The sequence below is a fragment of the Manis pentadactyla genome, chromosome 16, assembly GCF_030020395.1.
Source record: "Manis pentadactyla isolate mManPen7 chromosome 16, mManPen7.hap1, whole genome shotgun sequence".
Classification (NCBI taxonomy): Eukaryota; Metazoa; Chordata; class Mammalia; order Pholidota; family Manidae; genus Manis; species Manis pentadactyla.
The window spans coordinates 7,002,267-7,128,905 of record NC_080034.1 but is presented as its reverse complement, the minus strand read 5'-3'; the positions used below and the strand labels follow the sequence as shown (position 1 = coordinate 7,128,905).

The 126,639-nt window shown below is 44.2% G+C and overlaps 1 protein-coding gene across 1 annotated transcript; it reads left to right on the top strand.

Moving 5' to 3' along the window:
- The first annotated feature begins 21,159 nt into the window (after positions 1 to 21,159).
- CD109 (CD109 molecule) lies at positions 21,160 to 120,454 on the top strand. Its single transcript, XM_036916195.2, has 33 exons — positions 21,160 to 21,320; positions 22,255 to 22,427; positions 40,457 to 40,485; positions 44,945 to 45,175; positions 50,257 to 50,382; positions 63,297 to 63,336; positions 65,881 to 65,965; positions 69,750 to 69,846; positions 70,105 to 70,246; positions 70,956 to 71,065; positions 71,655 to 71,879; positions 72,661 to 72,762; positions 72,846 to 72,908; positions 73,517 to 73,693; positions 74,066 to 74,218; positions 78,666 to 78,740; positions 79,293 to 79,353; positions 82,741 to 82,879; positions 83,766 to 83,883; positions 85,631 to 85,744; positions 87,928 to 88,146; positions 88,864 to 89,008; positions 91,160 to 91,336; positions 101,051 to 101,132; positions 102,777 to 103,005; positions 104,002 to 104,167; positions 105,737 to 105,927; positions 106,379 to 106,534; positions 107,528 to 107,593; positions 110,344 to 110,486; positions 112,662 to 112,809; positions 114,379 to 114,481; positions 116,448 to 120,454. The coding sequence occupies exons 1-33, from the start codon at positions 21,247 to 21,249 to the stop codon at positions 116,621 to 116,623; spliced, it is 4,335 nt and encodes a 1,444-aa protein (XP_036772090.2). The 5' UTR covers positions 21,160 to 21,246; the 3' UTR covers positions 116,624 to 120,454.
- The last annotated feature ends 6,185 nt before the right edge of the window (positions 120,455 to 126,639 follow it).

Sequence of the window (126,639 nt, the reverse complement as noted above, 5' to 3'; positions counted from 1 at the left end):
ATTTTACACTGAAAGGACACTTCTTCAGGACCAGCCACATTTCAGGTGTTGGGTCACCACCCGGGGCTTGGACTACCGTATGGGACAGCGCAGTTTGGGACGTGTCGGGGCCTTATTTCTATCCTTCAAATCCTGTCTTTGGATGGGAAAAGAATGTCTTCTGGGCAGGGACTCTAGCTTTTTTCCTCTGTAAAGTGAAGATAATAAATAGAAAAAACCCCACGTGGTTGTTGTAAAGATTAGATTAGATAGTGCATGTAAATCACAGTACATGGTGGGCATTACGTCTCAATATATATTAACTTACCATTTTTATTGTTGTTTGTTTTGCAAAATGAGTTTACCCATCTTTGGAACTTCCTTTTGATTTTCACGATGCCTCTTTTAAAACACATACCACATTCTATCTGGAATTATACTTGGTAGTTGGCTGTGTAATTGTTTTAATTCTCTTTTATGACTCTAGGTTTTCTACGAGCTAGGACCAAGTCTTCTTCTGTTTGCAGACCGAGCTGTTCCTAATAGTGACTCACTGTGCTTATCATGTTTCGCATTCCCTTATCATGTTGTTGTGGCAAGATGACTGAGTATTTCAAGTAGACAAGGAATATATAGGAAGTAAAAATTTGCATGGAGGGACAAATATCTGAACCACTAAATTTAGAAATAGTAAAACCGGTAAAGGAATTTGGGGATGAACAATGTGGCCCTATAAAATCATTTTCTTTATCCCAGCTCTTCTTCTAAAAGAAATAATTATAATGACAAATTGTAATGATTATTGAGATGTAATGGTTATTAAGATATTTTATTCAATGTTTTTATTTAATTTTTGCAAACTTGACAGTTAATCATCTGAGAGGTTAATCTCTAAATTCTTTGTCATTTTACGGTTCTGAGTCTCTAGGATTTACTAACTTTTTCCTTTAAATTGTATCACATTATTATGTAGGAAGAAACATTTCATCTTTTGGAGACCTTTTTCCTCATTGAGTCATGTGAGTTCAATTGCACTGATCATTTTCCCGAATAATATCTTTGTAACTTATACAGGAATATTAATCAAAATATTTTCTCAGAAAATAGATTTATGCAGAGGAGAAACACTAAAACTTTAAGTACCACACAGAGTAGTTAACTAAAGCAATGACCTATGGCATTATTTAAGGAGGAGTGTTGAAATATTTTTAAAAGACACCGTTGATGGGACCCTTTCCCTTAAGCCTAAGGCTTCTCTTCACTCCAGTGTATTCTCCTTGTAATACTTCTTTTTTCCTGGCATGATGCCCCCTGATTTCAAACTTCATGTCAAGGCTACAGTAATCAAAGCAGTGTGGTACTGGCATAAAAATAGACACACAGACCAATGGAACAGAATTGAGAGCTTAGACATACACCCTCACTTATACCATCAACTAATGTTTGACAAGGGGCCAAGAATACTCACTGGAGAAAGGATGATTTCTTCAATAAATGGTGTTGGGAAATTGGAGAACTACAGGCAGAAATATGAAATTGGAACCCTGTATGACACTGCTCACAAAAATAAAAAATTGATTAAAGACTTAAATGTAAGACCTGAAACTGTAAAACTCCTAGAAGAAAACAGGGAAAAACTCCTTGATATTGGTCATGGCAATGATTTTTTGGATATGACACCCAAAGCACAAGAAATTGAAGAAAAAATGAGTGGGGCTACATCAGACTAAAAGGCTTTGCATAGCAAAAGGAACTATCAGCAAAATAAAGACAACCTACAGAATGGGAAAAAATATTTGCAAACCATCTATCTGATAAGGGGGCTAATATCCAAAATATACAAGGAACTCATACAACTCAGTAGAAAGTTCCCAAGTGCTCGGATTAAAAAATGGGCAAAGGACTTTAGCAGACATTTCCCCAAAGAAGACATTCAGATGGCCAACAGGCACATGAAAAGATGCTCCACATCATTAATCCTAAGGGAAATGTGAATCAAACCACAATGACATATAGCCTCACTCCTGTTAGAATGGCTGTCATCAAATAGACAGGAGATAAAAAAAATAAAGACAAGAGATAACAAGTATTGGTGAGACTGCAGAGAAAAAGAGAACTCTTGTGTGCTGTTGTTGGGAGTGTGAATTAGTGTAGCCACTGTGGAAAATAGTATGCAAGTTCCTCAAAATTTTAAAAGTAGGACTCCCATATGATCCAGCAGTCTCACTTCTGGGTATATATCCAAAGGAAATGAAAACTATCTCAAAGAGACATAGGCACACCCATGTTCATTGCAGCATTATTTATGATAGCCAAGATTTGGAAACATCCTAAGTGCCTATCAGTGAATGAATGGATTAAGAAACTGTGGTATATATATAGAAAGTTATTCATTCATCAAAAAAGAAGGAAATCTTACCTTTTGGACAACATGGATGGAACTTGAGGACATTATGCTTCGTGAAATAAGTCAAATAGACAAAGACAAATACTGTATGTTCTCACTTTGTGGGATCTGAAAAAAGCTGAGCTCATAAAAATAGTGGAATGGTGATTGCCAGGGGGTACAGGATGAGGGAAATGGAGGACATGGCAGTTAAATGGTACAAACTCCCAGTTTTCACATGAATAAGTTCTGGTGATTTAATGTACAGCATGCTGACTATAATTAACAATACTGTATTATATACATGAAAGTTGTGAAGAGAGTAGATCTTAAACATTATTACTACACATACACTCACATATACACAAAGTGGTAAATATGGGAGGGGATGGAGGTGTTAATAACCTTAGTGTGGTATTCATTTTGCAACATATACATGTATCAAATCATCACATTGTACACATTAAACTTACATATGTTATATTCAATAATATCTCAATAAAGCTAGAAAAATATTTCTCCTTTTCCCTGTTAAAGTATCATCTTCCTGTACCTCAATATTATCTCTTTGAAACATAGATCTGATACTGTTACCCCCTTTAAAAAAAAACCTTTCAATGGAAGCATTTTGCCTTGGGCTTCATATTTTTTGATTTTGTACTCCATCAGTAAAAATTCTGAATATCCACTCAATGTATATTTTTCTTAATAAATTGCACACACACTACACTCAAACAAAAAAGATAAGAAAAGATAATATAAGTAGATATTCTGTTTTTCCTCTGAATTATTTTGCATATGCTTCTGGGTGAGTGCACCCTACTTTGGAGACTGCTTGTCTAGAGAATAAAATCCAAATTCTTTGCTGTAAAACACCCTTAGAAACCAGCCCTAGTTTCAGGTCTCACTTTCCACCCCTTCTTGCTATGGGCTCTGTGCTTTGCACATTGCACTATTCCCTGAGCCAGACACACATTATTTTCTTCGTGTCGCTCCCTCTCCCTGTTTGCTTCTTTTGTGTAAGGTGAGTTTGTATTTGTCCTTAGACTAAAATGTCACCTTTTTCTTTAAATATTTGTTGACAATCTCTCCCTTTTCCATGCTCTCATATATATTGTACACGCACCTTTATTATAGCACATTGCGCTAGAGTTATCTGAGACAGTTTAAAGTGTTAGTCATTCCTTAAAAACAGGAACTTGACTTATTTTCCATTCCAGCTCTAAGCAGTGAGAACAGCTCAAGAAATTTTTATGGAGTCTCGTGTTATATGCGAGGCCCTGTACTCGTTGCTATGGAAGTATACAAGATACATATAAACATGGTTCTGCCTTCAGGGAGTTTATGAGTAAAATGCACCTCGAAGGAAATATTTCCTAATTATCATCCAAGGGAAGTATAAATATTTCTCTAAAAATTAATGAAAGTTAGAGGACATCGTTTGTATTTATGTTTTCTGGAGACCAAGTAGTATATGATTAATGTATTCCAGAGAAAGAGCAATAATATCTTTAGGAAGGGATTTAAAAAAGATAGTCCGGACATACTTTCCCATATCCTGTTTCCTTTAGGCAGCTGTACTGTCAGATGTCCTCAGACAGTGATCAAGATAAAAACAGGAGGTTAATGTGCAGTTTCCTATCACATTTACAGGACAGCCTGCACTCAGTTGTCATAGCATACTCAAAATTTCCTCAGCACTTTACAACCTAACAGTTGGGTGATTCTTGTAACATAACCATGGAGACGTGGGTATTATTGTAACCATTTTTGAAAGAGGGGATCTAATAGATGGCAACTGAATGAAGTCATCTGTTAAGACTGGTGAGGGCCACCATTCCCTTTCAGATTTACTGCCTTTTCCAGGATTTAAATCCTGGGATAGTGCTTCTTCATAATTCCCTTAATTTTCAACACTTTATATTTGCATTTTGAGTACAATTTCACTTAGTCTTGGAAGTCATTTCAATAAGAAGTTTATAATGTGTGAAGTTGTCAATAGCTTTTTACAAATTATATGACATTCTTTAGCAATTTTCTTTCATTTACTTGCTATAGGGGGAGGGGGTGGCAAGGGTCGGGGGCTTAGGAAGCAGCCACATTAAAAAAAGATACAAATAATGTTCTCTCCGTGGAAAGCTTAGAAGAGACTGATACGTAAAATTTAAATACATGGAAGAATTTAAGAAAATATGTCATTGTTTTATCTCTTTAACTTCAGGGAGTTTAAAATAAATCAGTTTTTGCAAATGTTGTGAAATATGAGTGGAGCACATAGTCATTCAGCTGGGAAAATCGCACACGAGGCATAAGATACAGAATGACCTTCAGAAATAAGCTAAAAGTGCACGCAAAGCAACTCAAAACTGAATGACTCAGGGAGATTACAAGATTAAGGTTCAAATCTGTTCTTCCCACAAATGAGTGGCCGCAGTGTTGTAGAATCTGTCCTTCTCGACAGCCCTTTGGGGTCAGAATTCTAGCCAATGTTTGTATTTTCTGACTAATGAAAGATATATTGGCTTAGAAGCAAATGGTTGTTGTTTTATAACAGAAAAGAAAATCTGAGATCAATGGAATCTCTATATTAGAAAGGTTTATAGTGTCACGATAACCTGCCAGTTAACACAACAGTATGTAACTTTCCCAATGGATGTACTACTAAAGTTTTATATAAATCCAACCACATTTAAGATGACACATGAGAGTTTGCTATTTCTACAGAAAGCATGATTAATTCTTTTGTGGAGGGGGAGCTGAATTTTCATATTTGTGTATCCTTTTAATAGGGCACATTTACACTGTTTGGTTTTCTTCCAGTAATTTAGCTAAAAAAGCAAAAGTTATGCTTAGGATATCTTTCTAGTGGAGTTTCTCAGGAGTAAAAATTGCAATCTGATAAATCAGTTGCAATGCTAAATAAATTGGAATATTAAAATTCAGCTCTTTCTATTTTTAGAAGTTCCATCAGAACCAGTTACATTAGTTGGTGAGATGATTCCAATTTCTATCATTAGACCCCTTTTTGTGGAAACAAACAGATAAACAGGCATCAAAGAACAGAAATCCAACAACTCCAAAAAAACAAAACTCAGTCTACAGAAAGTGACTGACTGACTCCCCCACCTCAAATAAAAGCCAGCAGGGCCATACATCCTCAGTGAGCTATGTGGGCATCTTGACATGCAAAGGAAAGTGCCCAGACCAGGGATCCGTTTTAGCTTACAAGATGTGGCTATAAAATAATGAGAATGTGTAAAGCATAGAGATTTAAGAATTTCAGGGAGAAAGTTTCAAAAGTATTTTGAGGGATAGAAAAATTAAGAAATGGTATTTAATCTGTAAAAATTTCCCTTCTTTTTTCATTAGTTCATGTTTGTTTGAAAACAAAGCCCTGCAGTCTACTGGTTCTTTCACATCATTGTCTCCCATGCAGCCAACAGCCAGCTTAGCTATCATGATGTCAGCAGAGGTAGAGCCTATGCAACATTTCCCATAGATAAGGGTGTCCGTGAATCAGTAAGAAAAAACTGTCTTTCATAAGGAATACAAGGTGGGCTGTGGGAGGACTTCTACCTGAAGGAGAAAAGATGATCAGAGTAAGGCCAGAAACCAAGGGTATTAACTTCTTAAGATAATGTGGTGCTGACAGTGCTTGCAAGCTATGACTCATGGTAAAAATCATGCCTGCTTTGGTCTAATTTAAGGAAATAAAAGAAGCTAATACTCAGTACCTGTCATGTGTCAGACACCCTCGTGACCTTACAGATGCCATTTCATTCTCAAAGCACCGTAGGTTTTGGTACATTACTCTAGTTTCATATCTAAGAAAACCTGAGCTCAGAAAGAGCAACTTGCTTAAGCACCAGAATTTGTCTTTCCCAAATCCCACGTTCTTTGCATTCTGCCTCCCAGGAGACACCTGCGCACCTCCTGATTCGCGTGCTGACATCCGCCTGGCTCAGGCGTTGGTCAGTGTGTTGGTCCAGCAGCTGAACCCGCTGCCAGCGGGAAGGGTCTGAGCATGAGGGCTGATGGTCATTCCGGAGAGCGCACAGCTCGGGAACTAAGGAGGTCCGATTCTGTCAAGGCCCAGGGGCTCGCCCAGGGTTGGAAGTGACCACCCTAAGAGGTTTTGAAGACAGTAGAGATGGATGAACAACAACAAAAGGATGAGAGCTTTCGATCACACGTTGTCCCCAAAAGTACCAAATGGCCCAGGAGGGATATTTTAGAGAACAAAACTCAGTGTCAGCCCACTCTTAGAGGGCCGTCCGGAAGTGGCTCAGGCTGGACATGGGCAGGGTGTCTGCCTGTTGATCTCATGGCTACTGATAGCTGTAACTGTGTGAGTCGTTGCTCTCATTGTGAACATTTTCTGATTACTTAGGCGTGGGAATGAATGACTTGAATGCTATAATGTAGGTTTAAGGAAATTAATGCTGTTCAGCTTAGTAAAGCTTGAAAAGGACTTTGAACGATAGTTCAGGGGTGTCTCAGAGTCACTGTTTTTCATTGTCTGTTTTTTTTCTGATTACTGAGGCAGGGGTGTGTGTAAGCCAGATGCCAGGCTGCAGGGATTTAGACCCTGCCGTGGGATTAGACAGCCAGTACAAAATGAAGCTTGAAAAGGAATTCCAGTTATTACCTAGATAAAGCTCAGTCATTCCCACCCTGTGCCCCTTCGTGGTTGTGCAGCAGGTGGTCCTTCTGAAAACCTAGACTACATTCTACTCCAGTATCATGAGGGAAACAGATCAGCACAGTCCTTAAACATCTCAAAGCAGGAACCTGTTGTGAACATCCACGTGCGGGTTTGTGCGTGGACGTACATTTTCAGTTCATCTGGGGAGGTACCTGGGAGCACGACTGTCGGATCAGATGGTAAGACCATGATGAGTCTTATAGGAAACGTCCACGGTCTTCCTGCATGGCCGAGCCGTCCTGCACTCTTGCCGGTGGAGAGCGAGCTCCTGTTATGCCGCATCCTCGCCGGCTCGGTGCCGGGGCTGGTTGGAGTGTTCACCATTCTAACAGGTATCTAATTCCCTTCTGACATATGAGGTTGAGCTTCTAAGTCTCTTTGAGCCTGTGACAGTTTTATACCTTTCTTTCCTTGTCATGCCATTTCTTGTGTAGAATTTTCCACACTCTGAAAGAACCATGATGTGGCAGATACAGGCCTGTTTGGGAAGTTTAGTGCTGTCGTCTTCAAGTTTGAAAGAAAGACACACAAGAAGAGATCCTATTGGATGGAAAGACCCTAAGACACTGTATTTTACATGTTAACACTGAAATTTAGTATTTTGAAATCTTTCCTATGTAGGATTGACAGGTGTAACGTCCTTTTGGAATTTCTCATACGTTTCAGATTATAGGTTTCTTATTGTGCAGTTTTCTGATTTTATGTGAACTGACAGGGTGAAATGCCTCTGGCCAATGCAGAGTTAAGGCTCTTCCAAGCTCTTCCATTCTCCTTAGTGGCATCTCTTTCTAGCACTTTTAGTGTGCATTAAAAAGCATTTGGAAATATCATTCTCTATAAATGCTTTAGGCTAAGTATCCTTTGGAGAGGCCAAGTTCTAGCTCCCCTCAGATATAATGAGAATTCAGGGGAGAGATCTGATTTAGAACAGATTCACCGGGGCTCTGCTAGGGTGTCTTACCTTCTGGTTTATAATTGATGTCTGGGCCGTGATGTTTTTGTCCCTTGAGGCAACAATTTGTCTTGAAATATAGGATTATTTTTTAAAGTAAAAGACCTACTATTCTATGGTTTATTGCACTTTTAATTCCTGCATTTTAAATGGAAATGTGAAGGGATTGTCAGTGCTGTTGGTGGTCCAGGGACTGGTGCACATAACAGATTCAAAGTTGAGTTATTAAGAAGCAAACTTTCTGTGTTAAAAAAAAACACATTTTATTTGTTTGGAAGCAACACATTGCTTTTAACAAATATTTCACTTGGTGAAAACCGTAAAACAATGTACATTGTTATTTCTGAACTTCCCATGTCATATATATTTTTGAGGCTTGATAAATTTTTATCAAAACGTCTAGTATTTCTATGAAAACTGTTGTTCAGTCTAGGCATTTCATTTTATTTTCCATAGTAACCAATGGAATGATAGCTGGTATGGTCTCTGGATATGGTTGTAACTGCAGATTTTTTATATCCCCCACCCCCTTTTTTTAAGTTGTAGTAAGCTTAAAAAAATTTAGAGCTGATATTTTTATCGTCCATAAAATGAAATTAATACCTGGCCCAGTTTAATTGCTACTACAGCGTATTGTGTGATGGTTGTGTGTTGGGCCTGTTAGCTCAGTTAGTCCTGCGGCTCCCTCTGAGGTCCTGCCTCCGTGTGACAGACCAGGACCTTGAGGCTTGGAGGTGTAAGCAATGGGCTCATGGACACAGATGGCAGAAGTGGTAGAGGAAGGGTCCGGGCCTAGGGACTATCCTCTCGAGTTCCTAGGTTTGCCTGGAGGTTTAAGCCATGTACAGACGGCCAAGCACCCTGCGCATGGTCGTATTACGTGAACGTGGACATGCCTTCCCGTCCCCCTCGCCCATGGGGAGGAGAGATCCCCTCATGGGTATTTTCCTCTCCCCATGTCTTTATATTTTAACATGTAAGGTCAGTTTGTTATTGAGTGTTCTTCTACAGGGGGCTTATTTTAATATATGATTTCCAGTCAACAAGAAGTGAAAACCTTTTCTGGCCTAATACCAAACCAAGCAAAAAGTAAAAACAAAAACCCAGTGTATCAGAAGATAGCACTGATTAATTCCAAGCTAGGGGTTAGCATTGTCATGCAGTTTGGGGCTGATGATTCCTTCTGAATGCGTGTAAACTGGAGGGGAGGCTGTGAGTGGGCCACCAGTGGTCCTTGCCTGGAGGGCCTGGAATGCACGGGGCTGGCGTCCAGGGCCTGGGCCTGATAGCACTGCTCAGCACTCCTGCTGGCCCTGCCTGCTGGCCTTCTGTCCTCTACGATTCTACTCCTGACAATACCTGCAGTTGGGGGAGCACTGAAGCCCACCCTTAGTGTTGGCCTACAGTAACCTCTTTGCTCAGCAAAGGTCTAAATACAACAGAAACTATTTTAGAATAAATAACCCAGTCCTACTTTAAGGTCCTGGAGAACCTGTTCTCCAGAAAGTACAAGGGAAGGTATTTTTAGGATGAGTGGCATCTATCCTAAGATTGAGCTTGGCATTGAGTTGGGGTCCTCTTCAATTTTTACTGAGGGAAATTGAAATTTGTGGGTCCACCGTGATGTTTACAATGATAAATACAAGGCTATTCAGGATCAGGGTGGAAATCCTGAAACCCCAATGATCTCATTTTCGTGTCCTTCCCAGCATTCTACATGGCAAGCCGATCATCTAACTGTGGTGTAAGCGGATGTTAGTGATGGTGCATTTCACCAATGTTTAAACTAGTGACCTTGAATCACTTGTCTTAGGTACACTCCCAATTATATAAAGGTATAAGAATTAATTTCTTTATGACTGGAAACATCTTTTCCTAAGTTATGTCACCAATAGCTGCATTAGCATGTCACATTGTTACGGGACCGTCTCCTCTCCCTTCTCCCTTCTTACTGGTTTGCCCTGGGAAATGCGACTGAGACACGGAGGAGGCTGTTACGCCTAGTACTGCACAGACGTGTTGCACCCATCGCGAAGATCACTAGGTGGCAGGCTGACGCAGAACGGCAGCACCCTGGATGAGGGAGCCGTGCTCCGTGTGGCTTCTGCTCCGGCCCCTGTGTGACGGTGACAGCCACTGGCAGCAGGCTTTGGGTTCGGAATGCAAGCTGGCTGAATTCAGGCATCTGTCCCGTTGTGGACCTATTGTCCCAGTGACTATTCCCATTTCCGGCTTTAGATCATCAAACACAAAAAGACAGTGTCCTATTCAGGTAATAGAGTTACTTCCTCACTAGCTTCATGTGGTTCCAGGGCCCCCAGAGAGAGGTCTGGAACTCAGAGGGGTTGCAGTCTAAAATTCTGAGTCCTTTTTGAGAACTCATATAACCCAATCACGAAAATTCAAAAATACCCGAGAAGCCAGAAGTGGGGATGGGAATTACAAAGAAGGGTTTATTGACCACAGTCCCTGGGAGAGACATCACAGCCCAACAAAAAGACCTCCTTTTTCAGTACTTGTGAGAAACCAAAAGTTTTCAACCTAAATAGGCTTCCAGAGACCCATCGCCCCTCATGGTCCAGGGCTTTCTCTGTCATGAGACTCCTTCCTGCCAGGCAGTGGTACCGACCCCAGCACAGGCATCCAGTGTCTGGACTACGTGATGCAGTTTCTGCTCCCTTGCGGCTTCAGGCTGGACAGAGCCGGCTTTGACCCAAACTGACCGGCTCCAGTCATCCCCACGGGGGCGGCGTTGTTTTCTGGCTCAGTCTCTGCCTCTGACGGCCGAATCTTCTCGGAGCCTGCGCTTCCCTCCCGGGCTGCACCCCAGCTCTTCTGTTTCATGGCCCTACGTTGGGCCCCAGCACTAGCATATCCCCCTGACGTGTGCTAACCTGTGTCCTTGTTCAGAATTCCGACTCTGCCGTGTTAGTCCTGTCGCACGTCACTGGTCAGGCTCCGCTGCCACCAGCATCTGGACTCCTTGCCGGCAGGCTCTTCTGTTTCAGGCTCTGAAGGCTGTGCCATCAAGCTGATTGAACCCTACTTGTCAATGCCCCTGTGGTGGCATGATGGAAACTAATAAATAGATCATTCAAGAGACTATACAGATAAACTCTTAGAGCTAATAAGAGTTCAGCAGGGTTGCTGGGTATAAGATCCACAAACAAAAAATAGTGGTATCTTTTAGACCGTCAGTAATCCATTAGGTAATGAAATTAAAAACACCATTTGCAGTAACATCAAGGACTATAAATCTGACAAAGAATATGCAGAACTTTATGGAAAAAAGTACAAAATGTTATTTAGAACACAAAAACATAAATATAGAGTTATACCAAGCCCATTTGATTTCATATGGGTGTCGATGCTCCCTAAGTTAGTCTGTGAGATGAAATTCAAATAAAAATGCCAACATGCTTTTTCCTGTGGAACCTAGACAAATTCTAAAACTCATACGGAGGAGTAATGGTCAAAGAATAGCTAAAAAAATCCTGAAAAGGAACTAGGAGAGGTGATTTACCTATTAGACAGCAAAACCTAATACTAAATTGTCTTGTTTAAAGCTGTGATGTCTGTCTGACCCAATGATGGACAAATAGATAAATAAAAGAGAAATGAGACCTCAGAAATAGATGGAGGTATTTATGGCAAATTGGTATAAATGTGATATATTAGTAAGAATTTCTTTCTGCGAGTGACAGAAAATTCAAAATAGCAATGGCTTCAACAAGGTAGATGTTTATTTCTCTCTTACCTGTTAGTTCGGAGGAAGTCAGGGACCTAGACTTCTTTTTATAACAGTACGCACAGCCAGCTTTTATAAACTCAATGAATGGCTCAGGATGGCTTTCCCCACTTGAGTCAACATGTTTCTATTCGGCCAGAAGGAAAGAGGTTCAGAAGGGAGCGGGCATGCCTCCTCCCTTTGGGGTATTTCCTGAAGGTCGCACACTCCACTTTCACTAACAACTCATTGGCCAGAATATGCCACACTTTTCTGTAAGGCTGGGAAATGTAGTTAATTCTGGATGCTCATGTTTCCAGCTAAAAGTTCTGTTTCTATAAAAAGAAATGGAGAAAGGATATTAAAGAACTGGAAGATTCTGCTCAGGTGGCAATATGAATGAGCGGAAGAAATATGCATTATTTAATGTGTATGTTGGGATAGAAGATTCACATGGAAGAGTAAAATTAGATACCTTCCTCACACTGTACATAAAGACAAATTTTAGATGGATTAAAAACCTAAATATGAATAGTAAAACTTTAAGACTAATAGAAGAAAATACAGAATATGTTTATGACTTGCAGAGGAAGAGATGATTTTTTAACAGAAGACCCATAAAACATAACACATTAAGTAAAAGTCTGATAAACTGCATCACAGTTAAAAACTTCTGTACCACAAAAGACAGAAAAAATGAAAACAAGAGACTGATAAAGATATTTGTAACTTGTATGTTAACATTTTAGAACCCAGAACGTATAAAGTTCCCACAAAGCTGTAAGAAAAAAAGGCATCCTAATACAAACCGGACCAAAGATCTCAGGAGACAATTTATAGAAGATAAAAATAGAACGGCAGCTGATACGTGAATGTGCACTCGGCCTTCTAGTGGAAGCGCCGAGTGGGAGGAAGCAATCCGCACGTGAGGGAGGCTTCCTAACAGACCAGGCCGCCTACCTAGTGAGGGGGAGCAGAGGGACCGGAGGGTGGAACAACGGGGAGTTTGCCTTATTATGTAACTCGTCGTCTTTAAGTTAAAAACCCTCTCAGGCTTTTCTCAACTTCATTTGCCCACTCTTGGGTGGGGTCCACTGAGGCCTGCTCATCCATTAGCCTGTCTGCACGCCAGAGAGTAGAGGAGACAGTTGAAGTGTTACAGCCCCTTTTCCCTCCCTGATGACCGCACTCGTCTGGCCCTTTGCAAGGCCATGGCTGGGGCAGGTGGCCCACGATTTATGCAGAAGCCCCATGGCTCTGCTTCTAGTATTTCTGTGCAGGGAAATGCAGGAACCCTATCTTGACTTTTGGAGAAGATCCTTGCTCATTCTTCAGTCTTGCGAAAGGAGAGCATCACTTCTCCTCTGACGTCTTCAATGAGCGTTGCTCCTTCAGGGGCGTAAAGGATGCTTCGGTTTGTTCTCTCTCAGCAGGCTGTCCTTCCAGCTAAAGCCCAGGGATTCTTTTTTTTTTTTTTTAATTGAGGTACATACAATAAAGTACACAAATCTTAGTGTGCAGCCTGATGAATTTCTTTTTATTAAGGTCTCATTGATATACGATTTTATGAAGGCTTCACACGAGCAACACTTTGGTTACTACATTCACCATATTATCAAATCCCCCCCACACACCCCATTGCAGTCACTGTCCATCAGCGTAATAAGATGCTACAGAGTCACTCCTTGTCTTCTCTGTGCTGTACGGCCTTCCCCGTGCCCCCCCCCTACATTATGTGTGCTGATCATAAGGCCCCTCCATCCCCTTCTCCCTCCCTCCCCACCCACCCTCCCCACCCCTCCCCTTTGGTAACCGCAGGTCCCTTCTTGGAGTCTGTGAGTCTGCTGTGTTTTGTTCCTTCAGTTTTGCTTCGCTGCTATACTCCACAAATGAGAGAAATCGTTTGGCCCTGTCTTTCTCTGTCCGTACAGCCTGATGAATTCCGTCGCGTGTGCACACTCACGTCACCATCGCCCCGACGGGGACACCGAGCTCTCTCTCACCACGTGTTTCCCCATCCCCTGCTTCAGGCAGCCTCCGCCCCGTGGTGGTCACTGAGCAACTCTTGATACAAAACTGGATGATGGTCTGTGGGCCATGGGTCGAACCCAGATGATTTTTTTTTTTTAAAGGAAAAAATTAAAGGGAAATACAGGACGGTATGCAGTAATAAATTATTTCATTAATTGGAAGAAGCGTCTGAAATGAAGTCCTCATTAGTATCTGATTTCTTAACATACCTAAAATGAAAATATCGTCTTTCTGTGAGAGACCACACGTGACGGGTGCGGCGGTGGGCACGGCGACGCGCCCTCGAGGGGTTGCCTGTGCACCTGTGCACCCGCGAAGGCAGGCGAGGGCCCGAGGGCAGCTGCGTGGCTCTGCACCAGCCGAGCCCCGAAGGGGCGCGGAGGCCGCAGCCAGCTACCGACGCACGAAGGGCCGCGGGCTCAGGGGCGTCCCGAGGCGGGGACTGCGCGGCAGGGGCAGTGCCAGGTGAGGAGGTGTCACGACTGAGTCTAGGGTCTGGAGGCAGGTGGCCAAGAGTGAAACTGGGCACCACAAACCCAGGGATGCAGGTGGATTCCTGCTTCATTTCTGTTTTGGTTGTTTCCATTTCAAGTCATCTTATTTTGTACATTGGCATCTCATTTTGTACCTTTTGGTTGATACTCTAAATTTATTAGGTACAGATTTATGTAATTATATTTATTTATTTTTATTCGTTGTCCGTTATACAATTCCTTTTTGCAAAAATCTGTGATTTGGTAGAAATTCAGCAACCAAATACATTTTAGTGGAGGGGCTGCCTTTTTATTCAGGGAGAGGGTGCTTTTTATGTCTCTTTGTGCAGAAGTACATCACACGGCCACATCTGGATCATGCCTGGGAAGGCGTATTTGAGCTCTCCAGCTTCTTTGATAAAGGAATATATGGCAGTGGATCGCTTTTTAGTAGCCAATTTACACACACTGTTCATTTCTAAGGCAGGTAGGTGGTTACATAGGTGGCGTCCAAAAGCTGAGAGTGAACAGTGAAGATAAAGGGCAAGGAGAAGCCGGAAGTTAAGTGTTGGCAACAGAGAAAAGCAAAAGCATTAGGTCAAGGTGACCAGCACTTTTGGTGTGTGTATCATGCTGGCCAGGTTTTAAATTTTTGACATGGAGTCTTGGTTCTGCCTCCTACAAAAAAAACACACACATTTAAAATTTAAATTCAGTGTTTAAAAAAAAACCCAGTGTTTAGAAAAAGTTACATATGCACATAGTTTATTCAAATAATTCTACAAGACTTAGTAGGAAAACAAAACAGAAAAAGCCATGATGGATTTTTGTCTAGGTCCAGGGGAAGCCATCTTAAACGGAGAATTTTCTTTCTTGGCATTTCCAGCTGAAGTTCATCTTCCCTGTTGGCTCTCCGTCTCTGCATCAGGGTCCTAACTGGGTGTCTCTCTTAGGCTGTGGAAACTTGGGACACAATTTTTGGTCATCATTTCCATCTTCTTTGTAACAGTATTTTTCTGATGAGTATGATTAGCCATTTTTGTTTTAATTTTTTTTTCTTTTAAACTGAATGTTCTTGTTTCTTTGTATAAATCTTGTTCTGGTGCAAAAATATTTTCGTTATGGAAAATTTCAAGCACAAACAGAAGTAGGGAGAAGAGTACAATGAATCCCCATGTACCCATCACCTGACTTCAACCATCATCAACTCTCAGCCACATAATTTCATCTCTACCCCATGTGCTTGTCCCCTGTATTTTTATTATTACTGCTTTTTTTGTAGTAGAATGTATATAACACAAAATTTGCCATTTTGACTATTTTTGAGTGCCCAGTTGTGTGTCATTAAGTACATTCACACTGTTGTGCAAACATCACCAGGGGCTGCATCTCTAGAATTTCTAAATCCTCTCAAATGGAACTTCTCTACTCTATATTAAACAATAGCTCTCCATTCCCTCCTCTCCCGGCAACCAACAGTAGAATATACTTTCTATCCCTGTGGGTGTGACTACTTGAGGCACCTCGTATAAATGGAGTCATACAGCATTTGTCCTTTACAGCAGAATTCCTTCCAGGTTCAAGCATGTTGCAGTGGGTGTCAGATCTTCCTTCCTTTGCAAGGATGAATGATATTCCATTACGGATAGGCCACCTTTTGTTTATCCATCATTTGTCAATGGTCACTGGGGTTGCTTCCACCTCTTGGCCATGGTGAATAATGTTTTTATGAAGAGGGGTGTACAAACATCTGTTTGAATCTCTGCTTTAATTCTTTTGGGTACATACTCATGAATGGAATTGTTGGATTGTATGGTAATTCAATGTTTAATTTTTTGAGGAACTATCATAACATTTTTTACAGCGGCTGCACCACTGAACATTCCTACTAGCAATGCACAAGGTTTTCAGTGTCTCCATACCCTCTCTAATATTTGCTATTTTCTGTTTTGTTTTGTTTTTCGATAGTAGCTATCCGAATGGGTCTGAACTGGTCCTTCTATCATTTTTGAAGCAAAGCCCAGACATCATAACATTTCACATGCAAGTATTTCAGTATATATTTCTAGAAGATAAAGAGGCTATCAAAAAATACAACTCCAACCTGAACAATTAGTAACAATTCTTTAATGACATTAAATATCCTGTCAGTATTCACAATTTCAACTGTTTCAGAAATATAATAATTCTTTTTTCACTTTTCAGTTTGGAACTGGAGTCAAGTAATATTCATACATTGTTATTAGTTTTTGTCTTTTAAGTTTCTTTAAATCCATAGTTTCTTTCCATTCTTTTAATTTTTTCCTTGCAATTTATTTGTTGAAGAAATTGGATTGTTTGATAAAGTTTCCCACACTTTGGATTTTGCTAATACATCTGGGTGTTGTTTAATATGGTCTTCACAGCTGCTTGCAAATGGGTAGTTGAATCTAGAGGCCTGATCAGATTGAGGTTCAGTTTTTGGGGCAAGATCGGTTATTAGGTAGTGCTGGAATCGTCTATGGGAAGACAGTATCTGGGTGCCTCCTCTCCTGATACTAGCAGACATTTATGATCATTGGGTATGCCTGGATGGTCCAATACTGTTGCTATTTAAATTTGAATTCGTTCAGGTTAAATAAAATAAAATATTCAGGTTCTCATTTGCACAAGCCCCATGTCAAATGCTAAATAGTCTCACGTTGCTTGAGGCTGCTGCGTTAGGGCAGAACATTCTGTTGCCACAGAGAGATTTTTGGGCAGTATTGGTCTAGATCTAGTAATTTGTTTGGGCTGTGACCTGGTGCTATTCTAATTCTACCATTCATTTTATATTTATTAGTTGGAAAGCTTCTGTAAGGAGAAATTCCCCAAATCTACTATTTGGTTATCTGGTGATAGTTCATATAGGAAAATCAGGATCAAGCTTAAATTCTTTCCCTTTAATGAGGTTGATTCTCTAAGTTACAAATTAATAAACCATGTGGACCTCAACATGATTGTACAATTATTCCTCACTGAAGAGCCAACTAGTGAGTTATGGGTACACTTTTCTATTCTGTTTTATTCTTCTTTCTCGAGTTCCTAAATCCGTTCCCTTTCAGTGCTCTATTTTACATTATCATAGTCTCAATTTTCTGTGCTGTTTCCTATCACATGTATCTACTCTGTTAAGATCCTTTTTCCCTCTTTGAGGCTTTATTTCTATAATTCTTCTTCCTGTTGGAACTTCTCTTTTCATTGTTCTCTAGAGTTATATTTCCTTTTCCCTAAATCTTCTATCTTCCTTTTTCTTGATTTTTTTCACTTGTTTGCTAAATATGTCCTCCTAAAATAACTTCTTAAAAAGAGTTTGTGGAAGACAAAGTTTCTCAGCTATTCCATTTCTGAAAATATTTTTATTCTGTCTTCACTCTTGTTTGATAGTTTGGTTGGACAAAGAATTTCAATTTTAAATTCTGGACTCTCATATAAAAAATTAAGGACAAGTCTCAATATTATTATTCCTTATTAATTTCAATATGATTCCTTGTTTGCCAGTAGACAGGGATTTCTGCCTTATGCCCTTAGGTAAAAAAGATTCTCAGAGAATATTCTGGTGTTCTGTGCAGGATTCTATCTAAATAGTTCCCAAAGAGATGAATGTAAGTAGACATGAATTTCATATGTAAAATTATTTCTGACATGTTACATTTGCATGTGTAAAAATCAAACAATAGATTCAAGGATGTGGTGTATGCTGTACATCAACAGCTAATGCTTCTCTCACAGCTTCACTGGTGTGAGAATAAAGGGGTGGAAATAAGAGTGGTTCCTCTACTGTCCCTAGCAATCCCCTTGTGATTCACTGAAATTTCTGCTTCCCATTTCTGCAACATTGGGCTGGGTGGGCTCAGAGTTCTCAGTTCCCAAGAGACGAATGCTGTCACCAGGGATGCTGACATGGCTTGGTTAAGCTGGCAGTGGAAATGCCACCTAGCCACCGGGATGGCCACTTGGATTCACTCCTGCCAGTGAATCAACAGCCAAAGAAGGGGTCGCCCTACTGGCTGGAGTGCTGGAATGATCCTGATTGTCAAGGAGTTATCGCTACACCGTGGAATGATAAGTATTTCTGCAAGGCAGAAGGTATAGGGGCATCTCTTGGTCCTCGCAGGTCTCATGATTCAAGGCAATAGAAAACAACAGTACAATACAGGGAGAAGTGCTAATGGCCCAGATTCCTCAGCAATGAAGATTTGGTTCACTCCACTGTGCAAAGAACCATGCAAAGAGCCCAGGTGCTCACTGAGGGCAGAGGCAGAGTGTGGAGGAAGGTAGTGATAAAACCATCATGAGGCCAAGCGACAGAAGTGAAGACCATTCCAGTTATTTGCATTTCCTTTTTGTTTTGATGTAAATATATTTGTATATATATTAACCAGTATTTTTCCTTCTCCCTCTCATTTCTCTACCATCTGACATGTGTTAATAGTAGTTAACCTTACACCTCAGTATTGAAGTCACAGGATCTCAAAGGGAGACTGTGATTCAACCAGAAAAAGCACGAACACCGTTCACAGATGATGGGTAAGGGGACTTTGTATCCTCTTGGAGAGGGCATCAGGTTGGTTCCGGTTGTCTGAGGGGTAGTTGCACCATGTTCGGTGAAAGCATGACTTCTGTGCTGTCTATTTTTGGAGCTGAATAGGGTTAAAGGGCATATGCAGACGCCAAGTCGATGCGTCATGGACCCTGGTAGCTTTGTACTGTGCCAACTTATCTAAGATGGAACTAAATTTCTCAGGATGCCCCTCTCCTATATGGTTCTCAGCTGGTGACGACTACAAGAGACATTCCGTGTGAATTTGGATGCCAGCAGTGAGGCAGAGCTACATATTTCACTCCCTGAAGGTCGGTGCAGGGTGCCAGGCAAGAGCGCCGCTTGCCCATATTGCTACTGATCTGCTGTGGGTGCCAGGCGGCAGTGGGGCCCCGGCTCCTCCACTTCTCAGAGGATCTCCTCAAGCTTTGTTGAGTTCTGGGCTAAGTGTATATGTGGCTCTTGGTTAAAGATACCAGCCTCTCCTGTAGATTGCCCATGCCATCTAAGTTGGAGGTGGTAAGAGAGACAGGGGCTCTGGTGCTCCCTCACGTCTCCTGTTCTTAACCACATCTAGCCTTCCTTCCCCTGCTGAGTTAGTGACTTTATGCTCAACATGAGATGCAGAGGCGATGGCTGCTCACAAGCAGCCATGATTGCATAGGCTGTGCGTCACAGTGGCCCTGCTTTTCTGTTCTTTAAGTTTTTGCTGGAGTATAGTTGATACACAATATTATATTGGTTTCCAGTATACACCATAGTGATTCGTGGTTCTGCTTTTGTCATTGAACCACATCCTTAAAGACATGTCAGGAGGGACAGGGGAGCAGTGTGGGTTTCTTATGCCCAAGGCCACTCACTTTCCATGGAAGGAGCATACCTCATATCTTTGCTATTGAAATTCATGACTTTGGTGTGAAAGGATTTCCAAGATGCTCTAAACCTTTCTATAGGGCTTCTTGGAATGCAAAATTTGGAGTCCCTTTTACATCTGTTTGCATCTAGAATAAACCTGGATTTACTGATCCAGCTCTATGAAGTGAAGTTTGCAAAGAATTTTCTCCATGTTCCCATCTCCGCTTTCATATCAAAGTGTCCCCAGGTTGCCTCTACCTGTCGACCTCGGCGGCCTGCTGTGTGCTGAACCAGTGCCTGCCTGCATTTTAATGCTTCTCAGACACATTAGAGTCGGAGAAGCACTGGTTTAGGCCTTGAGAGTTGGCCCACGCGTGCCCCTGACCTTCCTCTGTGAACAGGACAGGTTCGGAGGCAGCCCAGCAATAACGTAAGAGCTGGGCCAGGGTCAGGGCTGTCCCCGAAGACCCGCTCAGACACTTTCACTATACCCGGGCCCTGCCTGCCTGCACAGGAAGCTGGCCACTAAAGATAGGCTGTCTGTAGGAGACCCAAGGACAAGGGACAGAGGGGTGAAACAGGGCGGGACAGGAAAGGGAGAAAGCAAGTTCCTGGATTCCAAAACCACAGTGAGCCCAGGTGCTACTTTCTGCCTTCTTTAGCTCATAGCTTTGTGGGACAACAGCCCTTTGCTGACCTCTTTTCCTTGTGCATTTTTCCCCGTGGTAAAAAGTCACCATCGAAAACTCTTCTCCATGAACTGGAAACTTGAAGTTGTCCGGGACTGAGTGTGCCTGTCCTCCAGCAGTTTTGGGCAAGTTCCCTGCCTTTGTGGTGTAGTCATGGTGAAACCGAGAGGGTGGGGCTGTCGGGGAGCTGGGGAGGGGCTGCCGACAGGCGGGGACCATCCCGTCCTAAGTGTTTACGCAGATTGCTCCCGGCTTTGCAGGTCTAACTCAAACTCTGTAGCAAGCGTGTCTGGGGACAGCCGAAAGCAGGAAGCATCCCGCCGGACGACTGCTTCTCGGAGTTCCAAGCGGCAGCACCTGACCTGCTCACATGCCAGAATTCCTTTCTGCTCCTTTTTTACCACCTTTAAACTGAGAAACCACAACATTTTCCTGGAGAGGGGCAAACAATATGCTTCACATTTTGATTTGAGAAAAAAGTTGTCCTCCCGTCCGCATGCCCACGCATCAACCAGCCACCCAGCAAATACCCTGTGGTCGGCCTGTGTGCGTGGAGCTGCCATTTCCCTAAACTTCCGACTCACGGCCCGGGGCCAGGGACCGATTTCCCCTCCCTGGCGGCTGGGCGTCCCCGCTCTCAGGGCCCCGCGGGCCCGGCGCGCGGCGCTGGGAGGCGCCCGGGGTCCCCGCCGCCTGCGGGGCGCTCCCCGCCCGGGGCTCGCCGGGCCCGCGGGGCGGGCGCGGGGCGGGGCCGCTAGGCCGGTCGCCCAGCCCTCGGGGCGCGCCCGCCCAGTTCGCGCGGCTCCGCAGGCCGCGGGAGGTGGGCCGCCACACCCCGCGGGGCCGCCGACGTCCCAGGAGCCGCCGGCCGCCGGCCCCGCCGCCGCGATGCGGACCTCGGGGCTGCTGACCGCCGCCTCCCTCGCCGTCGTGTGCGCCGCGCTGCTGGCCGCCGCCCCCGGGTAGGCGTGCGGGGCGGCCGGGACTGCGGGGGGCGGCGCGGGGCCGGGACCGGCCGGGGCTGCGCGCTGCGCCGGGGTTGGGCCGCCGCTCGCCGCGGCGTGGCTCTCCGTGCGTGGGACAGTTGCGTTCCCACCCACGAAGCTGTCCCCGCGTCTCTCGGGCAGTAGCTGCTTCTAAAGAGAGTCGTTTTATTCTTAGTCCACGTTGCCTCTGCCTTTTCCCCAACGTTTGGGCTCCTGAATAGCGTGCCTTCTTGCAGACACAGGATGCATTTTTCCTAGACGAGGTGTCCCACTTGGGCGGCGGCGAGGCGTGGTCGGGGACTGCGGACGGGGTGGGAGGACAGCTAGCGAGGCGCCCCGGTCCTGGAAAGCGCCCACCCCTGGGGGTTTTTGCTGTTGAGCCTTAACCCCTAGTTCGGGCAGAGAAAGTGCTGTTCGCGAGTTTCACGCTCTGCTACCCCTACACGTTTTACCACTGGCGGTTCAGTTTCAGATGGGGCATTTCAATCCGTGGTGTTTGTTAGATGTTTTTTTGGGCAGATGCCCAAGGATAAAGTTATGAAAGAAACAGGCAAAATCTGTGCGTGTTTAAGCCAAGACAAAAATCACGCTGGGATGAGCTTGTCTGTAAAGAAGTTCGGGGCTTGTAGCTCCAGTAACTTCTGCTCCAGCGCGAGCCGTGCGCCCCGAGGCCCTTCCTGTGCGGTTTGTGGTTCACAGAATGTACACACTGCGGGAATCACTGCGTTAGAATGGATTTATGGGGATTATTGTTTCAGTAGCATTTCAGCGCGGCTGTGGGATGGTGTTAACGGGAACAACTGCAGTTAGCACAGTAGAGGGACTCCTTCCCACCACGAAATTCCAGGATCACAAAACAATGAGGTGTGAGGATAAACAATTCTGTTTTTGCCTTGTTGGGAACTCTTAGGCCCAGGTTTCTGGTGACAGCCCCAGGGATCATCAGGCCTGGGGCAAATGTGACCATTGGGGTGGAGCTTCTGGAACACAGCCCCCCACAGGTCACTGTGCAGGCGGAGCTGGTCAAGCTGGCAGCAAACCACACCATCTCTGTCCTGGAAGCAGAAGGAGTCTTTGAAAAAGGTAAGAAAACAGCAGAGTCTCACCCTCCAGTTATAATTGGAAATGTTAGTAAAGTCATGTGTTCGGTAGGGTGATAGGGAAACCCCAAATTTGCAGTGGCTGATGTAATACGCTTTTAATTCTTAATTAATGTAAAGTCCAAAATGATGCTCCTGGACGCTCTCCAAGTGAGGATTCAGAGGCCCAGGTCCCTTCGTGCTGTGGCTCCATCACCAGCACCAGGAGGCTTCCAAGTCTGCGGGGTACTCGCGTGGAGTTTCTCACGAGGGAGGTTTCCCCGCCAGGCCCATAAGTGGCTCACATCACCTCCGCTCCTCTCCTGATGGCCCCTTTAGCTGGAAGAGGGCTGGAAATGTAGGTGGGTGTGTGCACAGAAGAGGAAATGCATACAGTTAACAGTCTGACACAAAACTGTATTTATATATGGCTTGTGTAAACCACATATAACTATTTTTTTGTTTAGTGAGTGCAAAGGATTTTACTAAATAGGCCTGTGGGAAGGAAGAGCTACACAATAGTTAAAATTCAGTTTTACAGAATATTTCTTAGTTTTTAAAGTGACAGGGGAAAAAGAAAAATAATGTGAAAATAGGAGCCATTTGTGAAAGAATCCATGTGTTTTGTTTTTAGCTTTGATTCTAAGCTGGTGGGATTAGACTGGGTTAGTGTTTGTCTTTTTCAATATGAGGGGAAAAATAATTTTGGGGAGTACATGCTTAAAGGCTTAAATTTTTCTCATTAAAATGAACATTTATTGTATTTTTTTCCTAATTGCAAGAATAATATATATGCAGTGCTTACTACCTGATAAACTATCCTGGAAATAAAGAAAATAAACCAAGATCACCTGTAAATCCTACCATTCAACTGTAAGCACTGTTAACTAGAAGCACGTTTAGGTGTTTAGTCAGAGGCAGAAATTGAGGCATAAATTCCTGTAAATGTGAAGTTATTTTGAAAAAAATGACTAAAGAGCACAAAATGAAGGGTGAGTGGGATTCCATACTAGTTCCCACAAAGGTTTATCCTCTCTACCACCATCAGGAAATAAGATAAAATCGAAGTTTATCTCTGTGGTTCTTTCTCCCCTGGCAGGTGACTGGCTGGGGGGGTAGGCTTGGGATGGGAGCCTGGAAGAGGGGCCGCGTCCAGGGGCCGGGCCACTTTGTCCTTCCCAGGCCATCCAGCAAGAGCGAGGCCTTGTATCCCCAGGGAGGAAATGTAGGTCAGTGCGTAAGTTCTGCCATGGAGTCTTCACACTGAGCGTGATCTTGGGCAGGTGACTTAACTGTCCTGAGCCTTAGTTTCTTTATCTTTGGAAAGAGGATGAAGAAACTACCGCCCAGTGGTGGCACAGGTCAGGTCGGCACCCAGCACCGCGTAGGCACAGCTGTTAGTACTGTAAGTAGCAGCCATACTGAAGAAGAAGATGCAGGAAGCACCATCTCCTTTTTACGTGAGGGTTGACATCTCCTTTCATCACCGAACCGAGTGGGGAAGGGAGTGGCAGGGTGGAGTGGGCAGAAAGTCAGCCCAGTAGGACAGAGCGGTGGGCAGAGGGGCCTGAAGCCCGCGGGAATCAGGCCAACCCGGGATGGTGTCTAGCTGGACCTAGAGTCGTCCCCTAACTTCATTAAAATCTCATTTACCTGTTAAAAATCCCGCCGTCAGCCCCGGGACAGAATGTAATTGTTATGACCACCCCTGGGAGGGCCCCGGTAAGGAGAAGGCCCCTTCTTCCAAGAACCTTCCCAGAGGCATCAGGGCTGTGCCGCCCCCTACTTTACAGGCCTGCTGTGCTTCTGACAAAAAGCGAACAGACCCGAGGGTGGGGCTCCTCTGCTGGGAGCGGAGGCCCCTGGGGTCGCTGCTGCACGTCTGCACCTTGCCTGTACCTGCTTGTGTGGGACTCCACCCTGCACAGCCCAGAACCCGCCCCTGCCGTGGAGGCCCAGCGGCTGGGGCTGCCCGCTTTCTCCCATTATCAGTACTATTATTTCTGAAAATGAATGAATCCTAGTTTATGATAATTGTCAAAGAAAATACTGAAATGCTGTGTCATAGCGGATGATACCTAATAGTAGTTCCACATTCATTATGTATTAAGAATTATTTTGGCCTTCCTAGTGTAGCAGTTTTACTGCAGTGCGAGGCCCAGAATAACAGGCGATTGTGAGAAATACTTGGGATTTGCGTGGATGTTTGCATACTCTCACTCTGGGGTTTCTCCTACATCGTCCCTTCTGAATAGTCCTTTAGCTGTCCCCTTTTTGCTGCACACAGTACCAACACAGGGGGTGCATGCTATTGTGGCTCTGTTTTTAGCTATATTTTTCTTTTGGGAGGATAGTCCAGCCCGTGCCTCTGGGAAGGCTGACATGTTCAAGACGGGGTCAGACAACACCATCCCAAGAGCCGAATGGATCTTTGAAAAAGAAAGATTGAAAATGTGCTTCTTTCAGGAGCTGTTTTTGACTGTGTGGTATTTTCATTGAAAATACCATTGCTGGGCTCTCTCTCTCTCAAAGGAGAATGTTCCTCCCTTATCAGAGGTTGAGAGTCTCATTGTTCTCAGAGCAGATGCATCCTGTAATGTTAGGACTCAAGGATCACGATATTTCTCCCTCCTTGTCTTTATATCCTTTGCTTTATCTTGACTTCTCCAGTTGTAACAATATATAGGTAGACGAGGACGTCTCAATCAATGGGGTCTGGATTTTCCTAGGATAATATTTTTTGCTTGCCACATAAACAAAAATAAATAAATGCATTTTAGGTCTGATTGTTTAATCAATTTCTTAGGAAGGCCTCCAAGAAGAAGTTGGTTTTCATCAAGATTCATCTTCCAGTAGAGCTGGGAAAGGAGGAGGTCTTTTTCTGAGTGGCTGATTCCAATGGTCCTGGTCTTCTTAGAGATTCCTGGGGCAGGGCAGTGTTTTACCGTAACCAGAATGCATTTCTAGCTTAATTTGTGTCAGAAATTAAGGACACATTGAATAAATTAAAGGATTCAGACTGGAGAATATAGACTTTGATAAAGGCGGGGAAAGTTACGGCTTTGTCCTCAAGGGAGAGTTCATTTACTTGTTTGACAGATGGGGGAAAAATTTTGACATTCACATCCTTGAGGGCAGCAACATTGATTATATTACCATTAGTTTATTGATTTTTTAATGTATTAATTCTACATTTATTAGGGTTCAGTTATTTATGGGTGTGTGTGAACAATAGCCCTTTAGAAAAGGTGTTTCTACTAAACTTTGCAGAGTTCTCCAAAGGTGTATTAATGCTTCTTGAGTGTTGAGATTCAGGCATTGAAGTGTTTTTCTTTTCACTACCTCTATCTCTGGAGTGAATCAAGCTAGGTTCCTAATTTTCCACTGTGTACAAGAGTTAGTTAAGTAAACAAAATTGGCAAAACATGGTTAAAGTTCAGCAGATAGTAGTTACTGGAGGGGAGTAGACAGAGCAGCTACTGGCATTCGAAATCGAGTCAGTCTGCATGTGGGGCGGAGGGTGAGTCTGCCCCCTTCTTTCTTCCCTCCTTGGTTTTTTTTATCTCCACCTTTACTGTGATGTTGCCCTGGGCTTCAAAGCCAAATCAGGAAAACAAGTCAGCACTTGCATTCACAGGTCCTGAATGAGAACTACCTTCTCATCCAATAAGGCATATGGATAACTGAATTATTTTTGATGTCCTTGAAACCACTTTCTTCCCCTTCTCTTTCTATATTTTAAAATGTTCATTTGTAAACTGTCAGAGTTTTTCCTGAGTGAGATTTGCTTCAAATAATAAAGAACACACCTTTCCCCCCATTAGTGAATTCCTTGTCGCTGGTTTCACATAAACCTAAGTCAGGAAAAAACCTACCCAGAAAATGCCACCTGTGAGCTTGGGTGCCCTGCAGGGCCTCTTCCGGGTGTGCCTGCTGGACCGGAGGCACTGTTTATTTTAGGTGCCAAGCCTACTTCCATCTTCTCACTGAGGTATTGGGCTGAGTCATCCTCCATGAGCACAAGTTTCTCTTTTAATAGCTTGCTTTTTCTTTTTGCTCTAAAATCTTGGACTTAGTGGGTGTTTACCTTCTATTTTTTTGAGAATTAAACATTCTTTTACAGTCCTTTTGTCTTTCTCACGTTGATTAGGGGTGTTTTCTTTTCCATCTTGACCCAGTAAGGGTGGGAAATTAATATTTCTTAAATTTGAGATAGTAGCTGAAAAACTTAAATAATCATCCAGTTGAGTTTGAATGGCTTTCTGGTGTGAACAAAGCTCCTGAACATACATCTCATGGCTAGTAGATCAAAACCAGTCCGTGGTTTTCATGAGAGTAGATTAATTAGTGGAGTGTGTGGGCAGGACCTCCTGGGGCAGGTTCTCACAGACAGCTTTGCCAGTAGAGCTCAGTCTGAACTTGCAATTATGTGAGAATTATTTTGAAAGGGTGTGGGCATCTCATTCACATGTCTTTGCTGTTGTGTGTGATATGCATAAATAGGTACATGGTGCTGGAGAATAAAGGACCACAGTGCAATCGCAGTGGGCTTGGGCTGTAAAGCCAGGCTACCTGAATGCCCTCCCATTAGTGGCTATGGGTAGGCAGGATCTTATGAGCCTTTAGTTTTAATATCTGAAGAAGAAGCTTCCTGCGCTATTCAATTAATTATACAGTTATTGTGAGGACTGAGTGAAGTAACATGTTTCTAGCATGTAACAAATAGGAATTATTCAAGAAGATGGTAGCTATTGTAATTAGAAGAAAATAGCAGCAGTTATTTCAGAGGTAATTATTAATCACCTGTTGGGATGGTCTTGTACTGAGAACTCTGAAGACAACACTGGGAAGGAATGGAAAGAGGTTTGAAGTATTAAATACTGAGCTTCCTTCTTACATCAGGGACCTTATGCACAATATGTAACTTCAGCAACTTCTACTGTCTTCGTTGAGGAGATCAGAGACTGAGGCTAAGAGAGAACTAATGCTTTTTCCCGAGTTAACACAGTATGTGGTGAAGCTTGACTTTGAAACTGGCGCTGTTGGTTTGGAAGTTGAAGGTTTCCTCCTGCCTGGGAAAGTGTGAGATGGTTTTTGGGATATTGATGCAATGTTGTATCAGTCATCTTCCCCTGAAATCATTTGTCCCTTTGCTTGTGGTAGTTGAGCCCTGGTTCTGATGAGGTTTAATCTGGCTGTGCACTGTCGCAAGGCACCATGCTAGCTTGCCTCCTAATTTACTGTGAGCCTCACAGAATCTTGGAGCTGGACAGGACCTCGGAGAACGGCGATTCAATCATGTAATTTATGGCTGAGATGGCTGAGGTGTGGCATTTGGTGACTTGCCCAGGGTGGAATCGCTCCAAAGCTTCGGTCCCACACCTTTACATTATACTCCAGGAAACCTTCCTGACGTTGGAGTACTGTGTGTAAGACCTAGATGTTTGCAAATGGTGATTTTTTCTGATATGGAAGAAAATAAGGCTAACTCAGGAGTTTTAAAACGCTTATCTGCGTATTTGTGCCAGTTTCTTATTTCAGCTCAAGGTGGAGCTACTCTTTGTGGACGAATGATTCTGCATGGGGTGGGGGTCAGGCTAGGGTCCCTGTAGATCTTTCTAAAACTAAGCTGTGTTGCTGGGCTTCTCCAAGTGTGAGTCGTACAGTCCCGTGGCCCTCCCCACCAGACGTGGGTCAGGTCAAGGGATCTGTGCTTCATTTCAAGCGGTCACCACAAGTGATCCTTAGCCGTACTAACAGCTGCCCTTTGGCATGTCCGGAGTTGGGCCTGACCGCGTGCAGGCAGCCTGAGAGTGGGAGGCCCACCTCTGCAGGCCTTTGAGGACTCAAGGCGCTGAGAGAAGGGCCCTCCAGACTTCCCCACAGACTGGCCTCCACCCGTAGCCCCGGTGTTCGTGGGAGGCGGTGGAGGAGCCTGTCTGGGGTTTGATTCTGAGTCAGTGACCTGCTGATTCAGCCCCGGGGGACATGCATGTGCTGCTCCTCCCCCACCCCGATGAGTCGCTGTCCCAGTGACTCATGCGGGCCATGGTGGAAATATCCTGCAGGAACCTGGGTTGGGCCCCTGTTCGATCCTTTGCATTAAGAGGGCCTTACAAAGCTCAGACTAGTTTCTCTAGTGACATTCCCCTCCATTAATTTATTATTTACTGGTTCTTTGCTGTATTTGCAGTATTAAATGCTGAGCTTCAGTATTTAATCCATTCTCTGAAGCGTGAATGGCTGGGGGGCTGGGGAATAAGAGGAAGGAGGGCATCAGGGCAGGTTCAGGGGCTCTAGAAGTCCGCGTGCGTTATCAAAAGTGCAGAAGGCTGGAGAGTTTTTATTTCTTGTTCACGTAAGAAGTTCACTGTGGCTTGTAAATACTGCTTCCTGGGCTTGACCCTGTGCCTGGACTTTACCTCTTACATCGAGAGCCGCCCATGTGTCTGTCCAGGTGCCCTATGTCTGCGGCACATGTGGCATTTAGTGGGAGCAGGCACGGCTCACGCTGGAGAAGAGAAGTGTGGTGTGCCGTGGAAGGTGCCAACGGTCATGAGGAGACAGAGGTCGTGTGTTTTGTGAGGAGATGTTACATTCTGCTTCAGTGGAAGTTTGGGGAGACATCCAGGGGAAGATGTCCAGCACATAGATTTGAAATCGTAGCTCAGGAGAGAGTTTTAAGACACTGCTTTTATAGAGGCGCAATATCTGAAGGCATGAGACACAGGAGAAAGACAGACCTTAGAAAAGCAAGAGTGCTGACAGAAGGTTGGGGGGAGGAAAATAAATCGAAGAGAGGGACAGACAGTGAGCGACCGGAGACAAGGACAGACTGAAGACAGTGAGGCGTCTCGGGAGCCAAGGGCAGAAAGAGTTACAGGAAGGAAGGTTTAATAGTACCAGGTGTCCCAGAAGGTCCCCGAAGCGGAGACATAGAAGGGCATGGGTGATCTTCAGGTGAATGGCTTTTAGCTGAGTGTCGGGCACAAAAGCTAAGTTTTTGGTGGGTGGCCTCTTAATAGGCCCATAGGGAGGCAGAGGTGGGTGACGCCAAGGGGACGGCGGGCAGTTCATGGGTGGGAGGTGGTGGGTCAAGGTCAGGAGCACAAGTGAGTGAATTATAGTTAAATAAAAAACAAACATGTACTGTTTCCTTTGAGGTAAGAAAGGAATAGAAGAGAATAAGGAAAGAAATAGTTTGAGGTATGAATTTGAGACGAAGAATAACACTGAAAGATGGTTCCAGGACAACTGCCTGAAACCATTAGACAACCACCGAGTCATCCACCTGCTTCTGAATTGTACAGATCTGGCTGCCTCCCTATAGGAAGTGGGGATAAATGTTAAAAGTAGTGGCTCTTTGGAGAGAGAAGCGCCCTTTGGGGGTGTTACCTGGCAGAGCCCCGGCCCGGTCCCTGCTGGACTGGGGGATCCTGGGATGCAAGGGCCGGTGCCTGCCTTGGCAGCGGAGAGGGAGCACAGGAGGCCGGGGGGCACAGAGGGGCTGTCCGGGTAGGCGTGCGCCTTCCTTGAGGCTTGAGGGGGTGGGGCAGGGCCCTTCTGTCATTGCCGGGGGTCGGGGGTAGGGAGTGGGGCTGTGGCCTGTCAGCTCGTGGTCTGGGCCTAGACCATCACCCAAGGACCAGTGACAGAACCCGGGGAGGAGGGTGTCACGGTGGCGCTGGTTTGCTGTCCACTTGGTTCCTCACCTCCTGTAGGAAGATTCCACGCTTACCCTTTGTTGCCTTGTAAGGGCGAGGGTGACACTGGCCAGAGAAGGTTTGTCGGAGGGAGTTGAATGGGGAAGAACTGGGCAGAGCTGTGAGAAGAAATGATTCCTGAATTAGAGTCTGGAAACCAGAGTGGTAAAGGACTGGGAAATAAGTGGGGAGGAGAGTTTTAATTTTAAGAGCTCCTGGTAGCTTTGTCTTGGCAGGGTGATGTTGGGAGTTGCATTAATAAAATGGCAGAAATGATTTAGTATTACAAACGTTAATGCCACTGAAGTGCATGTTACATCTCCAAGAAATAGAGTTCAGACAGGACATGTACTATTTGGGGATTCCCCACGTTTCTGAGGCACCAGGCTGTATGTGGCACAACACGGGGCGGCACGTGAGCTTGGTGAGTGCACCAAGGCCTGTCCCCGAGCGGGGTCGCCCCGTGCCCTGGCCTGGGGCTGGGTGTCTATAGAGGCTGCTGGAAGTGCCTTGTGGACGGTTGCAGGGTTAATTCTGGGTTTCCTGGAATCGAGAGTAGATGGGTCACACGTGTCTGCCACGGACACGGGAACGAGGGTTGTGGTGTGAGCCCTGCAGACCGGCTTTCTGGGCTGGAGAGGGATGGTCCCTGACCGGGCACATGGGGCACTGAGGTCACCACATGCACATGAGGGTAAAGGTGGAGGAGTGGTGTGTGCACGCACTAACGCGAGAGTGCTCTGAGCTGGGAGGTACCCAGAGGGCACGTGAGACTTTGCTGGGAACAGGGTTTTGAAAGGAGCGGCTGGGTCTGTCCTGTAGCTGGGGAGACACCGTGGGTCAGAGTGGGGGCCTGGAGCCCTGCTGAAGTCAAAGCCATTGCCCCACATCTTGCTGCTTCTGTGGCCGTGTGCAGATCACTTTGTCTCATCTAGTTTGTTTCTTCATTTGTATAACGGCAATAATGATCGGATGTAGCTCAGGGCATTGTGGTGAGGATTAGAGGCGGGGCTTCAGAGCCGCGCCGTCCAGGGCCGTGGCCCCGGTGGTTTGTGATCACTGGAAACGCGGTCGTACAAATTCAGATGGGCTGGGAGTATAAAATACGCCCTGGACTTTGAATACTTACTGCCAAAAAAATGCAGCATAACTCATTAATTTTTTCTGTGGATTACATGTTGAATGATATTTTGCATATATTAAATAAAATGCTAAAATTAATTTCATCATTTCTTTTTCCCTTTTTTTTTACCATACCACTTAATACAGTAGGCTGCTATACATAGTGCCCGGCCTGTGGTAAATGCTGGAGAATGGCAGCTCTGTCGTACTTAGTGTTTCCTGCATCAGTATTAGTACCGAGGCCTCCCTACTGAGCACAAGCTGTGGCATGCGGCCCGGTCTGTGTCGATGGCTGTTCAGACCTGACCTGACTGGGCCTTCAACCTCATCCCTCACCCCTTGTGGGAGGGGGAAGTCTCCCTAGAAAGAGCACCCTACCAGGCGGTCGGTGTGCAAGGGCAGGATGATAAACACTGTAGGTCTTGCTGGACCTTTGGCCTTTGTTACAACTGGTCATTGCCTCTATTATGTGCAAGTAGCCAGACAGCATGTAACGGATGAGTGCGGCTGTGTGCCCCCTGAACTGTGAGGACCCCGCATTTGGAGTTCACATACTTTCACATGTCATGAAGTATGATTCCTCCCTCCCCCTGCCTGCTCAGCTACTTAAAAATGCAAAGCCATTTTTAGTTCATGAACTGTACCTAAACAGGCACAGGCCAGATTTGGCCCATGGGCCATAGATTGCCGACCCTTCCATTAATAAATGCTCTGTGCATTTAGCAGCCCAGAGCCTTGCTTGACTCTTAGTTTTTCATTTATATTGAACTTAATGTTTAGTTTATACACTACCGTTTTATTTATTTTACTTTTAGTGGGTTTTTGTTTGCTTTTTCGCTTAGTGGTCTAAATGGAACAAAATGTTATTTGTGAAACGCATGTTTATTGAGATATTTGTAAGTAAGGGGAGGCAGGAAAAAAAAAAAGAAGTATGTAAGGGATTCAAGGAGATTTTGTTTTGTTTTGTTTTGCTTGAAATATTTGTGTTTTTTGTATAGATTGAGTTCACTAAAGATTTACCTGGCTTTAAAGTAACATTAAACTGTGAAGCAGAAACATTATATTTTAAGGTTTTTGTTTTCTGCAGATTTGTGGTGGAAAAACCCGTTTCTCTCTTTGTCCATCCTCAATTAAAGAAAAAGCTGAATATTAGAGACTATTTAATAACTTGTTAAAGAGGTCAGATTCTTAGCTCTAAAAATGCTGTGCCTAAGATTATGACTGTATGTTACAGAACAGCAGAGAGCCCCCAAAACAGTTAACACTAACTGCTAAGTCAGGCATATATATGGTTGAAAACCTGTTTTTTTTTTTTCCAGAGAATATTTCTGGACCTCATTGGATTTTCAGTTGCACCACCCCTTTCCTTCAGTGCTTCTCTGCAGAGCTATTTGGGGAGCCCAGATGTCAGAAAAGGCACCATATGGTTTTATAGAGTGTGTTTAAAAAGTTAAGGAAAGGTTAGTTTTTGTGTATGCTTATTACACAATTTAAAAATAGTTTCGACTCTGTTTGTAAATCAGACGGCTAGCTCTCAGGCCTCTGCCAAGTGCGAAGTCTTCAGACAAGGTTCCTTTTGAGTGGCTTCCGCAGTGCTGGGGAAGAGAATGCGTCTGGCAGGGTTTTAACACCGACCTTCTCTGGTTATACACAGAAATGATGTGAGTTTTGCAGTTATCTTCAGTGGCGTGGAGGAGGACTCTGCCTAACAGAGTGTATCTTCAGGCCGCGTTTCAGGGGGTGGTGACAGTTGCCGGTGTCTGAGTTGGACCTTGTCAGAAGGGAGAAAAAATGTAGACAATTTGCAAATGCTGTCTCTCAGCCTAGCAACAGCAGAGAGCGATTACTATTCATCACTCACCCTCCCACCATCCTGCCCCCACTTCTCTGTTGTGGTGGTGTGAATTATTGCTAGACTGTTAGGACTTCCAAATAAGACTTAGAAGTGCCCAGGAGATTCCAAGCTGTGTTTGTAAACTTAGAGGGAACACAAGTTGGAAAATAAAAGTCAGGTATGTACTTAGAGTCGACATGTTAACAAGGACACATGAGGCCAGTGAGTGGCTTCAAACTGGACCTCTGTACGCATCCTCTGGGTCCTTCCTGAATTCAGTAAAAGCTAAGGGTGAATGGCACCCTTACCCCTGTGGCATCTCTACCCCTGTGCTCTAGCTTTGGGAGCAGCTTCTGTTCTGGACTCTGGCTTCCCTGGGTCTGTGAACAGACGTGGTCGTGTGTCCCTCAGTGGGACCCAGGTGTGTGGTCAACCCCTCTTCCAGTTTCTCTAGTGAGAAAACCCATCAAAGGTGTTCCTCTATTAAGAACTACATTACAAAAGAGTTCTATGAGATGGCATTTCCTGCACTTCAAATCTTGGTAGCTGGTTTTGAATTGCTAAGATTCTTGCCCTGTGTGAATCAACCTACCAGATTTATTTGGATTGTAGACTTGCAGCTGTTTTGTATTGTCTCCTTACTTGGTGTCACTTAGATAAAAATAGAGTGGCCCCTCCCCAGCACGTGCACACACACACACACGCATGTGCGCACACACATACTTGCACGCACACACACACGCACACACACGCGCACAGCCTTTGTAAGCTGTCAGTGCTGGGAGGTGGGCCGTGTGTCAAGCTGGAAAGGAATCACATTGTTTCCTTCAGTCGCTGGGCTGACAAAATAGACAACATTGATGCTTTACCCTTAAGCAATGAAAATGAGTGGTCTCGGTAATCGGAGGTGCTGTCGCTGGGGCCCAGCTCTCTGCAGCCTCATTTTCCCCATATTATTTTATACCGTGGGACCCTGTGATGGTTGCGCCGCCCAGATGCGGCCCTCGGGGAAGGGCTGCCGGTCGCCCTGCCCAGGGACCCCTCCCGGGTGGGATCCCCGCCTGACTCGCAATGGCTCAAGGGGCAGCACCGCTTCTGAGCCCACGGGGGCCGCTGGACCCGTGTAGCTGCCGCGCCCGCCTGCCCACCATCCTCCAGGGCCTGATCCCTGGTGTGCTCCCACCCTTCCCACCTCCAGGGCCTGATCCCCGGGGTGCTCCCTGCCCTTCCCACCTCCAGGGGCTGATCCCAGGGGTGCTCCCCGCCCTTCCCGCCTCCGGGGGGGGCTGATCCCCGGGGTGCTCCCCGCCCTTCCCGCCTCCAGGGGCTGATCCCTGGGGTGCCCCCCGCCCTTCCTGCTTCTGTGGGGGGGCTGATCCCCGGGGTGCTCCCCACCCTTCCTGCTTCCAGGGGGGCTGATCCCTGGGGTGCTCCCCGCCCTTCCCGCCTCCGGGGGCTGCCGAACCCCGTGCACTTCGGTCACATCCCAGACTTGGCTTCGCAGGGGACCCAGCTCAATGTGGCTCCTGTTTTCTTCCCCGGGAAGAGGGATTTTCAGGGCTGGCAGTGAACTCCCAACTGTGCCAACTCCGTGGGCTGTGAAGCACTGATTGGGGACTGTTCTAGTTTTTATACCCTTTCCAGAAGCTCCTGGGTAACGTGACTTAGAAAATCAGCTCTGTGGCCACTGCAGTGCCCGCGGGGTGACTAAGGGTGGGGACAGACACGGAGGGAGAAGTGTGGGTTCTGGCGATGACTAACGTGGAGGCGGTACGGCGATCCGAGGGGCGCAGAGTCTTCAGCCTCTGTGACTGGCCGATGGCGACCTTCTGGCAGCGGCTGCGGGGCCCGAACTTCCCTCGCAGGCAGGTAGGATGGAGCAGCACCCTTGCTGTCCCCTTGCCGAGAGGCCGGGCAGAGCCCTGCTGCCTGGGGGAGTCTCGGCTCCAGCGCCTGTTTCCCGGACGCCCTGGCAAGTTACTTTATGTCTCTGTGACTCAGGGTTCTTCTCATTTGTAAAATAAGGATAATAATACCTAATAGGATTATGGTGAGGGTTAAACCAGTTACTATATGGTTTAATATGATTATAGAACACTGTCAATAATATCTCTTATTATTGTTATTCACAAAATTTAAAAAATCTATGCACTCAGATCTGTTGGTGAATTTATTGCTTCTCAGCAAAAACTTATTTTCCATCCTATAGACCAGTGCTGTCCAACGGGAGTATAATGCTGCCACTTAGTAACTACATTAAAAAGGTGAAAAGAAACAGCTGAAATTAATTTTGATAATATATTTTATTTAACCCAGTAATTCATACATAATATTATCAGTTCCACATGTAGTCACTATAAAATTATTATCGAGATAGTTTACATTCTTTTTGTTGTTTTAAGTCTTAGGAATATGGAGTGTATTTTATACTTGCAGCACATTTCCAATGGCTAGAGGCTATGGTACCAGACTGTGCTTCAGGGGCTCGCTAGTTAATTTTTAAATTTCAAAAGTGTTTCAGTTATCTGTGTGAATGAATCACCCCCAAATGTAGTAGCTAAAACACCAATGGTTTATCACTGGTCTCACTCACCCAGCTTGTACACGCAAGGTTGATGATTATTGACTTAGCAGTTATTACCATGATAGATGTGAAATTCTAATTCCATGGTTTCTTCCACAATTATTAGTTGGAATTTTAAGTTGGAGAAACCTTTTCTTCTTCTTCAGTTAACTGTTTAATGATATAGCAGCCCAAACTTACAGACTTTTCCTTCACTCAGTAGGCTATCTGAATCCACAGTTTATGTACGTGTTCCAGGTGTCTCACCAATATATTGGTGAGACTTGAATAATCAGTAAATTAAAGACTTCATTTTTTTTTTGCAAATTTCCCATATTACTCCTGCCCCCATGCATACACAGCCTCCCCCATTATCCATGACATCACTCACCCGAATGGTCCACTTTTCTTTTTTTGGCCAAGGATGAACCTACACTGACACATCACAATTAACCAAAGCCCAAAGCTTACCTTAGGGCTCTCTGTTGGGGTCCTACATTCTATGGGTTTTGACAAATGTAAAATAATATGTGTCCATCATTATAATATCATGCAGAGCATCTTCACTTCCCTAAAAATCCTCTGTGCTCTGCCTATTAATCTCTCCCCATGACCCTCCAGCAACCACTTGTCTTTCTATTGTCTCCATAGCTTTGCCTTTTCTAGAACGTCATTTAGTTGGAATCCATAGCACGTAGCTTTTTCAGATTAGCTTTTTTTCACCGAGTAATATGTACTTAGAGTTCCTCATGTCTTTTCAGGCTTGATATCTCATTTCTGGTTATTAGTGTTGAACAATATTCCATTGTCTAGGTGTACCAGAGTTATTCATCTGTTTACCTACTAAAGGAAATCTTTGTTACTTGCCAGTTTTGACAGTTATGAATAAATCTGTTGTAAATGTGTGTGCAGATTTTTAAGTGGACATAGGTCTTCAGTTCTTCTTTGAGTAAATATCAAGGACCCTGATTCCTGGGTCATATGGTTAAGAGTATGTTTAGTTTTGTAGGAAACTGCCAAACTGTCTTCCAAGGTGGCTGTACTATTTTCTAGTCCACCAGAAATGTGTGAGAGTTCCACATGCTAGTCAGTGTTTGATGTTGTTACCATTATGGCTTTTGGCCCTTTTGATAGGTGTGTAGTGGTGTCTCCTTGTTTTAATTTGCTTATCCCTATCATGCGGAGCATCTTTTATTATGCTTATTTTCCATTTGTATAATGTGAGATGTCTTTTTTGTGAGATGTCTGTTAAGGTCTTTGGCCCCTTTTTTAATCCTGCTATTTTCTGAGTGTTGAGTTTTAAAAGTTCTTTGTATATTTTGGATTATGGTCCTTTATTAGATGGGCCTTTTCCAACTATTTTCTCCTGGTCTGTGGCTTTTCATTCTTTTGACCTTGTCATTGCATAGTAGGAATCTTAAATTTTAATGAAATTCAGCTTATCAATTCTTTCTTTCATGGATTGTGTCTTTGGTGGTGTGTCTAAAAAGGCATCATCATACCCAAGGATATCCAAGTTTTTCTGCTATGTTGTATTCTAGGAATTTTATAGTTTTGCATCTTATGTTTAAGACTGTGATCCATTTTGAGTTATTTTTGTGGAGGGTGTAAGGTCTGTGTCTCGATTCCTTATTTTGCATGTGGACATCCAGCTGTTCAAGCACCATTTGTTGAAGAGACAGCCTCTGCTCCTTTGTCAAAGACCGTTTGACCATATTTATGGGGGGCTATTTCTGGGCTCTCTGTTCTGTTCCATTGATCTATTTGTTTATTTTTTTGCCAATACCACATTGTCTTGATTACTGTAGCCGTATGGTAAGTGTTGAAGTCTGGTGGCGTCAGTTCTCCAATTTTGTTCTGCTTCAATCTGTGTTGGCTCTCCTGGGTCTTTTCCTGCTCCACATAAACTTTAGAATCATTTTGTTGACATCTATAACTTGCTGGGATTTTTATTAGGATTGTGTTGAATCTATGGATCAAGTTGGGAAGAACTGATGTCTTGACAATATTGTCTTCCTATCCATGAACATGGAATATCTCTCCATTTATTTAGTTCTTTGATTTCATTTATTAGAATTTTGTGAGTTTTCTCATGTAGATGTTGTACACATTTTGTTAGATTAATGCCTAAGTATTTCATTTATTTTTGGTGTTAATATAAATGTTGTTTTTATTTTCAAAGTCCACTTGTTCATTATTGGTATACAGTGACCATAATATTTTTAGTTGAGAAAACACTCTCTCTACATGTGCTGAGGTACCTGGTAACATCAGAGCAAATTCTGCTATCTGGAGGATATTTTCAATTCCAATTTTTTTCCATAGTGAACTGTTTAAATGTTCCAGCCCAGCTACTTTATAGGGTCTGTCTTTTTGCCTGTGAGTACTGTGCCTCCCTTCAATTAAAACACAGAACTTGGTCAAGTAAATTTTCTTTGTTTATGGTTCTTTTGAGTGTTGCATATCATAAGGCATCTACATTTCAGTTCAGTATAGAATATGCCTGTCCAATTAAAAATAAGAACTTAATGAAGAGAAATCTCTTCCTACATGTTGAGATTCCCAAAACATGATTACAGAATTTCAAAGTTAAATCTTATGCAAAATAAATCCATCTCAATTTAATATTTCCTAAACCAAAAAAACCTCGGGCAAATGCTAAGTCAGGGTGCTTGGGTAGCAGTGTAACCCGGCACCGTCCTGACGAGGGCTCCCCCTCTGTAAAAGACTGTTCATGATGTGCTCCAGCCTCGTCTCTGCTGCCCTCCTCACCTGGGCTCATGTCCCACCCAGCTCTTTGCTTAGACCCGTGCTGACGTCCACTCCTTTGTATTTGCTGCTACTCTGCCTAGAAACTCTTTCCCTCCTTTCTCACCTGGCTCACCTGCTCCTCTAGGCTCTGGCATCATTTTCTCTAGGTGCCTTCCCTTGATTCCCGCCGAAGTGCTCCCCACCCTGCTTCTATTGCAGCCCTACCATGTTGAGTATATGTATTCAGTTGTTCCTCTTTCTTCATCTTTTCGAGACACTTTGTTCAATGTCCTTTTATTTAAGAGTCCTGTTTTTTGCTTCTTCTGGTAATAATTATTGATTAAACTGGTAGTTGCTAAGTGATAAGTGATTTTGATGAGTTGCTTATCTGCTCCTGAAAACATATTTGCATTTCACTGAGGCCCATCTTCAAAGTGGGAGTGCACACATTGGGAACTGCACAAGACCATGTATAAGGGTATAGGTAAAAAATGTACTTTTATTCTATTATTTTATCGAGCAAAACCAAAAAAAGTTGTCTAATATTTACTATTTTGGTTGAGAAAGTACATATATACAATTTATAAATCTAACTTCACACTGGTGATGTGTACTCAATATTTTTGTTGACTGACTGCTCCACCACGAAAAATTGAAGGCTGCTTCTGTAGAGGCCTGCTGACGTCCCGGTGGGTGACTCTTCAAGTCATCTGACACCGTAATGGCTTCCATTTATCAAGCGTCTCCTGTGTGTCTGGCACCATTCTATATGCTCTCCACCCTTATAAATCAACTTACTTATCCCTCACGACTACCTTGTTAGATTGGTACCATTACTAGCATCCTGATATTATGGATGAAAATATTGAGCCTGGAGAATCATGTAGCTTTTTCAAGGATGGGGTTCGTATGTGGCTGATTCAGAACAGAACTGATGTGGTCTGGTTGCAGAGGCCACGTGCTTAACCCCAGCCCTGCACTGTGCCCCACGGTGGTTTCTGTCTGTTCCCGCAGGATAGACACACGTGGGCTCCAGAAGGGGAGGGGCCCTGTTGGTCTTGCTCTTGATGGTCCCCTTAATAACTATTTCTTAAATGAATGAAAGGACTGTGAGGGCCTGTCACCACCTCTGAATTCATGTCACCTGAATGGGAACTTTGAATAAGTACTCTTGTATTTTTTTTTAACTTTTTATTAAGGTATTATATGAAGGTTTCACATGAAAAAACAATGTGGTTACTACCTTTACCCATATTATCAATTCCCCACCTATACCCCAATGCAGTCACTGTCCATCAGTGCAGCAAGATGCCACAGATCCACTACGTGCCTTCTCTGTGCTGCACTGTTCTCCCGTGATCCCCACACCCTGTGTGCTAAACATAACACCCCTCAGTCCCCTTCTCCCTCCCTCCCCGTTGGTAACCACGAGTCCCTTCTTGGAGAGTACTCTTGTATTTTTAATTTGAAAGATTTTTTTCCCTGAAATAATTAGATCTGATGAGAAATGGGCATGAGTTAAGCCAGCAGTCCTATGTTTAGAAACTTTACAGAAAAAAAACCCTGCATCACTCTAATACCGATGAGTCAGTTAGGAGTCCCAGCTCACCCCTGACGTGACTAATGCCTTCCTTTCCTTCCTTTATCATGAGCGGATGAGGACAGAAGAAGTAAACCTCAGGCCCCTTCTGAGCACTGTATGACGTGTTCCTCCAGTGTGTGTAACCTTTCAAAAGCAACAGAAGTAGCAGCAGAAATGACAACAGAAATGAAAATGAGAAGGAGAAGCAGAGCTGAACTGATTTTTGGCGGCAGGGGGAGGTTCGCCCACAGAAGTCTTTTAAGTCAGGCTCAGCTTCCTTGGTGACCTGGCACCGGGTAGTGATCTCTCAGTGTGCTGGGCTTAGGCGAAATTGTTTCGGTTTAACCAAATAAGTTTGTGATTCTGTAAGTTTATGATCCCTTTACATCTGCAAGAGTATCTGGAGAGTCTTAGGAGTTTTGTGTTACAGCATCATTTTCCAAATATGACTCTCTTTTCTTCCCTGTTTTGCTTTTAGGCTCTTTCAAGAGACTTATTCTTCCATCAGTAAGTATCAATTTTAAACATTTGGTTTCAGAAATGCACATTGCATCAGGGTGATGAATACATTAATTTTTATTGGTTTTTATATCAATTTGCTTTCCTTGTGAGTTTTGGCTTGATTCAGTTCTACCTTTAGCTTATTTAAGAATAATATTACTTCAGGGAGATTAGTTTTCAGCCTCCTCAAACTCGGAGCAGAGATTTTCCTCCTGTAAAACAATTTCACTGAGGGAAACTGGCCTGGACTCGTAGCAAAGAATCCTGGGCTTGAGGGTGTAAGTAACACTCCACCCCTCAGGTGCCCTCCGTGGGGAGGTGCAGCACCCCAATGAGCCACCCTGGGGCTGAGGCAAAAGGAAACGTCAGTGATAGGCTCCTGTCTTTGTATAAAATTGTGATATTTTTGGGGGCTCATATTTAACTTTTTGCATTATTTCTGCTATTTTTAAAATATTTTAAACATTGAAAAACTATCTTGATTGCTGAGTTTTTTGGCACCCCCTTAAACTTGGCACCTGAGGCGAGCACCTCACTCACCTCACGCCCATCCTGGTGCTGGGAAATGCAGTGAAGGTACTGTGTCTGTTTCCTAGGAGACACCCTGGAGGCGAAATGAGGTGTGGAAGTGTGTAAGATTTGCTGTAAAGGCAGAAAGGGGTTATTCCTGTGTTGAGTCCTAAGATCTGACAATTCAGGTAGTTTGTGAGCTAATCTGCTTCCCAGAGCTGTGATTTGGAAGTTCAGACTGTGATTCCTATGTTTGTTTTTGGAGCTTCACATCTTTAATGTACAATAGAGCAGGAAGCAACATTGAACAAGAGATGCAGTGTGACACACTTCTGAGTGGGACATTTTTGACCCTGACACTTTACCTGCTGATGTGGGACCAGCGTTTCCCCCGTGAGCCAGGTTCCCCCATCATCTCCTGAGGGTTACTTGTCAAGCCCATCTAGAAACATTCATTTCGGGGGCTTCCTGGAAAATGTAGTGCTCACAAATACTACTTTATAAAAATTACTTATATTCTGTGGCTGTTGTTTCTTAACTATTATGTTTGTGTTTTCCTTACTAAGAAATATACTGCTTTTCTATTGTTAAATAGAAAGTGGGAAAAAGAGGCATAGCAGGCAGAAATTGGGGGGAACCCTAATTTTAGTGACAATAAAACATTAGATTACATTAATGTAACCTAAAACATTGGTGCTGGCCACTGGCATCTGTGTGCATAACACTGGTGAAAGAATATTCCAGTGAGAAGATTAAACTGGATCCTGCGTAATATTAATTGTTCTGTAGCAGAGGGTGGTGAGATTTACATTCAGGAATCGCAGCTTAGAGCACAGTAACTGTCTGGTTTTCTCCAAGAAGCCTGCGGTTGCATAGACTGAAGTGTGGAAGGCTTGAAAGGAGAAGGCATGTAGGCAGGGTGGGGCCTTGGGCTTATTCCCAGGATACTAGGAGAAACTAGACTTGGCTAAACTAGCATTAGCTGGAAATTTGGCTACTCTTATTCTTTTAAGTTTTAATTATGTGAAATAGTAACTCCAGCACTGTATATTTGTCTTTAATATTATGCCTCTTTTATTGTATATAGATAAAGCAATTATTGAATGCTCTACTAGAGATTATATTTAAAAGTATATCCCTTTTTAGCAAAACAAAATGTTAAAGGCTTAGTCATAAGTGCCTGGGAAAATTTGATAATGCTTAGCAAAAATAGAAGGTTCTGCATTTTTATGAGTTTTCAATTCAAATGGACCCAATTTTCAAAGTACACTTGCATTCTGATGTATGTAAATGTAATATTGCAAATTATTTTCTAAAGTCCTCATGAATTTTTGTTGTAAGACATGAATATTTTGACTACATTGAAACAAATATGTTTTTATTATGTGTTGAGCTCATTGATATACTACAATCAATCTTCATAAGAAGTAAATAAAAAGCAATTGATGCTTAATATAAAGATTATTTTTGCACAAAATAGTCTACGGAAAATCTCTTTTATCCTCTGTAAATAAATCTAAGTTAAAACAAGGGAGTGGTTCTTAAAGTGAGAATTGTTTTAAAAATTTATTTTAGGTGTAGTTGACATTTTTAATAGGAACTATCATCTTAAATTTCTCAATCGTTTGAATTTAAAAATTAACTTTTATTTTTAAAATTGTTTTCAGTAACTGGCTATATTAATGAGGTAAAGTAGGGTAAATATTAGTGTGTTGTCTCAGTTTCCTTAAGAAAGCTGATCTTTCAGAGAATGTCAAATGGTTTTAGACAGCCCACATCAGAATAAACAATCCATTTATTATCCACCGGGGGCCTTTCTGAGCATGCCTTCCTTATGTACCCTGGGCAGAGAGCTATCGTTTACTCAGAGAGTTTGCATTTAGGTATATGCAAACTAGAAATTACTGCTACTTATATTCAGCATAACTGAAAATCAGCCGCGCCCAACTCTGAGGCTGATGGGTATTTTGTCGATCAAAGCCCCTCGATGTTGTGCATCCCACACTCGCCCTGCAGCCAGTGTCCAGCTGTGGGGGCTGCATCTTCCTCTGGCCCTGTGCCGAGTTCCACATGTAGGAAGTGTTCCCCCACTCTGGGAGCCAATACTTGGTTCTTTATAGGAGATATGGAAGTGTCCTATGAGGGAACGTTTTGTTCCCAATTTTGGGAACCCTTTTCAGTAATTCCAGCCCTAGGAAGGCAGAAGGCCACGGATCCATTGAGTTTCAGGAGCTTTTAGTACCTTCTGGCATCCTTTGCATTGTGGGAAGCAGGTTATAACCCACCCTAGGTCTGGTAGAGATGGGAAGTTTCATCAGGGTTGCTTGAAATCTGCAAATGTTTCTCCAGTCTTCTCACTATGCCCCTCTGCCAAGGCCTGTCCTGAGAAGTCTGGATCTGTAGCACCCTGAGTCCACAGCGATACCCCCAGGGTGTATGTGATGCCCCACGGTTCATGGAGACACCCCAAGTTTACTGATACACCAAGTTCATGCCATCATCTCTGGCTTCCCAGTACTGGGAGTAACACCGAGGCTTTAACAGATCCCCAATAACATACATTTTACAGATGGGGAGGTGGGGTTTCTAACAGAAGAGTTGAAGAAACAAATTCGTTCAGGTAGCTGAAAGGCGCAGAAGGATGGGCAATGCCATCTCCTCCTGACGCCGCGCTGGCTCCCTGTAGGAGGCCGGAGTAGGGGACCGGGTAAGGGTCTGCACATGGTCGTGTTAATCCGACTCTCTCACTTCCTGGCCTTCTTGTGGTCATTGGCCTCCGGCATTTCAGGCCTCGGCATCATCAGTTTGATTTAAATCTTCAATCTGCTCTCTGTTGTGGATCTTCTGTGTCACTAAAAATGATCAAACTATGTCCAAATCACAAAGAGCAATCCCATCACATGTATTTTTTTCATCATTTTTTAAAACTATTGTTGATGTACAATCTCATATTGTTTTCAATACAACACAGCAGTTCAGGAGGTATGCACATTATTAAATCCTCACCCCCCACAAGTATGGTTTCTATCATTCAACATAGGAATGTTGGTCCCTTCCCTATCTCTGACCCGCAGATAAGGGAAGAGACACGATGAATCATTGAAGACCTGAAAGGACCAGCCAGGAGACTCAAGGCGTGACAGCACAAGAGTCGTGCTGAGAGGGCACTTCTCACATTTATTGATTAAATGGTTGTTAACAACAATAAAATTCTGTATAGGGGACTCCATGCACAATCATTAGTCAAGTCCAACTCTTATCAGTCTCCAATCTTCTGAAGCATAACAAACAAGTTCTCACACGGTGAACAAGTTCTTACATGGTGAACAATGCAAGAGGACTCGTATCACAGAAACTTTCTGTTGTGACTACAAATCATGAACTATAAACAATCAAGTCAAATATGATTATTCATATGATTTTTATACTTTATGTATGAATTCCCACATAGGAAGATGTTACTGAATCACTGACTATATTCTCCATGCTGTGCTACTGTCCCTGTGACCAGCTTATATTGTGATTGCTAATGACTGTGTCCCTTTATAGTGCAAAGAGGGTGCATTGTAGAAGAGAGGCTGAGAGAGGAGGGCAAGGGAACAGGCCTTGTGCACGTGTGCTCAGATAGGGCTAGACGCAGAGGACAGTGTGGAGGGCTGTTAGATACGGGCCCACAGTGACCGCTGGTGAGGCAGTTTGCCCTTGGGGTGTGGAAAGGACAGGGTGACCGCAGCTGAGAGTTTTGGGGTATGCGTCCCCATTTCGGGAGCACAAACTACAGGAGCTGAAGAGGGAAACACATTGTTTAGCTTTGGTGCTTAGGAGGGACAAGTTTTTTCGCACTGCAGTTAGTTTTGATAGTACTGGGTATTACCATTTTCTATTCTAACGTATAGTCAAAAACATATTTGAGGTAAAATAATGAGACCTCGATACGTCCACTCTCTGTTTGCAGCTGCCTCTGAACAGCGCAGATGAAATTTATGAGCTGCGTGTAACTGGACGTGCCCAGGATGAGATTTTGTTCTCCAATAGCACACGCCTGGCGTTTGAGACCAAGAGAGTGACTGTCTTCATTCAGACAGACAAGGCCCTCTACAAGCCGAAGCAGGAAGTGAAGTTCCGTGTTCTTACACTCTTCTCAGATTTTAAGCCTTATAAAACTTCTTTAAACATTCTAATGAAGGTAAGTGCTGGACAGAAATGAAGGAATTCAAGCCATCTTGCTGAAGCTTTTTGAAAAAGATATTCACCAAAGATAAGCTGCCCTCCTGAGGTGGGAATTCTTTCTCTAGGGAGACTGTACACTGTGGGTCAAGAGCACAGGCTTCAGGTCAGCCTGCTCAGATTCCGGTCTTGACCCCTTCAGTGATTAATTCATTTGTCAAACATTTGAAATTCTGCATTCTGGGTACTGGGATAGGACAGTGAACAGAACAGATCAAGTCCCTGTTCACATTGAGCTGATATTTCAGTGGGTAGTGGGGAGACAGACAATAAATAAACATACAAATCTGTATCTAAAGGGATAGGTATGTATTTGTGTGTGTGTGTGTGTGTGTGTGTGTGTGAGAGAGAGAGAGAGAGAGGGAGAGAGAGGGAGAGAAGGAGAGTGGGAGAGAGGGAGGCAGAGTGCGTTTGCTATTTTCTCTAGGGTTCTTAGGGAAGTCCTGTCTGAGCAGAGATGTAAAGGAAATAAAAGAATGAGCCCATACACGTAGAGGGAACAGCTTGTGCAAAGGCCCTGAGGTAGGAGCTTGTTAGGTGCCCTGGGAAGCATCCAGCTGGAAGTGCACTGGAGCCCAGGGAGTGAGGGGCAAATATCAGGAGCTGAGGTCAGGTACAGGAAGGTGTTGGAGGAGGGGTCATACAGGGTCTTGGCCATGATATGGGCTTTGGATTTTACTCTGAGTGAAATGAGAATTCACTGGAAAATGCTGTGGAGAGGCATGAGTGATTTGACTTAACATCTTGAAAGGGTCACTGCTTTAAGAATAGATGCTAGCTGTGTGACCTTGAGGAAGTTTATTAACCTCTCTGAGCCTCCATTTCTTTATTTGTAAAATGTGTAATAATAATAATACCTCCCAAAGGTTTTGTGAGGATTTACATAGATAATTCAAGTACAGCATTTAGAATTGTGCTTGGCACATAGTAGGTGCTCACTAAACACTGCCTCATTATTATAGGGACCCCCTTTGGCAGGGAGCATTTGGCCTCTGATGCTCTGGTGACTGGGAGGCGGCATAGTTAGCAGAGTGCTTTCCTGTGAGAATCGAGGTGAGGGCTGCTGAGATCTGATTGGACCTGGTTTCTACACTGAAACTCACGAGAATCCTAGACATTCAATCAGAACATGGAAATAGGGTGACCAACTCATCCCAGTTTGCCTGTGACTCTCGATTTGAGATGAAAAGTCCCCAATCTCGGGACCCCCCCCCAGTCCTAGAATAGTGGTTACTCCAGGTGTTCTGCTGAATGACAGAACGGAAGGCAAGTTCAGGTACTTGAGTTCAATCTTCCTGCTCTTAGTTTCTTTGTTGGTGTAAATTAGACAAAAACCAAGCAAACAAACATGTATATATACAACTTCAAGATGTGTTTATAGCAAATACCCCATTGGCTGGCATGGTGCTCCATGCTTACTTCCTGAACCGAGCTAGTATTATTTCAGAAGTTGCCATTCTGTGAATGTCTGCCTTTGCTCTGTATAGGGATGTCTGTAAAGTACTGACATAGTGGATAACATTTCTAAATTCAAGTAAGTCTCTGAGCAGAGTTTTATGGACTCTGTTCATGCCATCCTTCATCATTTATCCACATATACTGAGAACTTCCTATTAGCCAGATACCATGTGTAAAATGGGGGATTTAGAAGTAACTGCTTATAGCTGGCTGCTGACATGCAGTCTGCCCCCTTGACCTCAGGCAAATAAAAGTCAGCCCTGCATAAACTGCCTGTTTCAGGCATTAACCCAGAACTAACCCTGGTGATTCGGGGTAGCTGGTCTGTGTGTTTTTATAATTTCGCCTCTCTGTTCTGCTTTGGTATCTGCTTTTGAAACCTTTGATGTGTAGCTCTTTGGGCTCATCTCTCCGTGTTCGGACTTAGCCTGGGACATGTGGCTTTCTCCGAAGCCCAGAGAGAGCTGTCTCCTGCTGCCTCTGGCCCCGAGCGGGCCTGGTGCCTGGCTAACACGTGGCCCTCTGGGCCAGGGGAGGCGAGCTTAGACCAAACTTCCACCTGGAGCCGAGTGTCTGGGAGCAGCGAGCGGCAGGTGGCCGTGCCCCGCTGTCTGCGCCCAGGCAGTGAGGCTGGGCTGCGAGCCCAGGTCCCGCTGCCTGCGTCCTTGCCGCTCGGAGAGGCCAGCTGGGAGCGCTGATGGGAATGCCCGCACTGCTCCAGTCCTCCATACAAAAACGATAATTTGGGCCTGACTTCACCGGACTTCCACCGTCAGTGTGGAATAGTTGGTTTCTCGGTACAATTTCCCAGAAAAAGTGGGACTTAGCGTACAAGAGCCTCTGACTCGTTGTTCTCCCTGGCACAGCACCACCTGCAGGCCAACAGGGGAGGTGCACCTGATGGCCGGGCCGCCTGCAGACGCGTCTACCGGGCCAGGACGGCTGTAGGAGGCAGCGGGCATTACTCATTTTCCTGACACAGTAACCGACCTCCGGAAGGAAAGGGGCTTCAGAGGCCTCTCAGCAGCGGGAAACAAGACCCCACGTCTGCCCTGATTCTGGCTTCCTTCAGCCAGCCTGGCCTAAGCGTGGGGATGCGCGCCTCCAGCGCCGCGACGGCGGCCAGCCCGGGAAGAGCCGCTGCTCCTGGCACAGGCGGAGACCTCGGTGGGCACGGCTGCTGGTCTGGGGGTGTCTGACTCCAGCCTGGAGCGGCAGTGGCTGACCAGGACCCCATCCCTGGCCGCTAAGGGGGTGCCCTGTGCAGGCGATTTGCCTTCTCGCGTTCGCCATGCCGGACGGACACTGTGCACAACCCAGGCCCCTGCGAGCGGTGGAAATGCTCCTCGCCGTCTCTGGCCCGGGGGCTTGCTGCGGACGTGGTCAGGCGCCTGCGGTAGCGCCGTGCAGAGACCCCGCGCCACCCAAGGGTGCGCGGTGCTGTCCAGCGTCTCAGGCCTGAGGCCTAACGACTGTGGCGGGGGCGCTGCTGGCACTGCGCAAGGCTGTCCGTTGCGCGTCCCCGCAGATGCCCGTGTGCAAACGTTGGGCTCGCTGGGGGCCGCCCCGCGCGCCCTCTCATGTGCTCGGTGGGGACCCCTGGTGCCTCTGCGTTCTTGGCCTCCTGTTGGTGACAGGCCGCGGCCCAGGACCAGCTGGGGAAGCCAGAAAGGTCATGTCATTCACTCCCAGCCCTCCGGATCCTCCAGGGGCACGGTGCTCCGAGACTCCAGCCATGGCACCCTTTGTCCCCGGGGCCGTGGCTCACCTGGGAGAGACGCACACCTCACCAAAATAATACAGCAGCGGAGTACAATGCTCTTTCCCTGCACTTTAAAAGCCCTGGGAATTACTGCTTTGCCCGTTATTTTCATTTTCATTCCCTTAGTTATTTGACAGCATGTATTTATTAGCCATGTGTATTTCCTCCTCTGTGGTTGAGCCTCCCACACATCCTGCTGGCGAGGGCACAGTGCAAACGCCTGCGAGGACCCTGCCTGGCTGGGAGCTCGCCAGCCCCGGTGACCTGCTCAGTCCTGACCTGCTTTTGGTCTTTGGTTTTAACAATTAGTTTCTGGCTTCCTAGACCACTGCCTACCTCACTCTCAGCACGGTGCTCCCCTGACATCTACATTCTCTTCTACTCAGCGGGAGAAGTTGCTTCTGGCTTCATAACTGGGCTAGGCGACCAGCTCTAGTCAAACGGTGGAGCATAAGAACAGGGAGACTATTTGATCCCTGCTCTCAGGAGTTGAGAGTCTAGCTGGGAACAAACCCCATCTAATCCATGAGTGCCTCAATCAGTGATATGTCCTCAGAGGGGGTGAATGGCAGCTGTCCTTGGGGTTCCCTAGGAAGTGGTCATTTCTGCCTGTTGGCAGCATGTACAGAAGGCAAGACACTGGATGTTATTTCACCAACTGGGCAAGGAAGGGAGGGCATTCTGTGCAGCAAATGTAGAGACCTAGATGCATGGATTTCGGGGCAAGCTGCGAACAAATCTGTAAGTTTGGAGGAAGATGAGCCTAGAAATGTAGTTGGGGTCAGATTACTAAGCCTTGCAAACTATGCAAAGGTGTGAAGCTTCATTTGTAGGCTAACAAAAGCCCTCATTACCTAGTGGTTTCGTAGAAAGATCACAGCCAGTGTTTTATTCACTGTTTGTTATGTACACCAGAGACAGTGACAGGCATTTCCACCCCTGTGCCTCAGCCTCAGACCTGCGTTTCAGACAGTAACAGGGTGGGCAGTGGCGACGATGTATTGGGGAGCACGACTGGGGGAGGAAGGTTAGTTGCAATTGTTAGAAACCAGGACATGGCACTGGATGTGGGGATGGAAAGGAGGAGATACATTTGATACTGAAGAGAAAGTTGATGGGGCTGAAAATGCGAGAGGAATCGGACGACCGCTCAACCGGCTTGGGTGAATGTTGCCGGTGGGACCGTTGCCTGGGAGAGTATAGGGGACCCCGGTGCTGACACGCATATCCTCATTAAACATCCTGTGACACGCTTCTGTTGAATTACAAGACACAGGGTTTGAATCTTGAATCCCATAACGTGTGGTGCTGGATGTTGGCTGCCTGCATGCCAGATCCCTGCAGTGGACTGCTCATCCAGCCTCTCTAGGCATCAGTGTTCTCATCTGCAAGGGGAGGGCAGTGCTGCCCCGAGGGAGGCTGGTGATGACAGAATGATGCAGGAATTGCAACGATCAGGTGGAGTGCCTGGCGTATACTGACCTTTACCGCGTGGGGTCAATATCTCTACAGTGGAGTTTTCTTTAAACAGTAACAACACAGGTTCAGTGATGTACATGTTGCAATGTTCCATGTAGGAGGAAATGTGCCAAAAAATTAAAAGGTGGAGCAGAATGAAGATGTTCTCAGGAGAAAATGAGAAAAGAAAAAATTTTGATTTGTCGTTTAGTAGTATAGACCTGACATTTCCCAAAAACCATCTCTGTGCCGTATTCTAGACACGCCTGGGAGTGCTGCAGGCATCGTTCATAACCGGGGAGCGGTGCATACATGGGCACGCGCGGTCTTTTTATGGTTGACGTGTGTGGTTTTCATTGTAGGACCCCAAGTCAAATTTGATCCAGCAGTGGCTGTCAGAAGAAAATGATCTTGGAGTCATTTCCAAAACTTTTCAGTTATCTTCCCATCCAATACTTGGTGACTGGTCCATTCAAGTTCAAGTGAATGTGAGTATAAATATATTATTAGCATGAATATTAAAATTATTTAAATAGGTCAGGTGGGGAAATACCTCTCAAGTCATTTATTCAATGAACAAAAAATTACTCATCTGAACATCTAGACAATTTAAGCGGTTTATTTTTAATATACTGTGTTAATTGTTGGGTTAGGCTACATAATAACATTTTAGAGTGTGAATCTGGTGTTGTTTTCTACAATGTAAGGTTTGAAGGTTAAAACATTGCATGTCTTAGTATGAAGCTGATTAAATAATAATGTTTGTTTTATTTATTGCATACATTGAGTGTTTTAAACTAAATGTAACGCATATAGAGCTGTTATTTGGCCAATTTTGTGTCTGGGAAGAAGACTCCTGTTGGGATTGGACTAACCTGCTTTACCTCTGCTTGGAGAAACACAGGCCCTCTGAACGGCCTCACCAGCCGTCTGGTGCCCGGTGCTTTTCCCCAGCAACTCCACCTGCTTCCTGTTTGCTGCTGACTCACTGGCTCTGGGACCTCACAAGGCTGGGCCTCCCCTTCCTCCTCAGGGCTTCCCCTGCATCCCTCTGTGATGTTCGGAGGCCTCGCATATATTCCCGTTTCTCCTTGGAATTTATTTACATGCATATAAAGCCACGAACAAGAGCTTAAGAAATACTCCTCTTAGAACAGGGCTTCTCGCTGTTGATGTTTTGGGCAAACCCTTTGTTACGGGCACCGCCCGGTGCCATGTAGGACGTCCAGCAGCCCCACTAGAGGCCCGTAGCTGCTTCCCCTCCCCAAGTAGCAGCAGCCACAACTGCCCCTGGAGGAAATGCCCGCTCGCTCCTCTGTCGAGAACCACTTCATGAGAAGGAGCAATCATTCATTAGCATGAGACCTGAGGCAAAATACCAGGTGTTTAATAAGTGAAAAAATTAATCAACATCTTTACTTTTCTAGCATTTCATTTCTTGGGGCCGTGTCCCCACAGCGGAACCAGCCCCCTTAGTCCGCACGTGTGTCTGGGCACCTGCACAAAGGTGCGGAGCACGCGTGTCCTACGGAGAGGCTGCGGCTCGCAGCTGGAGGCAGCAGGACGCGAGGGGGCTCAGGCGTGCGGGAGTCGGGGGGCCCGGGCCGGCTTACGGGGAGGGGCAGGGGGTGTCTGTGAGCCTGGAGAGAGGAAGGTCTGTGCACAGGCGGGGAGAGAGGGGGGCCTCGCGTGTCGGGGGACTGGGGAGAAGCCCGGTGTGGCTGGGGCACGTGGGCAGTGACAGAGTGGAGGATTGGGGCGCATATGGGGAGTTCTAAGGAGTTGGGTTTATTCTCCATTCCCACTTCTGATTTCTCTGTGAACTCTCCAGGAGTTGGTTGTGTGTCCATCCGTCTGTCTGTGCATCTATCCGTCTGTCCTCCATCGAGTGTGTGCTGAGGGCTTACAGAGCTCAGGGGATGCAAGGAAACTGCTCGTGTGGAATCCCTGTCCTCAAAGGCCATCGTGGTGACACGGGCACTGTGACGGCCGTTAATGACAAAGGGTGACAGAAACACCGGGTGGTGTGACAGCAGAGGACATGTAGGTGCTGAGTCTCGAGGCCCGCCTGGTGTCTCCAAGGATGGAGCCCCCTCAGACCACTTGGGGAAAAAGAGGGATTTCTGTAAGGACAAGCCCCTCCGTGGTCTGCGCCCCCTCCCCGCGCTCCCGCCAGGTTCTGAGGTGTCTCTCGTCCAAGCCCGGCCTGGTTCCGCTGCTCATCCTCCTCCAGGCACTCCTGGGGCAGGGTCCCCCTCGGTCAGGACCTGCTGCTGGTCCATTCAGAGGCCAGTGACCAGGCCGGGTCGGCTCAGCTGGGCGCAGCGTCTAGCAGGCTGGTTTGTTCACTATGTGGGGGACGGGCCAAGTACCTGGGAGAGAGGCGGATAGGAGGGCGGAGGAGGAGGAGGTCTGGAAAAAGTGGGATTGTAGGTTGGAAGATTTATTGGGTTTCTCCTGGAGGTTTGTGGACTTGACCTGTCATATTGCTTTGGTAGGAAAAAAAGATAAGGAAATTTAGATGCTTAAAAAGTTAAAAACATGTACAAGCTCTTGCCCTGGCCCACTGTTTCAGCCTTAAGAACGGCCCTTACACATGAACTCTATGCTTTAGTCATATTCCATCACGTAAGTTTCTTAAACCCACCAGTCTGTCTGATCCCAGGCCCGTCCCATGCTGTTCCCTCTGCCTGCAACACTGTTCTGTTATTCCAGCTTCTTGCTTTTGCCCTGCAGGCATTGTCTGAAATGGCCTAATGCCTCTAGACCCTCCCACAGCACTCTGCTTCCCTTGTCACTTGGCTCCTGTCGCTCTTGGCTGGTGGCACCGAAAAGCGTAGTCTGTTTTGCGGGTGTTCACCCCCAGTATCTCTGGGACCTGGCTCAGTGCTTTGCACACAGATAGAAGTTAATATGGATTAAGTGAACGTCTGAAGGCAACATGATAGTCATTTGTCTTGAACTAAATATAATTTTCCCTTTCCCACATTCAGTAAAGCATCTTTGTCTGTTTGAAGACACCCATGTTGATCAGGTCTGTCCTTTTGAAGACAATACGTATTGACGAGTGTATTGACTTATCATTGCTGATATAGTCCCCCCCTTTTACTGAGGTATAATTGACAAACACAATGTGATGATTTGATATATGTAGACATTGTGAAAGGATCCCCCACAGGTGAGATAATGTTAAGACACAACCAAGGAAAAATAAGCTCCTTTTTTGGGGGTGGGGGGAAAGCATCCTTAAGGGCCACCAGGGGTCAGTATAATCAAAGAAATGTTGTGAGATGTCAAACCAGCCCCAGCCCGGTTTTCTGGTTTTTATTTTTCCTTATCTCTACAGCATTCAGGACTGTTAAGTGTTTATTATTAAACTTTCAGCAGTGAATACTGGTGGAAGCATGTGGTATTTAAATTGCCTGCTACTACAGACTACATTTTTCTTTTCTTAGGGCAATGACCGCTGTCAGTATAAATCTCAGGGAGAGGAAAATACTTTTGGGAGGTGTTTTGAAATCCCATTTTATTTCCAGAAAACATGGTGTGATCCTAGTGTTACTCCTGAAAAGCATTTTATTAAAAAATTCAGGACCCGTCAGAGCTTTGATTGTTGTGACTGTACGGGTAAGAAGAGTGGCTTTTCTGAATCACCCTTTTTACGAGGTCAGGAAAAGGACCCTTTAGGTAAGGCACACTTGGTGGGCATTGTGACATTTCTACAATGGAAACGTGTACCTTCATAGAATGAGTGTGAGAAGTCATTTAATATACTGATAACCTTTCCGGATTACTTAAATTGCTTTTGACCTTCTAGTGTTACTTTTCACCTTCAGGAATTTTCATGAGTAACAATTTTGATCTAGTAAAATTTCTAGGTTTTTATTCTTGCGTTTTATCTCCTTTATTGTTCATTATGGGGGAGTACAATAAGTTCTCCACATATTGACAGACATGTGTGTTTTGCAATGCTTGTTTAAATTGCAAAGCAACTCTCAATGACTATTGTTTTTCAGCCCTTTTAAAGCTCCTAGGATTTAGTAGGAATGCTGACTTTGTGTGCTACTTGTGCATAAACTTAATTTGCATGCCAGCCCTAAATGGGATCATTCTTGGCTGCTTTGGGGACTGGACTTCCTCTCTTGAGAATAATTGCTCTCCTCTCTCTCCGGCACTTGATCCCCTTTATCCTTTCCTGCATTTATCTCTCCCTCAGCTTCCTGGGCACCACTCCCTCTCCTCCGAGGGAAGAGGTTATCTTAGCTGAAGCACCTCTCCACAGAAGTGTGTCTTACGTGCTTCATGTCCGTTACAGGAAAGTGGGGAAATGGGCTCCGATCTGGAGCTCATCTGACAAGGCGCCTTGGGAAGTAACTGGTATTCAGACACGTTATCTTGTCTGGAAACTTGGGCATTGCTTGTGTTTTCACTTTATGTAGCACTTCTCTGGGTGTCTGTGTCTTGCCTGGATCCTTGGATCTCTCAGAGAGCTGCAGATGTATTTTTCTTCTGTTCAGTTTCTTTTTTTTATGTGATAAAGTACATACAACATGAAATTTACTCTCTTAACAATGTTAAGTGTACAGTTCAGGGTATTAAATACACTCACACCATTGTGGAACCATCACCCCCATCCTTCTCCAGAACTTGTTCCATCTTGCAAAACTGAAATTCTGTGCCCCTTAAATAGAAACTCCCCATTCCTCACCCCCTGTCCCCCTGAGCCCCTGGCAGCCATCATTCTGCTCTCCAACTCTGGTTTTGAGTACTCACACTGCCTGTAAGTGGAGTCACGCAGTTGTTGTCTTTTTGTGACTGGCTTATCTCACTTAGCGTCATGTCCTCAGGGCTCATTTGTGTTGTGGCATATGTCACAATTTCCTTCTTTTTGAAGACTGAATAATATTCCATTCTATGTATTTACCAGATTTAGTTGCAAATGTTTCTTGCATTTATACTTCAAAAATTGTATTCCAGTTACTAGAAGACAACTTTAGAAGTTCTTTAAAAGAAAGGCTAATGTCTTAACATCAGGCTCCACATGCCAGGAGGGATGTGCTCTGCCAGCCCTCTCCCTGTGGCAGCCCAGACCCGAGCTTGGTGCTCGTGTTCCTCCGAGATCCTGAAGGGACAGCCCGAGTCCTTAAGAGGGTCCTCTTCACTTAATCGCAGTGGCTCTTGCTGCTGAGTTTACAGCCCAAGGCTTCAGTTGCTAGAACTTATCATCATCTGCCTAAGAATCAGCTGATTTAGGAGCTTGTTCATGATGCGGAGCCCAGGCCTCACCCCCAGATCACAAGTCCCTAGTGCTGGCCCGGGAAAGTATGTCTGTTTCCTGGACCACATTTTGAGAAGTGTGGACATGTGTCCACAGCCAGGCATCTTTAGTTTCTATATGTTCTGCTGAGAGGAGGTGCTGGGTAGTGGAAAAGGAGAGGAAACTGGGTAGTGGAAAAGGTTTACTGATTTGATCTTTAATTCCCTAGTGGTGAGACTGTGAGCTATTTGCTCTACTTCTCTGGGTAGACCAGCTCTGCAGAACTCCCTGGCACTGCAGACATAAACCTGATTTGTTGTGACAATCTGTGATTTTATATGCTCTCTGGTGGCTCTGGTGCACAGCCAGCTGTGAGCCCCTGAACTAGGTGGCCCTGAGTCCTTTCTAGCTGTGACCAGCTGCAGTGTCTCAGTCCATCTTGCTCTGAAGCCAGTGTTGGGGTGGCGGGGACGAGAAGGAGGAGGTGGGAAATCAGTAGCCCCATGGCTTGCAGTCGTGTTTTTGGAGCCCCGTAGAATCAAAGTAGTAGTGATTCAGAAGTAGTCTGCCTTGAGCTCTGTGTCTGGCAATCTCCTTTCCTCTCTTGCGTTAACTGTTAGGAGGGATGGCCAGCACCTCCGGCTGTTTAGCCTCTCAGAATGCTGGTTATCTCTCTGGCCTCCCCGCATAGCTGTTGCCTGGGTCAGTGTCCATCTGCTGTCGAGGTTCGTCTGGAGCCATCTGTCCTTTGCCAAAGAGCACATCTTTGTTTGGACAGGCTGCATCCTTACCGTGCTGGGCGAGGAGCATCTGGGAGGTCCCCCCACCCCCGGCTTGTGATGACGGCCTAACAGAAAGCACGGAGCAGACTGAGACGGGTCAAACGGTGGCATCCTTTCTGGAGTGTGGACGCGGCTTCCAGAATACTTTTGCTAGTTCTGTTTTTTTTGGAAGGACCTCACGTTCTTACTTCCACAGGCAGGGGAGGCGCAGGGAGCAGTCGGTTTGAGAACTCTGATTTCTTAGAACTTCAGCTGTCAGAGGTTCGCCCTCATTTTCCATTATCCCATAGGTTCCTTATACATAATCCTCCTGTGTCACTCATTGATCAGTGTAGTTCTTTTTCTTTTACTGTGATGAGATAAACATAATATGAAACTTTTGATTTTAACCATTTTTAAGGGTATGGTTCTGTGGTATCAAGTACATTCACATTGTTATGCAAACGTCATCACCATCAATTTCCAGAATTTGTTTCATCCTTGCAAACTGGCATCAGTGTCATTAAAAAAAAAATGACTGCCTTATGTGTCAGACTGTGAGTCCCTGGACGGCAGGAGCCTCGTACGTCTGCGTCTGGGTTTCTGGTTAGATCCGTTTTCCCAGGTCTTGTCACTATGAGTGACTGTCGGGTATAGAGCAGCTTTGTTCTTTCAGCTATTCAGTTCCGGTCTTGCGGATACCAGAATATGTGTAATTCTCTCTAATGAGAGAAGGGAGTCAGGAAAATACCATCACCCGGGGGAGATTCTGGTCCCTTCCTCTTGACTCTCCATAGATAATCTCCCTTCCAAATATTGTGAAAGATAAAAAAGGTAAACTTCTATGAGGTTGTATTATGAAAGCTATAAAAGTTATACTTTTATTATTTCCCTGTGATGATAGAAGCAATGCACACTCAGTTATTAAAACACCCAGACACTGCTCATTAGAAAGCACAACATGCTTATGATGAATCTCAGTATTTGTTGTCTTGTGGATTTTTGTAGGAAGTTTTGAGACTAGCATGACATGATTAGAGAAGTATTTTAGGAAGATCATAACATGCAGGGTGATCGAAGGGAGAGGAACTGAGGCTGGGGAACCTACCAAGGAGTCAGCATTGTTGCTTCCCACCACCTGTGTGTTCGGTTATGATGGTTGAATGCGAAGGTAACGGGCTGCTTTATGGCAGCAGCAAGAGTCCAAGAGGCACCTTAAGGGGAGAGTCATTAGGTTTGGTGACCGGCAGGGTCGCGAGTGGGGCTAAGCAGAAGAGGAGAAAAAGGTGTTAAGGTAAATAAACAAGGAGGCCCTTAGACCAATGGGCCACAACAGCCTACTGAAGCAAACCACGATCTGAGCCTCTAAGTACTGCATGGTGACAAAATCAAAATGCTGAAGGTCCCCAGCCGCAAACAGCCAACCAGGCTTCAGGCTGCAGCCAATCAGCAATTTCCTTAATTTGCTTCCTCCGTTTTGTTATAAAGTCTCCCCCCAGAGAGTGGGCCTGACCTCCTACACTTTGGTGCTGCCAGATTCCAGCTGATTTTTGCTCAGATACACACTTAGCCTTTGTCCATGTGCTTGAGTTTACGGGTTAACCAAGGTGACTGGAAGTTCCGGGGGTGTCCTTGGGAGAATCACCCAGCACAAGCTCTGGGGGAGTCAGGGCTGGAAGCCCAGTTCTGGGGGAGAGGTGACTGGGCAGTGCTGAAGGAGAACAAGGTCCCCCAGGAGAACAGGGCCCAAGAGGGGCATAGGCCGTTAGCAGAGGCGAGCAGCCACCACCCTCCGAGCCCCTTCCGTGCCAGTGAAACGGTTCAGGCAGAATCCAGGTTCCAGTGGCCATAAAGACTCTGCATAGCTTTTCTGAAACTTTTGTTCCTAACAAGGAGAGAATTAATACAGTATCTGGTGGCTACAGCAGTGAAAATACCATATAATTTCATTCATATTATGGATTAAATAAACTTGTAGATCTGTCTAGAAGTGTAACCACAGTTGTCTCAGTGGGAAAGTATCTCATGAGTCAGAAATGTGGGCACTCTCTGCATCCCCAGCCTTCTGGACGTGAACACTTGGCTGGCTTCGTGCAGCCAGCTACCCGTGTGTGAGTGTGAGGTGAGCATGTGTTGCTGAATAAAGTGCACGTCGAGTGCAAAAACCATAACATTATTCTTTTGCCATTTGGTCCTGTTCTTTGGGGTCAGTTCTTCCCAAATTCCTTAGATGAAATGTAAGGCAAATCCCACTATTTTTCTGGTTCTTCTTTGATAATAAAAGGTCCCATCACTTCTGGTTACATTTACACACACAAAACAGTCTACATTTGGTGAGTAATATGTCCTGTCCAATGACATCAAGTGCTGACTCCTCTTGGCTTCAGTCTTCTCTGGTCTGGCCACTTGTCCCCAACTCACACGGGGGCATCCAGCACCCCCAGGTGTGAATCAGGTGGAAGGAAGAGAAGTGAGGCACAGAAAATTATTTCTTGACATGCATATTTGCCGATATTTGTCCTACGAAGATAGTTTAAAACAGTCCAGTGTATCTTGTTGTCACCTGGCGTCTGTGCTCTCTGGGCTCCGCAGGCATTTAAAACCAACACCTTTCCTGCCTGGAGCCCTTCCGTGGGTTCTCGAGTACCTCCACCATCGCTGGGAGGTCTCTCCTCCAAAGTGTCTGATGCTTTTGAATCGGTCTCCTCAGCCGGCAGCTCCTAACTGTCTTCAGCTCCGAGGCATCTACACGACCCCTCTAGCGTCCATCTCCTGGGGTTTGCTTACCCCTGTGGAGTCTAAGGGCAGGCTGAGGACAGCCTCAGGCCAGCCCTCTCTTTTGTGCAGATCTAGTTGAGAGAAAATGCTCATTTTTTTCTTTGCTCCTCGAAGCTCAGCAGGCTCAGAGCACCCCCCAACACAGCACCCCCAACACAGCACACTTTCTTAGCTCAGCCGTCCGCGAGCTGGTCAGTAGCAATATTTTGCTCTTTAGGTTTTTCAGGAGCGCCAAGTTCCTGCCCACTGACAACTTGAGACCCCCTTTGAGGACATATATCCAACTCTCTGAATCTCCTACCGAAGCCCCTTTCCTGGGCTTGAAGTGAGGGACGGGCAACTCCGACCTGATTCCGGGGGGAGAGTGACTCCTAGCACCTCAAACACTTGCTCCTAAAACTTCTTTCTGGTTTATTTTCATCTTGACCTTCTGGTTAAGAGCTGCAAAACTAGTTTCTGGAAACCTCCTTGGCAAGTCCTGCCTGCGAGCCTTGCACTTGGCTTGGAAATGTGGATGTAGTTGGCATCTAGTATCCCGAGGCACAAGGCCAAAACCGAGTCTGAAATAGTTCCATTTTAACAACCTTTTATGTGTGGATTTTAAAGACTCAGTGCCTTTCTTAATCTTTAAATAAAAACCAAATGCTGACACGGGAGATCAATGCTAAAGCAGACTTTGGGGAAGTTGAAATGATCATAAATGAATGTAAATGTGCAAACAAAAATCATCCATCCAGCACCCCCAGTTCTGTTTCTGGCAATTCTTTTTACTTCAGAAACAAGAGTTGAAAGAAGCTGACCTGCATTTTTAAATACGTATATTTTTAAGTGGTCATGTAGTGTGTCATATTCCTTCAAATTTGTTAAAAATAGAAACTTGGTTGAGAGTTGGATGGCTTCACGGCTGGAGAAGGGGAAGTCTGTAACCGGATAGATGGTTTCAGTGGTTCATGTCTCCCATCTGCATCTAGTCATAGCATATTTCTTAGGAATGTAGTAAAAGCGGTGTATTTTCTCCCTTTTGTCTTTCACTTGATGGGTTTCCACAACACACCCCATCCCAATGAACTACGGACCTAGGGATAAAGGGAAAAGGAATTACAGGGATCATTACGAATACCTCCGGATTCTTTTCCATTTCTCCTTTAGAGGTTGTTTAGAAAATCTAATTGGCACCAGCTTAAATCTAATACAAACAGCGAATATATGTGCCTAAGAGCAGGTTTCCTAAGGGAGCCCTTTGCTCATGGACAGCACCCACCTGGGGAAAGCCGAGCTCGGAAGGTGTTGGTGGGTTATAGGTTCTCTCGCCTGAAGGGTGTCTGCTTCAGAGCCGTGCTGTCCGAGCTTCGACGCCCTCACGCAGGCCTCTCTGTCCTGCTGCTGGCAGAGTGATTGAGCACAGGCTGTCTTTGATGAGCTAGAATACACGTGAACTCATTTTGCAGCAGATTGTACCTTTGGACAGTTGGATAATTGTTTAGTAAATGAAACTTGTACTTCCTACAAAAGCCCTGGGTTTTTGTTTTTATTTTTTTACTTGATGCTTTTAGTTAATTTTAGTCAAATTTAGTTTAGTTCAGCTAAAACTAACCTGAAGCAATTTGGAAATACATCTTACTTTTAGGCCAGGGGTCAGCAAACCCTGGCCTAAAGGCCAAATCCAGTCCAACACTTGTTTTTATAAATAAAGTTTTATTGCAACACAGTCCCATTTGTTTACTCGTTGTCTGTGTGGACACACAAAGCCTACTGTCTGGCTCTTTACAGAAAAGTCTGTAGATCCGTGTTCTAGACTAATGAAAGTTCTCAGTATTAGTGTTTTGTGGTTATGTATGACATAAATTGCTACTAATTCTCTGAATTATTGTTAATTTAAATACATCAACATCTTCTACCATTCTTGATTACATATTTTGTAAAAGTACTGATAGAAATAACTACAGTTGTTGTGGAAATTGATATGGCCTGATTGCCTAATGAAGAATATGTTGAAAGTTAAAAACTCATTCCTGCTTTTCAGACCTCTTCGGCAGTAAAATAATTTATTTCTTGATTTGCATGTCACTACTTCCAAGCAGCCTGGGAAAACCTCGCCTGGTACCCAGCACACTGTCAGCACTGAGTTCCAGAATGATTCTGTGATGTATTGGGACAGCATAAAATGATAGTGAAAAGAAACAGTTCCTTCTCCTTTTCCTCCGTTTTCCATGAAGGCATGCTGAGTTGGGGGCTGTGTTCCCCATGACTGCATGGTCTGTTGCAGAAGACGGACATGAAGCAGATAATTTTAATATACTGTGTTAAGTAAAATGATTGAATTATACCCAGGATATTATGGGAGAGAGAGTATCTAGCCCAACGTGGGCAAAGGTGATCAGGAAAAGGTCCCTAGAGGAGGCTAAATCCAGATGATGAAGTCCAGAGCGTTCTGTAGGACCTACAGGGGGAGATGTCTAGAGGTGGGTCTGAGGTATGGGCTAGAGATGGACATTTTGGTGTTGTAAGTACAGAGGTGGTAGTTAAAACCATGAGAGTTGAGCTTACATGAGGGTCTGGAAGATGGGAGGAACGCCGGGCTCAGGATGCGTAGGGCCAGCATTTCAGGTTCAGAAAGAGAAGACCATTAAGGAAACAAGGAAGAAGTCAGAAGGATCCTTAAGGATACAAGAGAACGGGAGGCTTGAAAATGTCTTAGACCGAATGAAGGGGAAGAAGACAGTAAACAGACGGAAAATCCTGGAGTGATTGGCAGTATAGGAGGCAGGATAGGAGATTTCATTTCAAATAAAATCTAATTCACTACTTAGGTGTTAAACAAATAATTACCTAATATGGGTCTCAAGGCTGTTCAAAGGAGGTGCAAACAAATGAGCTGATTGCTTACATTTGTTGAAGCTAATAGTAGTGATTTAATCTGACACATGTTTATTGCACACTTTTTTTGGTGTCAGACACTCTGTGAGGTTTGCACAGAGGATGAAAGAATGATCTGCTGTGGACCTGGTTCTCCAAGAGTTTGCAGCAGGAGAAGCCACGTTCCTAAATCTTTATGATGCACTCTTTACCCTGTAAAAAGAGGAGGAGGACTCCACTGCAGAGGCTTAGGGTACAGAGAGATCGCTGTGAGGGTGGCAGTTTGGGGAAGCAGTGATATTTGAGCTAAGTCTGGGAAGGCGGGTAGAGATGGAAGGGAGTAAGCATGGTGCCAGAAACTGCACGAAGCTGCCAGCCTGGGGTTCCTGCTCTTCACCGTGTCTGTCTCCATCGCTGGACCGACCGACCTTCTGTCTCTGTCCATCTTTACAGAGCCTCCCGAGGCCTTCTGCATGTGGCACTCACGCAGTTAATGTTTGCTGTGTGAATTTAACTTGACAGACAGTTATCATCACTCTCTAATGTCTTATTCCGTAGTCTTACCTGTGCTGGCCTCAGCAATAAGGCCGGAACTAATGTAAAGACTGGAGTTCTTAAGTTTGTCAGTGAAACAGGAAATGCATGTACATTACCTTCTTGGTTTGATTTTTGAGGATGACAAATTAGAACTTACAAATAAATCAAATACATGTAACTTATTCCTACATAGGGCATGGAAACAATTTAAGATGGAAGTCACAATTGTGGAGATTCTTAAGATTGATCTCAACATAATTTCTTTGGGATCTATTTTAAATGATGTCATTAAAGCCAAATTTTAGGTATAAGTAGTTAGCATATACTTAATTATGTTTGCTTTACACTTTGAAATGAGCTCTACCCTTCTTTTAGGATTAAAAAATTACTTGGTGTGCAGTGGCTTCATATTAACCAAGAATGATTTTTTAAAAAACTAATATTTTTGAGCTGCATCTGTGTATTTACATTGATAAACTTTGTGAATTGGATTTAGAATGCAAATTTCATTAGTGGAATTACTTACCTATTTTGAAAAGGTTCTATTTAATGTGTTCCTTATGATTTAGACTGTACAGAAACAGGAAGAGTTAAAAAAATGATGAAAGGGTCACATGCTTTCTTGTTGATTTTAGAAAAGGAAATAATTAACAATATTTGTTAAAATAAAGTAGGATGTATTGATTTAAGGGTTACACTAAAGCATAATTCAAGGAATTAGGAAGGTAGAGGATGTTGGTCTATGATAATTTTGTATCCTTGATTATTTATAAATATTTGAATGTAACTTTATTTCCTCCACTGGTGTTTTTGGATAGTAATATCTAAAAAAATTTGAAGTCATTTCCTGTTAGTTTGATGTGTCATTGTTGCTTCATAAATTCCTAAATCATCTAAATTAATATAGTTTTCCTTTCACAAATGTTGGAGGTCAGATTAAGCAGCGTGTTTAAGTGACCTGCAGTGAGTTGTAGAGACAGGCCATGCTTTTGTGTTGGCAAACTGGCAAGAAAAACTCGTGCCATCTCACAGGCTTCATGTTGCAGGTGACTAAAAATAAACGTCCACAAGTAAACTGTTTTGTTCATTAAACATTATAAATATAATTTAAAAATAATTAAAAAAATCTTTTTTTGCAGGTAATTCAGAAAGCAACATATTATGTAAGAACTCACTTATTTTCTTGTTTTTTTTTTTTTCTTCCTCCCAATAGGACCAGACATATTATCAATCATTTCAGGTTTCAGAATATGGTAAGAGTTCTTCAGTTTATTTTGCAGGAAAAACCCCACATTTATTCCTTTCCACAGATATAAGAGAAATTTCCAAGAGATATGTTATTTAAAGTAAAAATCCCATGAAGGCAAAATCCTGGTGTTATGTATAGGTCTACCCATATTTTTTCTTCTGTGAAAATTATAAAGGGACATTATAAAGAAAAAAGTAGGAAAAAGATCACTCACGTTACCATTATGTGGTCTTCCTTAGGCGTCAATCTTCTGTTTTTCTCCTTTGTTGTGTTCATCACACATTTACATTTTTGTATGGTTTTTTGATTAAAGCTTGGCCGCAGTGACTCCCCATGCGTTTCGTTGGGTTGACTTTGGTGAAGACAGTCTGTTGAACTTGGGTAAACCCTCCTCTTGCAAGTGTCACATTTATAATGCCGCCGTGAGACACATCGATAAAAACAGTGTGACCCACGTGCTCTGTCAGTGGCTGGGGAGGAAGGAAAGATGAGGCGAAGGCACAGACCTCAGGATTAGTTAGAATTTGAATAGCTTTTCTGAGGTTGTATTTGAGCTTTTTCATTTGATTTGTGTCACTTTTTGAGGCTGTTTATTCAGGCAGTAGAAACGCTGGAAAGCTTGCGTCCGTCCACCCTGTGGCTCAGGCCCCCTGTGTCTGACGTAGCATGGTCCCATTTAAGTCTCAGGAGCGGCGAGAACTGGGATTGGCAAGGTTCCTCCCATGGAGGGCTGGGGAAGGGTCGTTCAGGCTCCGCGGGCCCCATGTCTCCGCCGTAACTACCCAGCTTTGCCGCTGTAGGAGGCAGTACAGACCGTGTGCAAATGAACGGAGCTGTGAGCCAATAAAGTTTAATTGATGACATGGAAATTTGGATTTTTGTATATTCCACATGTCAAGAAATATTCTTCTTTTGATTTTTTCCAGCCAGTTAACAATGTGAAATCATTCTTATCTCATTCTTATCTTACTGACCCTGACCTGTCACTGGGCATCCCATGTGGGGGGCACTCCCCACACTGGCCGCTCAGCCCCTGCAGTGGGGCTGGTCCCAATGGGAATGTACTGTAAGTGTGTAAAAGGCCGAATTTGGGAGAGCTAGTGTGGAAAAATAGCTCATTAGTAATAACTTCTTATATCAATTACATGTTGAAATGATAGTATTTTGGACATACGATGTTAGGTAAAATACTATAAAAATTAATTTCACCTGCTCCTTTTTATTTTTTGAGTGTGGCTACTAGAAATTAAAAATGACCTATATGGCCACATTTTACTTCTTTTGGACAGCCCTGATCTTGAAGGACGAATCAGAGGTGGCCACATTTTCATACTACATTCATTCCCACAGATGTGTGGCCGGCACTTGTGTGCTGGTGCAGGAGGCGTCGTGGGGGTGGAAAATTGAGTGCCAGCCATGATGTTTGAGGAGGGACACCTGAGTCTCCCTGTTCTAAGGGAAGTCCATCTGGGAGTGGCTCCTAACTTCTAGCTGGTGGACAGCCTTGGAGGAGGGTCAGAGGTGGCCCGTGCGGCTTCCCTGGCCCTCGGGTCCTGGACGGGTGCAGAGCCCAGCAGTGTCTTGGTATATGAGGAGCTTTTAGCCTGGTTTGGAGCTGGAGTTCTGCCCCATATGGTGGGTCCAACTTGGTGCTATTCTTGTGTTCATAGAGTGGTGAGATGCTTTGTTGTGAGGCTGATTTATTCTTTTTAGTCAGTGTAAAGAAAATATTTCTACAGACTGAAAGGAAACACTTAACAAAAAAAACTCTGGTGGTGTGCTTTATAACAAATAGTGTTAATATTTATGAAATCTTTCCTATCTTAGTTATATAAAGCCAACCAAAGTAGGGGTTTCTAATTTTGGGATTGCCTTTGGGAACTAGTACCTGCGACACGCAGAACAGCATCATTATTTTGTAGTTGTATTTTAGTTATTAGCTAGAAATCCTACTCCACAACCTTTGTTCATAGCAGAGCATCACCCTAGACTGTCACCAGATGGGCCTTTGATCCTCTCGGCGGACACGGGTTCTCCGTGGCTGCCCCTACGGCAGCACGCAGGAGCTGAAGAGCCTTGGAACCCCTGGGCGGGCTCTTAGTGACCAAGTTGGAGAGAATTCCCCGGGAAGGGGCTGTGCTAGAAGCGGCTATTTACCCAGTGGTGGGGAAGTGCTGTCATGGGCACTGTGGAGCGCTGATGGTGACAGCCGAGGGGCAGCCTGGACTTCCAGTGCTCAGAGGCCATTGCCTCTTGTTCTGGGTACAGTTTAGGTCCTACCAGTGGGATGCTTCCACCGACACGAGTGTCCACGGCAGCTGGTCCCCACTGTCACCGGGTGGTCACCAGCCGCACGGGGGTTTCTGGTTTTAGGTGAAATGAGGTGCTCCTCACCTGTATGTTAACAGGGGTTTGCATCTCAGGACTCTAGGTTCACATAGTGTCAGTGAGCCACCCCTTTAGAACAATTCTAGTTTTTATTTTGTTAAGTTGAAAATGGTAGTAAAATCGATTCTTTAAAATATTGACCCTGGCTTTTCTTTTTCAGTTTTACCCAAATTTGAAGTTGCTTTACAGACCCCGTTGTATTGTTCTTTGAACTCGAGGAGTTTAAATGGGACAGTCACAGCAAAGTAAGTATCGGTTTTCTCTTTATGACTATGCGCTGTTATGAAACTGTATGATGAGGAACTCTTTATGTACTGTGGAATAGCACAACGTTCTGCTTGTAAAATACCCCAGTGGGCAGGAAACGAGTACCTGTCATAATTAATTAAGCATTGAACATGTCTGCACAGGGCTTCGCACCTGTATTTCTGCTTCCAAGCTGATCCAGTCCTGAAATATTTCCCACAGACTAGTGTCCTTCCAAGACTTAATAGAAGATCTCTTTATGTTTTCCTCTTTTAGCTGACGTGGGTTGAGGCTGCTTTTACCACTTCTTCAATCCTAGTTTTTCTCCCTGTATCCTGGAGGCCAAATCTTGTGGAGTGGGGTTTGGCCGTCTTACTGCGATTAGCAGATGAGCACACAGTCCATGTCTATCGCCCTTGTCGGCATGTTGGCACTTGTGCCCAGAGAGGGCCTGCTCTTCCCGTGTGCCCGGCGCACAGTGGGTCCCTGGACTTGGTCCACTGACCTGAACACCGCAGCCTTTTGTTGTGCTGAGGCGAAAAGCATCCTCAGGGTTCCTGATAAGTGATTCTCCCAAGTCTGGTCTGGGGTTTTGCTCTTGAGAAACCTCAGGACTGGTCCTTTGTAGCTTCGGTTTCTGAAATTTATTTAGTCTCAGAATGTATTTGAAGTAGTTGAAAGAAACTGGACCCCGTTTCAGTGCTGTCTCAGCACCACACTGCCCTCAGGGGAGTGTGCAGGACAGTGGAGGTGACAGGCGGTGCGTACCCTGGTGGAAGCAGTCCGCAGACCAGATGTCGCGGGGGCTCCTGCTTTGATTCTCTGTGGCAAAAACCCTGTGAAGGCCTCGTGACACAAAGGCAAATGCAGGTCTACGATTTGGCTGCCAAGTTAGCTCTCTGCCTGTGTTCAACAAGAGGTAGCTTCCACGGTGAGTCTAGGTCCTGTGGATGAATTTACGGTTTAGGAAACACGTAAATGCCTCTTACATAACGGTCAGCCTGCCCTTGACGTTAGCTGGAGGGAAGCAGTCTGCCTGGGTTTATTTGGAGTTCCTTGACTGAGGCACGGGACTGTGTGTGCCCAGGGACCCTCCATGCCGCATGGACTGCGCTGGGCGAGGATGCCTTCTGCGCTTCTGTCTTTGGTTCCCAAGGCTGTGCCAGAGATTTAACAAAGTCATTTAAAACAGTGGTTTTTAAATGCTAGTAACTTTAGAATATTTTATATGCATTTTTACGGGGTGTGAACCCCCCTGAAGCCACCCTTTGGACACCTTCCTTTCTCTGACCCAGTAAGGACTCCTGTAGTTCCATCCTGATTCTCACTCTTTAATTTCTCTCAAGAGTGTCATAGTTTTCAGGGTATAGGTCTTTCACCTCCTGATTAGTTTTATTCCTAGGTATTTTATTCTTTCTGATGCAATTGTAAATGGAATTGTGTTCTTGATTTCTCTTTCTGCTAGTTCATCATTAGTGTATAGGAATGCAACAGATTTCTGTGTATTAATTTTGTATCCTGCAACTTTGCTGAATTTGGATATTAGATGTAGTAGTTTTTGAGTGGATTCTTCAGGATTTTTAATGTACAAAATCATGTTATCTGCAAACAGGGACAGTTTAACTTCTTCTTTACCAATCTGGATGCCTTTTATTTCTTTGTGTTGTCTGATTGCTGTGGCGAGTGCCTCCAGTACTATGTTGAATAAAGGTGGAGAGAGTGGGCATCCCTGTCTTGTTCCCGATCTTAAAGGGAAGGCTTTCAGCTTCTTGCTGTAAAGTATGATGTTGGCTGTGGGTTTATCGTATATGGCCTTTATTATGTTGAGGTACTTGCCCCCTATACCAATTTTGTTAAGAGTTTTTATCATGAATGGATGTTAAATTTTGTCAAATGCTTTTTCAGCATCTATGGAGATGATCATGTGGTTTTTGTCCTTTTTGTTGATGTGGTGGATGATGTTGATGGATTTTTGAATATTGTACCATCCTTGCATTCTTTTTAGTTTTGAAATTTTTAACTGAGATGAATAAAAACCTGCATTTGTTTAATTAGCTTTGATGTGAACATCTGCTCATTATTTACACCTTGCTAAAATAAGTAAGAGATTCTTTTCTACTAACCAGTGTTTTCTAGAAGATTGTAAAGAAAATAACAGCATACATCTAGTTACTTTCATAAGTCCTGTGGGCAGCAGAATTTAAAAAATATTATTTAATCTAAGGTTTATTAAAATATATTAACATTTGATGAATTGAGATATTTGTATCCTGGAAATGACACTGAAAAAAAGTAGGGAGAAATTTGAATTACACTGGTACATTCACTTTTTTAGGTATCATTTTGTAAACCATTCTTGCTATGGCTATTTTATGAAAAAAAGAAAAGCCCTATTTTCTTAATGCTACTGGCCCAGAGTATCTTTGACTTGTTTTCTTTAAATGTAACTAAACTATTATTTTTTGAATAATTAGTTTATCCAAAATGTTTCCAGGTTCTGTTTAGGGCAACAACTATGTGTGTCATTGTATCAGAGTTATTGCAGTCTGCTTGGGGCTTGGAAACTTATATCTGCTTCAATTTAAATCAGAATGAAAAATATTTGTGTCTGAGGATTCTTTAAATTATGACTGGATTTTCAAGCTCCCTGTACTTTGGCGTGATATAGTTCTCTTAAAGGATGATGTCCTGGTATTCTTGTTATGTGCTCACTCGATCTTTAATGAGAATCAAGCCATGTTAGGTTCTGAGGACTCCATGGAGGAAATGACTTTGATGCTGAGGTTGCTAACCAGGGTTTCCACTGACGTTACTGTTTCCATTTGGAAGAGATGGCACATTTGAAGATGGATTTGTTTTATTCTTCTTAATCTGGAGTGGGCTATATTTTACCATTGGCTTTTGAGTTCAGTTGATTCAGAACTTTCAAGGGCAGTTTCTGTGTTCATCTAACAGATTTGGGAAGTAGGAGTTCACTGATAGATTCATAGAGTGCAAAGCAAGCTTGACTTCCATGTTTGACTGAGCGTGTCACCGGAGAGATGGAAGGAACCCAGGGAATGCATTTACAAGAGGCTTTCTGGAAGTGAAATGCTGTACCAAAGATTGCTTCTCCTTCTCACAAAGCAACTTTCATATCAAGACAGGGGATATGGTTAATAGATAGAGGGCAGAGCAGCAGAGATGAAATCTGTGCTATAATTTTGGTACTATTGATTAAAAAATATTACTCTTATTTAAAAATTTCCTGCAATCCCCCTGAATTTTGATAGTCACAGCATATTTGGTGCCCAGCACATCTGGTTTAATAAACCCTCCTGGTTAAGTTTGGAACAGGCAGCAGTTTCAACTGACATTTAAAGATGTTCAAAGGCTGCAAAACCTCATGGGCATGAGGTTAATGAGCCAGCCCAGATTTCTAGGCATAAAAGATCTGTAATCTTTTAAAACATTTGGATGGGAAATGTCAGTTCCAGTTATGCTCAGATCTTCTCTGGTGTGTCTAAGATGGTAGGAGGCTGGGTAAAGTGTGTGTTGTGAACTGTTCTGAGATACCGTAGTTCAAGGTATTCCCATTGTGAAGACTTAATTTCAAGGATTCACCATTTATTAAGGACATTCATAGCTAGCTATGTTAAGTTGTAAAAATTTGTGAGATTTTTAAATAGAGTTATTTTAGGTTGGATTGCCATTGTATACAATTGAAAGGAGTATTTTCACTGTGTTATTCTGATACTATCAAGTTGAAATGTAAAAAAAAAAAAACCATTTATTATTTTTCAGGTATACATATGGGAAGCCAGTGAAAGGAGATGTAACACTTACATTTTTACCTTTATCCTTTTGGGGCGTAAAGAAAAATATTACAAAAATATTTAAGGTAATTTTTACAGATATAACTTCTAATGGGGAAAAACTGTAAGTGTACTTTTTCTAGGAATAAGATTTTGTACTCAAATTAAAAAATTGAGTGATAAGAAAACCAAGAGCTTTCTAGCACTGGACAAGTGAGAATGTTCCATTTTAGTGAATAAAATGGAACCGGGGCCATTGTGTTGTTGAGATGCAGTTTGAATTTCATTTCTACAATTTGAATTGCTAAAGTGAAGAATAAAATTGAAATTTTTTAACACAACAGATAAATGGATCTGCAAACTTCTCTTTTACTGATGAAGAGATGAAAAAGGTAATGGATTTTTCAGACGGGCTTTCTGAGCACATGTATCTGTCTTCCCCTGGGCCGGTAGAAATTTTAGCCACCGTGACTGAATCACTTACAGGTTTGTAGACCTTGAGGTGAAGGTATGGCGGTTTATATGATCCATGCTGCTCTGTCATCTTTCTTATCATGACCTGCACAATGACTTGGAAGCACCATTGTCTTTCTAAGGAAGATGCTGCTCAATGCTGATAAGTTATGACTATTGACTAGTCTAGCTTGCAGAATGTGTCCATAATGAAGGGGAAACTTATTTTTTCTATGGGAGTCGGTACTTCAACTGCCTGTGATAAGTGTTTGTCATTTGTTTCCATGTCTACTCTTTCTTTTCATGCTGAAAACTGCACGGGAAGGTCTTCCTTTACAGCTGCCTACTTTTTAAAAGTCACTTAACATCTTTGAAATCTCACCTGCCCCTAGACAGTTTTCTCCTGTAATAGTAAAGCAAAGGTTAATTACTTGGATCTGTCTGTTGCTAAATCAGAAGCTCTCAGCAGTCCCGGAAAGAGCAAAAGGCTTTTCTGTCTATGGCCTTAATCTGCTGGTGCCCAGGTCATGATGGGGGTGGCAGTAATGGTGCTTAGACGGGATCCAGAGAGGACGTGATAGAACTCGGGGTGGGGCGGCGGTGGGGGGCTCTCCTAGGGGACAAGCCAGTGTGAGAATGAGGCTTCTGTGCCCTGATATCCTAACCCCTTGGGGAAGTGCCCAGATTGAGAAATTGGGTGAAGTCTAACTTTTGCTTTCTACTGGTGCAATTTCCAAAACAGGTATCTCAAGAAATGCAAGCTCCAATGTGTTTTTCAAGCAACATGATTACATCATTGAGTTTTTTGATTATGCTACTGTCTTAAAGCCATCGCTCAACTTCACAGCCACTGTAAGTTGGCATATTTATTAATGATCTAATGCAGTAAGTTTAATTTGATAAAACGATGGGATAAAACAGCGGCCCGGGGCAGGAAGATGGGTGCGCTGGCGGGCCTGGGCCGAGAGCACCCCAGATCGGGGCGGCCTGGTGTGTCCTAGGTTTGGGAGGGGGCAGAGGGAGAGATTCAGAGGTGTCAAGTCAGGCGGAGCTGTGGGGCTGGCAGAACAGGAAGGACTGGGGGGCGCTCAGCTCCAGATCTACTGGGCTGAGATGACGCCATGTGCCAGTGTCCGCTGGGAGGGGCTGAGTTTGCGCCCCAGAGCGGGGCAGCGTGGCAGCCCGGGTGCGGGGCCCTTGGAGGGAAGGTGATCATGTCACTGACGACTCGGCGATTCCCAAACATGGGGACGAGGGGATGCAGGGGCAGGGGGCTGAGGGGGGGTAAGGAGGGGCACCGTGCAGCCGCGGGAGCTGAGGTGCGGTACCGGGGAGGCAGGGCTGTGGGCCAATGACCGCGGGCAGAAACTGGGCTCATCTGAACCGAACTTCCTTGCTTCTCGCGTAGCCCCTCGTTGCAATGTTGTGCTTTTACAATCAGGTGAAGGTGACGCGTTCTGACGGCGGCCCACTGACGCTGGAGGAAAGGGGCAATGACGTGGTCATCACGGTGACACAGAGGAGCTCCACGGAGCCCTGGGGCCGGTGGGGCAGCAGGCGGCGGGAGGTCGGAGCTGTCCAGATGCTGAATCACACCGTGCCCGCGAGTGGCATCTTCAAGGTGGAATTCCCCATCCTGGACGACTCCAGCGAGCTGCAGCTGAAGGTGCCCTCCGCTCGCCTTCCTGTGTCACGGCTGCAACAGGACTAATGTTGGGGGGTCCAAGTGCACAGGAAGTGGACGCGTGGTCCTATTTTTAAAAGTGGGGGAAAGTGGTAAAAGTAGCTTACTGGCATTGGCTGAGGGTCGGATTCATTTTGAAGAGCACAGTAAAACACAGCCCTCCGAAGACAGGGTGGAGAGCGCCCCACGCTCCCCGGAGAGGTGGATTTTCAGTCATTTGAAATTGTGTTTTGGGAGGCGCTGAAATGAAAGGGGGCCGCATTTTTTCACCCTTCCTCCCCCGGCGCTGAGCTCTTTCCCAGAGTGGCTCTCCTGAGGCTCCCCACCCGTGCCTGCCCCTTTCCCTGGGTGACTCAGCCCTGCCACAGGCGTGGCCTCCCGTTTGACTCGCTGGTGGGTGGAATGGGGTGACTGAATTTCTTGTTTGCAAATGAGCTCAGCGTCGCGGAGAGAAGGAATGGTGTCCTTTTTCATTTTGTTCTTTCCTCACGGTACTGCGTGAGGTCATACCTCCATTTCTGAAATGTTAGGAGACTGCGCTTTTTTCCTCTTAGGTAATGATGACTGAGACCCTCTTCGCGTTTTAGAGCGATCACTTCCTTTACAGTGTAAGCTATATATAGAATGATGAAGGTCCAGTGTCTGGGGAATGCATTTTTCCCACAGGAAAACAAGTGAAAGTGAATTTGCCTTTCAGTAAACGTTCAGCAGCTTTTTCATAGATAGAGATGAAAACTTACAGATCCCTTTTCTTTCCTTATAGGCCTATTTTCTTAATAGTGTGAGTAGCATGGCAGTTCACGGTATGTTTAAGTCTCCTACCAAAACATACATCCAGCTGAAAACGAGAGACGAAGATATAAAGGTAATGCCTACAGTCACTTGGTACAAAACAACCGGATTCTTTTGCCATTAATATGTCTTTACTGATTAAGATGTTCTTTCTAGGTGGGATCGCCCTTTGAGCTGGAGGTCAGTGGTAACAAGCACTTGAAGGAGTTAAGCTATATGGTAATTTCTTACAGAATCTAGGTTTATGATCTATTTTGGAATCAAATGGTGTCTACCTTATGTCTGGACTAAATTTTGCTAATTTCAAAAATTCAGCCTCACACTCTTTTAGCCTGTCCTTTTCATATTGCTATCGAAATATCTTTTTTTCTTTCCTCACCTATGTTTGCATTTTTCCAATTTAAGATGGATAATTAAATCTTGCATTATATTTAAAATTTAAATTTCTGTGAGAGGATCCACACACATTCTGTGTAGAAAATTACAAAGCAAAAGAAAAACGAAGAATAAAAGAAAAATTCCTTCCCACTGCCTTCTTGTAATTTTGCTGACCCTGGTCTCCCAGAGGTTGAGCTCTCTGTCGCTCAAAAATCCATTCCTGACTTTGAAGCTACTGTTGCCTCCATCAGTGGGGCTTTAGCTTAACCCTTCCTATTGCCCAGCCTCTACGCCTTGTGCTGCTGGTCAAGGACGCTTTCTTGCATTCAAAGAGGCTTTGAAGTTGGTTTCAGTCAAGAAGTTGTGTATTTGGTTAAAATTATGGTGCTTGTAGCTGCGGTTGAGATTCTCTTGAGCACAAAATGAAACTGGTCTCCTCTTCTTTCCAGGTAGTTTCCAGGGGGCAGTTGGTGGCTGTCGGAAAGCAGAACTCAACAACCTTCTCTTTAACACCAGAAAATTCTTGGGCTCCAAAAGCCTGTATAATTGTGTATTATATTGAAGATGATGGGGAAATTATCAATGATGTTCTAAAAATTCCTGTTCAGCTTGCTTTTAAAAATAAGGTAAGGTTTAAGGTGATAATGTTTAGAAGAAAACTTCATATTTGTGAAGTCTTAGAGATGTAATATTTCTTTAGAAAATGGTTATTAAACCAAATCAGTTAGAAATTCCTATTTCTAGGGCTATGGGTAAACCTCTTTATATTTAGTTAGTACCTATGTCTTTTCACATGTGGAATTACTGGTCACTGTGTGTCTTATTTTTAAGTTATGATTCTTGACTTTAAGACTTGAACTCAAATCCGTGAAGCTATTTCAGGGTTTCTTGAATGGTGGAAGCAGTATTGCTTTGGCGTGGACTTCCAGAGGCAATACAGAATTTGGGTGGCGTTGCTAGTGGCGTGAGGGTGAAATCCTGTTTTCTCCCTCTCTTAGATCAAGCTGTCTTGGAGTAAAGCTCAGGCGGAACCGTCTGAGAAAGTCTCTCTCAGGATCTCTGTGACACAGCCACACTCCGTAGTTGGGATTATTGCTGTTGACAGAAGTGTGAATTTGATGAATGCCTCAAATGATATTACTATGGAGAATGTGAGTCCAGCTCTTTTTTCATTACAGAAATATACATTAAAAGAAAAAATAAACTTCATTGCATTACTTCAAACATCTAAAGGAAATTTCATTAGTTCCTCCTCTTCAAGTACAAGTCAGTCATCAGTAAAGCTTCCAGATAAAAAGGACCTACATTCCGGCTGTTACACTGGAAAGAGGCTCATGTGCTCAGTCAGATGTCTGCTCTCTTAATGAGGGATGCCACCTGAAGTTTTCCTTCATTTTCATGCTGTATTTTAACTTAAAATTCTTTAAAAAGCACTGGGAAATTGACTTGCACAATTCTGGATGACATTGGAGAAGAGAGCTTTGGATAATTTTGAAGGGTTTTCTGTTTTTGTTGTATGTAATGGTTATAAAGAATCTGAGTCCCTTCTGAATCAGGAATTTGCCTTATATTGAGGGAGTGAAATATATTAATCTGCAGAAAACTTACAAACTAAGAAATACATGAACATCTGGCATTATGTAAACTAATTCCCCATCCATCAGTCATCATTTTTATTTGTAAGCTCCTGCTATATCATTGTGTACTATTGCAGTTGAAATCTAGATTGTATAACCCATGTCCATTAATTGATTAAGTATAGTGATTAACAACACATCAGGAAGAAAGATATCTGTGTTTAGGCCAATTTAGTTTCCTGTAAAATTAATCCACATTAGAAAAATTACACATATTTTTCAGTTTATACAGCTGATTTTTCTTAAAAAAAAAAACTCCTTTAAAACCAATTGGTCATTTTTTTTTTCCCTTGACTTTTCTTAAAATCACATTATTCTAAGAGGTCTATAGTATCTTACATTTGATTTAACTGAATAATAGTTATACTCTCATTTTATGGCTTTCTAAATATATTAATAAATATGTTATTCCATTTCTTTCTTCCATATGTATGTACACACACATACACACATACACATAGACACCCTCTATCAGGTGCTCACGAGCCCTCTGTGCCTCTCTGTCTTGCTGTATATTTACATTGAGTTTTGTTGGACGTTAAGATTGCTGTCCCAGCTTTCTTTTGGTTCATAGTGACTTGGCATGTTTTTCCATCTTTTTATTTTCAACCTTTTGGAAGTTTTTGTTTTAAGTCTATCTTGTAGATAGCATATTGTTATATTTTGCTTTTGTTTTGAAGTGTAATCTGATAGTATATTTTAATAAGTTAATTTAACCCATTTACCAGTATGGTAACTGTTGTTCTAATTAGACTTATTTCTGATTTTTGATTCCTTAAAGTGTAAACTATTCTCTCTCTCTTTTAAAACAATTCTTCTTTCCAGAGGCTAGATCACATTTTGTGTTGCTGGTTTGGAGTCACGCACTCACTTTTGTTCCCGTGATAGATGCCCTAAGTCATGAATCCTCTTGATTTCTCCTGCTATCAGTATTTGTGTCTTCCTCTAACAAGATGAGCGTTTTAGTGTGCTTTCTTACTCTTGCGCATCGTTGTCTCTCTCCTGTCCCCTCCTCCAGTCCTGGCCAGGTCACATTGCTATTGTGCAGCATTGTACCCCGGTGTCATTACAGGTTGTCCTTTCAGTCCGTGTGCGCCCTTCATTTTTCAGCTGTGGACATGTACACCCACCCACGCTTTCTTCATGTGCTTCCTCGTCTCTGTCGCGGTGTTTCTCTTTCCTGGGGCTCGTTTCTCAGGACCAGCCCCCCTCCCCCCCACCCCGCTCCCCGGCTCCCGGGGTGCTCCCCCACCCCTCCCGGCTCTCCTGCCGCTGCCTCTCCGGCTTCCCCAGGAGGGCTGCCCCGCTGCTCCCTGCTCCCCGGTCACCCGCAGCGCTGCCCGTCCTGCTGGCCGCCTGGGTGGGGGTCTCCACACCAGCCCTCGTGCTTTCAGTGTGTGTCCGTTCCGTTTGGCTCTTACCGCGTATTCCTGGATCGCATTGCTACGATTGCCCTTCGAGTGTATTCACCATGTTCATGTTAAATCCGCGAGCTTTCCCGTCCCGGGCTGCACGTGCCCTGGGTGGCCGGTGGGGCGCCCCCTGTGGAGTCACGCGCCAGGGGGGCACTGGCGGCCCCGCAGCGGCTCTGGCGGGGCTGGGGAAGGCGGGACCCCGCTCCCGTCCGCGTGAGCCTCGTGAGGCTGAGTGGGGGGGGAGAAGCGGGGCTCCGGGCGCCGGGGAACCCTCGTGATCCGCCCCGCGGGCCGCCTGCTTCCCTTCAGTTTCGCCGTCCAGCTCTTGGGAGGAAGCAGCACCTGAGAGGCTGGCCCCGAGGTCACCCCGCCTGCCCTGAGGGTGTGGAGGGGAGGGGGGAGGAGCGGATGCCCGAGGGCCGCGGTCAGTCCCCGTGTCCCCCACTTTCCCTCCGGAGGGCGAAGGTCACGCCCTGCTTTGTCTTGCCCGTCGGTGTGCAGGCGTCTGGGGCCGCGATCGCTGATCTGCGCTGCCAGTTTGTAAGGAGAGATGGCCCGGCGGGCGCCCTGGGAGAAGCAGCAAGTGCAGAGTCGCAGACCTGTCCTTCAGCCTGTCACGCACGGCCTCCTCTAGCAGCTTTGCGCCCCCCCGCTTCTGGGCTCTTGTCCCACCCCTGGATTCTCGTCCCACCGCCCGGGGTTTCCTCCCCTCATCTGGTTTCCCCGGAGTTGGCCCTGGAGACGGAGTCAAGAGCTGTGACCACAGACCGTTGGTGCCATCTTCTCTCGCTGAATGTGTTTGTGCTGCTGAGAGACTCCTGAGCGCCTTGGGGTAACTTAAGTGCGCTAGATCACCCAGGACTGATTTCTAGATGCCAGCGTTCCCCTGGGTCGCCGCTGAGGCCACGTTGGCAGTGCCTTCTCATCGAACCCATGGGAAAGAAGGGTTTCTTCATGAGACGGATGCCCCTTCCAAGGTGATCCCCTCGGCTCCTGCCTGAGGGTCCGTAGAAGGCATCTTGCCTGTGTCTGTTCTGTGCCAGAGCCGGAGTCCTGGGACTAGAATCTCCTCTCCCTTATGTCTGCCTCTGGCCCCGTTGCCTGTAGTTGGGCTGTGTTTGCCAACTCATTGAGATATCAACAAGTTTTCTGTTTTCCAATTGTGCTGTTTTCTTCTCCATTGTCCCTATTCTTTTCTAGCACTGTTTGCTCATTGTGGATGTGGCAGTGGTGGTTGTTAGCAGAGCAGAAACAGTGGTTGTGAGTGTTTAATTTCAACTTGCTGTGTTTTTAAGCTCATACTTAGAATCTTTCATGATTTTATTGCTGCCTTTGTCTTAATTTGTCTGGTTAATGATAATGTAAATAAGGGAGATGTATCAGAAATAGTTACCAAAAAGGATATCATATCTTAGCTTTTTTAAAATTGTAGCAAAATATATATAACATGAAGTTTGCCATTTTCACCAACTGTAAGAGCATAAATCACAGTGTTGTGCAGTCATCATCCCTATCTATTTCCAAAACTTGTTCATTGCTCCAGTCTCCAACCATTATAACCACAGTATCTCCCCAGTCCCCTCTCCCCCAGCCACTGGTAGCCTGCAGTCTACTTCTGTCTTATGAATTTGCCTGTTCTAGACATTTCATAAAAGTGAATCACAGAATTTGCCTTATTTCACTGGGCATAATGTTTTCAAGGTGCCCCCACAGTGTAGCGTGGGTCAGAACTTTCTCTTTATGGCTGAATACTGTTCCGCTGTGTGTACGCACACAGTTTGTCTCTCCACTCTTCTGCTGCTGGGTTGAGGCTGATGGACTCTGGTGGCTGGTGTGGCAGTGGACACTGGCATATAAGTGTCTCTTTGAGTCCTTGTGTTTGGTTCTTTTGGGTCTATATGGAGTGGAATTGCTGGGTCATATTCTAATTCTCTCTTTAACTTTTCTAGGAACTGTAATTTTCCTCACTCTTGCTAGCAATAAATATCATTCCTAAAAGAATAGCATTGCTAATGTGATAATGCAAAATCTCACTATTGAAAAACCTGTCTCAGTGATGTTTAATCTGCATTGCTTGATCAATGAGGTTGAATATTTTTCTGCTGATTAATCATATACATTTCCTCTTTTGTGAATTCTCTTTGTGTTATTTAAAAAAAATATAGTTCACCGACATTTTGCAGAACTTCCATGAACCATCAAATTTATCCTGTTTATCTTTGTCAAATGGGTGGGCCAAATTTATTGTTGAGCTCTAATGTGGTGGTCTTATCAACCAGGGACATTTAAGTTCCTCCTGGGCAAACTCAAGCCCATGCTTCTTAGGGGCTCTGGATTGGCCAGAGTAAACATAAAGTTAAGAAATGTAATTTTGGCTGATTGAATCATGAACAAGGCATTCACAATACTCATTATTCCTACATTTGGGTCATTTTCAATTTTGATAAGTCTTGGGTGTGTCTTATCTAAGTTATATATGAAAAATGTTGCGGAGGGCAGAACACGTTGATGCGACTCCATTCATTCCATTTATTTTATCTCCTTAGGTGGTGCACGAGTTGGAACTTTATAACACAGGGTATTACTTGGGCATGTTCATGAATTCTTTTGCAGTCTTTCAGGTATGTTCAACTTGCTTATGATTTAAAAATATATTAATATCTTTTACTTTTGCAAACACATTCAGAATTAATCATCTGAATTATGAAATGGTAACCCTTTATTAAATGTGTTGCTGAAGCACAGTGTGTAATTGAAATGGAAAGGAAATAATCCTTCCAGTTTAAAAGCAAATGTAAAAATTTACCATTAGAAAAATTAATGGAATTGTCATTAAACAAATAATTTCTTTCTTTTGTATTGCTTTCCTCCACTTTGAAATGTCTTGTTATGCCTGAGAGAGAGAGAAAGAGAGTGAGAGAGAGAGTGTGTGTGTGTGTGTGTGTGTGTGTGTGTGTGTGTGTGTGTATGAGAGGGAGGTAGAGGGCGTGTGCTCCTTTGTGTATGTACCTGAACTCTAAAAAATGAGCAAGAATTTAAAAAAGAGGGAAATACTTTCACATTCTGCATGAAAACATATCAGTGAGAGTGAGTTAGGAGTGTGGGACTCTGCTGTGACAACTTAGAGAGCATTTAAACTTTTATTTCAAAAGAAAACAAATTATTCTTTCTAGGAGTGTGGCCTCTGGGTGTTGACGGATGCAAACCTCGGGAAGGGTTACACTGACGGCGTCTGTAAGTAAGACCTGCCAGGGCGCCTTTGCAGTATTTAAGTTTTTCATCTCAGGTATTTAAAATTACTTAAATAGGTACAAATACTTTCTGGGTGAACGTGGATATTGTGATTTCCATTTCTGTTCCTTTCTCCTAAATCTTTGGAGTTTCATGTACTTGGAGGTCCACTGGAGCCCTGATGTGGAATGTTTGTCTGGGCTCCGGTCTAGATTGTTGGAATGAATGCTCTCCATTCGCTCCACTTCCCCGAGGTGTTTGTGTTTGTGGATATTTTGGAAGGTCCTATGTGTCCCATGGGTATTGCAAACTGTGCTGTTATTTTGGAATTAGATAAAAGGAGCAATGTATTTTTGAAGCATTTTGTTTTCTAGTTTTTCAATGTTCACCTAGAATATAGCCCAGATGCTGGTGTACATGTGCCCACACACATGTACACACACACATGCATGGCATATACATGCATGTGCACACACATGCACACAACACACACACTCACGCACACCCAGGCGTGCACACACACACACACACACACACACATGCACGTGTGCACATGCACACACACACATGCACATACACTCACCAATCTTCCCTCCCAGGCAGGGTCACACCTGTACATCCTACTGGCTTGCTAAACGGACTTGGCCAGCCAAATAATAGTGAGGAGTGTGCTTTTAGGAAGAAGTTGTACAAGGTGTTGCTGGAAGGAAGTGTCTGTGTGAGGATGGTCACCTCTACCAGTTGCCCTCCTTTCTTCCGGGGGGAGTCACACTGCTGTCATTGGGAAGCTCCAGAGCTGTTGCAGCTTCTCTCCCCGATTCTCGTCTCTGTCAGGTGTTCTCAGTCACTCCACACTGAGCCCCGGGCTCTCTGGCTTTGGCGTGGTTCTCGCTGCCACAGGACGCCTGGGCCTCTGTCCAGAGGCTGAAGAGATACTTTTATAATCTTAAACATTCTATGAAGTCGTTATGATTCTTATGTATTGGAGACAAATGCTACATTTCTCTTTCTTTGTATAATCGTCTCTCCTAGACCATCTGCCTTTTTCCGTTCTCTGTCTGTGTCTGCTTTCGCCCATCTTTGTTCATCTTAACTGGTCATTTCCTCATGATACACGGAGCTCAGTATTTTCTTGGCTACTTGGAGACCACTGTTCAGCAGCCCTCAGCTAAGGGTCCCTGTTGTCAGAGTATCAATCAGTGCCTCACTCAACGTTCAGGTCGCCTGCTTTCCCTTTCTATATTAATGACTCTCAGGAAGGGTCAACATCGTACTCCTGGGGTCATCCTGGGGGCTGATCCAGGGAACGTGCACTGTCCTGTGACCTTCACTGGGGGGACAGCGGTCCCCCAAGGCCATGTCACCCCTGGGTGCCGCCTGCCCCTAACATTTCAGATGCCCAGGTGCTTCTGCCTCGCAAACTCCCACACTCCCCTGACTTCAGTGACTGTTTCCTTTGGTCTTAACCAAAAACAAGGCATCTTTTTGGTCCTGACTTCTGGCTGTCATGGTTCCCTGGCTCCGTCAGCTGTTACTTCCCTCCACTACCTGCCTGGGCCAGCTGGTCAGTCGGTTTGGTAGAATTCTTTCTTGGTCTCTTGTCCTTTCATGACATCTTCCCTGTTAAACCCAACCCTGCATCACCCCGACTGTTCATCTTACCCCTCGGCTTCTGTGCCCCGGTACCCCACAGTCCCCCAAGAGGCTGCATGTCACAAACCAAGTTTATGATCTTGCTCTTCCTTAATATGATTTGGCTGATGTGTGATTCCTTGAATTGATATGATTTCACATCTCTTTTAGTGAAATCATCGACCCACATGTCCAAAGCAGAAACCCGGAACTCATTCTTAATTCCTTCCTCTGTCAGACGTGGAGCAGCATAGCGATTAAGAAAAGAATTTGCCGTCAAGTACTTTTGGCTTTGAATTCTGCCTTTATGACCCTGAGAAAATCCGTTAATCTCTCTGACCTAAGGTTCCTCCCTGAAGTATAGGACTAATAATATCACCTATAGCGCAGGGTTGTTATGAGGATAAATCCAGTCTGCAATTACCTATTACCTTATTCCACAGATCCAGTTCGTTCACTCATATTCAGTGGGTAGTGAGGATATTAATTGCTGCCTCGCATGTATGAGGCAGCGGAGATTCCAGCCGACCTGGTGGGGCAGCCGACACACAGCTGGCCATGTGCGAAGGGCCCTGATGCCATGGGTGCAGGCAGAGGTCGCCCAAACAGGGGCAGAGCAGAGTCGTCTCGGTCCTGCCCTCCCTTTCCTCTGCCTGGCGTCAGGCCCTTGTGAGTGTCTCCTTGACCAGTGCGATGACTGCTCGGTCTGCCTGCCTCTTCCCGTAGCTCCAAACTGCTCTTTACACAGAGGCCGAGGTTAGATCAGTTTCTCGTTTCTTATAAAACCTTCAATGCATCATCACTGCTCTAAGGATTCAGTCCAAACCCCTCAGCAAGGGATATTTGATATTATAAAGTGGGCCCCCGCTGTTCTTTCTCTCCCTGTTTGATGCCACATTAACCCAGCACCCATCACCGCTCATTGTCACTTATAGTCGCTTGTCACTTATTGTCACTCACTGTCACTCACTGTCATCCTCTGGACATGTCTCTGTATTTGGCTTCCCTTTTTTTTTCTGTATGGGATACTCTATCTGGAGACTTGAGGAAAATGGGATGCAAAAAACAAGGCAAATGGATCTTCCCCCCCCGAGCTGTACACGCCTCATCACCCAGATTCTGTGTACCATCGACCTTTGTGAAGCAGAGATTTGGCACATGTACACTGTCACTGTCATGCTTACTGTCTGTCTCCTCCACAGACTGTGAGTGGAGCTCATGCATTTGTCCTCTTATCCTCGGTACCTGTGCTTTTTCTCCTGTTGTATTTGGAAATAGTTTTAGATGATAGGAAAATTGAAAAAGTCGACACTGGTGATTGGAGTTTGTAGGGCAACACGTATTTTTTTATAAGAAAAAAAGCTTGTAAACTGGCCGATCATAGCACTTGTGGCTGGTGTGGCCAGTGGTGGTCAGTGCTGGGGGGCTAAAGAAGAGGGGAACGGCACAATTGGAGGTTGTTTTAAAAATGCGATTTAAATTTTTTCAGCAACTGAACTGCAAGTCGTTTTCCATGCACTGGACGTGCAGGCAGGGAGCATTGTTTTGGTTCCATTCTGGCTGAGCTGTGACTGGCCACGCGGCCTCAGGCAGGCCACTTGGGCCCTGGGTCTCGGGTTTCTGTCGGCAGCGTGAGCGGACTGGACAAGACAAACTCTGAAGTCTGGTCCTGCTGAGGCGCTGTGATTCTGTGCGCTCGGCGTGTAATCATTCTCCGCAGCGGCTTCTCCCCTAACAGTTGCCAGTGTTTATTTCTAGATGACAGTGTAGAGGCTGCCGAGAGGTTCGTGGAAGAGAACGAAGGATACTTGGATTTCCATGACTTTTCTTCCACTGGCAATTCATATGTCAGAAAGCATTTTCCAGAGACTTGGATCTGGCTAGACAGCAACATGGGGTAAAAATTTATAAGTTTTTTTTTTGTCCATGTATATTTTTGTATAGTGTTAGTATGAAAGAAGTTTTGCCCTCCTACCAATATTTAAGTACAAACATGGTGTGATTAAGAACCAAATAGACCAACAGGTTTTTATTTCAAAATGAAATTGAACTAAATATAGTACTTAATGAAGTACATGCAGACCATGGCAGTGAGAACATCGTCGAGAAGATGGGCCCCTCTGGTGAGGGGTGATTTTTACCTCCCTTGAAGTTGTGCAGTTCCTGCTGCAGAGGAGTTCCTGGGCGGATGTTTGTCACCGGGGGTGGGGCAGCACCCACACTCCCTGGTGGCGCCTCCTAAGCGTCCCCCTGCCTCCAAGGAGAGGGGTGTGGGGGGCGGCAGCGATTCAGTTCAGGTGAAAAACCCTCTGCCACCTGGCCTGATGACGGAGTGGGTAAATCTCGGAATCTATGCATGTTTTATAGTCAGCTGTGTATGGAGACTTGAAATAAGATATAAATCAGATCTCAAAAAAACCCAGTGACAGCACTGACTGAGGCACAGAGGGCCACTTTGATGCAAGTTGGCAGAAATAAATTGGAAGTAAATTTGAAAATGCATATTTATTTTACAAAATCTGTGAAAATAATGCTCGTTTTGAAGATACAAAGATTCTCAAAAGCTTCTGTTGGATTAGGGGTGAGTGTGTGGTGTCAGGAGCCCGTGACCCCTTCCTTGAGACCTTGGGACCTGCTCTTTTATGCTTGAGTCTTTTTTAAAACAATTTAAATATGTAAGCGATTTAGAAAATTAAAGTTCTTCCTCAAAAATGGTTTAGGTCATGTTGATGATTTGAACTGTGTCTGTTCTTTGCGCTGTGATTTGTTTGTCTCAACTGCAGTTCCAGGATCGACCAGGACTTGGAGGTTACTGTGCCCGATTCTATCACTTCCTGGGCAGCTTCTGCTTTTGTGATCTCTGAGGACCTCGGTCTTGGACTGACGACGACTCCAGTGGAGGTGGGATATCAACAGCTGAGACCGTAGCCGAGGGTGGACCTGTGCACAGGATTGCGGGTGATGCTCGTCACAGTGGAGAGTCCCTGGCTTTTCCTCTTTGTTTTCCATCTGTTTTGTATTTTAGAATGTGAGCTCCTTAAACTGTTAGAAGTGCTAGGTCCATATCAAGATTTGGATAGACAGTTTATTATTGACTGAACCCAACCACTTCCAAAGGCCAGAAGAGAATTTCCAGGTATTTCTCTTTTCAGGACAAGCCCAACTTCTTAGGACGTCCCCCTGGCAGGTATCCCCTCACATCCCTTTGGTCAAATGGCGCCATGTCACTTCCTACACCAGTCGTTGCCAGCAGGAATAATGACCATGGTCGGTGGTAGACCAGTGGCCCTCACCTGTCATACCTGAAACCTCCGTTATAACAGATACTTTGTTTTGCCCCTTTACCACCCAAAATGGTATTAATAGAAAATATGATATACCCGTATAGTCAATGTAAAAAATCAGTAAGATGCCTCAGTGAAAGAAGAAGAAGAAACAGGAGGGGAACATGGGACAAAAGGACACGTCTTTCAGTGTGTAAGGAGCCAGCTGGCTGCCCGGGCAGGCACAGCGGCCTATTTAGATATTTGTTGGTATTTGTGCCACGCATAGGCTCGCCCGGTAACAGCTGCACGTGCAGTTTGATGTACTTATATTGTTCCAGCAACTCGAAAACCTCCAGGGGCGCAGCCTCTCCGGACGTAAATTTTGGAAACTGTGGACAGCTTTTGGTAAAGTTACATACAAAACAAGTGTACAAAATAGTGGTACTGAAAATGCTTTGGGTTTATATATAAATTGAAATTAAGTTATAAACTCAGGGCATTATAAGCAGGTGGTTAACACGAATGTCTGAAGAGACATCTAGAACCATGAGGGACTTGGGATGATTCTTCACCATCCAGGACGGTTCTGAGCATTTCAGACCTTCACCCACTAAGTGCCAGGAGCACCCCTCAATCAGTGTGACAATCTAAGATGCTTCCACAAATGTCCTGACAAATCTCTAGGGGGAAATCACTGGTGCCGCTGAGAACCACCAGCCTAAACTAATCAAGATGTACCCTCAGAGGAGGGGAGGCGCTCAGCTCCCCCTGCAGGACTTGGTCAGCGGTGTCAGAGGCGGGTCACTGACTTGGAAGCCTGCATGTATGTCTGCGTTAGAAGGTCGTAAGGGGACCATCCAAATGATGAATCCGAAAGATTTGGCTTATGAATCTGAAACGGGCTGTTTGATTTGGCTCCTGGCCTTAGAGCAGGTGGTGGAGTCCGTACAGCCTCAGAGAGGAGGAGCTTGGCTTTGGCATCAGGCACGTTGGGGTCCGATTCCGGCTCCTGCATTTGCCAGCAGTGGGATCTTGTAGAGGCCTTCATACCGAGATCGCTGAACCTCAGGTTTCTTTTCTGTAAAATATGAGCATAATACCTGCCTGGTAGGGTTGTAGTGATTAAATGAAGCGATTTGTGTAAAATATCCGTTTCCTAGCGGGCATTCAGTAAAATTGCAGCGATTACCGCGTTAAATCACGTAGGTCAGTTCACCACGATTCATTTGGGGTAAGTTGCTATTTGCTCTCTTTTGATGGGCATGTGGGCATTTCCATGTGCAGACAGAAGCTTCACAGGTTTTGTGAGATTTACTTTTAGTTGCATAAAACGTGATGTGTTTTGATTCGAATCAAATATGTGTCCACTGTGTTCCTTCCAGCTACGAGCCTTCCAACCATTTTTCATTTCTTTGAATCTCCCCTATGCTGTCATCAGAGGTGAAGAACTCGCTTTGGAAGTAATCATATTCAATTATCTGAAAGAAGCCACGGAGGTAATATATGGATGGTTTTGTGATTCATTCACCCTTCAGGAAAAGACGGAAAAAACACACAGGGATTGGGTTGTGCAGTGTTTGGGTCCTGGGGCGTGTAAGCATTTTATACATTCCTGGGAATTTGAAACTAAATGTGCTTTGTCGGTGAGCTCTCTGCTCACAGTGGCCAAGGGCATTATTAGCATGTCTAATGAAGCACCCCCTTCCTTTCCAAGGCAGCCTCCCCACTTTAGCCCCGTGATTTCTTTATTGTCTCTGAGGGCTTCTCTTTCCTGCCTCCCTGTGTTTTTTGCTCATCTTCCCCACGTCTAGTCTAGAAGGGGTCACCACTGCTCACTGCCATTCTGTGTCCCCTGCAGTTGGCCAGGATTTATTCCTCTCAAGGCCTGCCTTGAAACTTAGATGCTTTCCTCACCTAATCTGTGGTGTTTCTCGCCCACGGTGTTCTGTTTGCGAGGCTTTGTTTTCTGAGCTGCATGCCTCGTGTCTCCTTGATCGCCCAGCTCCCTGGAAGGAAGGGGGACGCCCACTGTGTGTGCTGTGCCCATAGTGTTAGCCAGATGCTGATTTTCCCCCAATGAGGACTCCTCTTTAATTAACTTTAGTCCATGAAAATGCACAATCTCTTTAAGCAGTGACTTTATAGACTAAATTGTTTCTTATTTTTAAATTTCACTTTTTTTTTTTTTTAATTTTACTTTTTAATCTAGTTAGCATTGTCCAGTGTAAAGAGCAAAAGATCAGTATTGGAAAGGCCCAGATTCAGTGTCCTGCTCTGGGTTTACCAACAAATAATTGTAGTTTCCTCATCTGTAAAGTGAGAACCATAATAATTATTATCTGTACAGAAAATATCTTGAGAAACAGATAAGAAAATAAATGGCAAAACAATTTCCTAAAACATAAGGCCTTGAGAAATGCTATTCTTGATGAGACTGGAAACTTTGACATACTTCACAAAAGTTTACAACCGACATACACTTCAGGGCTGATGTCTGAGTCATACTTTCCTTGCAGTAATTTTAGCAGAGGCTCTCCATGAATGTAATGACATTTCACCCTTTTTGTCTCAGGTTTTTTTAACGGGACCCATGTCCCAGTGGTGCCGGGGTTCTTGTTCACAGAGTTGAAGGATGAGTTTTGCAAATGCTCAGAGCAGGAGAGCCAGGGAGAGGCTTTTATTTAGAGGTAAATTGAGAGGACAGAGCTCCTGGCTCAGGCCAGGAGGGGACAAGAGAGTCCGTGGCCATGTACTGTGTTTTATAATGTGATAAAGGGCTAGGGGTGTGGACCTGTTAGTGATCCTAAAATGTTCATCCTTGAGGAGACATTAAGTCTCTTTTCTCATCAGTGTTTCAGATAATTCTGCAAAATTAACATAACAGCTTTTTGGTCTGGGAGCATATCAGTCATCAATCAAGACCACGTGCTCTGCCTTCAAAGTGGGCTGGGTTGTTGTCTGTTTGCTAACGAGTTTAAGATGGAATCTTTCTCGCTTTTACTATGTTGTTTATGGCTGGGCTTGCTTGCCATTATTAATTGCCCAGGTTGCAAATCACCTCATCAGGTCTGAAGGAGGAAAAATAGCACATAGGCCTGGGCCTTTTGGCGCGCTAAAGTGAATCTTACACATGATTGCAAGTGATTAGCATAATAAAAACATGGGCTACTTTCCTTTATCTGGGGAATATTAACTGATCTCAGTGAAGAATGACTCTAGAGCTTAGTGTTTAACCTGGAGTTTTGGTAGGGGGTGTCCTTGCACATAGTTACCCTGCTGTGACTGTGATTATCCTGCCTTGCCTTTTCTGGGGGCCCTCACCCTGTCTGAGCCCACGGTCCCTGTCTCACCAGGGTGACACAGTTAAATCAGGCTGGTGACAATAGCATGACATAAAATAACCTTTCTGGGCGCATCTTTACCAGTCTAGCCTTCAAATAATTAGAGAATGTAATGTCATGGGAGTTTAATCTTAGAAATGGAGCTAAAGAAGGCTCTTTCTGCACACACTCGAGGTGGGTGGGGAAAGCACAGGAAAGAAGTGACGTTCTCCCTGCTACCCTTGATCCTCCCCTTGGCAAATCTTTGTCTCCGCTTGCGAGAGATGGGCCTGCAGATTTAACAGCACTTGCCATGAGGCGCATTCAGCCTGCAAACCCTTTGGTGATTTTTCTTCCAGGTTAAGGTCATCGTTGAGAAAAGTGACGAATTTGATATTCTAATGACTCCGAATGAGATGAATGCCACGGTACACCAGCAGGACATTCTGGTGCCCAGTGAGGATGGGGCGACTCTTCTTTTCCCAGTCAGACCGACACGTCTGGGGGAAATTCCCATCACAGTCAGAGCTGTGTCAGCTGCTGCTTCTGACGCTGTCACTCAGAGGATCTTAGTAAAGGTAAATGTCTGAAGTCTCAAATAAATGGGATGGAAATACATGACTTAAGAGGAAACAGAAGATGGTTTTTCTCTTGGCTAAACTTGTTGGCAAGACCCAGTAGGCCATCTTCTCTACCCTCTCGGTGAGGCTTAATTGTTTTCTCATCTGTATGTAAAAATAGATCACATGTATGTTATGGAAGTAATCACCAATTTCCTCCTGAAACTTGTAACTATAAAGCAAGTTTCTTCTGCAGTTAGTTACATTTACAAACTGTTATGTTGGGGTCCTCTTAAATCATGCCAATTGACACGTAGATTCTTAATTTTCCAATTCTTCAGGACATGTAGAAGAGATTTTGTATTTTTTTAAAGAGGAGACATTATGTACAAAGAGAGAACCCAGCGTAGTGGGTAAACAGTGAGATACTCCTGGGTTCAAATCCCAGCTCTGTGAATCGTGCCTTTGGACGGCGTATTTAATCTCTCTCTTTGGATGATAAGACGAACGTGCCGCAGAGGGCTTTTCCCACCACTTTTCCAGCTTCCCTTTGTCATTTCCATGAAATGTTATGTCTGATTTAACCAGTAAGTAAACATATAGCAACAGATTTGAAGCAAGAATGAAGACATGGTGGGGCCTTACCTGGCCAAGCAAACTTCAGACACAACAGGCCAGATTATTATCTGCAGACGGAAGCAGAAACCACGGTAATTAGTCCCTTCTTTTCAACAGGCTGAAGGAATAGAAAAATCGTATTCACAGTCCATCTTGTTAGATTTGACTGACAGCAAGCTGCCAACTACCCTGAAAACTCTGAGTTTCTCATTTCCTCCCAACACAGTGAGTGGCAGCGAGAGAGCGGAGGTTTCCGCAGTCGGTAAGAACGCCCCCCACCCCTGCTGGCCCCCGTGTGGATGGTGATGTAGATCCTTCGTCTGCTTCTACATGTGCCTATTATTTGGCCCTGATGAGAAGAGGTTTGCAAAAGGGTTTAGTCGGAGCTAACTGCCCATGGCAATGGGAAGGCCAGCCAGAGGAGTGTCCTGGCCCAGTCTTCTCAGGCTTCCTTTTGAGTGTGAATCACCTGGGGATCTTACTTAAAGGGAGATTCTGGCTTCTAGGCCTGGGGTGGGGCCACGGATTCTGCATTTCCAAGCCAGTTCCCAGGTGGTGCTGGGACTCCCGGGCACAGTCCGCTCTGAGTAGCAGGGCCCCGTGATCTCGTGGGTGGAGGGAGGAGGTATTCTGAGACCAGAGCCTCTGGCTTGTGGGACTCACAGCTTCTGGTAAGTATCAGAATCTTCTGTGGGGCTTCATGAAAACAAGTGCCTTTGCTTTCCTCTCAACCTACTCCACAAAAGCCCCCTGGGCTTCGGCCTGGGCACGTATATTTTGAAAAGGTTCCCGAGCAAGCGCTCCTGACAACCACATGTTGACATCCGCTGCGTGGAGCAGTTCTGTGCCCAGGACACAAGGACCCCATTCAGCAGGAGCTGCCCACCCACTGGGGTCCCCCGTCCCCGTCTCCTTCCTGTAACCTGTAGATACTTTTGAATCAACTGTTAATCAATCAGCTTCCACAAAAACGTTTTGCTTACACAGTTGTGCTTTACAAACTGCTGAAGGAAGCATTTAGATTAATAGCGTGCTAGGTGTTCAAGGTGTCAGGCCCTCAGGCTCTTCTTCAGAGGCTCTGTTAGCATCTGCGGGTGGAATACTTACTTATATTAGAATCTCAAACGGTCAGCCCCTCTGTAGAGGACTTTAGGGAAGCCTTAGGACTAATTCTTGAAAAGAATTAAATGACCTCTCCATTTAGTGGGACAACAAATTCTGCCTAAGCATCTCCCACTTGGGGTGCTGGGGGGTGCAGTAGCATGCACACATGTGCACACAAAGAAGGGATTCTTGAATTTTAAATATTACCACCATTCCTTACATTGGAGTAAGTCTGTCATGGCTGTTGAAGACTTTGAAGTTTAATTTTTAAGCTTGATGTAAAGAACAATTTTTCATGTTTTCTTTTTATATGGTACTTATTAAAAAAAATCTATTTAAAAAGCCCAGAATGTGTGACTATTAGCTGGCATCTTTGGATTTTGAGAGTCTAAATTTAGGTTCACTGTGAGTATTGAAAACACAACCTGCAGTGGTAACAATATAACTTCTATTTCTCTGTTAGCATCTAGAGCTTAAGGCCCCGTATGATAACATGGCCTCGCCTTCTCACGGGGAAGAGGGCTCCTCTCTCTTTTTGGATTTGGGTTTTTTTTTTTTTTTAAGGATCAGATTTTCACAAGACTTTTGGACATGGAATGGTGTAAGTTGCAAAAAAAAACTACACAGAAGAATACCCTCGATACAGCTCAACCACAGTGCGGTCAGAATTAGAACAGCTTCTATATTTCTGAATTTTTACTTATTTTCCTAAGTCACGGTGTTAATATATGGGTAGAAGAATCTTTCAATCACGTGTTTTGTTCCATTTTATATTACTACCTTTGAAGATTATTCCTAATCCTTTTTGATTCCAGGATTTATTGAAATACTTGTACCTGTTAGTTCTGTTCAGTTGTTGAGTGCATTGAATACTACAATCCCTGCTCTTGAAAAAAATCATTTCTCAAGTACTATATCCGAAAGAAATCAGAATAAAGTTCTGTTTAGGTGAAGAATACTACTAATAAAACATTTCTTTCCTATGGAAGAATGAGTTTCCTAAAGGTCAACTCCTAGCATTTTTGTTCAAGAATAATTTTCTAAACTTATGTTTTGCTTAGTGTGTGTCATATCTCTGAGCTGGACATCTCCTATTTTGTCACCACTCTACAAGCTCAGTACCCCTGTATTAGCACGTGTCTGACCAGTCTCCCCGAAGCCGGGTGTACAGTCTCCCCTCCGTCCCGTGCTTGGAATAATCCTGCTGCCCGGCTTCAGCCGCCCTCTGCTCTGGGCAAGCCTCCCTCCCCCGGCGGGCGTGGCTGGTGCGGGGCACATGCTGAATATGCTGCCCGCCTTGTGCTTTCAGGAGATATTCTCGGCCCTTCCATCCACGGCTTAGCCACGCTGATTCAGATGCCTTATGGCTGCGGTGAGCAGAACATGATAAATTTTGCTCCTAATATTTACGTTTTGGATTACCTGACTAAAAAGAAACAATTGACGGAGAATTTAAAAGAAAAAGCCCTTTCATTTATGAGGCAAGGTAAGCATTTTTTTCTTTAAAAATAAACATTACTTTTTAGAGCAGTTTTAGGTTCACAGGAAAACTGAGCAGACCATACTCAGACTTCCCGCATACGCCCTGTCCCCACACATGCACGACCTCCCTCAGTATCAACATCCCCCCACAACAGTGGTACGTTTGTTACAACGGATGGACCTGCATGGACACCTCATAATCACGGAAGCTCCACTGATCACACTTGTTCACTCTTGGTGTTGTCCATTCTCTGGGTTTTGGTAAATGTGAAATGACGTGTGTCCACCATTATAGTATCATGCAGAGCAGTGTTGCTGTCCTGAAAATGGTCTGTGCTCCTCTCCTTGTCTTTCCCTCCACCCTGACCCTGGCAGCCACTTATCCTTTATTGTCTCCATAGTTTTGCCTTTTACTAGAATTTCGTATATTTGGACATATAATAGGTAGTATGCAGCTGTAGGGGAGGAGAAACAACGTTTCCCCACCCACCCTCTGGCATTCTCTGCTGGGGCCTATGAATTAGACTGACAAAGACAAATTAGCATGAGAAAAACAAAAATTAATCACATGTGCCACACCATTCACACGAGAACACTCTGAGATGAGTCACTCAAAGGGATGGTTACAACTTTGACTAAGATAGTATCTTATCAAAAGAACAGTACATTTTTATTTTTTATTTATTTATTTATTTATTTATTTATTGTATTCATATTTTATTTTATTTTATTTTTTCACCACATCAGTACCCAGAGTACAGCCTCATTTGTTTTTATTTTATTTATTTATTTATTTTTTATTGAAGGGTACTTGACACACAGTATTACATTAGTTTCAGGTGTACAACACAGTGATTCAACATTTATATACATGATAATTCTAGGTACCAGCTATCACCATACCAAGTTGTTACAATATTTTGACTATATTCTTTATGATATACCTTACATCCCGGTTACTTATTTATTTTACAATTGGAAGTGCGTTTATATATATATATATATATATATATATATTTTTTGTGAGGGCATCTCTCATATTTATTGATCAAATGGTTGTTAACAACAATAAAATTCTGTATAGGGGAGTCAATGCTCAATGCACAATCATTAATCCACCCCAAGCCTAATTTTCGTCAGTCTCCAATCTTCTGATGCATAACAAACAAGTTCTTACATGGAGAACAAATTCTTACATAATGAATAAGTTACATAGTGAACAGTACAAGGGCAGTCATCACAGAAACTTTCAGTTTTGCTCATGCATTATGAACTCTAAACAGTCAGTTCAAATATGAATACTCATTTGGTTTTTATACTTGATTTATGTGTGGATACTACATTTCTCTCTTTATTATTATTATTTTTAATAAAATGCTGAAGTGGTAGGTAGATACAAGATAAAGGTAGAAAACATAGTTTAGTGTTGTAAGAGAGCAAATGTAGATGATCAGGTGTGTGCCTGTAGACTATGTGTTAATCCAAGCTAGACAAGGGCAATAAAACATCCACGTATGCAGAAGATTTCTCTCAGAACAGGGGGGGTGAGGTTCTAAGCCTCACCTCTGTTGATCCCCAATTTCTCACCTGATGGCCCCCCTGCGACTGTGCCTGTCTTAGGTTGTTCCTCCCTTGAGGAATCTTACCCGTCTCTGGCTAACCAGTCATCTTCCGGGGCCATACAGGGAAATGTAAAGTTGGTAAGTGAGAGAGAAGAAATATTCTTTGAAAAGGTTGGCTTTCTACTTCTTTGCAGATTTATGCCCTGTGGCTTCTATGCCCAGCATTTGTCTTGAGGTATCTTTACCACTTGGAAGAATTATGATACTCGGTAAATTTGATACGAGGCACGAATTCTATTTAAGGGTTGTAATTAGGAAGGAAGAAGAAAAGCTATAGAAGTAGCAGGCGGAAGAAAACATGGGAAGATTGATTATTTCTTTGACATATCTTCTTGTAGAGTAACTTCAGCATGTATACGTTTTAACTACTAATTAAATTGTGCACACACATTAACATAATAGGAGTATAGTTACATAACCAAAGCATATCTGTAATTACCAGCCATCTCCAGTGAAACCAAGAAAACCAGTTAGGCACCTTAGGCATTTGTGAAAACTTATCTATGACATGGTGGATATTGTCCAACTGAACTTGAACAGTCTGAGAGAAATCAGACAAATTAAAACAACCCATTCCTGGGGAATGTTCACATTCCTTATGTTCTTTTAACAGTAAATAGTCTGTAGTTGGAAGATTTTGGAGCTCTACAATTTGCACTTCTCCTAATTCTTGGTTGAGTTGCAACAGTATAGATCCAGTCAAATTTGTTGTTTTACTGTGTGCACAGGCCAGCTTACATATCTCCTTCATTCCCATGGCAAGTCCAGGAGCTGGTGGGATGAGTGCATCTACAGCTGTAGCAGTGCGTGGATCTTTGTTGGGGTTTTTTGATGATCATCTTCTGGCATGAGTCTTCCAGAGAGTGGTGATGTTGGAAGTTCTTTTTCATATCGTATCTTAGTTCATTTTCGGGGTAGGCCAATTAGGCTTTGATCCTCTGTATAAACACAAACAGACCCTTTGCCTACACTTTTATATCCTCTTTATACCCTTGTGTAGAACTCATTGGAGGTTACCACACAGGAACTGCCCTTTTTTTTTTTTTTTTTTTTTGTTTTTGGTATCACTAATCTACACTTACATGACGAATATTATGTTTACTAGGCTCTCCCCTATACCAGGTCCCCCCTATAAACCCCTTTACAGTCACTGTCCATCAGCATAGCAAAATGTTGTAGAATCACTACTTGCCTTCTCTGTGTTGTACAGCCCTTCCTTTTCTCCTACCCCCCCATGCATGTTAATCTTAATACCCCCCTACTTCTCCCACCCCCTTATCCCTCCCTGCCCACCCATCCTCCCCATCCTCCCCAGTCCCTTTCCCTTTGGTACCTGTTAGTCCATTCTTGAGTTCTGTGATTCTGGTGCTGTTTTGTTCCTTCAGTTTTTCCTTTGTTCTTATATTCCACAGATGAGTGAAATCATTTGGTATTTCTCTTTCTCCGCTTGGCTTGTTTCACTGAGCATAATACCCTCCAGCTCCATCCATGTTGCTGCAAATGATTGGATTTGCCCTTTTCTTATGGCTGAGTAGTATTCCATTGTGTATATGTACCACATCTTCTTTATCCATTTATCTATCAATGGACATTTAGGTTGCTTCCAATTCTTGGCTATTGTAAATAGTGCTGCGATAAACATAGGGGTGCACTGATTTTTCTCATACTTGATTGCTGCATTCTTAGGGTAAATTCCTAGGAGTGCAATTCCTGGGTCAAATGGTAAGTCTGTTTTGAGCATTTTGATGTACCTCCATACTGCTTTCCACAATGGTTGAACTAACTTACATTCCCACCAGCAGTGTAGGAGGGTTCCCCTTTCTCCACAGCCTCGCCAACATTTGTTGTTGTTTGTCATTTGGATGGCAGCCATCCTTACTGGTGTGAGGTGATACCTCATTGTAGTTTTAATTTGCATTTCTCTGATAATTAGCGATGTGGAGCATCTTTTCATGTGTCTGTTGGCCATCTGTATTTCTTTTTTGGAGAACCGTCTGTTCAGTTCCTCTGCCCATTTTTTAATTGGGTTATTTGTTTTTTGTTTGTTGAGGTGTGTGAGCTCTTTATATATTCTGGACGTCAAGCCTTTATGGGATGTGTCATTTTCAAATATATTCTCCCATACTGTAGGGTTCCTTTTTGTTCTATTGATGGTGTCTTTTGCTGTACAGAAGCTTTTCAGCTTAATATAGTCCCACTTGTTCATTTTTGCATTTGTTTCCCTTGCCCGGGGAGATATGTTCAAGAAGAGGTCACTCATGTTTATGAAGAACAGTACATTTTTAGAGAAGTCCTAAGACAAAGGAAAAGGACTTTGACTTTCTGGGGTGGCAAATGGAGGGAAGGCAAATATGTGGTGAAATTAATGGAAGAGAAAAGCTCGTTTTTGCAGTTGGTTATGTAGATTCATCTGGTGCTGGCACAGTTGTCCCTGGTGATCCACGACTGTCCTTTGTGGTAGGGGCGGGGGGACATCTTTAGTAATTTATGTCATTGCTAAGCAAATAACGGAAGGGCAGAGAGCTTTCCTTGCATTTGCTGCTTTCTCATTGCGTTTCTCTCAGAATAATCCTTAGGCCAAAGCGGCCTATTTTGCAGAGGCATATTCTGCTACCCTTCATCAGCTGGACGTTAGAATTCTTATATTCTAATATTCTTATCTTTTTTCTCCTCTTATTTGACTTTCATTTTACTCTACTTTTGCACATTTTCCTTTACCGTGGTTTTCAACTCTTCTGCCCTTCTATTTTTCCTTCCCCTTCCCCTTTCCTTCTTTCCTTCCCACCCTCCCTCCCTCCCTCCCTTTCTTCTTGGGCTTCAGCTATATCTCTTATGTTGAACAAGCCCTGCTTTGGAATTAAATCATGAAGCAATTTTAATTTTGTCTACTACTCTCCTTTTATTATTCTCTGGGGCGAGTTCTTTTTTTGCCCTTGAATGAAATTTAAGGCCATTCCCATGATTTTTTCTCATCATTTAGAGATAACCAAAGATGCCTCCTAGTCCCATGTCATAGTTAAATGATCAGTCTTGATTCACAGTTACAGCTCTCTTCCTCCGGCGTAGGCTGCTGCAGGTGGGAAGCCTGAAGTCAGGCGAGGGAGGGCAGAGTCTGCTGCTTTCCTCCGTCTACCTGGCCCTTTTGTTCCTTCTCCTGATTCATTCTGATCACATTTTCTGATCTCCATCCCCTCCAGGGTAGCAATCCTGGGGAAGGGATGGGGAGAAGGAATCAGAGGTCTGGCTGTGCTGGCAAGAAGGCCAAAGGGGTGTGTGGTTTCTTTTACTTTTTTAATTAAGGTATCATTGATATACACTCTTATGAATGGTTCACATGAAAAACAATGTGGTTACTACATCCACTCATATTATCAAGTCCTCCCCCCACCCCATTGCAGTCACTGTCCATCAGCGTAGTAAGATGCCACAGAGTCACTACGTGTCTTCTCTGTGCTATACTGTCTTCCCCCTGATCCCCCCCACACCATGTGTACTAAAAATAATGTCCCTCAATCCCCTTCCCCCTCCCTCCCCAACCCCTCTCCCCCACTCCTCCCTTTGGTAACTGCTAGTCCCTTCTTGGAGTCTCTGAGTCTGCTGCTGTTTTTCTCCTTCAGTTTTGCTTCGTTGCTATCTCTACAGATCAGTGAAATCATTTGGCACTTGTCTTTCTCACCTGGCTTATTTCACTGAGCATAATACCCTCCAGCTCCATCCATGTTGTTGCAAATGGTAGGATTTGTTTTCTTCTTATGGCTGAATAATACTCCATTGTGTATATGTACCACATCTTCTTTATCCATTCATCTACTGATGGACACTTAGGCTGCTTCCATATCTGGGCTGTTGTAAATAGTGCAGTGATAAACATAGGGGCACATAGGCCTTTTTGAATCAGGGATCTTATTTTCTTTGGGTAAATTCCTAGGAGTGGAATTCCTGGGTCAAATGGTATTTCTATTTTTAGCTTTTTGAGGAACCTCCATACTGCTTTCCACAATGGTTGAACTAGTTTATATTCCCACCAGCAGTGTAGGAGGGTTCCCCTTCCTCCACATCCTCACCAACATTTGTTGTTTCTTGTCTTTTGGATGTTGGCCATCTTATCTGGTGTGAGGTGATATCTCATTGCGGTTTTAATTTGCATTTCCCTGATAATTAGTGATGTGGAGCATCTTTTCATGTGTCTGTTGGCCATCTGAATTTCTTCTTTGGAGAAGTGTCTGTTCAAATCCTCCACCCATTTTTTAATTGGGTTATTTGCTTTTTGGGTGTTGAGGCATGTGAGTTCTTTATATACTTTGGATGTTAACCCCATGTCGGGTCTGTCATTTATTAATATATTCTCCCATACTGTAGGATACCTTTTTGTTCTGCTGACGGTGCCCTTTGCTTTACAGAAGCTTTTTCATTTGACGTAGTCTCATTTGTTCATTTTTGCTTTTGTTTCCTTGCCCAAGAAGATGCCTTCAGAAAAAAGTTGCTCATGTTTATATTCAATAGATTTTTACTTATGTTTTCTTCTGAGAGTTTTATGGTTTCATGACTTACATTTAGGTCTTTGATCCATTTTGAGTTTACTTTTGTGTATATGGTTAGACAATAATCCAGTTTCTTTCCCTTGTATGTAGCTGTCCAGTTTTGACCACACCAGCTGTTGAAGAGGCTATCATTTCCCCATTGTACATTCATCACTCCTATATCATATATTAATTGACCATATATGCTTGGGTTTATATTTGGGCTCTCTATTCTATCCCATTGATCTATGGGTCTGTTTTTGTGCCAGTACCAAATTGTCTTGATTACTGTGGCTTTATAGTAGAGCTTGAAGTTGGGGAGCATAATCCCCCTAGCTTTATCCTTCCTTCTCAGGATTGCTTTGGCTATTTGGGGTCTTCTGTGGTTCCATATGAATTTTAAAACTATTTGTTCTAGTTCATTGAAGAGTGCTGTTGGTATTTTGGTAGGGATTGCATTGAATCTGTAGATTGCTTTAGCAGGATAGGCATTTTGACAATATTAATTCTTTCTATCCATGAGCACGGGATGTATTTCCATTTATTGGTGTCTTCTTTAATTTCTCTTAAGAGTATCTTGTATTTTTCAGGGCATAGGTCTTTCATCTCCTTGATTAGGTTTATTTCCACATATTTTATTCTTTCTGCTGTAATTGTAAATTGAGTTGTTTTCCTGATTTCTCTTTCTTCTACTTCATCATTAGTGTATAGGAATGCAACAGATTTCTGTGTATTAATTTTGTATCCTGGAACTTTGCTAAATTCAGTTATTAGTTCTAGTAGTTTTTGGGTGGATTCTTTAGGGTTTTTTGTGTACAATATCATGTCATCCAAAAACAATGACATTTTAACTTCTTCCTTGCCAATCTGGTTGCCTTTTACTTCTTTGTGTTGTTTGATGCCGTGGCTAGGACCTCCAGAACTATGTTGAATAAAAGTGGGGAGAGTGGGCATCCTCGTCTTGTTCGCGATCTTAAAGGAAAAGCTTTCAGCTTTTTGCTGTTAAGTATAATATTGGCTGTGGTTTTGTCATATATGGCCTTTATTATGTTGAGGTACTTTTGCCCTCTATACCCATTTTGTTGAGAATTTTTATCATGAATGGATATTGAATTTTGTCAAATGCTTTTTCAGCATCTGTGGAGATGATCATGTGATCTTTGTCCTTCTTTTTGTTAATGTGGTGGATGATGTTGATGGATTTTCAAATATTGTACCATCCTTGCATCCCTGGAATAAATCCTACTTGATCATGATGGATGATCTTTTTTGATGTATTTTTGAATTTGGTTTTCTAATATTTCATTGAGTATTTTTACATCTGTGTTCATCAGGGATATTGGTCTGTAATTTTCTTTTTTTGTGATGTCTGCCTGGTTTTGGTATTAGAGTGATGCTGGCCTCACAGAATGAGTTTGGAAGTATTCCCTCCTCTTCTACTTTTTGGAAAACTTTAAGGAGGATGGGTATTAGGTCTTCACAAAATGTTTGATAAAATTCAGCAGTTAAGCCATCTGGTCCAGAGGTTTTGTTCTTAGGTAGTTTTTTGATTACCAATTCAATTTCATTGCTGGTATTGGTCTGTTCAGATTTTCTGTTTCTTCCTGGGTCAGTCTTGGAAGGTTGTATTTTTCTAGAAAGTTGTCCATTTCTTCTAGGTCATCCAATTTGTAAGCATATAGTTTTTCATAGTATTCTCTAGTAATTCTTTGTGTTTCTATGGTGTCTGCAGTGATTTTTCTTTCTCATTTCTGATTCTGTTTATGTGGGTACACCCTCTTTTTTCCTTGATAAGTCTCATTAGGGGTTTATCTATTTTACTTATTTTCTTGAAGAGCCGGCTCCTGGTTTCATCGATTCTTTCTGTTGTTTAATTCTTCTTGATTTTATTTATTTCTGCTCTGATCTGTATTATATTCCTTCTTTTACTGACTTTGGGCCTCAGTGAATTACAGGAAACAGCAGCTTTGGAGATGGATAGACCTTGGCTAATTCCTGCCTTCAATACCTGCTAGCTGTGTGACCTTGTGCTTGTTGTATTCTGGGTTCTGGTTTCATCGTCTCTAAGTGGGAATAACAGCATCTCTGTCATAGAGTCATTGTGATAATTTCCTGATTTAATACCTGAAAAGGGCTTTGAACAATTCGTGACACATAGTCAATATTTGATAAAGGCTAGTTTATTGCTCTACCCTAATATTTCAGTTTTAAGTGTAAGGATTATAACCCCATTCTTTAAATTAAGCAACATTCTGTCACCACTTAAATGTTGTTTATGTCTCTTTTACCACAGGCCTTAAAGGGCACCATGAACAGTGTCTTGTTTTTCATGTGCATTGCCTTATTGGAGCTTAAGCCATATATTCAGATTTGGTGTTTCTTGTGGAAAGGTTCAAGGAGAAAAGTCTGGGATGTGGCAAGAGCAGATTAATTAATTTTAAACCATTGACGCTCATGTTTTGTTAGTCAAATGTGAATACTTAGTGTTACTGCTGCTTTTAAAACGTGGTGTTCTAAAGTAAATTCTTCTGTTACTAGAGTTGACTAGGGACTGAATTCAACATGTTCCATGTCTACGGTTTCCAGGCTCTCCAGGGCCTGCTGCCAGGCTCACTGTGTGTCCCCCCTTGTCTGTCTGGAGCGGATCCTGGGATTTTCAGGAAGGAGGCTTGGTTATCTGAGAGTCACTGATAATGCCCTGTGTTGGGACTCTTCCTGGCTTCTGCTCCTGCTTGCTTTTTAAGGCTGAATTATTGCCATTTAATTTCATGTTTGGCAAGGTCCTTTGTTGTGGATCACCTGGTGTCTCTATCAGAGTTTGGCCTAGGATTTCCCGGTCACTGGTCTGAGACCTGCATGCGTGCACTGCTTTGCAAATATGAAACGTCTGCGTCTTCTTTGCAATCATTTACTTGCAAATATGAAATGGCTGTTTTTGTTAAACCAGGTTAGGGAGCCTGAGCCCCCTCCCCAACTTACTTCTACAGTGAGACTTACTACCCAGGACCTTTTTTGTTTTGGGAACTTGTTGTTGAGGGGGTGGGAAGACCAGCTGGTCTAGTTTGCCTCATGTTGGCCACAGCCAAAGAGCTTAGAGCCATTGTTTTGGATTATTTAGCAACTTGCCCTCCTCTGTTGCAGACCTTAAAATAGGAAGTAGAGATGTTTTCTGTTTTAGCCTTAAACTTTAATTATGATACTCTAGGCAGTACTTTTCTTCTGTAGCAAACTGTCTTGGATGACTAAGCCTTGAAACCACTGAGCCAACTCTACAGAGTTAAATAGAAGTTGGTCTTGAATTTGCTGGCTTGTGAATGGCTGGCCTGGCTGCCTGTGTGGTAGATTCTTCTGAGTTTAATCTGGGACTGTCACAGTTCTCACTTTACACATTCTGCTTGAAAAGCCTTGATATTTTAAATTCCCCTCAGCACTTCATATAGACATATTTATTATCAGTTGCTGATCTGACGTCTTGTTTCCCATCCTCTGCCCGTGTTCCCTCAGTATGGAGCTGTGCCTAGAAACGCTCACTCACGTTAAGCTGGTCACACTGACTTTCTGTTCTGGGGCATTCAGGTTACCAGAGGGAGCTTCTTTATCAGAGGGCGGACGGCTCCTTCAGTGCTTTTGGCAACGACGACCCTTCTGGGAGCACTTGGTAAGTGTTCTGTGAGCAGAACAAATCCGTGTCCTGGGATATGCTCTCCCGGGGTCGCAAGGCATGAGACTGACAGATGTGTCTCTCTGCAAATAGGCTCGGAGGTCGCTTTTCCCATAGCCTGGCTGTAAAAGAGATTCTCCTTTTAAATATGGTTTTAAAACAGCAGCAAATCAAATGTTCTTATTTAGGAAAGTCATAAACCCTCTTATTTTTGGAGGGCAAAGCAGAGATAAAAATACTTCATGAAGATGGCACAGCTGACCAGGAAAATAGCTTAGAAATATCAGGAGATTGTGATGTGGTTCTTTTTTTGGTCAGACATGATCAGCATGAATTTGGTGCTAATACAGTCAACATAGCTTCTTTAAGGTTATTTTTTTTGTGAAAAACAGTGACAGAATTAAGTAATGAACATGCAGAGTCCTCCAGAATGGGATCTCTGCATGGCTGATTTTGGAAAATTATTTCTCTCTTGCATTACCTTCAATTCTGTATTTCACTCAGAAAAAGATGGGATAACTGTCAGTAGGGTCAGTCAAGTTGTGCTGTAGAAACAACCCCCTCAAATCTCAGTAGCTTATTAACAACAAAGGCTTCTCCCCTGCTCACGGGGCATTTCCAGTGGATGCACCCATGGCTGTTGTCTCACCACTTCTTCCTGAGCCTCCCGGCAGCTCGGGAAGAGAAGGCTGGCATATCCAGCACTGGCAGTTAGGTGTTTAAGCCTGGGGTGCCATTTTTTCCTTTTATCGTTTTCAGAGGCGGCCACATGGCTGTGCTTCACTTCAAGGGGGCTCAGAAGTGAATTCGTCTGCATACTCAAAAGAGAACTGGATATTACTGAATGTTCGTAATATTTGCCCACTAAGCCCTTTCTAGGGTGAAACATACATGCTTCAGCTTTTCTTCTGGCACGAGTCAGGGTGTAGGTCCGCAGACAGAAGGCCTCAGTGTGTTATTGCTGACACCCTCTGCATGTTCACATGCAGGGTTCCCAAGCGGGGTTGGCAGACAGGCAGTAATAGGTCAGGCGCTGCCATCTCCGCTGCATATTCTCCCCTCTCTGCCCTCCACCCCTTCCTCTCTTTTTCCCTTTAAAATGTATTCTTTGGTGGAGGGTGATGGGGAGAGGCACACATAGACGGACTTGGCCCCAGGCTGTGAGTTGCTGACTCCTGTCTTACAGGAGAGAAAATACCTACTTCCTTTAACTGGAAGAGCTGCAGGCAGACTGCGAACTCTGTATGCTTCACGCACAGCTTTAGGGCCAAGAGAAGTATGTGATGACACCTTCCTTGGTAAATACATAACAGTCCAGGGTGAATGACCTCGGGCAGTTTATTTAAGCCTGCTAGAAGGCTGAATTCTCACTCTATAAAATAATGAGGCTGGATTCGTTGAGCTACAAGTTCCTTTCCAAATCTGATACTTTGTGAGCTGCCCTGGAGTTCTGCAGCCACGCTTACGCGGTGGCCGTCCCTGTGGCCTTTCTCCCGTTCGTTCCTTCTTCCGTGGTTCCCGTTCTGGTGAATCTCCTATGGGAAGAAAAGTGTTGTTATTGTTGGTATTTTTCTTGCTCAGTGTTGTTTGGAAGACTCTATAAAGTGTATTTTATGTGATTTCCCCCCTCTTTTCACCAAGGTTGTCAGCTTTTGTTTTAAGATGCTTCCTTGAGGCTGATCCTTACATAGATATCGATCAGAATGTGTTGCAGAGAACGTATGTGTGGCTCCAAGGGCATCAGAAGTCCAATGGTGGATTCTGGGAGCCAGGGAGAGTGATCCACAGGGAGCTGCAAGGTGGCCAGGAGAGTCCAGTGACGCTCACAGCTTATATTGTCACTTCTATCCTGGGATATAAAAAGTATCAGGTATTTAATCTTTAATTAAATAAATGATGGGTGGGAAACAAGGTAAGTAGGTCTTGATGGGCCAGATATATGTCTGGAAGGTTGAAGAGTTTTGCACTTTTATATCACGTTTGAAGAGTGAATTTGGTCACCTTTTTTGCTTTGCATTTGTGGCCACATTTCAAAAACTGAGAATAAAAATATGAACCCACTCTTTCCAAGCAACTAAGAGAATTCTGAAATGCTTTCTCATATAAATGTTGTATTTGCTGTTGGTAAGATAGTCAATAGATGTTTTGTCATTGGAAAGGTTGATTTCTTAGGGGATAGAAAATGCTTCAGAATTTGGGAATGCAGTCTAGCAAATTCAGGTTGTGAAGGGTTTTTAAAATTCTAATATATCACTGAGCAATTGCAATGTCTGCTAATTTGGTATAAGTACATCTGCACTCTCAGAAGTGTGTTAAGTGGGCATGGATGCCTGCATGAGGGGGGTATGCCTGCAAAGCCATGCTAATGAGCTTGACTTTGCTCCAGAGCCGTCTCAGCCATTGTTGCCTTCACTGCCTAGTGCCAGTTGCATTTCACATGATCAAAACAGCCATTCATTATATTAGGCTCCTACTATTTTTCCAGCCCTAAATAAGGCATGTAGAAGATAAACTTTCTCCTGAATTTAGAGCTTCAACACCTGAGATAAACTATGAGAAATATATTTCTCAAGCTGTATTTTATGTTCTCATCTGAGTTCATGACAGTGAATGGGAGAAACACTGGCCAAAGGTTATTTATTTTTTATTCCCTCTAAGGAATGGTGCCTACTTACTCATAAAAACTGAAAAGCAGTGTCACTCTCACATGCAAATCAATGGTCACCCTTGGTTCCTGCTGTGTAGGACAAAGTCAGGTGCTTAATAGATGCTGAAATTAGTTTTTGAATGAATGTTTGAAAATACTTTTCATTTAATGGTAATGTGTTCTTTCGAATAGTAAAATATGTATTTTTTTCCTTCCAAGCCTAATATTGATGTGCAAGAGTCTATCAACTTTTTGGAGTCTGAATTCAATAGAGGAATTTCAGACAATTACACTCTAGCTCTCATAACTTACGCGCTGTCGTCCGTGGGAAGCCCTGTAGCCAAAGAAGCTTTGAGTATGCTGACTCGGAGAGCAGAGCGAGAAGGTGATGCCCGGGATCCGTTTGAGATTGTTACCCTGTGTGCATTATGAAGTGCATAAATTATGTGAGAAAGTTTTGTAAGGCAGATATGAAGTTAGTTACATTGATGTCTTCTGAATAGGATGAAAAATGAAACTCAAAAGAGATCAGAAGGCTGTGACATGGTCATACTGCAGGGTCTCCTCTTCCCTACAGTTTATAGGGAATTTTGGGGCTTGGCTATTTCTCTTTTGGGTCAGGCCCTGTGTCAGTTAGATGCCACTCTGGTTAGGTGGTCAAGACCTTGGGCTGTGGAGAGACTTGGGTTCAGATCCTGGCTCTACTACTTACCTTTATGAGCTTCAGTTTCCCCAACTGTAAAATGGTCATGACCCCTATTTTAGGGTTGCTGTAGGAATTAAGTGGGATCATGTACAGTGCCTGCTACATAGCAAGTGTTCAACACGGAAACGAAAATCCTAGTGAATAGAGATGCAAATGCTAAAAAATGCCGTCAGTGAGCTGTGAGTATGATCGTGTGTGAATGGGCCTCAACAGGACAAAAAGTATAGATGTTGGTACATCCCAAGTGACCCCTATAGTCCGGGATCTGGTGTGTGTGTGTGTGTGTGTGTGTGTGTGTGTGTGTGTGTGTGTGTGTGAGTGTATGTGAGAGAGAGAGAGAGGGTGGCGGGGGATGGGTGGGCAGAAATAATTTCAGATCATGCCCACTGATTCAGAGCTCTGTTAATTCAAGAAGGGAGAGCTGTGGAAAGTGCCTAGGGACTTCTAAGACTATAAAAAAAAATAGTGTATTATTATTAGCAGTAATAAATATTGAGTCCTTATTACCTGTTGCAGTGCTGGGGCCTAGATGACTGTCGCATAGAAGCCGGAGTAGCCCTTGACGTTTCTTCTCTGCGTGGCTGTGTGGTAGTGACTTCATGTCCCACTTAAGCGTAATCATCATCTAAGTAATAATATTTGCTGTTGTGTTCTCACCACGTCGCATGCTGCTCTGGGAGCCCCGGGAACGTCTTTAGGAAGACTGTTGAGTTGGCCAGGGTCCCTCGTTTTTTCTTGGGGGTTTGGAGTTTGAACTTATAACACCAGCCTTCAAATAATGAAAAAAAGGAGAGGTTTCCCAGAATATTAGGCTCATTAGTGGCAGATTCCTGGGACAGGGTTCTTTCCAGTGCGCCCTAAAATATTTTGGGGATACCCTGGTCAGAAAGGTTATATACAGTATCTTCTGGAATATAGTATGCTTTTCTTTACTTATAGCTGCTTAGTCTTGAACTAAACATATGGAATTTCTCTTGGGATATTATTTTCATCAAAACATCCTCAAATATATGCAGTAGGAAAGAAATAAAAGTTTCTAAATTGTACTAGTTGAAAAAGTGGCCTGTGTGTGTGTGTGTGTGTGTGTGTATGAATACACATATATTTGGCATAAATCTACACATGTATAGAAATACGTATGTTTTAATTCTAGTCAAGTGAACTTGGACCAGTGTAAGAGGAGTATTCAGTGGTATAAAACGTGATTTTTATGTACTTGGTCAGACTGTTACTACTTTTCTCTTGCAGGAGGCATGCAGTTCTGGGTGTCACCAGTGCCCCAGCTCTCCGAGTCCTGGCAGCCGCGCTCCCTGGATATTGAAGTTGCGGCCTATGCTCTGCTCTCACACTTCCTGCAGCTCCAGGTTTCGGAGGGAATTCCGATTATGAGGTGGCTAAGCAGGCAAAGAAACAGCTTGGGAGGCTTTGCATCTACCCAGGTGGGTGGCGACAGGTTTTAGTTCTTTTCAGCTGTATATACGTGTGGGTGTGTTAGGAAGTATGTGGTTATTTTTTTTTTCATGACTTCATAAAATTGCTTGACAGTTTAAAAGTTTAGTAACTTAGGTCAGAGGTTTAAGTTACTGATTTTAACTTTCTCTTGTCATTGATAAATGTTCTATCTGCCATTATACGGACTAAGTTGGTTGCCTGTCTATTTTAACCATTTTTCGTCTGTGGTAGTGGATACAGTAGGTTCCCGGTTCCATTCAGCAGGAATTTCCGAGAGTCTCCTGTCCTCTGGGTCAAGGACATTTACAGACGAATAAAGGGGCATTTCACTCTCCAGGAAGTGGATGAGCATATAGGGGGGTCTCCTAAACTTTGCTAAATTTACTCTCTGGAGACCTTGATAGGTACTTACACGCACAACCGTTCTTTCCTCGACAGGACACCGTTGTGGCCTTGAAGGCCCTGTCTGAATTCGCAGCCCTCATGAACACAGAGAGGACAGATGTGCACGTGACCGTGACGGGGCCCAGCTCGCCGAGGCCTGTGAAGTTTCTGATTGACGCGCAGAACCGCTTTCTCCTCCGGACGGCAGAGGTGTGGACGAGGGCGTGGTTCTCTCAGGGTCTGGGCAGCGGAGCCCTTGCGCTGGAATACCTCTTAGTCCCATCCTGCTGCCCTCAGCCAAGGCCGTTCCCAGGGCCCTGGGGAGAGGCGGGCGGAGGGGCGCCCTGCCTGGTGGACGTGCTGAGCTGGGGAGGGGGTCAGAGAGGGAGACCCCGGGAGGTGCGGGGAAGGAGGCGCCCCGGGCACACCCCGCGGGCGGAGGAGTGGGCCCCCGCTGAGCCCCGTCCTCACCGGCGCTGTGCCAGGCTTTCCACATGTGCTTTGCGTTTACTTTGTAAACCAACGCCAAGAAGTGGGTACTTTTATCCCCACAGTACCCTTGATAAAACGAGGCTGAGGGAGGCCAAGTGACTCATCCGAGGTCCTGTCACCACTACTCGCAGGAGAGGGAGGGTTTGAACCCGTGGCTCCAGAGACCAGGTTCTTTTACGCTGCGCCGCGTGTTTTCCGTAGGAGACTCGATAGGCGCAGGGATAGAACTCTCACCTTAGAGTGGGTGAAGGGCTGTGCTAGACCCTGACTTTGTTTCCCCAGTTTATCTGTTGGGAAATTGAAGGTGATGGACGGAAGCGATGACCTCAAGGCTGGAAGCTGAGGGAGAGGGTGATGGCGGAGGGAAGAGAAGGGACGGCTTGGTCACAGGCGGTGGCCACGGGCCTTCGTGTTCTCGGGAGGCCGGGGACTGGGCGCCGGGCGTGGGAGGTTGGAGGAGGGGGCTGGCCCCTGCCCCGTCCCCCCTGCTCCAGCCCCCGCGGAGGGCAGAGCTGTGCACCGCGCGGAGGGGCCCCTCGGGCCCAGGCCTGACCCGGGGCCGCACGGTGTTTGACACGTGCGGCCACGAGTTCCCTGAACTTCCAGGTCGCCTCCCGCCCTAATGGGGGGCAACACCGATCCCATGTGCTAGATGTAAGGACCTAGATACGGAAAATTCTCCTTATTCACCTTTTTCTCACCTTTATTCAGCTTGAGGTGGTACAACCAACTGAAGTTAATATTTCTGCAAATGGTTTTGGATTCGCCATTTGTCAGGTATGCGACAATTATTTTTTTTTTAGTTAAATGTGACTTGTTATAATAATTATTTGATTTGGGGTTCTGCTAAATCTTTAACTTACATGATGTGTAAAATTCTTAATGATTTATTTCTTTGACTTAGTCAAGATAAATCGCTTTCTTTAGTGAAAAGGATGTGAGATGTCACTAGCTAGTGAGTAGATACAACTACATGGACTGAGAATATATTGGAAAAATATTTCTTGAGTATTATATGCTTTTTGAAGTGAGGATTAAAATCCTCCAATATGATTCATGTGAACTGTTGGGAAATCCATCTGTTTTGTGAAAATACAGCTTGGCAGTTGTAATGCTGGTAGAATTTCTACTATGACTTGGTAAAGAAATACACATTTTGATTACAACTTCTTAATATTCACCTAACAATATAAAGGTCAACATGGCATTACAGGTAGTTGACCTGAAGATAGGAAATGTGTCCCTTTTATGTAAAATCTTACATAATAATAAATAAAACAATTAAAGCATGATATGTTCAATGCTCTGGCACAGGAAGAAAATCCAAAGAGATCTATTCTAGAAAAGGGTTAGAATAAAATGGAAGTAGTAGATAAATACTGAATTGAATAGTTATATACTAAATAATACATGAAAATCATAGAGGCTTAAAGTCATCTTATTGGAAATGCAAAATAATATGTGATAGGACCAAAGATGGTGATGTGCTTGGTTAGAAAAAACAAACACAACAAGCCCTAAAAAGTTTACTGAGAAAGTGAAAAAATGGCTGTTATAAAGGAAAGGTACTTTTTAAAAAAACAGAATAACTGTTTTAGTTGAGAGAAGAGTTACACTGGTGAAGTAGAGTAGAGGGTCAGGTGTAACTTGGAAACATCCAAATAATTCTAAGATTATTTTGTATGATATTCAAAACGTCATTTAAATGCTTTTAAAAAAGTCAAGGAAAAATGATCAGAGTTAAAAAGAATAGCATTCAATGAAAATGATGGAAAGAAAAGAGGGAACAAGTTGTAATGGTCTTCACTAAGAAAGACCATGCAGAAATTCCCACTCCCCAGCTTTCTTCCAGTGCAAACAGTAAATCCAAAAGTAAATACACAGGATCGTTTAGATACAGTTGAAAAATTACATATACTTCAATCACCAAATTGCATAGAACTCCTTCTTGATAATTCAAATGTAGATTAAAAAAGATAAACCCAAGTGATTTTTATATGAGGCACCGAGGACCCAGCAGTGAATGTGGTGCCTTCTGGTCGGCCTGTTGGCCAGTCCTTTGCCCATATCAACAAGCAGGTCACAGAAGGTGGGGACCAGTAGGCATTATGTCTCGTAATGGAGAAAAAGTGGCCAAAAAGCTGGACACTCAGGAACAGGGAGTGAGATTTCCTTTAGTTGATTTTTTGGTAAGTGATCTGGAAAAAGGAGGGTAAAGAAAACTCTCAGGTTTTGGTAAATGTTAACCTCTTTTGGGTGATAAAATGCTGAGCTGTTGGAAATCAACTACCAGATCTCTCGAAGCCCTCTGAGTGAGCAGTTGAGCTTTACCATGGGCCAGCGGTAACCCCGATGCTCTGTTACAGGTGGGCGTTAGTACTGACCCGGGGCCAAGTCCAGAATTTGTTTCCTGATGATGCTCATCTCTAAAGGACAGTTACCTGCCATTGGAAAGACGGTGAAAGTAACACAGACCGTCTTTCCAGCTCTATGAAACTGGTCTTCAGCTGCTCCAGGAACACTGTAATTTTGATTGTACTTTAGAAGGATTTGGAGGATCTCCAGTATGGTCAAGGAGGGGAAGGATTCTGTGAGCTAGGGTGGCAGGATAAAAAGTCAGAGCTCTTAATGTTTGAAAGATGAAGGCTTAGAGAGATTTTTTTTTAAAGTATGCAAATCCATAAAGGGTACGAGATGTTTAGTTCTGAGACATGTATGTGTATGTGATTTAAGTGTAAGTAAAGGAAAATTGACAACATTACATAGCAATAGTAAGGCTTATAAATCTTGGTGTCAAAAAAAAGGGAAGATGTACAAAATTGAAACAGATTCCAGTTCAGTTTAGCATGAGGCAGGCCTCGGAAAGTTTGAGTTCATTCCCCAGCTTCTGATCTCAGGATACCTTGGAGAAAAACACTCGGTCCTCAGACTCCCTGTGTCCCAGTAGCAGCTCGCATGTCGTGGTGGACGCAGTGTATACGCTGAAAAAGCCCTGCTGTCTGAAATCCATCATTTATCTCGTCATCTTTGAAAAACGTTGTGTGAGCAAAAAGAAATGCCAGGAGTTAGCCAGGTTTCTGTTCAGCCACGGCTCTTAGATGTTTCAGTTTTGATTTATCGTACTGAGAGTTTCTAAGGTTCCAGTTTGTGATAAATGACTCTGGTCGGGCAGCAGATGCAATAAAGTTGCATCAAGAACGTTGGCAATAGTTCCTCTTCTTCCCTCAAAGGAATGTTTTACACTCTTTGAAGAAACAATACCTGTGAATATCATGTACAGTGCTCTCTGATACCTGTTTTGGAATATTACCAGCCAGTTTTCTTAATTTAAAAAATTGTTGCTTATAAACTTCTATAACAATATTTATTAATACTGATACTTTGTTAGCTGGTAAAACGGATTTTTTTCCCTAGGTAGAAGATTGGAAATCTACTTGGATTTGTCCCAAAGAGAATCATTGCCTAATATGTAATGATGGCAGTTTACTGCTAATTTATTATTTATGCTAATTTGTTATTTCTTGCAGCTTAATGTTGTCTATAATGTGAAAGAGTCAAGGTCTTCTAGAAGACGAAAATCTATTGAAAACCAAGAAGCCTTTGATTTAGATGTTGCTGTAAAAGAAAATAAGGATGACATCAATCACTTGAATTTGAATGTGTGCACAAGGTTGGTATCTCTAAATTAAGTCCCTCCTCTTACATATAATACACAGCCATATGTAGATAGTAGTAAATTCTGCTCCTCCCCCCATCTGTCCTGTCTTTGGGTCTTGTGTTCATGATTTTGGTGTAAGGTGTCGCCTGTATTCGCCCCATTTCTCCCCGTATTGGGCATTTGGACGAGTAGCGAGAGATCAGAGTCTCTGTGGTGGCTCCCTTTCCAGCTGAGCAGAAACTGGGGCTCCTGTTATTCTTGTAATTACAAGCTTGTAAATGGGCTCTGTTGCAGAATCATAACATTGAGCTACTGTTGTAAACAGTAACAATCTGCATTTGTCACAAGCTTACACGCCAGGCATAGTCCCAGTGCTCTGACGTGCATCTGGCCGAATCTTCTCAGTAGCTATAAAGAAGGTGCTGTCATCACGCCTGCTTTTCCAGCCCTTCAGTCAGTCATTCCTTTGCTCAGTAAATGTTGGCTGAGTGTGCGTACGTGCCAGGGGTTGGAATACAGTGGTGAACCAGAAAGATGCAGGCGCTGTCTTCGTGGAACATGCTGTTTAGAAGGGGAACAGAGATTAGTAAGATAAATCCCCCAAGCAGGTTTCGTTTTGTAAAGGGCAAAGAAGAAGAATTTTATGGCCCTATGAGGGAGGTTTTACCCCTTCCAGAGGTCATGTGAAGAAACAGGAGGAAAATGAGGTGAAACTACGATTCAGCCCGTGACGGGGCCGCATTATTTACAGGGGCTCATGTGAGGGTGCAGGGTTCCAAGTCTCAGGCTGGCTCAGGACTCCTCTGGCCAGTGACTGACAGATCGAGGATATAGGTAGAAATACATACTGTTATTTTCCTTTTTGGAGGACCGGGAACTGTTTTCATGTCAGGGTGAGGATCACAGTGAAAAGGATTTAGATGCTGCTACTAGTTTTCTGAGGAAAATATGAAAGGAAATACAATTAATACTCTAAGTGAATTTTTCAGTGCTTTTAATGAGAATAACTGGGCTTTTTCTTTTAGGAGCTTTATTCCCACCAGTAGTGTCTGTGCCCTACTCACCTCAGACAAGATTTCCATGTGGGGCAGTAATTTAACAAATTCTGCCTGAGTGAGTGCAGGCGCTTCCGGCGGTGTGCTGATGGGCATCATTTAAGCAGAGCGGCTGTTTCCTCATCTGTAGTTTTGCTCACCCACACACACCTCCATGCAGATGCCCAGTAGCACCTCTTTGGGCAAGTGCCCCACCCAGCAGGTGTCAGCTGCTGGCATTGCTGCCCCAGCTGCCATGGCCGTTGCACGGTGTGGCTTCTCAGACAGACATGCCCGGCGGGCATTGGTTCACAGCTCTAAAAAGCGAGCTTCTCTGCCTGCTGGCCTTTGCCATCTGCAAGCAGGAACTGATGGAACCAGCTTAATATTGTGACCCTTTTATGCTGGAGATAAACCCTTTTCCATAACCACACCGGGCTCTTTCTGGTCCAAGCAGAGAGCTCCTGCCACCTATTCATTTCAGAAAAATACTTCTTTTAAAGGAGAAAAAATGCAGCTGGTGTGCAGATCCTTGGACGCTCACATTGTGTACGACGGGGTGAGAGTGATGCAGTGTAATCAGACTTTCCAAGGCTTGTAATTCTCTCCAGGTGGCCACTGAAAACACAACATGTGCCCCAAGTATGTGGGAGAACAAAGGAAAGGACTCTCCCTGCTGGTCTTCCTTTTCTAAAAGCAGACGAAGCAAACGATGCTCCAGGCTCGGCTCCGGTCCACTGCGAAGGGGTCGAGGGGTGCCTCCTGTCTAGTCCCTGGTATTCAGCTGGAATGCTTCGTGCTGTCAGCTTTTGAGAAAGTGAAAAATGCAATTCCGTTTGGAATCACCAGCTAGAAAACAGGGTTGTCTGCTCAGGGGGCATCTGGTCGTCCTTGTTACAAGCCACAGGCTCCAGCCTGTTATTCAGCAGGCGATTCACACTGAAGGGACACAGTTATATTGTCCTTCCTCCGATGTTGCAAGTCACAAGACTTTCACACCTGTGAGGAAAGGATCGCCTGTTCTATGACTTTCCAGTATATACTTGTAGTGCCACTTGGCAGTTTTAGTTTTTACGTAGTTAAAGATAGTTTGCCAACAACTTTAGCTTTTTCCTAAAGGGAATTTTCTTCCATCCTTGCCTCTTTGACTTAGGTTTTTGGGTCCAGCTAGAAGTGGCATGGCCCTTATGGAAATTCATCTCCTCAGTGGCTTTACTGTGCCCTCAGGCACAATTCCTCTGAGCGAGACAGTGAAGAAAGTGGAACACGATCATGGAAAACTCAACCTGTATTTAGATTCTGTAAGTAGGAAAACGTAAGTTTTGTATAGTGACAAAGCTATTGTCCATTGCGTTCAGAAGTCTACCTTACTTTACGCATGTTTAGCTTTCTGTGTCCCTGGGTGACTTTAACGTGGCAACTGTATATATTTCCCTGCTAAAAAGACATTATCAAATTAGTTTAAAGAGAATTACTGTTCATGAGGAACCTGATGAAAGCCCATAAAAATGATAATGAATATATAGAAACTGTCACATCATAATTTAAAAATTCAGTCCTGATTGCCACTTGAGAACCCCTCTGTCTCAGGGAGTTTTATAAAATGAAGTAAAAAGTTATATAAAAGAAAGTATATTTCTTTGAATGCCTAGGATGAAAGCTTTAATCGCAAGTTTTAAAACACTTTCATGAGGCTTTTCATAAATTCCAGAAGGGTTAGTATTCCTGCCTTGAAAAGGTAGGTGCATAAATCATAGAATATTCTCAGAGGCTTAGTCTTTGCACAGAATTGTTATATAACTTTCATATACTCTTCCCATTCCCATATGAAAATTACTGATCTCTGAGAATAAGGACATAAAATATGCGAGAGGAACGTTAACTGAGGAAGAATTAAAGATTCGTTATGTCTCAAAACTGCTGGTGTGTAATTTTTTCTTTTCTCTAACATCTGTGTGGAACTTGGGGTTGAGCTGAGGCTGAATCCTAAGTGTTCTTTGGCTCTCACGTCACATGAGGGGGATGCTGTGTTTCTTATTACAGTTTTGCCATGTAAGAATCAGAAATGCATTCTCTGGCAATAGATAGCCTTTAAAAAAGCTAGTTCCTGAACAGTCTCATTTCTTTTAGGGAAACTCTCTGGCTAGAATTGTTAAAGCTAATTTAGAGCCTCTAGGTCCTTTTTCTTCTGTTCAGGAATTTTCAGGTATTAAATATCGCTGGAAAGCTGCAGGCTTGTTTTGGAACTTGAGAAACAAATTTAAGTTTTCTGTTTAATAATGTAATTGATTTTGGGGTTTGTCCTGTATCTCTGATATCTTAATGGTTATCATGATGAGTGTGCAATAGGTTTTGACTGATTAATTTGACTTTTCATTAATGGCTGTTGGCAGTAATGGAATGTTTGAAGGAATTTATCAATTTTAGATTCCTTGACCAGCACTGTTTGCCCAGTTGCCATAAGCTGCCCCTTGGAGGTAAGGAGGCTGGCCTTTTGTACCCCATATCAATCAGTTATTGATGTGGGGTGCACCCTCACCCTGGGGTTACCCCCCACCCATGAGCTGAGGGCAGTTCTCCGGAGAAGGGGTGCTGGGGCCATGCCCTGCCTGGCACAGGGGCTGGGCGAGGTGCAGGGGCTGGAGCACGTGTCCTGTGCTTGCTCCTTGCAGGTCGGCTCTGGTTCTCAGAGCCCCTGTCAGGTGGAGGGAGGTAAGAAGACCTGTCTTGTTAGGCTTGTTGCATGAGTTAAATGAGGTAATACATAAAGGGAGTTAGTTTCTTTCTGTTTCCTAAAATGATAAGAAAAAGAAATGTCTCTTGCTTTGTCATGAACACAGAGTCTACCACCCCCTTTTGTATTTTTCAAGGTAAATGAAACCCAGTTTTGTGTTGATATTCCTGCTGTGAGAGACTTCAAAGTTTCAAATACACAAGATGCTTCAGTGTCCATAGTGGACTATTATGAACCAAGTAAGTGTATTCCAGCTCTTCTGTACTTTAGAAGTTAAGCCAGGCATTCATTCACTTATTCATTCATTTATTCGGAGTGATTCCTACTGGATAGGCTTCCTGGGGTCGGGGGAGTGTTAGGGGGAGTAGGGAAGGTCCGGGAGCAGGTGACCTTTCCGTCTAAGTGAGGACAACTGATGATTTACAAATGTCACATGATAGCATTTAGCATGTGAACATTTGAAAGTGATGTTTTTGCTCATGTTTTCGGTTTTTAACTCACAATTATAAAATTTACAAAGAAAGACTGACATAGAAGGTCCAGGTATGTTGCTTCCAAGGTTTTGCATGTATTCCAAGCATCCATTTCATGTTTCCTGTTTTAAGACAGGAGAAGGGAGTTTGGACAGCTCCTGCAGCCTAAAAGCCCCGGATGAGTGCAGCTGTTTCCTGGGAGGGAGTCTGTTGTTTTGCTAAAATTATACATTACATCAGGTTTTTGTGTGTGGGGGTATATCAAAAACATATAGTCTGTTTGGCAAATAATGAGCTTTTTTGATTTTACTGGTAACTTCTTACTTTATAAAATGTCAGCAATTTAGGATGTGACAGTAGAGATCTGGTCTGGAGGTCACTCAAGTTGGTCAGGACCAGCCTATGCTCAACTGCAGAGTGACTTTCTGTGAGTGTGTGATCTCTGTAACTGGCTGGTCTTATCCTGAGTAAGCAGTCCTGGCGGCTCCGAATCATCAGAATGCACGAGAATCGTGGACATTTTCTTGCTTAGGTGGTTGTAGATAACTGCAGTTTAAAATAAAATGAACTCGTTCCCACTGTGGGTAGTGTTTGATAGAGTTCATGGAAGACTAGGGTGTAGCACCAGTTCTCTTTCCTTCTAAGTCGAAAAACCAGCTCCTCCCCCTCTGGCCCCCTTTTGGGAATGGGGTGAGCCTTCACCCAGGCTCTTGCTGGACGTTTTGGGGAAACACAGACGCAGCACTTCTTTTCTGGTAGAAGGACTGGATGCCCTGGAGAGAGTATTTTTTGTATTTTTTCAATGGTAATGCCTCATTACCCAACTCAGCTATTTAACTCAGTTGCAGAATTCTCCAACTGATGTTTCTTAGGGGCCTGGAGAACATTTTGAATATTTAAGAAACAAAAAAGATGCAGTTGATGTTATTATTGTTATTATTATTAGTGGAAAGCAGTTTATGAGGCGGATATTTAAAAATGAAAACACGGAGAAGGTCAGAATAATAAAAACCTCCCAATTCATTTTTGAAAATCCTAAAATTAAAAGACATTTATAATACTAAAAATTGATGAAACATCATGAAGAAACTTGGATATGGGATGTGTTTTTAAAAACTGTAAAAACAAAACCATTTGTGTTTTATAGTAAGTCTATAATGTTGTAGGTGGTTTATATAGTTTGAAAAAATTATTAGCCTGTACTATAAAATTTACCCAAGTTGCATAGTTTTGAGATAGTCTGTGCTCAGTGTTTTAAAATAATGAAACAAGGCACAACATTCAGGTCTCTCTTTGTACTTTTGTATTTTTAAATGAAGCCCATGCTAAGTATCTCTTTTCAGTAGTTATAAATGATTAGATCTTTGCTTGAAGGCATAGAAAACGTCACCCTTGAATAAACTCTCCAGGTCAAACAGTCCTCAGTTAAAATCCTTCCTGTTCCTGAAAGAGTCGGGTTGGGGTGCGTGCAGGCTGTGCCTGGGGTCTATTTCCTGCTCTCGGCTCTGGCCAGCAGCTGCGGGTGGAGAGATTGGACCGGAAGCCTTGTTTCTCTCTTGGTTTTGGTTAGCAGTTTAGACCAATTTGAGTGTTTCTGTTATTTCTTGTAAAGGAAAATAAAATGATGCAAAGAATGGAAAACACAGAGAAGTGCACTGAAATGCTTTTAAGTTTTGGCAGAGTCCAAGTTTCTAAACAAGGGATCTGTATAAACATCTGCCTCTTTGAACAGGGAGACACGCGGTGAGAAGTTACAACTCCGGAGCGCAGCTGTCCTCCTGCGACCTCTGCGGGGGCGCCCGCGGCTGCCGTCCTTGCGGGAGTGGAGCCCCAGCTTCCCGTCCCCTCTCTTCGGCCATTTTCGTTCTCTGTTCCATGCTTCTGTTCTCTTTGCAACACTGGCTGTGATGGATTTTTTTCAGGACTCCATGTAACACATTTCCACAAGTCATATGTGGCCTTCTCCTTTTCATAACCAAATATTGCTTCTATTTAAAACAATTCGTTTTCTTTTTATGGGGTTGGGAGGATGGTGTACAGCGGGATCTAGTGTGATGGATGCATAGATGTCTTCTGTGTGGGACAAAATTTTGCAGTTGTATATCTTTGTTTCTTAAAATTGTTAAGGATTTTTTTTTTGGAGGCATTGTTTTCTCTGAAATAAATGTGTTATTTTAGATTCGTTATTCTTTTCATTCGCTAAAGGAAATGAGCTGAGGTTCTTTAAAGCACTGTTGGGTCCCGTGCTGGGTTTGCTGAGGACAGTTTTCAGGGACCTGGGAGAGACCCCAGAACGAGGGGCTTGTTCCGTTCGCTTCCACATCGCCTCGCCCCTGTGGTCTCAGGATCGCCGTCTTCATTGGATATTTCTTCTTTCTTTTTAGAATATGGGGGTGAGGTTTTATCGCCCAGGGTCCTGTGGGAGCTCCTCCGGGCCCGGGGGTCTGATGTTGGACTGCCAGCCGCCTGCTGGCATCCAATGCTTGCTGTGACTCTATAAGAAAATTCCTGAATTTTGAGCACCTGGAACATGGGTTGCCCTGTATTCCTAAGGACAATATTCATTTATTTGGGTGAAAGTTTTAAAGAAAAATTCCTTCCCTCTTCCTCTCTCTCCCTTTTCTCTTCCTTCTTTCTTACTTTCCTTCCCTTCTTCCTTCTTTCTTTTCTAAATATCTTGAAATAGTTTAGATATATCCGAAATAAATTGAAGATCTCTTACTATGTCTGAGAAATGGTTTAATTTTGCTCCTCAGCTTGGAGGCACCTCCCTGCAGGGGGCACGGGAGGGTTGACTGTGGGCCCCAGGGGGTCTGCATTACAGTGTTTCAATTGCTGGAAAGTAAATTCATCAAAAATGAAGCATGCAGATGTGCCTTTTAAAGTTAATTTGAAATGCTTTTGTTTTAGTGAGCTTTAATACAGTGGGGCCGGGCTCCTGTGTTCTTAGGGGTATTTGCACACTGAGGTATGCGTGACCAGCGTTAGTGCTTTAAAGCTGGAAGCTTATGTGTAGAAAGTAGGTCCTCAGAGAGTGGCCTGTGGTGAGAGAGAAGTTAAATACCAAATAAATAATCTTATATTTACTTTCGAGTGGGAAAAAGTTCTTAATTCTGTAATACCTTTGAAACGTCGAATCTTAAAAAAGGCACTTGTTATGTTTGGACCTTCCTATGTGGCGTTTTTGGCCTGCGTACCTCACGACTCCTTCTGGGATGACGGTGTGTCCCAATAAGTTGGGGGGTGTCGGCACAGGGTGCCCCCTGTCCTGCCCTGCCCAGTGGCCCTTAGACTGACCATGTGCCTTAAATGCTAAGTGGATGATCTATACTGAACTCATGCAGTTTATGAGGAAACATGAGGAGAGGAGGCTCATGCATTGGAAGGCAGCTTGTATCTCCTTTAGACCGTATTTTCTCCTTTAAAAACTAGAACTCATACTTTTTTGTGAAGTGTTTCAGATTTTCAGGTTAAGTTGTTTCATAACTTATCTTGTAATGCATCTGCTCTTACTATAAATGTCCTAAAAATGAGGAGGCAGCACAGCAAGGCCAGTGAGCCCTGCCTCGTGGTCCGGGGGGCGGTGGCCCCAGCTTGGCGTCTCCCCTCCTTCCTTGGGCCTTCTCGGGGACCTGGCTCTGCTCCAGGCAGTGGGTTTGGATGAAAAGTGATTAAAAAGCCACAGGCGTTTGGAGAAGGGAGGACATGCAATAGTAATAATAGTACAGATTGTTTTCTTCCTATGCTGTGGATAATAATATGGAAAACACTCCTTTTACCTTTACTTTGGCTTGTGCACAAACTTTTGCATTTGGAACTCCATCTATTTCATTCCCTGATGGGAACTAGTCAGACTTTCCCCTTCTCTCCACTGACTGGGAAACTTAAAAGACACTAACTAGCATGTGTACGTATCTACTTCTGGGTTCTGGCCAAAGGCTCCAGTGACTGAATGTTGGGACTGACGAGTAGCCAGACAATTCAAGGACAGAACCACGCTTCTGTATGTGGCTTCACTGTCTGGCTACCTTCCATTACTATTCCAAAAAAGAAATTAAGGGATCCGGCAATCCTTTCTCTCTTTCCCTGAGTTTGGTTAACATATGGCTGGTCAGTGAAATATGTCCTTTTATTGTATTGTTCTATGATACTTTTGTTTTTCAAAATATTATAACAATAGTATCTGAGGTTAAGTATTTTGGTTGTATTATACTCTCAGGGGTACTGTACCAATATGAAAGCCAGATATACACCTGTCACCGAACAATCTGTCATGTGCATGTACAGCACCGTACCCTGCGTGTGGACTTCTCAGAAGGGTTGATAGCATGGTTCTTCCTGCTCCCATTCTTTTGAGCCTGAGTATTTTTTTTAAGTTATATTTATTCCTAATTTCTGTTTATGTTACACATAGTTAGAAAGAGTCTGGCAATATAATACCAATGATCTTTATTTTGACATAATTCAGTTATTTTATTCAACATATCTGGCTGTCCTATGATATTTTTTTAAAAAACGGAGCTATGATCTTCATCATTTCTTAAAGAAGCCATCTCATTAACCTACTGACATATAACCTGGAGTTCTTTGCAATAGCCTCACCTTTTCTAATTTGCTTTATTGAAGTTTAGGACTGCTTTCTATAAAAATAAGTTGTAAATACCTCCTTGACAAGGTTTCTTATAGTGCAGCCAGTACTTATTTGGAGGTGGGCAAGGCTGCCATGGGTCCGGGTGCCATCAGGTACTCTCAGGTTCATTGTTTTCCCGCACAGTGTAAATCTCAGCTACTTAGAGTAAGGGGCTCACCCCTGGATGAGCTTCAGAGCCTTTTATACTCTCAGAAGAGGCTTCTGCTGGAACAGTATATTCTTTGTTTTCCATTTTCAAGTTTCAGGAAGGCATAGCTTTTAAGAACTTAAAAATTTCCTATCATGCATTCAAATGATATTTATGTTAATATTAAATGTCTTAAATTACAATGGGAGAAATTTGAGGTGCATTTATTTTTATCACTACTTTGAAGGGAGGACTGTCACACCACTTTCTTCAGAAAACTAAGAAGTAAATATAAATTTTAAATAAAGCATGTATCAGAGTAGGCTTGTTTCAAAATTAATCCCAGCCCAATGAGTCGTGTTATCCTGGCCCTCATGAAAGAGTGTATTATCCCATAAAATGTCCTTTTCATTTATTGTGACACAGAAAAAGACACATTTCTTGATGGTTCCTAAGTTTCTCACCTCAAAGGGCCCTTACACATTGGTGTGTGTGCATCTGCTGTAGGGATGACATCGATGTATGTGTGGCTGCATAGTTAAGAAGAATCCTCATGCTGTCCTGAGGCCACGCTTTGCCACCCTTCTGCCAGCGTATTGGTGCAGTGGTAGAGGGGCGCTACGTTTGTAGAGCGTCAGGATTTTCCTCTAATACCTGGTCCTGCAAGCCTTTCTATCATGGGATGTCAGTGGGGTGTAGTCGCTGTGAAGGGGCACTTTCTTCTGTACACAGGAAGCTTTATAAAATTGTATTCAAAAATCCCTCATTTTGAGAAACTTGTGCATATGAGAAGAATAATGTTGAAAAAAAAACATTATTTTTCCTAGAAACTAAAGCTTTATATATTGATCAAGGTGATTCTGAAAGCTTAAGTTTTAAATGTTAGAATGCTGTTCTTGTTCATTGTACCTTGTTATGTATTTATAGGAAATCTTGGTCTATCAATAAAAATTAAAATTCCCATCTGTCTATTATAGTTTTATTTTGGCTCGAATCGTATCCCTTACCTGAACCTATGTAACTGTGGGGAGGGCTGTGTGAGGCGGTCAGGGCGGGCATTCCCGTGTGCCCTAGCTGGACGTGAGTGGGGCCGAAGAAACCACCGTCAGCCCCCTCCTCACTCTCTGCCTTGGGGGCAGAAGGGGGTCCCTGGAGAGGAACCTGATGCAGCAAAAACCGTGAGGGCAGGACTCACGCGCTCAGCTGGAGGGGAGGAGAGGCGCCTGGTCTCCGAGGCATGTGTGTCACACCCGCAGGGCAGCACCTCAGGGACGTTTGCTTGATTCTACCCAGTGGTATGTTTTCCAACCCCTGCCATGTATTTTCTGGGCTTCTGAGAAACGCTAGAGATAGTGTAGTGGTTCTCATTTGGGGGTGATCGTGACCTTGTTGACATTTGACGACGTCTGGAGGTGGGTTTCGCTGTCACAACGGGAGGTGGGCATTACTGGTTGATGCTGGGTACTTCTGGACCACCTGCTAGTGCCCGATAGTTTAATAGGATTAATTTAATGACATCCTTACACAACAGGAGAGTCATTAGACTCACTGGACAGGTACTTAGATTATCAAGTCTCTATCTCAACTCTAGGGAATTCAGGTTGGAGACTGGAAAAAAGCTCAATAATTATTTTTTTGAAAACGTGTATGATGGTAGTTTCCAGACTTGGCTGGTTACCAAACTCCCCTAAAGAACTTGGTGTAACAAAAAACCTTGGACTTACTTCTGGAAACCCTGAGTTAGCAGACGTGGGATTAGGTTCTGCACCTGACTTGTTAAGCTCTCCAGGGATTCCAACGGCCCCCATCTGGGCACCACTGGGACACGCAGAGGTCTTTGGGCCACTGTTGGTCCTCCCCCTGTGAGTGTGGGTGTCTCGTGTGGCTTGTTCCTAGCCTGAAGAATATGGCAAAGGTGACAGGATGTATGTAAGACTGTAGCACCCCTCTTGTTGGTGTCTCTCCTGCCTATTCTGGCTTTGAAATGTGGAGGCTGCTATATTGGGAGGTCCAGGGGGCAAGGGAGAGAGAGAATGTTCTGGTTCCTTCATCTGTTGGCTTGTACACCAGATGGGGATGAAGGATGCTACGTATCACGCTCCCGCAGAGGCCTCAGTGGTGCGGGCAGGTTTTGGGGTACCTAGGACATCTTAAGGAATTACGGTTGTGACTATGTCTATCTGTCCATGGATGCACTTAGCCCCTAGGTGCCTTCGCATGCCTTTGCGTAGGAGGGAAGGGGATGCTGATGCTCTCAGTTTAGTTCTTGCCTTTGGCAGGGTCACTTTGGTTCCAAGATTTTCTTTGATGCTTAACGGTGGACAGAGGGGTGCTTGGCTTGGGGATTGCTAGATCCTCTTCTCCTGCTGGCTGCTACTTGCGTCATCCTTTCTGCTAAGGAGATCACAAAGGGACCTCAAAGAAGGGTCAAGGTCACCAGTGATAAATCCCGATTATAGAGACTCAGGATGGGGTTCCTGTGCTCCTTGATCTGCTTACGTTGTCCCATCCAGCCGTACGGGAACATGGGGCGTCACCTCCCAGACTTCTGCGCTGTCCCCACGGGGCATTTCCTGCGCTGGCAGAGCAAGTTGTGGGTGGACCCCTGCGGCTTCTTTGGGCCCTCTCGCTCTCCTTCCCCTGTCTTTTGTCTGCTCCCCATCCAGAGGTTCCCACCTTCCTCGCGTTTCTCTCCGTCACTTCCCCTCTGCAGGTGCTGAGTACCCTTTTGCTTACAGTTTTCTCGTGTCATGTCAGCCGTGCATGAAAATTTTCAGCCTGTTCCGTGGCCCTGTCATGTCCCGAGGGTGGAGCAGCGAGGCAAGAATTTTGGCCGCTTCTCGGTCCCGCTTGGTATTGGCTTCTACTCCCTTGTATGGTATCCCAATTATCTAAAAGGTCAGACACTGCAGAGGTCAGGATGAGGAGACATTACTGGCAGAATACATGAAAAAGAACTGATGGTTAAGCCCAGCGTGAGGCAGGTGAGGGCCGGAGCCTCTGCCAGCGAGGGAGGTGTTCGCTCCAATGCAGCCCGCGTGGTCCGGGGAGCTGTGCCCGGCCAGGAGCATCACAGTGTAAGCAGGTGGACCGCCTGGCGTCCAGGTGGGGCACAGCAGCCCGAGGGGCGTCAGGGTGGACGATCAAAGGGTGTGAGGACGCCCAGCGGGGGGAGGAAGCAGGGTGGGCTCCCGCACTGCCTGCAGACGTTTGACAGCCTGGCACCTGTGAGCGCGCACTGCAGAGGCATCCCGCGCGCAGATCTGGGTGGAATAGCGGAGGAATCACGCGGAACGTCTCCATTTCAGAAGGTGGCGACCACATGGTCACGGAGCAGTTTTTCAGAGGCTGATGACCACTGGTGACGGACACTTTCAAAAATGGTAAATTATCCATTCCTTTTTTGCGTTGCGTTGAAATGGCAGGAGTTGAGAGGTTCTGTCGTCCGGCCCCTGTGCGGGTTGAATCGTCTCCAGCAGAGCGGCTGTGTGGACGTCCCGGCCTTCGGTCCTGCGCCTCGGGACCCTCCCAGGGACCAGGCAGGCCGCAGGTGTCGTTGGGCTCCTGCCCCAGCGAGGCCGACGTGCTCCCCGGTGGGAAGGTGGCTGTGGGCAGCCCAGGGACACGGGCACAACACCCGGGAGGGCGGGGGCGGCCGGTGGGCTCACGTGGCCGGGGGCCCACGAACACCAGGGGCTGAAGCAAGAGGCGCGGTTTCGGGCGGGCATGGCTTTGTTGGCAGTTTGGTTTCTGACGTCCGGCCTCCAGCCCCGCGACGGTGATTCTGGTATAAGTTTGTGCTGCTTTGTTGCTGGTCTCAACACGAAGACCCAGGGCGCTTAAGGGCCCTTCTTTTTTTCCTTCCACTTCTTAAACGCAGAATTGCAGCTTCCATCAGGGCCTCGGTGAGTATTGTGGAGGGACTGGGCCCACGGCTGGACTGGAGCGTGAATTCCAGCGCACCGACGGCTGAGCCCCGACGGCTGAGCCCCGACTTACTGTGTCTGTGAGAAACGCTTCTGGCTGCGACGGCAAATAGAGTTCCTCTGGAATGCCAGTGGAGATTTTGGGGAAATGATTGCCTGGAGGGGTTCAGCCATGACTGAAGGCATTTCTGTGCCCAGCGGGAACGGGAGCTGGAACCATCTGTGACTGTCCGCTGGGCTGAGGCAGGGCCGGGTGGGGGCACGGGGACAGGGAATTTGCCCTTCCTGGTTTGGGGTCTTCACGGTGCCATTTAGCATTTAATTATGTAACTTCGCACTGTGATCTAATTGCCTCCGTTGCTGCTGGTTGACTCACTTCACTGCAAGCCTACATTTTTAGACTTGTCTCCCCTGGGCTACAGACTATCTATATATTATCAATCTATAAGTTGTCTATATCTCCATATTTGTGATAAATACTATCTGACTGATGTGCCCAGTGTATTCTGTAGGCTCTGAACTGTAGACTTATAAATAATAATAATATGGTTATACCCTAAAGGTTCTGACATCCCAAACAAGTGAAAACAGATCATTAATTTTTTTCTTAAAGGCTTTGGTTTTCCAGTTTTAGTCATTTTTCGTTCTCTCTTTTTTTTTCTCTTCGGCAAGTTACCATACATTTTGTTTCTTAGGAATCAACAGATATTAAAAAACATAACTCATTTAGGCATATGAGATAATTTGGTAATTGGCAAGTGGCTTGAAGGTTTTAATTTTTGTATTTCATTTTAAAGAAACACTGGGAAGGATTTTTTTTTGTCTGTTTTTGGGAAACTCAGTCTTGGTCTGGTCATTTTCTGGTGGCTTCTGGGGGGCCTCTGTTCACTCCTGTCACCCCTTCTCTTCACCTTTTCTTGGCCCCACATGGAACAGGAGAAGCAGGTTCCTGGAAGGCAGGGGTTATGCCTCACTTGGTTTTTAATTTTCAGCATCTATACAGTTTGGCATACAGTATATACTAAATATAGTACATAGAAGAAAGCAGGTTTTTGGAGTAAAGGAGGGAATATTACTTATTTTTTAGGTTCACTGTCTGATCCCCTCCAGAACCTCAACTTCATTCATTTAGCTACTAAATGTTCTGGTCACCAATTCCAGGGGGGTGTTTTCCCCACACCACCAAGAATTCCCAGGCACCAGTGGGGTGTCCTGCAATTCAACTCGATTCTGACACTACCTACCCTGAGATGGTATCAAGGCCCACAGGGTGAGGCTCAGTCCCCCGGGACTGTCCCCCCACCCACTCCCCACATCAGAAACCAGTCACAGGTGCAGGCTGTCCCCTGTGCTGCCAACTGACCGGCTACAGGCTGGAGGTCCCAGCGGCCAGTCACAAGCCCAGGTTGTTCCCTATGCCGTGACTCGCTGGCTGTGAATCAGCGGTTCCCACGACCCCTCCTTGGGATGGATTAATTTGCTAGAGTGGCTTATGGCTTATCAAACTCAGGAAACACATTTACTCACTAGATTACAGGTTTATTACCAAAGGTTATACCTCAGAACAGCCAGATGGAAGAGAGGCAGAGGGCACGGTATGCGGGGAGGTGGGAGCCTCCACATCCTCTCCAGAGCCCCACTCGCCCGGCGCCTCCACGGGCTCCCCAACGTGGACGCTCCCTGAACCCCTTCCATTTGGGTTTCTATGGAGGCATCACTACACAGCCAGACTGATTGAATCATCGGCCATTGCTGATTGAAGTCAGTCTCCAGGACCCGCCCCCAGGCTGGGGGTGGGAGGAACTCAAAGTTCCGACCCTTTTCTCGCGGGGTCGGCCCCACCGCCGACCAGCCCCATCCCGTCCTTAGGTGCTTTCCAAACTCACTTCATCAACACCACCACAGACACCTTTATCACCCCCAACATTCAGGAAGTTCCACGGGTTCTGGAGCTGTGAGCCAGGGATCGAGGACAAAGACCAAATATATACAAGAAATACATTTGGCCATCCAAATGCCCAGATATTAATTTTTCTTATAAATCACTGTCTTGCAGATACTGGTTAGAAGGGACAGTACATATTGTATGTGTGCTTTAGCTCTCAAAGCACCTAACACTACCTTTAGCACCACAGATAGGAATGTGTAACTGAATAATAGAATTTGAAATGCCTCCAATTAAGAACTTCTCCACATGAATAAATAAAAGATACAGGATTAGAGACAGAGGAAGTAAAGGGGGAAAGGGTAGAAAGAAATGCAGGAGATGGAGAAAAATATAGTTGCTGGCATATCTATTATGTGACCTACTGAATTTCAGTTATGGGGATTTGGAGGATTTCGGCTGATTCCCAAACACTATAAATATTTCAGTCCTGTGTTTCTAGTGCTGTATAGTCACATCCATCATCTCCTTGATCCCTGGCAACCACTTGTCTGTTCTCCATCTCTGTAATTGTCATCTTGAGAAAGTTATATAAATAGAATCATATAGTATGTGACCTTTTGAGTTTTTTTTCCCATTCTGCATAATTCCCTTAAGATTGTCCAAGCTGTTGCATGGGTCAGTGGTTCTTTCCTGTTACTGCTAAGCAGCATTTCAAGAATCGACTTTGAAACCCTGCTGGACATGGAGTCCTAGGTCCATCCCTGGGGTCCTAGGTCCATCCCTGGGGTCCTAGGTCCATCCCTGGGGTCCTAGGTCCATCACTGGAGTCCTAGGTCCATCCCTGGGGTCCTAGATATGGAAGGTATTCTCACCTGCAACCTGGTACGAAGTATTTGGCAGAAATAACTGAAGTTATTTATAGAATGGGCAAGAGTAAGAGCAGCAAAGGGAGAATCCCAAAGAGGGAAATCCTTCAACATTCTCCGAAAACAAGGGGTTGGGGAACACTGCCTGCAGACCATGCTTCCCAAGGCGCATTTTGCAGAATGCCAGCAGGTCTACTGTGGAAAAGTGCATAGTGGCTAAGTTTAGGGGAATCACACCAAGTGCCAGGCTGTAGGATTTCCCTCTCATGTGGTGAAGCATGTTTTGAATTCTAAGAGAAGGATATGATAGTCTCTGCTTTCCAAACCTTTAGACCAGCATGTGAATGTCCTTTTCCCAGAATATGTCTCTGTGGGAGTTTTCCAGGGAAAATACTTTGGGTAAAGCTGTCTTAAGTTAACAAACAGCATTTAAGTACTAAAATGACCAAGAAATTTTATCACACAG

Coding starts and splice junctions, on each gene's coding strand:
- CD109 (XM_036916195.2), top strand. CDS start 21,247: ATGCGGACCTCGGGGCTGCTGACCGCCGCCTCCCTCGCCGTCGTGTGC. Junction 74,219..78,665: donor ATGATATTACTATGGAGAAT/GTGAGTCCAGCT, acceptor TTATCTCCTTAG/GTGGTGCACGAGTTGGAACT. Junction 85,745..87,927: donor ATCTGAAAGAAGCCACGGAG/GTAATATATGGA, acceptor TTTTTCTTCCAG/GTTAAGGTCATCGTTGAGAA.